Consider the following 121,896-nt stretch of genomic DNA (forward strand, 5'->3'; position numbering starts at 1 on the left):
AACAGCCACAAACCAGAGCTTGGAGGCCAGCAAACTGAATCAAATTCTACTTGGAAAGCCTGAGTGATTGAGAGAAAGGACCACAAAAGGCTCAAAATCCCTTTCAGAGACACTCACGGAGGTCAGATGGACAGAATTCAGGTGAGACCAAGAGCACTGAGCAGGGCCAGCAATGCAGAGAAGACAGAAGGCAGGGGACTAGTTATGAGAATCACAGAAGGGAGGCAGGTTGGCTAAGAGGTAGAGGGCATTCTGGAGGCAACTTCTCAGTACTTCTCTGCTGTGTAGGCTTCAGAGCCTGGCCACACAGAATAAGCCTCTACAGGGCTGTCACCAAGAAACAGAGCATAGGAGGTTTGTCTTTGAGACATGGTGAGTTCAAGAAATCCTGGAGGTCATCCAGGGAGATCCAACTAGGTGGCAACTGAGTCCACAAGTCTGGAAGTAGCAAAGTGGAGTGGCAGGTGGAGCATATTTATGGATATGGATATAGATATAGACATGGATATTGATCAGTGATGGGAGCAACGGTGTGCGAACCCTGTCTCAGGACCTCAATGGACAATAGCGATGTCGGCAAGATAGATGGACTTGCTACCTTCACCCTGCCAGAAAAACAAGGAATAAGCAGCCGCTCATCCACCAAGTCTGTGGCCATGGATGGCAGTGATGATGACTGACTGATCCACTCCTCAAGCCATGCCCCCCCCTTTGCCTCGATGGTGAGCCAGTGACACTGGACACAGATTGGATATGGACAGAAAGAAAGCAGCTGTGAAGACAGTTACCTTGTCATCTACATGCAGGCCAGCAGCACGCCTGGAAGGCCTCAGCAATCCATGATAGCCTCAACTTCACTTGGACAGGCTCACCTACCTTTCCTGATCCTACATTTTGCTGCGTGCCCCTCCACCTTCTCTTTACCTACAGGCTGGCCCTAGGGATGAACGGGTCACGTGACATCTCATCTGTGTGTTCCTTGCAGAGTGCTCTCAGGATGCAAATCAGTTACGGATGTGGGAAGCAGGTACTAAGGGGTAATAGCTCGTGACTAAATTTAGATGGGAAAAATCCCCATAGAGTTGGCAGAAATATCCTAAGCGTTCCTGTGGCAAATCTCTCAATAAGAAAACGAGGAGGGGCAGTGAGGGTGACACAGGCTGTCCTCTCCTCTGGGGTACACCTGTTCTAGGGGCCCACCTCTGCCCACCATTCAGCCTGGGACACCACCCTGGTGAAGTGACTTGAGCCTTCTGCAGTCTGAAATTTTGTCCCCAGAGCCCTTCTTCAGCCCAGGTCAGAGTGCTGTCTCCTTCCTTGCTGGGTGGCTGGGGAGGTTTGTCAGGAGGCTGGAGCAGGGGCCGGGGACTCCTGTCCTGCCTGACCCTAAATTTGTGGGAAACATCCAGAGGGCAGAGGCAACCAACTCCATACAGGCCAAAGCCTGGTAATGCTGGAGCTGCTCTGGCCCCAATTCCTTTCCTGCTAATTATAGGACTCTTTCTGTGCCTCAGTTTCCTCATCCATATGGTGCATTAGGAGCTGCCACAAATACACAATGGGAGCAACAGGCACCCATGTACCACCAGCTAGTGCTATGAACAAGGAGATTTCCACATTACCACTCTCTAAGGGGCCCGAGACACAGTCTTCTCTACCTGCAAACAAGGCTTTTCTTAGAAGTCCAAAAGCATAGAGCAACAGGGATTTAATTAACTCACAAGGGCTCACTTGGGTCTCCTAGAGGTCACATAACAGCCAGCTTTGACTGCTTGTGTGCAGGGTCAGGCCTGGCCCCCCCAACTCTGCTTCTGTGCCTCTGCTCACGGATGGTCTTGCAAAAGTCTCAGGGTGGGCAGGACTGAAGTTCCTGACTCTGGAACAAAGGGCTCATGTCTGCTCTGGGAGCCCAGGTTATGCTCTGCAGAGCTAGGGGAAAGGGCAAGGGAGCAGGAAAGCAGCAGGTCAGCCAATGGGACAGGTAATCGGGATACTCAGTGAAAGGGGAGTGTAGAGACACAAGACTTCATAAGGACTAAGGTAAGCAAAACACACAGCCTTCCCAGGAAGCCCCTCTCCACCCCCACAGACATGGGAGCCAGGAGAAGAGGTCTTGACAAACCCCTGCTGGGTCTGACCATAGCCTGCTTGTTCTTTGTGATGGTGTGTTTCTTGTGATGGGCTGGTCTGACTGGCAAGGCACATTCCTGGTGGGCAGGGGGGGGAGGGAGTTTGGGGGGACAGAGTTGTGGCCAGAAAAGCTGATAGGTCAGTTAGTCTGTGTAACTCCTGGTCAGGCAGAGTAACGGGTGGGGTGCTGACACAGGAACTGTGTCATCCATGCAGTGTAGCCCTCAGCTCCACCCATCTTCCTAGCCCTGAACTTCCACACTGGAGCTCCCCGTCTTCCCTGCTCTATTCTTGTGGCAGGTCAGAAAGCCATTGGCTTGTTTGTCCTCCCCTTTTTACTGTGTGCAAGCCGCAGGCGCCTCATCTTCCCTCACCTCCCTTTGCCTGTCCAGCCAATGGGTGTGGGCGGCGGGCTCTCTCCTGGTAAAAGGATTATATCATCTGTAATGTATATCCAGACACACACTCAGAGGACAAGACAAGGAGAGGGAGCCTGTGCAGCTGGCCAGAGGGGGTTTGTAACCAGGTTATTGAACCTGAACTTGAGCCTCCCAGAATGGGGGTGTTAATGGCTCTTGAGGTCCTAGCCCCCAGAAATCAATTACTGCACAGGCTGGCTCTGTCTTCCCTGCCCTCCCCCACCGCTTCTCCTCCTGCCTCCCTCCTGTCCTTGCTGATATTCTCAGAGGAGGGGGCAACTGCCTGGCTGGCCCGGCCTTCAACCTCCTGAGCTGCAGACTTGCCACAGGGCCATTTTGTTTAAAATGTCTGACTGTAGCCAGACTGAGAGCCCTCAAGAGCAGGTAGGATGCTTCTGAAAATGGAGGTGGCTTGTCTTATAGTGTGTTCCTGAAGGTGTGGCAACTGGTAGCTATAGAAGATGCTAGCCGAGGTGCTGTGGTTTGGGGAGGGGTGCCAAGAGAGGGCTTGGGGGTCTGCACATAGGGGGGGAAGCCACCACCCGATGGTGGAGAATGGTGGCTGGAGACAGCTGTGATCCTGGTACATTACCCAGAAATAAAGCCTCACACGTGCATACCCACATGTAGCCCAATGGATGGAGCAGATTCCACATGCGAAAAAGGGAAGCTTGGCTCAGCGTTTCAAACATCATACTGTCAGGAATTGACCGGGTCAGTGATGAGCCAGGAGAAGAGCAAATCTGTCCATGGAGTGGTACTTGGCAGATTCCCCCATACCCTTCTGAATATAGCAGACACAAGTCTTCCTCGGTGATCAGCTTGGGGACCCTATGCTGGACCCACGATTTTTCCAGGTACCATCTTTCCTGTGCCTCTTCCCTGAAGTCTTATTCCCTAGAGAGTGACCCAGAATCCGAAGCTGGTGATGTGTCCCTTGACAGGTGTGGACACCTGCAGTCAAAGGGCCACCAGAGAGTGTCCGAGCTGGGCTAGACAGTGACGCCAGCAAGTTGAAGACCTTTGTACCCCAAGCAAGGCGTACTGGCCCTCCACCTTGCTCAGAGCTGGAAGTTGTTAGGGCTACTTTCAGGGTCTTCTTGTTTCTTTTGCTAGTCGTGGGGCTTCAAGTCAGGGCCTGAGCACTGTCCTTGGGCTTTCTCAAGGCTAGAGCTCTACCACTTGAGTCACAGTACCACTTCAAGCTTTTTTCTGTATATGTGGTACCAAGTAATTGAGCCCGGTGTTTGTGTATGCTACACAAGCACTCTACCACTAAGCCACGATCCCAGCTCTCACATGTCACTTTCTAAGAAAAGTTTCTATAACTGAGGATATCTAGCAGAATGGGCTGCCAAAGAAACTAGGAGGTGATTCTTATACCTATAATGCTACCTACTGAGATCTGAAGATCAGAGTTCACAGCCAGCCTGTGCAAGGAAATCTGTGAAATTCTCATCTCTAATTGACCACCAAAAAGCTCTTAGTGGAGGTGTGGTTCAAGTTGTAGACTACTAACCTTGAGCAAAACATCTAGGGAATAAGGTGAGAGATAGTGACTCACACCTGTAATCCTAGCTACTCAGGAGGCTGAGATCTAAGGATTGCAGTTCAAAGCCAAACCAGGCAGGAAATTCGGTGAGACTCTCATCTGTGATTAACTACCAGAAAAATCAGACTTAGTGCTAGGGCTCCAAGTGGCTGAGTGCTAGCCTTGAGCAAAAGAGGTGAGAGACAGTGCTCATGTCTTGAGCTCATGCCAATATCATCTACAAGAAAAAGGTTAGTGGACAGTGCCCAGGCCCTAAGCTCAAGCTCAAGGACAAGCACAAAAGAATAAAAAGGGAAAAAAAGAATATAGCTGTGGCAGCAGGAAGTCCATGTAAACTGTATGATGTGTTTGCCCACGTGGTGTCATTTTGGTAGATATGAACTCAAGGCCTGAACATTTTGGGCTGTGTGATGCAGAGCAGAAGACATCCAGTGGCTTCTGACCATCTGGTTGAAAGTCTTGGGCTCTGAAGAAGAAAATGGATTGTAAGATCATGACCCTCCACCTAGGAAGGCCTCAGCGAATGAGGCTGACAAGGTGGAGGGGACACTCAGGACCGCAGGTAGGTGGGTGTGCCAGGTAGTATAGGACAGCTCTTGTGGGGTAGCTGGCTGGTTCCAGGCAGCAGGACCCTGCCCTGATTTACACATCCTTTTCACTACAGATCAGAGATGGGGCAGGGCCTTGGGTGGCAGAGACAAATGTGCCACATTACTGTCTTTTCCAGGAGTAATGACTCAGGGGAATTCAGCAGTGCTGCGGAAGCTGGCCAGGCAGCCATAGGGCTGCTGGCATGGTTGCTCTGCCTGGCTGTACACTGTCTTGCTCTTCCTAGACATAGAAGCCAGTCCTTCAAACCCATAACCAAAGACTGCTTCTCCGAATCACCCCAGTTCAGGCCTGACTCTCAACTCAGTTCGCCTGGTGTGGTACTTATGGAATGACCAGCTCTACCTCTGCGTCTGAACAGAGGCCTGGGGGCAATGGATGGCCAGTTCCCACGCGCTAGTGAGGCTCTGCCTTTGTGAGCTCAACTAAAGCCATATAACTACCCCTACAACTGGAACCTCTGCCTCACTTTCCCTAGCTGCTATATGGGTACAATCTTCTCTGAGTTCCAGAACTGGCCTAAGTATAAAATGAGGCCTTTGAAGGAATTGGTTGTGATTTCTGGTGGAGAAGAAAGCTAGTGGGACCGGGTACCAATATCTGGCTCCCCCCCTCCAGTCCCCTCCCCTCCAGTCCGGGCCCCACCCCTTCCAGGCACGGAGGCTCACAAGTTACTCCTATCAGAGAAAATCTGCCATATGAGAAGGGGAAAATTTGGGGTGGGGTAGGGCGCTTCAGCGCTATCAGTCGGACCTTGTACTCGATCCACTGTCGGAACAGGAGGTGGCCCTGGAGGACAGTGTGTGTCCCGTCCTCATGGGCCACTTCACTGCTACTAGAAGCAAGAATGACTGTGTCGACACTGCAGTGCAGCCTCGCATCTCCCATGCCCCAGCCCGACTCAAATGGCCCAGCTCATGCAGTGTGGGACTGGGGGTCGCAAGGCGCTTCGGGCAGGGGCTGGCAGGTAGGGGGGGAAGACGGGTGGGGGCGTGAGAGGCGGAGGGAGACGTGGCGCAGGCCCCTCCCTGCTCCCGCCTGGTGTGCCACAGGCGACGTTGTCCCTCCTGGGTAGGGGGCGGAGAAGACCGCGACGGGAGGGGAGGAGGCGGCGGCAGAGGCAGTGGAGGCGGCTGCAGCTTCTGAGGCGGAGGCGGAGGCGGAGGCGGAGGCGGAGGCGGAGGCGGGATTTGGAGTTTCCCTCCGTAGCAGCAGCGGCAGCGGCGGCGGCCCCGAAGCTCCAGGCGAGGCCGCCGCCTGGGGCTTTGCTCGCGTTTGGCCGTGACCGTGGCTCTTCCCGGTGCTCGAGCTACGGAAACTTCCCTGTTGCCACGCACGGAGCCGGGGCCAGAAGCTGAGCCTCCCAGCCGAGGTGAGCAGAGCACGCGGCTCCCCAGGGCTCCCTCCCCACCCCCACCCTGCCTGGCTGCCCCGCACCCGTGCGTTCCTCCAGCCAAGTCCTGCCAAGGCACACAGCCCACCCCGGGCCCGAGGGGAGCACCCTTTCAAGACCCCTTCGCTCCACAACCAGCCCCGAGCCCTCCCCCGTGCGCTTTCCAGGTCCCCTGCCACTTGCACCAGCAGCTCCATTGCGCGCGCACAAACCACGCAGCACAGACCCAGGCCCAGGACACTGCACACAGGAGCAGCCCCTGACCCATCACTCACCCCAGCCCCAACTTAAGCCAACACCCATCCTACACCCTGCCACGCCCAAGTGCACATCCAGGCGCGCACACGTTGCCAACACATCTCTTCCATGCTATGGGCGCCCGTATGATCCCCCACGCTATGCCCCCACCGACTGAAACTTCCCATATGTCCATTGCACACACCCCACCTACGTTCCCAGCCGAAAGCCTCTGTAGTGTACCCACTACAACGCACACACTCACACCCCGGCCGCCGACACTCCCAATGCCTTGGCACACACCTCCAGCATCCCCACCAACACTATCACACACGCCAAGACGCACGAACACCTGCTTGATTGATTGCTGCCCAACACACTGCCCCGCGCCCATAGCAAATAGGCCTAAACACCCCCCCCACCACATCGCTGTATCCCTCCCACTTCTCCCTGCCAACACCTGGCACACGGGCTGTAAAGGCTGCAGCATTTTGGTAGCATCTCTGCCAGGCACCAGCTCGCCAGCCTGGGTTCCGCAGGTGCGTCCCTAAACACACTTCTACACTCCCTAGAGGCTGATTTGACCTCTTCTCAAGAAGGCACTTGAGGCCCAAGGTATGGTACTTAGATGTGGAGGTGAGGGGGATGGAGGTGATGGCAGAGACTGGCATGCACTTAAATGGAAAATGTCCAGCTGCGACTAAAGAAGTGCCACCCACCCGAGCCGTACGGGCACAGGTGGGGTTGTAAGAGCTCGAGTGGGCTTGCACTGTCTGTGTCCGTGTGCTTGGGAGGGCTGTGTGTACATGTGCATGTGCGTGTCTAGGAGGCGTCTGTGATTGCCAGAAAGAAAAGCAGAAGCAGCATCCTTGTGGACTCCCCTAGACAACAATTAGTTTCATTCGTTCATTCCTTCTTTGTTAACGAACATTTCTTCCATGAGCTCCCGGGCCCGTACCAGTCCCTCTGCACTGGGGCTGGGGTGAAGCGGGCACACACCCGTTCCAGCCTTGGACGAACTCCCAGTCCCGCAAAGAGCCTGACCAGGAAAAGCAGAAAGCCATTCCCACTGGAAAGTGGATTTGATGGCAAAGACGCTGGATTTGGCAGGAACTCGGTCTGGGAAGTTGAGCTCCTATGTATGTGACAGGGCCTCCATAGCCGAGGTTGTGTCCCTAGACCTGGTGGCAAGTGTGGATTACAAGGGGGAAGGTGGGGCGCTCCCCGGATCCTACAGCGGACTTAGTGCGTGGGCCTGAGGGGGGCGGCTGGTGATGGCACGGACGCGTGCAGTCCCGGGGCGCCTGGCGGGGAAGACGGTAGGCTAGGCTCCCACCCTGCGGCGAGTCTGGAGCTTGCTGCTTTGGCTCCGCCTGCTGTGTGTGGGGGGGGGGATGAGGGGCGGTCGGCGAGGTCCCCGGCGCGGCGCTGCTTCCCCCCTCCCCCCCTCCCCCGCCCACCTCGAACTGTCGCGGGGCGGGGCCAGAGCCTGGAGCTGGAGCTGCAGGGGGCCCTGGGGGCGGGGGCTTGGCTGCACTGAGCCCTGCAGTGCGGAGGTGGCAACAGGTTCCCATTTGTCCTGTTGCTGGCGCTGCTGGCGGTGCAGGGACAGTGAGCACTGACTTCGGAGATGAAGCACCTCGCATCCCCTCACCGCCCCACACTTGTTTCCGGTATAAAGCAAGGTACTAGGGTACCCCTCACTTGTTGCCAGACTTGCAGCTTAGGCTTCCTTTCCCCCACCATTGCAGAAGTGACCTGCTTTGGCATCCCCACCCACAGCCTAGCTCTCTTCTCCCGAGAACACAACTGAACACTCCAGTTTCCTTCGGGTTGGTGACCCTCTTTTCAAGCACACTGAGGGACCATGGCTCCATGACAGAATGGCTGCAATTAGCGCCTTACAGCTCCTCAATTCCAGCCCTGTGCCCCATCATACCACACACACACGCACACACACACCATCTAGCCAAGCTCTCGCTCCGCAAGCTGGCACACTGCAAAATCTGCCTTTTATTCCTGTCTACACCAAGCTCCCACCCACAGCTATAGGAGAGTCTACACGCAGCTCCCAGACTGGGTGCTCGTATTCACAAGGCAGCGAATGCCCTTTCTAACACCGTGTGCCTTGGGTATGAGATTGAAAGGCTACAAGAAGGCGCACACTGAGGAAGACAAGCAGGCTAAGCACCCAGAGTTCTCTTGACGGAGAGTAGGGGCTTTCTCAGGACTCTGGAAACAGGGTTCCAGGCTTGAAGAATGGGCAAACCCTACACAGGGAACAGGAAGAAAGCCTGTGTGCGAACCCATGCCTACAGAAAAAGAAAGGGAAACACACAGTCCATTTACCCAGCGCTCCTGCACATTAGCATTTGGACCTGTCCTACAAGGAGGGACATGGTGAGGTGTGACCATAGATGGCCCTATCCTACTCGAAAAATCTGGGACTGAGTGCCCACTGCAGTGCGGAGGGCAAAGTCACTTGAAGTCCTTTAGAGGTGCCAACTTCTTTCCATAGCTTCACTTCAATGTGTCACCTCCACCCTACAGTTCATGGAGAAGGCTTTTGTATCTTTCTAGCATACCAGTGGCCTAAAGTTGCATTTCTGGATGGTTTTACATTTTTCACTCCTGAGGAAAAGGTTTAGTATGGTGCATCTCATGTACCTGTCAGTTTTCTTTGCTTTAGCTAGTTAGAACAGATTTCTCGAAGTAACCAAAGTATGGGTTTTTTTCTGTATAGTGACTGATGCTCATTGCCAGCTTAATTTCTGAAAGGACCTTACTCATAGTTCGTCCTCCAGCAAAAGGAACTTTGGGCATTCTCATTTGAGGACATTTTAGTGAGGTAGCAAGTAGGTAGTGTTATCTTCTTCTTCTTGTCACCTTGTTTTCTGAATTGTGTTTCCTTCCTTGCCTAAGAATGAACTTTCCCCACATAGTTTTTACCCCATCACATTCCTTCCTTCATGCAGTATGCAGTCTTCTTTGAGTTCTTTGCCCATTTATCTACTGAGGTCTTAACCTTTTGATTATTTTGTATGAGCTTTATCTTATCGGTTGTTTTCCTTCAACACTGTTATTTGCTTTTCTTGAGCTTAAAGCAGGGAAGAGACACATACCAGATCTTTTTTTTTTTTAACAAACCTCCCTCTATCTCTCCTTTCATTGTCTCAGTACTTATCACCCTTAATGTCTTGTTCAGTGCCTTTGCTTATTGTTGGTCTGTTCTGCCACAGTGGGAGCAACACACAAGTGGGAATCGTGTGGTCCCACTTGTACATCACTGGTGGTGGCAGGAAGGATGGAGGCCATCTGTGTTTGTTTAATGAATGGTATGGTTTGTGCTGTGGTGCAGAGCAGGCCAGGTAAAGGGCAGATTGCTTGCTGCACACAGGTCTGGAAATAGGGAGAGCACTTGGAAAACTGATGAATATGGGCTTGTGACCTGTACACTAGACAGAGGATTATGCAGGGATGAAGAGAAGTCAGTTGAAACTGCTTTCCTCCAGATAGAACCATCCAGAGGGTCAAAGGAAGGGGGCAAGGGGCAAAGCCAGACTGAGTCCTGGAATTCATAATGTAAGAAGAGGGGAGGAATCCAGTTTAGGATAAGCAGAATTCTTGGCGCCAGCTGGAGGTAGGGTGTGCAGGAAAAGCCCTATGCTGGCCTGTCCCTGCAGCTGGCATTTGGCAGAGTTCTGGTACCAGAGACAGTACAGGTTTCTAGTTCTGTTTCCCTCCTTTGAAATGTGTGTGATATCAGTGGCAAGTACTGTGGTGGCTCTGTTTGGCCCGTTGTACAGATGGGGCCACTGAGGTTCCGGCTGGGGATAGTCCAGGTTTACGGAGGGAGTTGACCAAGGCAGTTTCTGGGGCAGGGGCACTGGGCTTTTGTCTTCACCCCTCCCCCTGCCTTCAAGAGCAGGCTGGCGCCGGCCAGGGAAACAGCAACTGCTTCCCTGCTGGGCCCCCGACCTGCCCTTGGCCTCTGCCCCGACCTCGTCCTGCCTGGGTGGAAACCCCAGCTCAGCCTGCCACTTGCAGATCCCACTCGACTTCAATCGCTCGCACCCCGTTGGCTCGCCGGCCCCCCAGAGCCCGCCCTACTTGCCCCGCCCAGGTCCGCCCCTCGGAGTTGCTACTCCACGTCCTAAAACCGAGGCTTCCAAGGTGGAAGCTCGCTGCCTGGAAGCAGCCAGCAAGCGAACGGCTTAGCTTCCATGTGCGATCCTGCTCTGCCGCCCCGCCTTCTCCCTGGGCGCCTGGGCTCGGGGACTCGCTGCCCCCAGCCGGTGCTCCGCTCCCTGCCGTAGCAGAAGTCTTGGCCAGGACGTCCACACGCGATCGCCTGCCGCCGGATCGCGATCCAGGTCTCTCCTTTTGTTCTCTCCTGGGGCGCGGGGCTGGGGGGGGGGGGGGAGCGGGTCCCATCACCTCGGCCACCCTTGTATCCCTCACGTCCTCCTGGAGGTGGGGGAGATTTCAGCTTTGAATTACATTTTCTCATAATCATATACCCCAAACTCAAACTTGGGGAGTGAATGTTGAGCAGCTGAGTGTGAGACCCTAGAAAGAGGGTGTGAAGGAAAGTGCTTTTGGCCTCAGAAGTGTCCCAGGAAGCGCCTTGAAGGGGCCGTTAGACACCCAGATATTTTCTGGGTCCCCCCTCATGTTTTCTTAACAGGAGGTAGGAGTAGTGCCTGGCGCCCAAGTGGCTGCGTGTCGTGCGTTTTTCTTGGGGCGTCCCCATTGCCCGTCCTGTGGCTGGGGCTGGAGGAGAAGATCGAGCCCCGGGGAGTGTCCAGCCTTCAGTACGTGAGGCTGGGCTTCACCTCGCCACCGCCCCGAAAGTGGCCAGCCACGAAGCCCCCAGCTGACGCTGTGCCTTCCCTCTCCTCGCAGCCCCCGCTGCCCGACGTGCAGAAAGCCGCGCGCCCATGGAGAGCCTGGGCCGCTCGTGCCTGTGGCTGCGCCAGGAGCTGTCGCCTCCGCGGCCCAGGCTGCTGCTCCTGGACTGCCGCAGCCGGGAGCTGTACGAGTCGGCGCGCATCGGTGGGGCGCTTAGTGTGGCCCTGCCGGCGCTGCTGCTGCGCCGCCTTCGCAAAGGAAGTCTATCGGTGCGCGCGCTCCTGCCCGGGCCACCGCTGCAGCCGCCCCCACCTGCCCCGGTGCTCCTGTACGACCAGGGCGGAGGCCGGCGCCGGCGCGGGGAAGCCGAGGCCGAGGCTGACGAGTGGGAGGCCGAGTCGGTGCTGGGCACCCTGCTCCAGAAGCTGCGAGAGGAAGGCTACCTGGCCTACTACCTACTGGGTACGTGCAGGCAAGCTGGGCAGGGGACCCAGGCCTCGGGACGTCCCTCAGTTTCAGAAGGAAGACCCTGATGTGGGAAGGGAGGGGTGGGCGCTATTGCTGCATTCTATTGGGCAAGCTGCCGTATATTCTGTTCAGGCACTGTGAGGCAAGCCCTGTACCGTTTCAGGCCTGTTTCGGAGTCTGGTCATGGGGAGGGGGGCTGCGTTTGGCCTGACCTGACCTGGTTGTCAGCATGCTCAACAACAAAGTAGCAAGTGCTCCATCACAGTCTCCCCAGATGTTCCCTTCGCCTGGGACCAGACAACGGGAGGGGGAAATCCCAGGTGCCCCGGGCTGGAGAGAGAAAGAATGCTGCCTTACCATCGCAGGCTAGAGATAGCAGAGACCAGCCTCCCCCTAAGGCAGACAGGGCCAGGTTGGAGGAGTAAGGGGAGAGAGACTGATGGTGGCCTTGTTGGCTTTTCACCCCTCCCAGAAGGCCAGCTCTCCCAGTCTCCTGATTTGTTATTCAACAAGAAAGCTTTTAGGGATGGATAAATATAAATACACAATTACAAAAATTAAAGCCACCGCCCCCACATCGAAGGTAAATAGAATCTGTAGATGAAGGACAATGAAGACTTCTCTGCAGTTTGGAACTAGTCAGACGGAATGCTGTGGGCTCACCCAAGGCCCAGCTCTTGGAAGCCAGCCCCTTCACCCATGACAGAGCTTCTAGCCTCCCAGATCCGGAGATCCTCAGGCACACAGCTCACATGGGAACCTTCCACCTAGGTGGAGCCCTTCTATTCGCCTCTATTTGGTACTGGGGCTCCAAGATCTTCCTGACCAGTCATACCTTGGGCCAGCAGCTGTAGTGGAGGACACTTAGGCATAGGACCAAACAACCAGTGGGACTGAGTGAGAGGGTGTCTAAGCATCCAAAACAGAGCACACACTGCTGTTCAGACTGGAGGAAGCTGCTGGCTTATGTAGGCCTCTCGGGAACATGTGCACCCCACCCTGCACCCCAGGTTGTAGTGTTAGCTCCCTATCCCCAGCCAGGATGCCTTGGCTGCCTAGGAGTCTAGGTTAATAAGGACTCTCCTCACCCCTCGCTCCCTTCGTAGGTGGTTTCAGCAGATTTCAGGCCGAGTGTCCTCACCTGTGTGAGACTAGCCTCAATGGCTGTGCTGGCTCAAGTCTGGCCCCGGTACCCAGCCCAGTGCCTGTGATAGGACTGGGTGGTCTGTGTCTGGGCTCCGACTGTTCTGATGCAGAATCTGAAGCTGACCGTGACTCCATGAGCTGTGGCCTGGATTCAGAGGGCACCACACCTCCTCCAACTGGGCTACTGCCATCCTTTCCGGTCCAGATCCTGCCCAACCTCTACCTGGGCAGTGCCCGGGATTCAGCCAACTTGGAGAGTCTTGCCAAGCTAGGCATCCGCTACATCCTCAATGTCACCCCCAATCTCCCGAACCTCTTTGAGAAGAACGGTGACTTTCACTACAAGCAGATCCCCATCTCTGACCACTGGAGCCAGAACTTGTCTCAGTTCTTTCCAGAGGCCATCGCATTCATTGGTAAGTCCCTGCTACCCTCTCCTTTCTCCATCTCCCCCAACCAAAACCCTTAGCCAGGGGCCCCTGGCTCAAAGGGTAGGGGGTACTGCAAGGGCTCCTCACCCATGCTGGCCCTTGGGTTTCCTCAACCCTGCCCTTCCTCACCTAGATGAGGCCTTGTCGCAGAACTGTGGGGTGCTCGTCCACTGCCTGGCAGGGGTCAGCCGCTCTGTCACCGTCACCGTGGCCTACCTCATGCAGAAGCTCCACCTGTCACTCAACGATGCCTATGACCTGGTCAAGAGGAAGAAGTCTAACATCTCCCCCAACTTCAACTTCATGGGGCAGCTGCTAGACTTTGAGCGCAGTCTGCAGCTGGAGGAGAGGCGAGCTCGGGGGCAGGGGAGTGGGGGACAGGAATCCACTGCCTCAGACCCACCCTCCTTTTTCACCACCCCCACCAGCGATGGGGTCTTTGAGCTGGACCCTACATAAGTCTTTGTAAGGCTAGCGGCTGGCCCCTACTCACAACCCCACCCATGTGGTTGGAGAGGGGAGGGGACTCAGCCATAAGTAGGGGGGAGGGGGAGGGAAAGCTCAATACCTCACGGGGAGGGGGGGGGAGAGCAAGGCAGGAACAGCAGCAGAGACCTGCCCTGCCCACTCGAGACAGCTGTGGGAATCCTATTAAACGTGCCTATGGGCCAGCTCAGAGCCTCGGGCCTGACCTGCGCTGCTCTGACCGGACCATGTTTCAGAACTTGCCTCTTCTGCGACTGTTACTTTATCCTTTGGGGGGTGCGGGTGGGGGGATCCCCCTTTGAAACGATCATTCTAGGTGGCTGCCTGTGCACTGGGCCCTGGGCCTCCCTGCTCTGCCCTCTCCACACGGACCTGCTCTCAGTCCCTTCCCCGACCCTAAATGGCCACCTCCACCAGCATCATTATCTTTCTGCTTTTCAAATAAGGGCTTGGACCTCTCAGAACGGGGGCCTTCCCAGGGCTGTGGGCCCAGACTTGCAATGGCTGTTCAATCTCTCTGGGTGGCTGCTTGCTGGGCAGTGCCACAGGGGAAGGCCTGGGCCTGGGAGCCAATGGGTGGGTTCCTGGCTGCACATCTGGCGCCCTGACTGTTTCTTTCCTCCTCCCCCAGATGTCTTGACAGGATCACTGGGGCTCTTTGTGACTGAGGGTGGTCAGACTGCCACCGGAGGAGATGGGGTCTTGGAGCGAGGGCTGGGGGAAGGGCAGGAATGATGAAGGCCTCAATTTTGCTGCTGTGGGTCTCACAGCCGCTGTTGGTTTGGGGGGCAGGGAAGGGGCCAAGCTGCAGACACACACGGTCATTCATTCCAGTCCACACCCCTGTGGGCCGAGTGCATGTGTGAGCGTTCACGTTTGTTCACACATGCACGTTTCCTCACTTACACACCCACCCTGAGGCAGGACTACACCACCCTTGAACCTGGAGGAGGCGCTGTGCTTCTTTGTTTTGTAATCCACGTCATGATTGCTTTACTCGATTGTTCCTCGTGAATAAATGGTTTATTTAAGATACTGAACAGAGTGGTTTGCTACTTCCGGAGCTCCTTGGAGAGGGAGACCCTGTCTGCCTTTGCAAGTGGACAGAAAGGAGGAGTGCTGTAGGCCGACCAGGAACTGCAGCAGCACTGCATCTGTCTTCTAAGGCCCCTTAGACCAACCTATCAGTCACCCATTCATTCCCCACCATTCAAGCCCCTACCTACTCGGCCACACCTAGCAGGCGCCAGGACACAGCACCGAGGCACACACGTGAGGCCTACTTGCTCACAGCTGACTTTCTAGAGAGTGGAGGAAGGACATCTGTGACTTAGTAAGTTGTGCTGGAATCTGTCCAGTGCTGCACACAACAGCATCAGCCCTACAGTTTGACAAGTGCTCCTGAGGCATGAGGCGAATCAGACCCAAGCCCACCTGGAAGTATTCCTGAATGTTCCAAGCATCACTGTAAGGGAGCACTTAGCATGGAGGGAGCCACATGGGAAATGCATCCCTCCTTTCCTTCCCCCTGACTTAGTGGACAAGGAGCTGCAAAACGCAAAGAGGGAGGATGGAGATCGTGGGAGGTTATTGGTTCATCTGAAGTGACGTGTACCCCACCATAGACCCTCACCAGTGCCTCCATCATACCATTGTGGGAGGGCATACAAGGCATGCAGCGTGCAGCTGCAGTAGAAGGGAAACTGGAGGGGTTGGAGTGCAGCTGAAGAAGCGGCAGAGACTGCCACATCATCGGTCAGCTTTCCATGGCTCCAACACCGCTTGAGATCAGCTTGTAGGAAGATGGGTTTGATTTGGGCTCATTATAGTTTCTGAAGTTCCAGTCCGTGATAGCTTGGCCACATAGATTTGGGCCTAGGATGAGGAAGCCCTGTGATAAGGCAGAGCAAACTGACCATTTCATGACCAAAAAAGCAAAGAGAGGAAGAGAAGGGGCTAGGGTCTCCCAACTCCTCTCATGACTATAGCCTAAGTAAACACACCCCCATGAGGCTCCACCTCCCAAAGTTTCAGCAGCCTTCTGATAGCCCCCACCCTGGGGACCCAGCCATCAAATACATGGGCCTTTGCGACATTCAACATCCAACTGATTTATGAGCAACATGAACCAACTCTCCAAGCAGCCCTCCCCATTCAAAAACACTGAAAATTGGATGAGATCTAAAACAGTGACCAAATGGATAAGCTGATGAAAAAAAGAAAGAAAGAAAGAAAATCACTCACATAAGAAACTATGCCAGCCATTTAGTCCCAAAGAACACAGGGAGCCAGGGGTATCACCAGGAATGCAGCCCCTCCCACTCTTTGATTTTACTACACTGAAGTCTATTTTGGATTTCTGATCTCTAACACTCTTAAGAGAATGAAATTGTGTTGTTTTAAGTGATGGGACTTGTCGTAATTTGTGAAAACAGCCACAGAAAGCAAATAAAATAGGTGACCTTGAAAACATACCCCCTTGAAGACGCAAAGATGTATGCTTATCTTGACCTTGGGTTTAAGTGGAAGTAGAATGAAAGAAAAATGTCACCTCCCAAGAATATATTGCTACATGCTGAATGTTAGCCTGGTCTAGGCATAGACTAGTGGATGTCTAGAACCTGAAAAAAAAAATGCAGGCAATTAGACCGGGACTTTCGCCTAGTGGTAGAGTGCTTGCCAAGTGTGCATGAAGGCCCAGGTTCAAGTCCTCAGTATCACATACATAGGAAAAGCTGGAAGTGGTGCTGTGGCTCAAGTGATAGAGCTCTACCCTTGAGAAAGACCAAGGACAGTGCCCAGGCCCTGAGTTCAAGGCCCAGGACTGGCCAAATTTTTTTTTAAAAAATTATGGAAGGGTCAGGAGCATAGTCTAGTGGTAGAGTGCTCACCTAGAATGCATGAGGCCCTGGGTTCAATTCCTCAGTACCACATACACAGAAAAAGCCATAAGGAGCGCTATGGCTCAAGTGGCAGGGTGGTAAACTGGAGAAAAAAAGTACCCAATGACAGTGCCTAGGCCTTGAGCTCAAGCCCCAGGACTGGCAAAAAAAAAAGAAAAAGAAAGAAAGAAAAAACTGCAGACAGTTATGCAGTTAGTGGGAAATTGAAGATTTGTCTTAAAGCTGTACTGGATTCTCTAACACAGATGTTACTTTGTGACACCCTACTATAAATAGCAAAGTTTAAAACATTTAATAAAGTAAATTGGTTCAATCTGGGCGTGATAGCCTATGTCCATCCTTCCAACTATATAGGAACTGTAAATAGGAGGCTCACAGAACAGGCCAGCTAGATCTTAAAAGTGAGACCCTTCTGCAAACCAAGTAGCTCATTCCTGTAATCCTAGCTACACACATGGCTGACATATGAGGATCTCGGTTTGAAGCAAACTGGGGCAAGAAAGTCCATGACATACTTATCTCCTATTAGTCACCAAAAAAGCCAGAAGTTAATCTGTGGCTCAAGTGGTAGAGCACTAACCTTCAAAAAACAAAGTTAAGGCCAGGAGTTTGGCCTAGTGGTAGAGACCTTGCCTATCATGCACGAAGGCCCGGGTTCCATTCCTTGCTACCACATACAGAGAAAAAAGTCAGAAGCGGTGCTGTGGCTCAAGTGGCAGACTGCTAGCTTTGAGGAAAAAGCCCAAGGACAGTGCTCAGGCCGAGTTCAAGCCCCAGTACTGGCATACATTTTTTTTTTAGTAAGACTCTATTTTAAAAGCAGCTAAACCAAAAAGGGATGCCTGGTTAGGGTTCAAACCTCGTACTATGAGAATAAATAACATTGTTTTGAAGTTCTAAATGAAGAATCGAGATGCAGCTCTGTGGTAAATGCTTGCCTAGCATGGGCAAAACCCCAAGTTCAACTCCCAGAACCGCAAAAGTTCTCAATGAAAGTGGAGCACAGGTGGTGTGGCTCGAAAGTGGCTGACAGAAATCAGTCCAAATCTGCTGTGACGGGTGTTGTTTAAATCCAGGCCTCAAGGAATTTGTCCAGATAATTGGAATATATATAGTGAAAAACAGAAAATTTCAAGAAATATAGCAACTAAATAAAGTATCAATTATGCTAAGATACAAATTTGGAAATTATCACACTGGACATAAAATAAGTATGATTAATATGCTTAAAGAAATAAAAGGAAATATTGAAAGTATTACAAAAGAACAAGAGACTATAAACTGACCAGGTAATCTTGAAAGAGGACCACATAGAATTGTATTAATTAAGTAATAAAAGATAATTGGGATTTAGCAAGCCTGTAAAAGCAAATGGCTGGGAATTTTCCATAACTGTGAAAGAAACTATTGGAAAGATATGAACTATCTTGCAGCCCCTGTCAAATTCTCTCTCCTAGAAATCCAATGCCCAAAGGTCAACAGGGTATATGGCTGTGCAGCTAAAACTTAACTTTCTGTCCCATCCTCCCTTGTTAAGAACTTCCTGCCTAGTGTCTGCTTTTTCTCCCCCATACTCCAGCATCTTAATCACAGTGATTTTCAGTTCCCAGTATGATAATGCCAACATTCCTGCAGTATCTGACTCTGGTTCTGGTCCAGTGGTGGTTTGGGGCCTTTAGTATGCCTTAAATGTTGGTTTGTTGAAACTCAACAGTGCTGTGCCTGGTAAAAAGGAACAGCTGTCAATAGGCCTTCAGTGAAGTGGTGATGAGGTGACCAGGGCGGAGACGTGCTCTCCGGCTATTGGTGAGCTTGTGTCTGCCCTGTGACCTTTCCTGGTGTTTCTCAGATTCTGTCATCCCCACCCTGTGAGACTGGAGGACTAGAGCAAGCAGGAGCTGGGGACTCCCCTCCCCCCAAGCCAGTCAGGCGCCAATCAAAGCCCAGCAGGATACGCTTTCTTGAGGACAGGACTTGTTAAGAACACAACTCCATGTTTCCCGTGCTGCCAGAAGTACGAGAGTATTTCTTTTTCTTTATGTGAACTTGCTAGGGAGCCCTACGTAGAACTCATGGAAGGATGGGAGCTCCTGAGGTTGTGCTTTCCCAGTTGTGGGCTCTGAGCCAACCATCCCCCCACACACACAAACACACCATACCGTGGTGCTTCCCACTCCTGGCTTTGTGCTCTGCTCCCCTGAGATCTGTGTGCACCTGTGTTGTTCCAGTTACCCTGGCTCCTCGATCCCCTCATGGATCAAAGTGGAGTGCTTGTCCGTTAGTTCGGCTTTTAACTTGAGCATGGTGTGATAACTTCCCGGCTCCGGCCACAAGGAACCAGAAAGCCAAAAGTGCTCTGGGCGAGCGTTTATGGGTCCCATGTGTTCTTTCTCCTACCTCAGTCAGAAGGCCTGCGTGGTGGGCGACACCTGCGGTGCTTCTTCTCTCTCAGAAACCACATTCCTTCCTGGCCTGCTGTCCACCAGCTGCACAGACGGATGCACGGATTCTGCCAAATTTTCTAGTCCTTTATCGTGTGGGGCATAATCTCTCATGGCCCTACTGGTAGTAAGTAATTTTAAGCTTTGTTTAGGTTTGTACACTAAATTCTCTAGCACAGCTACTAAGAGAATATAAACAGAGCACACTACTTCCAAAGTATAATATAAGAGACTATCAATAATGAAGAAAAAAAATCTCTAGATCCAAAAGTGAAATGATATATAAAGAAACAGAAACAAAAATATCACAACAACTAAAAATGAATAAATAAAATAAGGTGTCAGAAATGCATGTAAATATTGCTATGCAACATAAAATGATTAACTGTTGTTAAACACAGGACTTTTTGTTTTATTTTTGCCAGTCCTAGGGCTTGAACTCAGGGACTGAGCACGGTCCCTGGGCTCTCTCGAGGCCTAGAGCTCTGCCACTTGAGCCACATCACCACTTCCATCTTTTTCTATATTTGTGGAACTAAGGAAGTGAACCCCGGTCTTCATGCATGCTAAGAAAGCACTCTACTATTAGGCCAAACTCCTGGCCCAAAGACAGAATTTAAAAAAAAAAATCCAGGTATAGCTAGGTGCTGGTGGCTCATGCCAGCAGCTACTCAGGAGGCTGAGATCTGACTATTGAATTTCAAAGCCAGCCTGGGCAGAAAAGTTACTGAGACTCTTGTCTCCAATTAATCACCAAAAAGCCAGAATGGAGTTGTGGCTCATGTGGTGGAGCACTAGCCTTGAGGAAAAAAAAAACAACTGTGTACACACACACACACACACACACACACACACACACACACACACTCCAGCTATGAGCTGTTTATAAGAAATCTATGTAAAGGATGTGACAAAACAAGGTTGAAAAGGCAGACTTCTACCTGGGACCAAGTAAGAATATCAATGAATAAGTCACACCCTCCACAAAGCAGCTATAAATGTAGACAAAATTGACAATGTTTTTTTTAATCTGGTCTGGAACTCAATCAAAGGTATATAATACACTGATGGGCTGAATTGTGGGTAAGAGCAGCAGTTATCTGTAACACTGGCTGTGGCTGCGTCTCTGACACCGGCCCCCGCCGGCCCAGCATGCTTGGTACAGAGCTCATGAAGGCCAGCAGCTTCTCTGTCTGGGTTTGAACCAGCTATTCACTCAATTTGGATGTTAGACAAGAACAGCAAGACACCAGTCAGCTCAACTAAATTGATGTTATTAACATGGTGTGCAAACTTATTCCTGAGTGATCAGAGACTGGAGGGTCCCAGGCTTGATGTGCACAGTGCTCAGGACCCCAAAGAACTAGTGGAACACGTGGAACAGCCCTCTACCCACACACACAGTCTCACCAGTGCACACACTCCTTCCCAGCTCAGGACACTGGAGCACAACCTCTCCAGTCTTTAAGGTAGGCAGATCTATGGCTAGGAAAAGCTGGGAAGAAGTGACTCATTTCTGTAATTGTAACTACTCATAAGGCTAAAATCTGAGGATCATGTGTTCAAAGCCAGCAGGAAAGTCTTTGGGACTCATCTCCAATGAACCACCCAAAAGCTGGAAGTGAAACTGGCTCAAGTGGTAGAATGTAAGCCTTGAGCTATAAAAGCTCAGGGACAAGGCCAGGCGTGGTGGCTCATGCCTGTATCTTAGCTAATCAGGGGGCTGAGATGTGAGGATCGTGGTTCAAATCCAGCCTGGGCACTAAAGTCCATGAGACTCTTATCTCCAATTAACCACTAGAAAACCGGAAATGATGCTGTGGCTCAAGGGGTAGGGTGGTAGCCTTGAGCTGGAGAGCTCAGGGACAATGCCCAGGCCCAGGGATAGGGCTGTACCCCTGAGCTGAAGAGCTCAGGAGCAGTGCCCAGGCCAAGAATTCAAGCCCCATGACGACCACCCCCCCGCCCCCACAAAGCTCAGGACAGAGCTCAGGCCTTGAGTTCAATCCCTACAACCAGCACTATATGGGTAGGAAACTAGTCCTAACACTTTAATACAAAACATACACTTTTATTTTTATTTATTTTGTTGATAGGTTTGAACTCAAGGCCTAGCTACAGTACTTTACTTTTTTCACTCAAAGTTAGTGCTCAACCTCTTGAGTCAGAGTTCCATTTCTGGCTTTATGTTGGGTAACTGGAGATAAGAACCTCATGGACTTTTCTGCCTAGGCTCTCTTAAGACTGTGATCCTCAGATCTCAGCCTCTTCAGTAACTAGGAATAAATGCCCAGTTTCAGAATACACATTTTGTACTGGGGAAAAAAAACAATTTAGGAACAGGGGTGTGGTACAGTGCTTGCCTAGCATGTTTGATTCTTTGGTACCACACACACAGGAAAGGCTGGAAGTGGTGTTGTGGCTCAAGTGGTAGAGTGTTAGCCTTGAGAAAGCTCAAGGAGAGTGCCCAGACTCTGAGTTCAAGCTCTAGGACTGGCAAATAAATATTTAGCCAAAATACTGGTAATTGCACACTGGAAGGTGAGGGATTTCACAGTTAGCAAGAAAAGTTACACAAGTTTTTAAAAAGTAAAGTATAAAACACATCCACCAAATAAGAATAAATTCTAGCAAGGAAGAAAATACCAGATTGTGGAGTTATTGGAAAATATCTAAAATGTCTAGTTTTTAACAACAACAAAAAATACAAGGTAGGCAAGTAAACAGTAAGTGTAATATACAATGAAAAACAATCAATAGAAACTGCTCTGTCTTACAATTGGTAAATGAAGACTTCAAAGAACCTATTATAAGTATGTTCAAAGTAGCAAAGAAATCATATTTAAAGAATTAAAGGAAAGGGCTGGGAGTTTGGCCTAGTGGTTAAAGTACTTGCCTAGCATGCATGAAGACCCGGGTTCGATTCCTCGGTACCACATACATAGAAAAAAGCCGGAAGTGGTGCTGAGGCTCAAGTGGTAGAGCTCTAGCCTTGACAAAGTCCAAGGACAGTGCTCAGGCCCTGAGCTCAAGCCCAGGACTGGCAAAAAAAAAAAAGAATTAAAGGAAAGAATGACAATAATAAATCCACAAGTACTCTCAGTAATGGCACAAAAATTAACAAAATGGAAATCTTGGGCTTGAAGACTACAATAGAAGAAATGAAAATTTGTCCAAGAACAACTTGAAGATATAAGAAGAAAATATTTGTGAATTTCAAAATAGATCAATATAAAAGATCCTATGAAGAAAAGAGAATAGAATGAGGAAAATGGGCCAAATCTCAGAACCCTAGTGACAGTAGCATTAAACTTAGGAAACCCAGGGCTGTGCACAGGTGGCTCACACCTGTTATCCTAGGTACTCAGGAAGCTAAGATCAGAGGATTAAAGTTTAAAGCCAGCCCAGACAGGAAAATCCATGAGTCCTTTATTTTCAATTAACCAGCAAATATTTAGAAATAGTGCTGTGCTCAAGTGGTAAAGCCCTAGCCTGGGCAAAAAAAAAGGAAAAAAATGAAGGATTGGGCCTCATTCCTGAATTTATGCCAGTACCAGTTCAACAACAACAAAAAAGATGTATACCAAAACCAGGGGAATGGAGGCTCTAAAGAAGAAAGAGAAACAAGCAGAAGAAAAATTTGAAGAATTAATAATGACTAAACATTTCCACAATTTTCTGAAAACCTAATCAGATACAAAAGTTTGGTAAACCCCAAATAAGAGCAAGACTGTATCAATCAACTTTTGGTAACTATAATGACACACCACCTCACATAGACTACTTATGAGATAAGAGGTTAGTTTCACTTATAGTGTTAGAGACCAAAGTATACAGATAGTGATCAGAAGAATGTATCCAGGTGGAAATAAATGATTACATTTCAAAGCAGGACAGGAGAAAAGCACCAGGATTCTTTCTTTTACAGTGCCTCTTCTACACAACTCAAGGTCTCATAATGAAATAACTTCTAAGATCTCACCATCAATGATCTAAGAACTTCCCATATGGCCTCACTCCTTAAAGGCTCTATTTCCTCCCCAAAGCACCTTCTAACATATGGGCCTTCATAGGAAAGGATACAACTGAACTTTATCTCAAACATAGCATACTCAAAGATACACACTCAGAGACATGTCACGGCCAAATTGCTTAGATGCAAAGATAGACAATTTTGAAAGCAGCAAGAGGAAAAAAAATACCCATGTAGAAAAGAACCCCAATTCAATTAATATCTGACTTCTTATCAAACATAATAATGGCACACCAAGTATGGTGGTTCACACAGCTAATCTCATCTATTCAGGCAGAGGCAGAACTGTGAAATTGTTGCCAGCCTGGACAAAATTATGGAGCTCCTATCTCAAAAACACAAGACAAACAAAACGGACTGAGGGCTTTTGTCAAGCGGTAGAGTGCTTACCTAGCAAGGACAAGGTCCTAGGTTTAATCCCTAGCCCACAAAACAAAGATATAAAGGCCAAAAATTCTGTATGTTAGCAAAGTTACTCTTCAACTACTGAAGGTTAGATGATATAGTGGGAAACATCTATAATCCCAGCAACCAGGAGGTGGAGGATCATAGACAAAGTTAGTGAGAACATATCTAAAAAAATTAAACAAAAAATTGAAGATTAAAAAATGTCAGTCCCCCCCCAAAAATGTCAGTCCCAGCTGTGCACCTATAATCTTAGCTACTCAGAAGGCTGAGATCTGAGGATCGCGGTTCAAAGCCGGGCATGACTATTATCTCCAATTAACCACAGAAAACTGGAAGTAGTGCTGTTGCTCAAATGGTAGAGTGATAGCCTTGAGTTCAAAGAGACTCAGGGCAGGGCCCACACTGTGAGTTTGAGCCCCAGGACTGACAGAAAAAAATATATAATATATATATATATATCCCCCAGAAAACAAGCAGTGAAAGAATTTATTCCTCCTCCTCAGAAGAAATGCACAAGGAAAGATGAGGGAGATAGCTTTAAGTGACAATGAAGGGCCTACACACTTGGGTGTGCAGGACTTGGATTCAATCAACAAAACTGTCAAAGAAAAAAAAGGAATCAACAGCACTGTCCAAAAAATAAAAGGAAAATCTTTTGTGTGAGAGAAAATGACGTCAGTTCGTGCCGGGTGCGGAGGCTCACTCCTGTAATCCTAGCTACTCAGGAGGCTGAGATCTGAGGATCATGGTTCAAAGCCAATTCAGGCATTGAAGAACATGAGACTCATTTCTAATTAAGCACTAGAAAAGCCAGAACTTGCGGGGTGGCTCCAGGGGTTAGCCTTGGACTGAAGAACTCAGGGACAGTGCCTAGGCCCAGAGTTCAAGCCGCACAACCGACAAAAAAAAAAAAGAAAAGAAAAAAGACATCATAATGAGAAATGACTAATAAAAGTGATCAGTGGGCTGAGCTCCGGTGGCTCATGCTTGTAATCCTAGCTATTCAGGGGGCTGAAATTTGAGGATAGTGGTTCAAAGCCAGCCTGGGCAAGAAAATAAGTAAGACTCTATCTCCATAAACTAATCCCCTCCCCCCCAAAAAAGCCGGAAGGGGGGCTGGGAATGTGGCTTAGTGGCAGAGTGCTTGCCTAGCATGCATGAAACTATGGGTTTGATTCCTCAGTACCATAAACACAGAAAAAGCCAGAAGTGGTTCTGTGACTCAAGTGGTAGAGCGCTAACTTGATCCCAGAAAAGCTCAGGGACAGAGCCCAGGACCTAGGACTGGCAGAATAATAATAATAATAATAATAATAATAATAATAAGAAGAAGAAGAAGAAGAAGAGGAGGAGGAGGAGGAGGAGGAGGAGGAGGAGGAGGAGGAGGAGGAGGAGGAGGAGGGAGAAGAAATTATTAGAATTATTATTAAAATAACACTTACCACCTTTCCCCCAAAGCCATCCCAGTTGAGCCACAAATGGTTTCCAGTCCCCCCAGTAACAAATAGGCTCCTCAGCAGCTTCAGCTTCCTTCCTCACCCCAGATCTACCCGAGAGGCCTAGCTTCCCAACTCCTAAAGATGTCTTCACGTCTCTGTTTCCACCATGACTCTAAAGGCTGGGTTTCCCATTAATATGGAACCCGCAGGGTTTGGCTGAGCTCTGCGGGGAGACAGCATCCTCTTGTGACAACTACAAGGTTGATGTGCTCTTTCATACCAGGCAAGGTAGCCCAGTTTGAATGGCCAGATTCTCTCCTGAGTCCCAGTTTTTCATTCAGCTCAATCACCTGCTGCCCCTGAACTGGACAAGAATCCTGTGTGGCTGAAACCCCTTCAATAGTTCCACAGTACTCCCAGACAAGGTTCCAACACCTGTGAAGTATTGGCATGGCCCATCCCTTTAGGAGCCAGTCTGAATTCCTGTTAATCCTTGAGCCTCAAACACCATCCTAGTGCCCTACCCCAGTTCTGGTTCATCTCCCCACCCATAGCCACTTTTGGCCGTTCACTGAATCTACCTTTTCTCTTTCCTAGGAAACAGCAGGTCCCTCAGCCTAGATGACCTGAAAATTTCCTCTCACAAACTGCCTTCCTCAGATGGGAAAGTCCAGGAGGAATGAAGAAGTGCTGTTTGCCTCTGCCTGATTTGGGGAGTGGTCCCTTCTTTCACCCCACACCCAGATGATCAGGACCTCTCTTTAGAGTGCTGACTTCTAAAGGGCAGGGTTTGGCCAGGGTGTAGAGGGAAGCAATGAATTTGAGCAGCTGTCCCCAGATGGTGAAGAAACTAATAGGGAGAGGATGGCTAATAATGTGACCATGGAGCCCCCTGCTGACTGGAGGTCAAATTGCACCCCATATAATGACAGTGCTGGGAGCCAGTTTAGCAGAGCCAATCTGATCACATGTCTGGCTGGGAAAAGCTGACAGTCTTTGACTGAATGGGAATAGTGTGTGTGTGTGTGTGTGTGTGTGTGTGTGTGTGTGTGTGTGTGTGTGTGTGTGTGTGTGTGTGTGCGCCTGTGTGTGTGTGCCTGTGTGTTGTTCCTAGGGTTTGCACTCAGATCCTGAGCACTGTCCCTGAGCTGATGCTCTACCCCTTGAGCCACAGCGCCATTTCTGGTTTTCTGGTCGTTAATTGAAGAGTCTCATAGACGTTTGTCCCTCATCTGGCTTCGAACTGCAATCCTCAGATAGCAGCTTCCTGAGTAGCTAGGATTACCAGCATGAGCCACCAGCACCATGCAAATGCTATTGTTTTCTGAAAACCTGGCTCCCATGATAGGGCCTCAGTCTGGAGGTTGAGTACCTTGTCTGATGGGCCTAGCCCATGCCATCACCCCATACAGACCCAACTAATACTGTGCGCACACATGAATAAGTAGGTGTTCCGTATGGATTAGTGAAAAAAATGTGAATCAGGGCCAGCCAAAAGGATGCTGGCAAATATGTTGGAAAGGCAATGAGGTCCCTAGAGAAAGCTGAGGAAAGCATGGCAGGACTAGTTGTTGGAGGTTAAGAAGCCAAGCTGCTGAAACATGGTCATTGCTGGCTGTGTTTCCTCCCTCTTGTGGCCTGGTGAGGATGTGGGCAGCAGTATGGGAAGATACAGCAGGACTGGGCTATGTCTGAAGCATAAGATGGCATGCGAGTGGACCTGAGGACAAAGGAGAAAGCTGCTCATCCACCTCAAACCCTCCCCATACTTCAGGAAGTGGAGGTGCCTGTCCCCACTTAGCAAACATCTAGAAGACAGGTGATATTGCTACTTGTGTTTGGTGGAAGGCTAGACCTGCAGTGTCACCACTGAGCCCCTTAGTAGCCCCTTCCCTCAGAGATCCAAGCCAGTCTTCCTTGAGCCTCAGTGGTCCCAGATTTTAACAAGGGAAGAAATCCTCTCCCACATACATCCCAACCAGGTTATGGGTCCTAGAGTGACACTAGGGAGTGTCATGGGTCTCAAAGGGGAGAGAGAAGTGGTGGCCTACTGGCCCAACACTGTAACTGGGACCAAGAAGTGGCTGTAGGAATCTTGATTGGCTCTTAAATTTTGGGTCCTTCATGGAAGGGTTCTAGAACACTAGCCCACTCAAAATGTGGGTAGGAAGAGCTAGGGTCACTCTGACCAGTGGACAGGCCATATCTCCTCACAAGAGAAGCCGTAATCGACCTGGCACTCCAGAGTTGGTGGTAGGGGATGAGTCATCTCTGTCAGCCTGGGTCTTTTCCTGAGCCTGACGCTTGTGCATGCACAGCTCTAGCACAGAACATGAGTAGAGGCCACATGGCGCCCTCTCCTGGTCAAGGACTTCTCAGGCTCTAATTTCAGGACACCCAAAAATTTCATGTGATAGGTATGCACTGGAAGAGGGAGAAATACAGGGGTGGGAGATGATAGCTGTTGTGGAGGAGAGAGCCCTGAGCTCTGGTCACCCTCCACACACCCATGAGCCCTTCCCAGCCTAGAACATCTGCCTAGGGAGCTGAAGTGGGGGGTGGGGGTGGCAAGGGTGTGTGTCTCCTTCCCTTACCTTCTACTGGCAGCACGTAAGCATGTTGCTCCCATTTTTTCCCAGATCCTGGGCTGTACATAGTCAGAACTTTGGGGTGACAGAGCTCATTACTAGGAGGCCTCTTGCAGCAAAAACAGAAAGTTTGTGCCTACTCAGGAGCCCCTTTGCCATGATCAAGGCAAGGGAGCAAGGCCAGGTTGTGGCTGGGCCCTAGGCAGTAGGTGTGCCTCAATTTCCTTTCCTGATGGCTACCCCGACGTAATCCCACTCCAGCTCAGCACCAGCATGTTGCTCTGTCTGTCTTTATTGATTTGGGGAAAGCTGGGTGGGGGGGTAGAGGGCCACAACACAAGCAGGACCACCCACAGTCAGCAAAGCACAGAACAGCCGTGCGGCGTGCGTGCGTAGTGCGTGCGTAGTGCGTGCGTACAGGAAGGACAGCTCTGGAGTTGTTCTTAGCTTCAAGAGGGAGTGACAGCCACAGGGGAGGGGAGCCCCATCCCTGGGTTAAGGCAGGGCCTCCCCTGGCTTAGCGCCATGCACCACACCCACAAGTCTCACTCTCCAGCAGAATTAGCCCAGGGTCTGAGGGACTGGGAAACAGGATTGAAAGGGCCCAAGGGAAGGAAATCCAGGGTCACTCCAATCAGCAGTGGCATCTGCCTGGGCAGAAAGGAGGCAAAAGAGGGAAGGAAGCAGTCAGGGGCAGACTGGCCTCCTTATGGCACCCTCCCCACCATGGTGAAGCCTTGGGTTTCTTGCTTATGAGATCTTCCATCCCTAGTAGCCATGGCAGCTACCTTCTGACCTGCTGATGCTCCTGAAAGCCCCGCTTCTGCACTTATGGTATCTGCTCTCAGCCCTCTGGTCTGGGGGCTGTACCCCACTTTACTCTTGGCCACATGTCATGCTGCCACCCTCCAAGTTCACCAAGAAGCCAGCTCCCAAAGGTTGCAGGGAGCCCACACGCACCTAGCTGGACCACAGGCCCGGGTGGCTGTGCCGAGTCAGAACCTGCCTGGAGGCCTCCTCACCCTCTGGGCTCTGCCCCAGCTTCCGGATGTGGCGCAGGAATGAGGTGGCATTGAACGCTCGCTGTAGGAAGAGGGAAAATAAGGCCACGCTCAGGATCCTGCCCTGAGACGGAAGGCCCTTTGTGGCACAGAAGCAGACAGAGGAGTACGGGCCTTCCCTGGGCTCACCTTCCAGTGGGTGCGGGCAAAGTTCTTCTGAATCTGTTCACTGACTGAGCCCAGGATGTTCTTGTCCAAGGCTGCATCCCCAGAGATCCTGGGGGAAGGCTGAAAGTCAGGAGGGTCTCTCTGCTCTGTGGGAGCATGCCAGGAGTCACACTCACCAGAGATGCTTCAAGGCCTGTTGGCAGGTGAACCTCTTCTGGGGGTCTCGCTCCAGAAGGTGCCGGATGAAGTCTTTGGCTGGAACAGGGAACAGAGTCAGCCTGCTCTGTTACCTAGCACCCTTGTCATTCCGAGCCCAGGGCCAGCCTCAGGCTCACCTGATTCTGAGATGTCATCCCAAAAGGGAGAGTCAAACTCATAGCTGGCCCTCAGGATCTGGCTGAAGAGTTCAGGGTCGCTCTCATCGTAGAAGGGGGGGTACCCACATAGCCTGGCACCCACAGATGAATCACCCTGCTGTCCATCCCCCCCCAACCCAGCAGGGGCAGGCAGGCACGAGTCCAGTCTTCCCAGTAGTCAGTCACTCACAGGATATAGGAGATGACTCCTAGAGCCCACACATCTACTGCCTTCCCATAGGGTTTCTGCTCCAGGAGCTCTGGGGCTGGAGAGCCAGAGACAGACAATGCTTGTGCACACTTGTGGGCCACACCATTCAGTGGTGCATGGTGGACCCTATTTAGCACCAAGAATCAATGGCTACCTTCCATAGCCACCCAGCCCTTGGCTCCCCTAGGGGCCCCAGCCCGGCCCATGCTGTCTGTCCAGGAGCCTCCCATTGCCCTCGCAGTCTTACCCACATAACCTGGAGTCCCACAGGCAGTGCCGAGCATGTTGCCAGCCTGGATTTTGGAGAGGCCAAAGTCAGACACCATAATTTTGGAGTCCTCAAAGGGTGTGGCATACAGGAGATTTTCAGGCTGTGACACGTGGGGCCAACAAAAAGGTTAGGTCAATATTGGCTTAGCTCAGGCAGTAGGACAGGGTAACCCTCAGCACCCCCAACTTTCCAGCTCCTCAGTGGAAAGGGAATGTCATGCTCCTGGGAAACCCACCCAAGGCCACGTGGGTAGGTGGGATAGAGGCGGAGGCCCCCTGGCCAGTCACCTTGAGGTCCCGGTGCACAATGCCCAGGCTGTGCAGGTAGGAGACAGCGCCGAGGACCTGACCCACCAGGTGACTGGCATCTTTCTCAGTGTACGAGCCCCGCTCCATGATGCGGTCAAACAGCTCACCCCCCGTCACCCTGAGGGGGTCAGGAGCTTAGCTGACTCAGGCCCTCAGCCCCCACTCCAGCCCCCACTCCAGCCCCCACACCAGCTCTGCTTACAGCTCCATGGCCAGGTAGAGGTGGGAAGGGCTCTCATGGACATCCTCCAAAGCCACAATGTTGGGATGGCTGACCCTGCAATTCAAAGCCAGCCAGCTATGACACTCTTATCTCCCATTAGTTAGCAAAAACTTGCAAGTGGAGTTGAGGCTCAAATGGTAGAGCACTAGCCTTCAGCAAAAGAAAGCTAGAGACAGCGTGTCAGCCCTGAGTTCAAGTCCCAGGACAGATACACACACACACACACACACACACACACAGACACACACACACAAAGAAAGGTACCCCCTATGGGCAACTGTGGAACTTGGCCCCTCTGGAAACACAAAAAGATCTAGCAGGGCTGTGTTCTGAGAGCAATACTCTTGTCTTTCTCTGACCCAGGCCCCCACTGCCTATCACTGATCCCTGTGGCCTACATGGAACATAGAACTCTGGCCTGTGGCCTAGGCCTTTCTTAGTTATAGAGGTTGTATTGTGTAATTTTGCCAATGGAGACCTGTGGGCTTTATAGCAGCAAGGCAACAGCCTATAGCACCCTCCAGGTTGGTCTAAGCTGTCTCAGCATGCTAGGTCAAGAGACTCCAGCAGGATCAGAGTGAGGCCAGGGACTCACCTGCGGAGTACTGCAATCTCATTCTCCACCAGGGCCTCCTTGCCCCGCAGAGCCTTCTTGGGGATGCACTTGAGGGCCACAAGGTGTGCAGAGCCCCTCTGCTGGGCCAGCACCACCTCGGAGAAGGCACCCCTGCCACAGAGCCACATGAGGGGAGGCAGAAAAGGAAGGGAAAGACACCATCAGAGCGAGGGGTGCCAAGGATGGGAAGGGCTATGTGTGCCCCCTCACCCACCCAGCACACATGTACATGCACACACACACTCCCCATCTGTCCCACACTCCATCTTCCATACACTATTCATGTGGGCACACACATCTGCACACTCACACCCCGCCACAGGTGCACACTCACGAGCCGAGCTTCTCCCGGATCTCATAGACACTCGTGATGTCGTCAGTCTGTTTCTTGAGCAACAGCATGTCTGCAGGGGGTGGGGAGGTGGAGGGAGGCCTCTGGGAAGGGTCGTGCCCCCCTCCCACAGGCCATGCAGCCACCTCTGTACCACTGTACCCCCACTGAGGACCCAGGTCCTGCGTGTCATCCCCTTCCCAACCCAGGTGTGTCTCCGCTCCTCCATGGCCCCGAGCCCTAGTCCCAGATGGATGCCTCATAATGAAGCAGGCCGACAATACAGCACCGACCGTTCCCCCCTCCAGCATCCCAAACACAGTGCTCAACCCGAGACACTCCCCTCTGCCTCCACCCGTCCCAGCCAGCTCGAGGTGCGGCTTTGCAGAGGCATTGTGCACGCCCACTCGAGGTCCTCTGGGCCCATCTCCATGCACCGGGCCCACACCCCTCCCACACCAGACCTGCCATCGTGGCACGGCGCCCACAGGCCCAGCCACCCAGATCAGCAGCCCTTCTGAATGCACCTGCGAATCTGCTGACAGCCACCTGTCACGACCACGGCCACCCACGCGGCCGCCCAGCCGCAGCCCAGCCCCTGACGCCTCCGAGAGGGGGGAGTCCGCAGCCTGGGCCTCTCCAGTCCTGAGCTGCGTGGGCAGCGCGCGCGTGCGGGCAGGGGGCGCGCCGGGCGTCACAGGTGTGCGCGGCTGTGTGTGTGGAGCTGAGGTTACCGCTGGCCGGGACCCTGGATACCCTCGTCCTCTCCCCCGCGCCCCTCGCCCAGAGTGGCAGGTGCGGACCTGTAGCGGATGCTGCAATGTCGGCGTCGCCTCGCGCAGTGGCTGCTCCGCTGAGCCCCCCGCCCGCGCCCCGGTGGCCCCGCCCCCTCCTCGCGCGCCCCCGCGGACGGCCGGCGGCCAGCACCAAGCACGCGGTAGCCTAGCAGGGCCGCAGCGCTGCAGGGAGCCTTGTAAGGCAATCTTCGGGCTCTAGAGAACATTGCCTTCCTCCTCCTCCTCCTTGGTTAAGCTTGCTGATTTGCCACCACTCCGGTCACCTCATGGTTTGGTGTGTTCCCCAGGGCCTTTGCACCACGCGTATCTTCATCAGAAAGTACACCCATATTTTGGCATGGCTTGGTGCCTTCTTCGCTCCTCTGCCAGCAGCCAAAGTATTCCCTTAGCTCAGATCATGTCACTAAACAAGTCATTCTCCATCTCAGGATCCTTCTTGCCACTTTGTTCTCTTTTCAGCCACACAAGCACCATCCCCTTGGGCCTCTTCCCCAAATATGCTTTTTGGGGTTTTTGGTCTGTTATGGGACTTGAACTGTAGACCTGAGCACTGTCCCTGAGCTCTTCAGCTCAAGCCTACCACCCTAGCCCTAGAGCCACAGACCCAATTCTGGTTTTCTAGTGGTTAATTGGAAATAAGACTCTCATGTACTTTTTTTTTCCCAATCCTGGGCTTAATCTCAGGGCCTGAGCACTATCCTTGGATTTTTCTCAAGTCTAGAACTCTACCACTTGACCTTCAGCACCACTTCCGGCTTTTTCTAAGTACGTGGTACCAAGGAATCGAACCCGGGTCTTCATGCATGCTAGGCAAGCACTCTACCACTAGGCCAAACTCCCGGCCTCTCATGTACTTTTTATAAAGTGACTGGACTGGCTTTAAACCATGTTCCTCAGATCTCAGCCTCCTGAGTAGCTAGAATTACACACCTGAGCCACCTCCACAATGTGAATCCCTCTATCTACCCCACCTCACAACTGGGTCCTTTCTGACCCCACCACTGTAACTTCTACATATCATAACCACCAGTGTCTTTGGAACAACCATCAGTGTAGCCTCCGTAGGCTGGTCTTCCTCATCAACCTCTTGACTCTCCTGTCCCAACCCAGGGGAGATGCTCACAAAATAATTCCTGGCTGTAACAGAAACACATGGATGCAGGCCTGGGTCACAAAGGCTCTACAAACTCACTGGGATGGTCTCCGACATGACCCAAGGCTTCCGGAAAGTAGGAAGATTGTTCAGTAAATCTTCTTTTCAAGCCACGTAACTCTCCTTTCCCTCCCCCTCCACAGAACAGGCCCAATATGTGTAGATAGGATCTTGCACTTGCACACTACAAGAAAGAAGATGAACTAAAACCCTAAGACGCCGGTTCACTGCCTGCTTGTCCAGCAGATAGTTACTCTTCCACACACCTCACACATTTAGGCACCTTAGCTTAAGCCAGAACCAGAAACACCGTTGGCAGCTCCGTTCCACGTAACTAACTTTAACATCTGTACTCTAAAAACAAAACAATAAGAGAATGAGCCAGGTGAGGTAGTGTACACTACAACCCAGTACCAGGGCAGCTGATGCAGGATGGTTGTGAGTTCCAAACTATCCTGGGCTATACGGCAAGATCTTGAATCACAGGGAGCAAGAGGGCGAGGGAAGGAAAAACAGAAGAACAGAAAGGGAAAGAAAAAGAAAAGACTAAACAGAAAGGAGAGAAAAAAGAATAAAAAGACAAAATGCAGTCTGCAAGAATTTTCTTTTTGCAAAACAACTATTGAGAACAGGACTAGTATCTAAAATACACAAAGAACTTTTAAAACATAAAAATAGGGGTGTAGGCAGGGGTCAGTTGGTAGAGCACTAGCCAATGAGTAAAGGTGTCTGATACTGAGTTCTAGTCCTGCTTTCCAACCTAAAAATAAAGTAAAATAATACTTTACAAAAAGAAAAGAGGCTGAGAACCTGAGTCCTGGTGGCTTTTGCCAGTAATTTCAGGTACTCAGGACGCTGAGATCTGAGGATTGTGCTTCAAAGCCAGACCACATGTGAAAGTCCATGAGACTCTTATCTCCAATTAACCACCAGAAAACCAGAAGTGGCTCTGTGGCTCAAAGTGGTAGAGTTTACCCTCGAGCAGAAAAGTTCAAGGACGGTCTCCAGGCCTGAGTTCAAGCATTATGACTAACATAAAAAAGAAGGAAAGAAAGAAAGAAAGAAAGAAAGAAAGAAAGAAAGAAAGAAAGAAAGAAAGAAAGAAAGAAAGAAAGAAAAAAGAAAGAAAGAAAGAAAGAAAGAAAGGAAGGAAGGAAGGAAGAAAGAAAGAAAGAAAGAAAGGAAGGAAGGAAAAGAAAAAGCTTTTAAATGAACAAAATATCTGAATGGGGGCCGGGAGTTTGGCCTAGTGGTAGAGTGCTTGCCTAACATGCATGAAGACCCGGGTTCGATTCCTCGGTACCACAAACATAGAAAAAAAAGCCAGAAGTGGTGCTGAGGCTCAAGTGGTAGGGCTCTAGCCTTGAGAAAAGTCCAAGGACAGTGCTCAGGCCCTGAGCTCAAGCCCAGGACTGGCAAAAAAAATAGTATCTGCATGAACAACTCACCAAGGAAAATGGTCAAAAGGAAAATAAAATGTTTAGCACTGTATTTCATTACAGAAATGCTAATTAAAGACATAAGAAGATATTACTAGTCTGGTGTCAGCGGCTCACACTTGTAATCCTGGATACATAGGAAGCAGAGATCTCAAGACTAGGCAGGTAAGTCCATGAGACTCTTATTGCGACTTAACCAGCAAAAAGCAAGAAATGGAACCGTGGCTCAAATTATAGAGTACCAGCCTTAAGTACAAAAAGCTAAGGGACAGCACTCGCACTCAGACCCTGAGTGTTCAAGCCCCACTACAAAGAGAGAAAAAGAGAGACAGACAGAGAGACAGAGAGACACAAAGAGAGACACATAGAAAGAGAGAGAGAAACTACTTACTACACAGGTACTTATTAGAATGGCTGAAATCTAGAACGCTGACTTGCCTACACCTGATGCCAACAAGGATGTGAAGCCACAGGAAGCCTCATTCATTGCTGGTGAGAATGCAAGATAGTACACTCTGTGAGAGACAATTTGGCAGTTCCTTATGCAGGTAAACATACACCATAAAATGCAGCACTAGCCGGGAGTTTGGCCTAGTGGTTAAAGTGCTTGCCTACCATGCATGAAGACCTGGGTTCGATTCCTGTGTACCACATACATAGAAAAAAGCCAGAAGTGGTGCTGAGGCTCAAGTAGTAGAGCTCTAGCCTTGAGAAAGTCCAAGGACAGTGCTCAGGCCCTGAGCTCAAGCCCAGGACTGGCAAAAAAAATGCAGCACTACTAGATGTGCTACTTACCTAACAGTTTTGAAAACATGGCTCCACCAAAAGCAGCAGTGAATATTCACAGTAGTTTTCCTCATAACTAACAAAAACTGGAAGCTACCAGAATGTCCTTCAGTAGTAAGTGGATAATGTGTAGTATATCTATAAGGTGGAATACTAGGCAGAGGTAAAGATGAAAGAGCTATAAGATGGGAAATGAAATGGACGAATCTTCAGTGCACATTGCTTAGTGAAATAAGACACTCTGAAAGTAGCTGCATACTATATGACTCCATTTGCATGGAATTCCAGAAAAGGCAAAATGAGAGGGACAGTAAACACATCAGTGAGTGCAAGGGGTTGCACTTAGGGAAGCACAGGGATATGGAGGGCAGTGAAGCCATTCTACCTCACACACACAGGCTGGGTGCGCACTGTGAGTGACTAGAAACAAGAAAATTCCCAAGCTACAACAAACCCTGATGTCCCCCACCCTGGGCCAATGATCAAGAAAATGACCCTTTGAGACAGCCACGGTGGCTCACGCCTGTAATCCTAGCTACTCATCAGGCTGAGATCTGAGGATCAAGGTTCAAAGTCAACCCAGACACAAAAGGACGTGGAACTCTTATCTCCAATTAATCTCTAGAAAATTGGAATTGGGGCTTGGCTCAAGACTATGGCAGTACCCTTGTGCTGAAGAGCTCAGGGACAACACTCAGGCCAGGGATAGGATGGTTGCCTTGAGCTGAAGAGCTCAAAGACAGCACCCAAGGCCAAGCTCAAGCCCCAAGACCCACAAAAAAAAGAAAGAAAAAGAAAAAAATGACCCTAAGGGCTGAGAGTTTGGCCTGGTGGTAGAGTGCTTGCCTAGCATGCACAAAGACTGGGGTTTGATTCCTCGGTACCCCATACACAGAAAAAGCCAGAAGTGGCCCCGTGGCTCAAGTGGCACAGTGCTAGCCTTGAGTAAAGCCCAAGGACAGTGCTCAGGCTGTGAGTTCAAGCACCAGGACTGGTTTAAAAAAAAAGAAAGAAAAAGAAAAGAAAGAAAAAGGAAAAAAAAAAAAAGAAAATGACCCTATATTTTCCTGGAGCCCACACCCTATATCAAGGTCATGAATATAGACTGTCACTAGGGGGCACTAAACCAGGAGGAGTACAAACGTACAGGCACCTGAATTCATCCTCCCAGCACAGGAATACCCTGATAGCCACCACACCATTTGGGGATGGCCACTGGAGAGAGTCCTAATTTTGCCCCACCAAGTAATGCCACCCTATTAGATAATAACTCCAAGCCCCAGTAAGTTGGACGCAAACTATCTAGCTCAGATTGTTACTACTAAGTCATTCCTTCACAGCATTCTCCTCTTCATGGTTCTTTTGGTGGTGGTAGTGGTGGTGGGACTTGAACCCAGGGCATAGGCACTGTCTCTGAGCCTCTTTGTGTTTAAGGCTAGTATTCTAACAACTTGAAGCACAGCACTGCTTCCAGTTTGTGAATGGTCAATTGGCTCTGAGTCTCATGGACTTTCCTGAATGGCTGGTTATGAACTATGCATGATCTTCAGATCTCCACTTCCTGGGTAGCTATGAATATAGCTGTGACCTAGCTGGAGCCAGCTTAGTGGTACCTTTGCTGCACCTTTGTACCCAAAGACCAAAGGAACATCTGGAATACCCTATTTTTGCTGATAAGAATAGATGATACTTGTGCCCTCGGGCCTATAATCCTAGATGCTCAGGAAGCTTTATCAAGTCTTAGGATCACAGTTCAAGTCCAGCCTGAGCAGAAATTTCCACAAGACTCTATCTTCAATTGGCCAGCAAAAAACAAAACAAAAAAAACCTGGAAATGAGCTCATGCTTGTAATTCTAGCTACTCAAGAGGCTTAGATCTGAGAACTGTACTTCAAAGCCAGTCCAGGCAAGAAAGTCTGAGTCTCAAGTCCAATTAACTAGCAAAAAGTCAGAAGTAGAAAATGGAGCTGTGGATCAAGTAGTATATCATCAACCTTCGGGGAAAAATAAGCTCCGGGGCAGTGCCCAGATTGTAAGTTCAGGCTCTAGGGGCAGGGAGGATGGCTTAGTGGTAGCGTGCTTACCTAGCATGTATGAAGCCCTGGTTTCAATTCCTCGGTACCACACACACAGAAAAAGCCAGAAGTGGCCCTGTGGCTCAAGTGGCAGAGTACTAGCATTGAGCAAAAAGTGTCCACGAACAGGGGCTGGGAGTTGGCCTAGTCCTAGAGTGCTTGCCTAGCATGCACAAAGACCTAGATTTCATCCCTAAGTACCATGTACATAGAGAAAAAGCTGGAAGTGGTGCTGTGGCTCAAGTGGTAGAGCTCTAGCTTTGAGAAAGCCCGAGGACAGTGCCCAGGCCCTGAGTTCAAGCCCCAGGACTGGCAAACAAACATAAAAGTAAGTTCAATCCTTTGGACCTGCACCAAATAGACAGACAGACAGACAGACAGACAGACAGACAGACACACACACACACACACACACACACACACACACACACACACAGATATTACAAAGAAAGGAAGCAAGTAGCTTCAATAGTAGTATTGATTTTGAGAGCCTGCATCAAATATATATCAAAGAGCCAGGTGCTGATGGCTGTCACTTCTAATCTTTTCTACTCAGGAGGCTGAGATCTGAGGATGGCAGTTCAAAGGCTGCCTGAGAAGGAAAGTTAATGAGTCTCTTATCTCCAAGTAACCCCCATGCCAAGGAATCCCTAAGGGATAGCATAGTCTCAGTCTCACATAGGAAGTGAGCTTATCTCATTGTCTGTTCTCTAAGCTGTGTGCTGCCATCTTTGTTTCAGACCATGGCCTAGGGTTAGAGAGAACTGGATGGCTTTCTAATTGGTGAATCTCTTTTCTGTTTCCACTAAGTTGCTAAGTCAGAGCTGCCAAATCCTGTCCTTATTTTCTCATTATGTTGTCCTAACCTCCCCATTCTTTTTTAGCCTGCAGCTCCATTTAGTGGTCACAAGGTTAATCCTGTGTTAGGCCATAAACTTTCTTAGTGGGAGTTCTTATCACTTGTTTTATTTTAAGTGGTTGTCTGTTCTTATCAGTTTTCCATTGTCAAAGGCCTTGCACACATGACCTTGTTCCTTTTGTGGGTTCCTGCCACCATTTCACAGCCAGAATGGTTTTACTTAAGTTAACCTAAAAGGATATGGGTGGGGCTGTATGTGCCAGTCCTGAGGTTTGAACTCAGTGCCTGAGCACTGGCACTTTTTCACTCAGCACTAGCATTCTACCACTTTGAGCCACAGCACCACTCCTGGTTTTTGAGTGATTACTTGGAGATAAGAGTCTCACAGGGACTTTCCTGCCCACGCTGGCTTTGAACTGCAATCCTCAGACCTCAGCCTCCTTAGTAGCTAGGATTACAGGCATGAGCCACCAGTACCCAATGAGGGAATCTTACTAGATCCAATTTTAAAATACTATTTTAGACTCAGGAGGCTGAGATCTGAGGATCGAGGTTAAAAGTCACCCCATGCTCTAAAGACCTAAAGACAGTGAGACTCTTATCTCCAAATAACCTCTAGAAAACTGGAAGTGGCCCTGTGGCTCAAGGGGTAGGGTGGTAGCTTGAGCTGAAGAGCTCTGAGATAGTGCCTAGGCCCAGTGGTAGGGTGGTAGCCTTGAGCTGAAGAGCTCAGGAACAGCACACAGGCCCAGAATTGAAGCCCCATGACCAACAAAAACAACAAAAAATAAATATTATTTTAGAAGGTTGAGAGAATCCCATAGAATGTAGACCATTATCCAGGTATGGTAGTTGATACCTATAATCCTAGTGAGTCAGGAGGTGGGAGATTAGGAGGATAGAAGTTTGAAGTCCACCCAGGCAAAAAATAACACATGTGGGTAAATTACTCACAGTAGTGGTGCAAGTCTGGGAATCCTGCTACATGAGCAAAAATGAGACCCTACCTAAAAAGTAACTAAAAGCAAAAAAAAAAAAAAGACTGTATTGTGTAAGCAGAAGAGTACCTGCTACCAAAAAATAAAAAATAAAACAAACAAAAAAACACTACCCAGGCATGGTAGCTCATGTCTATAATCCTAGCTACTCAGGAGGCTGAGATCTGAGGATCGTGGTTCAAAGCCAGCCTGGGCACTAAAGTCTGTGTGACTCTTGTCTCCAATTAACCACTAGAAAACCGAAAGTGGAGCTGTGGCTTAAGGGGTAGGATGGTAGCCTTGAGCTGAAAAGCTCAGGGACAGTGCCCAGGCCCAGAGTTCAAGTCTCAAGACTGATTTTTTTTTAATGACCTCACTGAACCAGGTCTAAAGGGGCTGCACTGTGACTAGGAGTGAGGTTTCTACCAGCAGAGGGCTCAGGGGTAGAGCCCTTGCCTAACATGACTGACTCTCTGCATTCAATCTCTAGCACTATAAAAAAAGAAAGTTAAAGACTAAATATAAAGGGAAGGTACTACCCAAAGTACTGTACTCTAGTTAAACTCAGGACCTGGGTGTTGTTCCTGAACTTTGTTTTGGCTCAAGTCTACTTCTCTACCAATCAAGCCACAGCTACATTCCATGTGTGTGTGTGTGTGTGTGTGTGTGTGTGTGTGTGTGTGTGTGTGTGTGTGTGTGAGAGAGAGAGAGAGAGAGAGAGAGAGAGAGAGAGAGAGAGAGAGAGAGAGGAGTTATATAAGCCCCGTGTGGGTGGCTCATGTCTGTATTCCTAGCTACTCAGGAGGCTGAGAGCTGAGGATTGTGGTTCAAAGCCAGCCTCGGCATGAAAGTCAATGAGACTCTTATCTCCAATAAAAACAGAAAGTAGTACTGTGGATCAGAGCAGTACAGTGCTCGTTTTGAGCTGAAGAGCTCAGGGACAGTGCCCAGGCTCAGAGTTCAAGCCCGATGACAGACAAAGTAATGATTCATACAGACTTGACTTTCCTGCCTGGGTTGGCCTTGAACCATGATTCTTAGATCTGAACGTCCTGAGTAGGTAGGATTAAAGGTGGGAACCACCATGCCCTAGCTGAATGTTTCTATATAAGACAAAACAACTTTCAGAGGATGTGTATGAGAGGGCACGGCTGGGGCAGGTTGCGGAGTGGCCTTACCCCTAAGCCTTTCCAGTTGTACCCGTGGCCTAGACCCTTGACTCCGTCTGCATTTGTTCCCCTTCCCTGCTGGGGTGCTGGAGCTGAAAGTACAAAGCCCTGCCAGGTGGATGGCAGCTTCCTCTTTGTTCCCAGCTCATTCTAATTCCAAAGCTCATTGTGCTGTCTATAGAAGAAAAGGCGCCCAAGCCTGTCTCCAGCTGCCCAGCTTCGCTAGGGATAACCAGTGACCCCTAGGTGGGGCAGTCTCCACCAGTCCTTCGCTGACAAGCACCCCTCCACCCCAGTGATTCCCCCATCCTGCTCACCAATCTTAGCACCTCCCATCTTCAGCCCAAGCTGGGGTCTGAATAGGCCCTGTTTCCCCAAACACTGTAAGGAAAAACAGCTGCCTCTGTGTTGGGGAAGACTTGGCTCCCGAAACCTTCCTAAAAGTGCTCAGGATCTCTTTGGGGTGAGTAGAGCAGTAGCACTGAGGAGGCTTGAACAGGGCTGAAGAGGAACACCCTCTGGGGACCCCATCCTGAATCTCCCTAGCTAGAGGCCAAGGGTGTAGACCCCCTTTGCCCCAGCCCCTGGGGCTCAGGGATACTCTGCAAGCCAGCAGTCCAGCCACTGGAGCAGAAGCTCAAGTGAGAAGTAGCTGGTTCTCAGTGGCCTGGAGCTAAGATGGCTGAAGTCCAGGTCACACCTTGGAGAAGAATTTAGTTTTATCTTTATGTTCTGAAAAAGTCAGAATTGGAGATCAGACAAGGGAAGGAAGGGAGTGGCCATTCGGGAGCTTCTAGACGTTTTGAACTGTCCAGCTTTGAGATGGTATCACAACCAGGTGGGGGTGTGGCCTTGCTAAGTGAGGTCTGGAGACCTGTCCTCCCAGCCTAAGCTTAGACAACACTGCCCTTCTCCAACCTCAGACTACGATAGCCTGGGGTGTGGCTGTAGTCCCACCCTTCTGTTCTGTCTCAGGCCTTGGCACATGCTTGCTCTCAGCTGGCTAGTACTGGGCGGGGAGGCCTTCACCTTTGGCTCCTGGCTTTGCTCTCTTTGTCCTTGGCCCTCCTCACAGAGGTGGCCATGTCCCCCAACGTGTCACTGGCTTGCCCGTGTCTTCCTTTAGTTACTTTGTTTCTCCCTCCCACTGGACAAGAGAGATCTTCATTTCTAGAAAGACTAGCCCACAGCTGGGTTTGTTCTCCTTTCCCCAGCCCCATTCTCCTAACAGTGGCGTCTGCCCAAATTTCTTTCATTGTGCATGCACTGTCCTTCCTTTGCAGGTCCTACAACCACATTCTATCCCTCCACTGTGGCAAAGTGTCTGTGAGTACTTGCAGGAATCCTGGTTCTACTCAATGTCCTTTACCCTGGCCTTGTTCCTTGGGTAGTTGCAGCTCTACCAGGCCATGGAAAGGGTCGCTCCCTTAAGGTCTTTTTCTCTCCTAACTGGGTTCAGTTCAGGCTGGGCCCCCAAGGTAGAGTCCCGTACTGAGCCACTCAAGTCCCTGCCCCTAGTATAAGCACACTTGACTTGTGAGTTTCCCTTTGTAATTTCTGGAAGCTCCTCCTGCTAGGCAGGGTAGAGTCTGCCCCTCCCTAAACCTAGCAGGCTCAATCTGGCTCTGGCTGGAACTACTTTTCTTCCTAAAGCTGCTCTGATGGCTTCAGGCTTAGCAGAACAGGATGAGCCATCTGCGAACTGCCTATCTATGATCAGGTCAGGGAGTCCTGCACTGAGGTGGCCACATCTTCCCTTCCAGCCCAAACACTTTCCCTTCCTTTCCCACTTCACAACTGGCCACTGCCGGGTCTGGAAAATTCACAACACGCTGATCCACTGGCAGTGGGCACGGACAGGCAGCCAAGGACTTGCTTCCAAACCTAGTGGTCCCTGAGACGAGGGGTTGGGTGGGGGAAGCTGGGGCTTCCCTGTGGATGCTTTGGGGGCCGGGAGGGTCTGTACACCTGGTAAGCACAAGGTGGCAGCCTTATCCCCCTAGTCCTGTCCCAAGCTGTGCGGGTCACATGCTTTGCCTACCCCCATATGAACCACGGGTAAGGGTGCTCATCATGCAGTTCTGTTCTGTATGGTGGTGACAAAGTGTCGTCCTTGTTCCCCATCCTGGCAATGTCTGCTTTTACACATTTCCAAGACCCATAGAAACCTGTCACCAATGGGGCTCATGCTGTGATCTCAGCTTCCAAGGTTGTACCCTTGGGGAGCATTGACCCCTAAGGGACAAGTGGCCAGGCAGTGTCTCTGGCAAAGGGCTACAGAAAACTGAGAGGAAAATGTCCCACCTTCCAAGCCAGGTGAAGGCCCAGCCGTTCTTGGACGTCAAAAGTCCCCTGCACCCTTGTAGTGCTTCCAAGTTGCGTACCCAACACTTGCTCTGCCTCCAGCTGGCAAGCAGAGCGGGGCTAGGAAAAAAAAAAAGGAGGGCCTAGGGAAAGCAGGGAGTCGGTGGGCGAGGAGACAAGGGGAGAGGGAGAGAGGACCGAAGATGGCCAGCCGAGGGAACAGTCGGGCGGGAGCGAGGGATACTAGGTTCCCTGGGGCGGAGGTGCGGGTCAATGCTGCAGGTAGCAGCCATCGCGCTCCGCTCGGGAGTCGCGTCTCCTCGGCAGGCAGGAGGAGGCCTGGAGGAGGTAGGCGGAGTGAAGGGGAGGGCGGGAGAGAGGGATGGGGCGGAGGGGGGGGTGCGGGCGGGTCGTGGGGGTGGGGCGACAGTGACATCACCTCAGACTCGGTTCTTAAGCAGCAGCCGGTCTCGCCGGAGTGGAGAGAGACCGTGAGAGTGCAGCGGCGAATCGCAGAGCCCGCCGCGGCCGGGAGAGCGGCTGGAGCCGCCGCCGCCAACAGGGAGGGGGTAAGGCGCGTCCGGGCCGCCCGAGCTATCGCTGCCGTCAGAAGCGCGAGCCGCAGCAGCCGCGGACGTGCGGGGCAGCAGCTGAGGGGCCGAACCGGGCCGGGCCGGGCCGGGTCGGGCCGGGCTGGGGGGGAGGGGGACGCGGGCCTCAGGCTGCTGCTCCGGTCACCGCTTGCAGATTAGTGGGCGTCAGATGCCACCCGCGCCCCGCTAGGGTGAGCCTCGCGCCCGGCGAGCCGCCGCCACCACCGCCGCTGCCGCAGCCGCCGCCCGAGACGCGGGCAGGAGACTCGGGAGCCGCCGCCGCCGCCCGGCCGGGCCCCGCCGCCGCCCGCGCGCCCCCGGGTCCCCGACACACATGAGATTCTTCAGGCTCACTTTCAAGTGCTTCGTGGACTGCTTCTGACTGCGCGTCTCCCGGCGTCCCGCACCCCACCCGCCCGCCCGCCCGCCGCCCCGTCCCTCGGCCCGGCCGCCCTCGAGGCCCCCGGGCGGGCCCACGCCTTCGGGGCCCACCCCTCCGGGTTTTGCCAGAGTCCCTTGCCCGCCTGTTCCCCTCAAGGCCCCGCGACCCCCGGCCTGGCCCTACGGCCCGCCGGGGCCATGGCGAAGAAGAGCGCCGAGAATGGCATCTACAGTGTGTCGGGCGATGAGAAAAAGGGTCCCCTCATCGCATCTGGGCCCGATGGAGCCCCGGCCAAGGGCGATGGCCCTGCCGGCCCGGGGATGCCCGTTGGCCATATCGCCGTGCCACCGCGCGAGACCTGGACTCGCCAGATGGACTTCATCATGTCTTGCGTGGGCTTCGCCGTGGGCCTGGGCAACGTGTGGCGCTTCCCCTACCTGTGCTACAAGAACGGCGGAGGTGAGTGAAGCCGGGCCCTCCCCCAGCCTGCCCCGGCCCACCGGAGTAGTGGGGCGAAGTCCAGGGGGTGGGGAGGTCCCCCAGGGAGCCTGGGGGCCAGGGTGCCTCCTCGCTGTGGCCTGGCACTCAACGATCCAGCGCAGGCCTCCACCCCCTTCACCAGTCATGTGCCTGGCGCAGGGGGGGGGGGAGGCACTCAGAAAGCCGGCTGGCGAAACTGAGGGGCTGCCCGCTAGACTCCCCGATCCAAAGCAGGAGTACTTGGCCACTGAGGTAAAAAGGAAACAGTGTCCTGCCCTCCCTTCACCACCCCTGACCCGGGGAGTACAAGGGGGAGGCTCCAAGAGGTGAGGAGCCCTGGCTGCCCCCACGGGTCAGGCACACAAGTAACACATTGTGCGGGCCCCCCACGTGTGCACACAGGAACACACACACACAATGGGCCACTCTGTCCCTCCCCCATGCCCTCCCTTCTCCTCCCTTCTGTCTTCTCTTCACTTCCCTTCTTTCCTTTCCCTCCCCTCTGGCTTGAGCCTGGAACACTGGGTACTTGAGCCAGGTTTGGGAAGCCTGTGGCCTGGCCTTCCTGGCGCCTCCACTGGACATGCTGCATACACACCCCATACCCGCCTGCCCAGCTGCCGAAGCCCAGCTTAGCAACAGCGATGGGCACGAGTGTGTCCTGTGACTGCAAAGCAACACTGGTTGCTGCGAAGCTGAAGCAGCTAGGTGATGGGTGGGAAACTGAGTCGGAGACACTAGACTTTTACCCAAGGTCACACAAGAAGGATACCAAGAACAAGAACATGGCAAGCTGAAGTCAATTTAGCTAGTGAGTAGTGGAGACAGCTGGGTCTGAGACAAGGGTAGAGGCCCTATAGAACAGTGGGGGAATGGGGGTGGACAGGTGCTCAGCTCCTCCCTCCTTCCTGCCACCCCACCTGGTCTCTAACAGCCCCGCCTACTTCCTTCAGGCCTTGGGATCACCAAGGCTTGATCTCTTTCTTACCTTCCTCCCTTGTCTTTGCACACCATCACAAAATTGCCACCTACACAACTTCCTAGGACATTCTAAAGTATAGGCACATAGTTGCCAACTGCAGGGCAGTCAGCAGCTCTTAGCTCTTGTGACAAGCTCCTAGGCCTCAACAACTAGCCTTGGCACCCCCTCCTCCAAGTCCCCCCCAGTACTGTACAGCCTGTCAGACACAACTGTGGTATAAGGAACCCACGCAATGAGTCCATGTGTCCTCCATGCCTATTAATAAGTGTTCATAAGGATTGAACTTCTGGAAGTGCCCCTGTGACCAGGAGAACAGGGTTCTAATTGTTATAGTTGTCTTCACAACATATCCAGAATTGTCTCCCAAGATATTTAACATTGAGCCTCTGAGTCAGTGGCCACCTCAACACTGATTCACCTAGTGGGGAGTCAACAGAACCAAGGTGGAAGACGAGCTGGGGCTCTGTCTGGATCTCCTAGGCTGGAATCTCTGTTGCCTACTTAAGCCTGGCCAGCTTAGCTGAGGAGTTTGGGTCAAGTGCTCTCAGAGCACAGGGGAATTGCCCTCTATCAGTACATAAGGAATACTGCTCTCTCCTGAGCCTACTCTGCTTCCTGTTCCAGGTGTGTTCCTTATTCCCTATGTTCTGATTGCCCTGATTGGAGGAATTCCCATTTTCTTCCTGGAAATCTCACTGGGCCAGTTCATGAAGGCTGGCAGCATCAATGTCTGGAACATTTGTCCCCTTTTCAAAGGTGAGTGGTCCTGAGCCAGTTCCCACTCTCACCCCTTCCCTGTTTCCAGTGCTAGGTGAGAGCTAGGGAACAAAGCTCTCAATATTTTCCACATGAGAAATCTGAACACCAGGCCTGGGGCCAGGCAATTCCTCCCCCATCCTTTAGGGAACAAGCCTGAGGATATGTAGATCGTGGTGAAATGGAGGAAGTACGTACTGCAGTAGAGGACTGGGCCTCCCTCATGAGGGCAAGGATAGAACAGGTACAGTCATGAGAGGGACATACTTGCCTTGTTACAGGTAAGGTCCTACCATTGTCCCTGAAGCTAGGCTCAGAGAGGTGAAATGACTTGATGGGGTTAAAGACTTGAGAGATGACAATCTCACACCTCAAATTACTAGAAAGCTTTCCCAGGAAGCGGCGCTGTGGCTCCAGGGGTAGGGCGGTAGCCTTGAGCTGAAGAGTTCACGGACAATGCCCAGGCCCAGGGGTGGGTAGGGTAGTAGCCTTGACCTGAAGAGCTCAGGAATGGCGCCCAGGCCCAGAGTTCAAGTCCCACTACCTACAAAAAAAAATCTTTCCTAGCTGCTTTTTACTAGAAGCCACTTAGGGTGGGGTAGGTGGAGGTTAGTCTTCTGTCTGGGACTTCTGTGACAAATCAATAGGACATAGTGACCAGATAATAGGACAGGAAGGGGAGGGCTTTGTGAGGTGGCCCAGTGGTGGGCACCTACAGAAGGGAACTGGAGAAGCTTAGTGAAGTCTTTAGTGGTAGGATGAGGGAGGGGAAGAATCCCTGTGCCAGGAGCAAGCTATTAAGTCCTGCAGGGAACACTGCCAGCCCTCAAAGGGGAGATAATAAGGATAGTGGGGAGATGCCTAAGAAGGAACTCACAGGGAAACTGTTGGCTTGTCCCCAGGCCTGGGCTATGCCTCCATGGTGATCGTCTTCTACTGCAACACCTACTACATCATGGTGCTGGCCTGGGGATTCTATTACCTGGTAAAGTCCTTCACCACCACTTTGCCCTGGGCCACATGTGGCCATACCTGGAACACTCCTGACTGTGTGGAGATCTTTCGCCACGAAGATTGTGCCAATGCCACCCTGGCCAACCTCACATGTGACCAGCTTGCTGACCGCCGGTCCCCTGTCATCGAGTTCTGGGAGTGAGTCAGATGCCTCTGGGTCATGTCCATCCCATGCTAACCCTCTAGTTCCTCATACATGGCCCAGCTCTGGAAACACTCACCCTACTCCACTGCTTTGGAAATTGCAGTGGTTCCCATTGCTTTGGAAATGCCCATTCCAGTCCCATAAGCTAAGTGGGCCTTGTCACTTCAGTCATGTTCCTTACTATCATACTGTCAAGGCTACCTGATCAGGAAGTTGGGGCGTGCATATGTGAGTGTAGTTCCCTAGGGCCACTTCCAGTGGCAGGGGCTCCCAGGATCAAGGTGCATGATAGTAGAGCCTGAGCCAAGGCTTCAGGGAAGGAGGAGCCACCAACTGCCTAGCACTTTTCAGCTGTTGGGCCCTCTGCTGGCACAAACCTCAGGTACTCTCTCTCCCTCTCTGCTAGGAACAAAGTCTTGCGGCTCTCTGAAGGGCTGGAAGTGCCAGGAGCTCTTAACTGGGAAGTGACTTTGTGCCTCCTTGCCTGCTGGGTGCTGGTATACTTCTGTGTATGGAAAGGGGTCAAGTCAACAGGAAAGGTAAAGGGGGAAGCAGTCAGGGTGGGGGTGGCATTACTGGGGAGGTATAGGTCTTCAGGGAGTCACTGGCAACAGGAGGTGAGTGATCTGGGTTGGAAAGTACTTAAATCTTGCTTCATTTTTCCCACTGTATTCCTTCCAACCAATCAGATTCAGGGACCTGCAGCTTTTGGTCGTGAGGGACAGAAGGCAAGGCAATCAGCTGTCCTTTCCCTGTGCCATCCATCAGTCCCATCCTTTCCATCTCTGCTATTCCTATCACTGCCTCAGTGGGCTTAATGTCTGGCTGATCCTAGTCTGTGGACAGCGGTGTGTCCCCTGCTTCTCTGACCTGGAGTTTACACATCCCTTAGAAGTTCCTTCTCTGGTTATGAAGACAGATGTATGAATATGCACATAATGAGATTGTTGAACTGTGACACCTTGCCAGATCCCTGGAGGACCGTGGTCTGTCACATTTTCATTTCTAGAAAGGCCCCTAGAGCTTGGGATGTTGGATGAAGAGGCTTCCCTACCCATCCTTTTCTTCTCTGTCTGGCCCAGTTACAATCCACAAATGCTAAGGCCCCAGCTCTCTCATAAGAATGATCTGGAGTTTGGCACCATGGGGCTCTAGACCACAGTGCTGCAGGCTGTCTTTGCCCTTCTACCTCAGTCTTAACCCATGGATGCACCTCCCCAAAAAAGGGAACAATACATACCTAGAGACCCTTGCCCAGAGATTCATGGCCCTAATCTCCCTATGCGTTGCTGTGGACAAGTGCTTGCTGTGGGATTGCCTAGACCCCAGCCTTATCCTAAGCTTCCCTTGGGGAGATCTCTGGCTCCAGGGAAAGAAGTAGAATGGGAGCTATGAGTGGCCTCCCTCCTGAGCTCTAAGCAAATAGTATGGGAAGATTGACTTGCGCCATCAATTCTCAGCAAGGCTGGGAGTGGGCAACCAGACTTGGCCTGGGAGACTCTGAGGGGGAGTGAGCCCCAGAGCCCCTCTTAGTAGCTTCTCCCCCCAGATCGTGTACTTCACTGCTACATTCCCCTATGTGGTCCTCGTCGTGCTGTTGGTACGAGGAGTGCTGTTGCCTGGAGCCTTGGATGGCATCATCTACTATCTCAAGCCTGACTGGTCAAAGCTGGGGTCCCCTCAGGTGAGGGAGAGGAGGTCATGCAGCTGCATGGGCCTGATTTGGGCCTGTCAGGCTGTGTTCCTCATGCCCCATCTCTCTGGCCTATTCATTCCTCCAGGTATGGATAGATGCTGGGACCCAGATTTTCTTTTCCTATGCTATCGGCCTGGGGGCCCTCACAGCCCTGGGAAGCTACAACCGCTTCAACAATAACTGTTACAAGTAGGTATCATACCTGTTACGGGTAGGTATGCCCTGCCTGCCCTGATCTGCCCCCTACCTCAGAGCAGTAGGCAGACTAAATAGCCCACTTTGTTCCCTCTGTTTCTAGGGACGCCATCATCCTGGCACTCATCAACAGTGGAACCAGCTTCTTTGCTGGTTTTGTGGTCTTTTCCATCTTGGGCTTCATGGCCACAGAGCAGGGCGTGCACATCTCCAAGGTGGCAGAATCAGGTAAAGCCATTCAGCTTTGGCTCACCTCCTGATATAGACACACACAAACAAACTCTAAAATGTGACAGACAATTTCAGTCTTAAATGGTTAGATTGTTCTGGGCCACTGCAGCATAGCTGTTTTTCTTTTACACTCAGGGAGTCCATTGAACCTGTCTGTACCCATCTCTAAGAGTTGCAGGGAACTAGTGTCCTTCCTTGCAGTTGAAAAAGGGGGGTTTTCTCAAGCCTCTGATATCACCTCAGAAATGGTAACCTGTAACTGCAATAGCTTCTGGAGCCCAGGAACATAGATTTTAAAGCCAGGCCAGCTTGTATGGGGGTGGGCCCCTGCTGAGGATAAGCATATTGGAGCTTTCCAGACCTATCATGTCAGATGCCTCAATGAGCCCAGTCATGCCTAGACACAAATGGAGATGGTAGGGTGCTTTGTCTGATGCTCTGGGACCTGCAAGGGGAGGGGAGATAGTTATCTGGGGCAGATTCCAGGCATGCATATTGTAGGTCTCACCCTGCACCTTTTTCCTCAGGGCCTGGCCTGGCCTTCATTGCCTACCCCAGAGCTGTCACACTGATGCCTGTGGCCCCGCTCTGGGCTGCCCTGTTCTTCTTCATGCTGCTGCTACTTGGCCTGGATAGCCAGGTTTGCAGGGGGTTCAGGGCAGTGGTGGTATCTGGGCAGGAGACTGGAACACTGGGAAAGGAGTTGGGATGGGGTTGAGAGGCTAAGCCCCAGTTGCCCTGGCCAGTTTGTAGGTGTGGAGGGCTTCATCACCGGGATTCTGGACCTCCTGCCAGCCTCCTACTACTTCCGTTTCCAAAGGGAGATCTCGGTGGCTCTCTGCTGTGTCCTCTGTTTTGTCATCGATCTCTCCATGGTGACAGATGTGAGTGGGAGCCAAGTGAGTGGGAGGGACTGTCAAGGGTCTCTGGCTAGTGGCTGTCCACTTCCCTGACTTGCTCTTTTCTCCTTTCTCCCCCAGGGCGGGATGTATGTCTTCCAGCTGTTTGACTACTACTCAGCCAGTGGTACCACCCTGCTCTGGCAAGCGTTTTGGGAATGTGTAGTAGTGGCTTGGGTTTATGGTAAGTCTGGACAGGATTGGGCAGGGAGATCATGGGGAGAGGAGTGGGCAACTGTTGCTCTACCGTCTCACTACAGGAGCCGATCGCTTCATGGATGACATTGCCTGTATGATTGGATACCGACCTTGCCCCTGGATGAAATGGTGCTGGTCCTTCTTCACCCCGCTGGTTTGCATGGTAAGAGCTGGGGAAGGCTGGGTGGGAGACCTGGTGTGGAAGACCTGGTGCCAGTGGAGGTTTGTAACTATAGGGGATCTTCATCTTCAACGTTGTGTACTACAAGCCCCTGGTCTACAATAACACCTATGTATACCCGTGGTGGGGCGAGGCCATAGGCTGGGCCTTTGCACTCTCCTCGATGCTGTGTGTGCCCCTTCACCTGCTGGGCTGCCTCCTTAGGGCCAAGGGAACGATGGCAGAGGTAAGGCTCCCACCCATCCCTCCTTCCATGGGAAACGCTGTCCAGCTCCACCTGGGGGTAGATGGAAGAAAGCTGACGCTCTATGTCCTTGGGTGGCAGCAGAAAGCAGGGCCCATCTCACTTCCCTCCTTCCATACAAATAGCCTAACTGCTCAATCAGCCCTAGCCCTGTTTTCTGTGCAGTGACTAGAACTTAGAACACAGGGGTGGGGGGGTGAGGTGGGGTGGAGGCTTACTTTGCATGTAGTGGGACCTGAAAAGAGGCAGAGGAAAGTGACCCTCGGATGGGGGTTCAATGTACCCTTCTCTCCCACAGCGTTGGCAGCACCTCACCCAACCTATCTGGGGCCTCCACCACTTGGAGTACAGAGCTCAGGATGCAGATGTCAGGGGCCTGACCACCCTGACCCCAGTGTCCGAGAGCAGCAAGGTCGTTGTGGTGGAGAGTGTCATGTAACATGCACCTCCAGCTCACATCACCAGCTCATCCTCTGGTAGCCATAGCAGCCCCTGCTTTATTTAGCCCCTACCCGACCCTTCTAGGGGCTTGCCTTTCCTTGAGTTTTGGGGTCTGCCTGGGGGGAGGGGAGAATAGCACCATGTGTGCTACAATAACTTTTTCCATTTTTAATAAAACGCCAAAAATATCACAACCCACCAAAAATAGATGCCTCCTCCCCTCCCCCCAGCCCCTAGTCAAGCTAGTCCACACAAGGCTCCCAGGCTCTGCCTCCCATCCTTTTCCCCTACTGCCTAGGACCTACCTCCTTACCCCTTCCTAGCTCACTCTGCCTACCTCCCAGGCTCCACTCTGTAGTACACCCTCACCCCAGAAGCAGCAGTGGCAGCTTGGGGAAAGGGGGAGCGGGTAGAGGGGTGAGGCAGAATGGGAAGAGGCAAGGGAGAGGCAGCAGAAACAAGACTTTCAAATGCTTCAGCAGGACTAGACCCCCCTCCTTTCCCTATCCTTATTCTAGCTCAGAGAGCCAGCCAGCAAGGGAGCCTTCTGGTCCCTGCGCCAACAGCCACCAATATCGATTGTGTGAGTGTGTGAGCGTATATGCGTGCGTGACAGATCTTTCTCTTAGCAAAGGTGAATACCAGATGTAAATGGTGCCTCTGGGCCAAGGAGGCTTGTATTTTGCACATTTTATAAAAACTTGAGGAGTGAGATTTCTGCTTGTATATTTCTAAACAGAAGAGCCCAAACCATCCCTTCATTACCCTCTCCCTTCCTTGTACCCCTTCCTTCTTTGCCCTAGCCAAGGAGTGTGAATTTATAGCTCTAATTTTCATAGGCAAAGCAAAAGCTTCAGGCTGCTGAGTGAGAGTATGTTGTATGGATATGTGTGGATGTACTCTTCAGCCCCAGAATGGGGTGGTAAAGTACATGGCAGGAGCATTTGAGGATGTCCTCACATTGCCCCTATGCACCCAAGTCTGCAGGGTGGGGATGCTGTCATTCAGTTCCAGGAATCTGGGGCTGCTCACCTGGCATGCTCAGGCTAGCCCATACCCTGCACCCTGGGCTGGGCTTGACTGCAGGGATCATCCACGGGCACAGCCCAGGGAAAGGATCCCAGGCTCCCACCTCCAAGCTTAAAGGCTGATGTACTTTTCCTATCTCCAGTCTTCCGTGTAGCAGCTTTAACCCACATCTGTGTCCTATCAAGCCCGAACAGCTGAGTGGCCCCTAGAAAGGATTCCTCCATTGAAGGACAGACTGATGGTGGGGCTAGCTGAGGGTATACCGGGCCTATGGAGGACGTTCTTACTGTGCTAAAAAGCCACTGCAAACATAGCAATAAAACACATCATTTTCCAAAGTTGGCGTTGTCTTTGCCTCTGCTTTTGGGGAGCAAGGGGGGGGGTTGAGTGTGCAAGGGAGTGGGGGACTTTTTAACCAGCTCTGCCATTTGCACACAAGGCCCCATTCCAGGCTAGGTGGAGCTTCACACCTGTAATTTAGCTACTCAGAAAGCTGAGATCTGATTGTGGTTCAAAGCTAGCCCGAGGCAACAAGTCCATGAGACTCACTCCTATCTCCATCCTATCTCCAGTTAATCAGCAAAAAGCCAGAAGTGGAGTAGTACTGTGCCAGCTTTGAGCTCAAAGACAGTGCCCAGGCCCTGAGTTCAAGTCCCACCCAACATCAGCACAAAAGGCCCCATTTTAAGAGCAGAGACTTCAGTAGGGAAGGAAGCCCTAGTCCCCTGTAGCAGATGGATTTAGGGTAAGAGAGGTGACAGCATGAAGAGCAAGGAATGCAGCAAAGAGGGCAGGTATACAACCCTGGGTACTACTAGAATTTCTGCCAATACTGGGTGAGACTTGAACTCAGGGCTTTAATGCTGTCCTTTTCCGTTTTTTTGTTTTTGTTTTTGTTTTTTTTTTTTTTTTGCTCCAGGCTGGCACTGTACCACCTGAATCACAGCTGAAATAATCTCATTAATTTGCTGGCCGGGATGGCTTTAAACTGTGGCCTTAGATCTCAGTCTCCTGAGTAACTAAGATTATAGAAAGGTTGCCACAAAAATATTACTTGCCTTCCAAGATCTGAAGGTGAAGTGTTTGGTCCAACTTGGACTGTGGAGGAGGAGTTAAGGCAAATACCAGAGAAGTGTTGCCAGGTCCTTCAAGGTACAACTGCAAGTTGGCTTTGGGTATGTCTTCCGGGAAATATCATCCAAGTGGAGATTTTTAGTTGGCAGGTGGACATGGGAGTCTGCAATTCCGTCAAGTCTGGCCTAGATAGAACTAAAACTGGAAGCTCTCAATACAGACACAGGTGACAATTCCTGAGTCTAGAGGGGCTGAGGAAGGTATGAATGGGTGTATCAGTAAATGAGGCCCAAGCATTAGATGGCCAATAAGGCTCAGAGAGGAAATGGCCAGCTCTGCCAAGTGCTATTCTAGTCAAGGATGGGGATGCTATGGCATATTTACTGGGTGTAGCAAGGAGGTCTCAGAACCCTGAACAAGTTTAAGTAGAGGGGCAGACAACAAACCTAGTCTGAGTAGGAGTAGAAAGAAGGAGTAAAAGGAACTTAAGGAACTTAGAATGGAAGAACAAAAGAAAGCCATGGCCAGGCGTGATGGCTCACGCCTATAACCCTAGCTAATCAGGAGGTTGAGATCTGAGGATCATGATTCAAAGCTAGCCTGGGCACTAAAGACCAAGAGACTTTTTTTTTGCCAGTCCTGGGCTTGAGCTCAGGGCCTGAGCACTGTCCTTGGATTTTTCTCAAGGCTAGAGCTCTACCACTTGAGCCTCAGCACCATGTCCGGCTTTTTCTAAGTATGTGGTACCAAGGAATCGAACCCGGGTCTTCGTGCATGCTAGGCAAGCACTCTACCACTAGGCCAAACTCCCAGCTCCAAGACCAAGAGACTAGAAAACTAGAAAACCGGCGCTGTGGCTCAGGCGGTAGGGCAGTAGCCTTGAGCTGAAGAGCTCAGACAGCGCTCAGGCCCAGAGTTCAAGAACCATGACCAACCAAAAAACAAAATAAGTATGTCTATACAATGGAATATTAACCCTAAAAATGGAGGACCTGACTGGTTACATAAGTGATCCTTGAGGACATGACGCTAGGTGAAACAATGCAATCATAAAAGGACATATACATTTATTGAAATGAACTCCAGGAAATGGAAATGAGAGCTTTTTGTCTTTGCTGTTTTGTTTTCTTTTCGTCTTGTTTATTTATGGCTTTGGGAGGGTCGGGGGGGGGGCACAGTGATGGTGGGACAAAGGGTGAACATAATGGTATTCACTAGATACTATGTTGAAAATGAACTATATAACTTGCAGTTAGGGACAGGAGGGAAAAACTGGGAGCAAGGAAAGTGGTGACATTGTTCATTAGGAAATGAACTCTTGGGGCCAGGACTGTGACCTGGAACAGTGCTTGCCTAGTCTACATGAAGGCCTGGGTTTGATTCCCTGGTATCTCATTCACAGAAAAAGCTGGAAGTGGTGCTGTGGCTCAAGTAGTAAGAGTGCTAGCCTTGAGAAAGCTCAAAGACCAGAGCCCAGGCCCTGAGCTCAAGCCCCAAGACTGGCAAAAAAAATTGAACTCTTGATTATCTGACATGTAAAATCAGTAACCCCTCTGTACATCACCTTTTATAGTAACCCTAAAAATGTATGAAAAAGGAAAACACTGACAAATACTACATGATCCCATATATAAGAAGCCCTCAGAATAGTTAGGTCCAGAGACAGAATAGAAGGGTGACACCATGAGGGTTACAGAAATGGAGATGCATTAAATGTTTAATAGGAACAGAGTTCTGGGAAGATTAGTTCTGCAAATGTGTTAGGGGTAATGGTTGCACAATGATGTGCTCAACTCAGTATCACTGAATTATGCTTTTGAAAATGATGGGTGCTGATGGGTCACACGTATAATCCAAACTAATCTGGAGGCTGAGATGTGAGGATTGTGGTTCAAAGTCAACCAGAGCAGGAAAGTCTGTGATTTTTTTGCCAGTCTTGGGGCTTGAACTCAGGGCATGGGTACTGTCCCTGAGCTTCTTTTGCTCAAGATTATCCCTCTGCCACCTGAGCCACAGCACCACCTCCAGCTTTTCCTGTTTATGTGGTACTGAGGAATCAAACCCAGTTTCATGCATGCTAGGCAAGCACTCCACTAAGCCACACTCCCAGCCCTTTCTGTGGCTCTTGTCTCCAACCAGAAGTAGAGCAGTAGATCAAGTGTTAGAGCACTAACCTTAAATGAAAAAGCTTAGGGACAACACTCAGTCCCTGAGCTCAAACCCCCAAAATGGAAAAAAATGGTGGAAATGGTATTTTGTTGTGTTACCACAATGAAAAAAGAGAAGAGATGTGAACTATCAGTCCATATAGATCCTTGGATGTTGATAAGCAGGTTGTACCTTGAGCAAGAGCATGATCACATAGCCCCAGTTCTGTTGTGTGCCATTCTCCAATTTCTCTTTCAGTGTTTCACCTTCAATAGACCTCTAACCCCTTTAGCCTCAATGCCACTTCTAGAACCCTTGTCTGCTAAGACTCTTAGCTTCGAAGGCCCTTACTAAGTGTCTACTAGACTCTTCCCAAGTTGCACCAACTCACAAACTGCCTTCCAGAAAGGGTTGGCAGTCCAGTGTTAATCATCAGAGCCTATCCCATCCCGTTCTGGATTATAGATAGTTTGAAAGAGCTCTCAATTATATCTTTTGCCTGAGATGAGAGCTCTGGGCTATTCTCCTACCCTTCAGGCTAAAAGCACTTCAAGCTACCTGCCACAATGCCACTGAAGACACACAGAACAGTGACAGCACAAAAAGACAACCTCACAGAGGTGTCTCCTCTGAACTAGGCTCTGTATTAGCATGGCCAAATATTTACTCAGGAATCTGCCCCCATGCTAAACATTAGGACAAGGAGATTGGCAAAAGAAGTAGTTTTAGTCCTTGCAAACAAACAAAGCGGGAATACCCCTGCCATTTGCCCCATTAGATGGGGGTGCCCTGGAAGGGAGGACAAACATGGGCTTCACAATGTTTGGAGAGGAATAGCAGGAGTGGCTGTTTGAACTTTAGCTCATTGAAGCACAGATGGGTAAACTCAGGGAGGCCCAAAGTAGTCCAGAGCACTTCTTAGAAAAGTGGACTGGCTCTAACCCTTGGCATAGCAAGCAGAAGGTGTCACCAAAATGCTCCCATCACCATGGGCACTACTTCTGAGGCTGTGAGGAAAGGTGCACACTTCTCACAAGGCCATGTTCTCTCTGAGTGCTGGGAGAGGTGACAGGATACTTGAGAAAGCAGCTTCTGGCCTGGGTCCAGATAGGGCAGACTGGAGGGCTATTAGCTACCTGGCCAGTATTAACATCTTCAGAGGTCATCCCAATTCCAAAAGACACACTTTCAGTCTGTTATCCTGTCCCTCTACCCAGAATTCACATAGATAGATATGTCAGAGACCCTGCAGGGGACAGGGGCAGAAGACAGATACCTCAGCAATGACAGAACCCTTTCTTGTGCTGTATTGGAGAGAAGCTCATCAGTAGATTGACCATGTATGACTGACTAGAGGAAGCCACCAGGGGAACTGTCAATATGCCAGTTCCAGTAACAGGACCATACTCATACTCTTGTATCTTCAGGGCTGGAGGCAGTAAAAGGGCCCTGACCCTTCTGCAGCACGTCTCCAACTGCCTCACTCTGCCCTGGGCCAGCTCTAGGTCAGTGCCAAGGACGAGTCTCTTCTCCCAGTCAGCATTAGTCAGAGGTCATGCTGCGAAACCTTCAGGAGGGGGTAGGGCAGGGGAGTGACTGGTGGCGCTCTGCCACATTGTATCTGTTCTGAATGTGATGAACAGGAACCCAAAGAAGGCAGGCACGTCTGCCACCAGGAAGTCCCATTGGTTTATCAAGCTTCTGGGACTGCTGCCAATCCCCAGGGAGACTGACAGGACAGATACTCCCCAAGAGCCATAAAGTGGGGCCTGTGTCAGCCTGAGGGGAAAGGAGGGACAGGGAGGACAGGACCTTTGAAAGCAAGTGTGACCCTGGCCTCCAGAGCTGGAATAAACTCAAGGAAAACAGGAGTGCCACACAGTCCTGGCTGCACTTCTCTGGAAGTTCTGGAGTTTTGAAAAGAAGAATACTCCCTGTAACCTCAGTTATACACAAGTATCTTATATATGCATTATAACTTTTATTGCCCACAGAAGAAATAGCCTGCTTCACAGGCCTCCTGCAGGACAAGAGAACATGTCAACATTGTAAAACAAAAGATGCTCTGACACTGGCCAGGTCATAAGTACCATATTCTAAGGAGTAGAAGTGGCCCAGTCAGGCAGAACAATGGCAAAATATTAGTGACAACCAGGTCCCCCTGTGGTATGCCGGCAGTGGAAAGGAGCCAAGACGAAGAGCTAACAAGCTATGGAAGGGGATGGGAGGAAGTGAACTAAAAAACAGATGGGAAAGGGTGGGCTCCCAGGAAACAGCAAAGTGGAAGCTGGTTGCAGGCAGGGAAGGAGGCAGCCCCTCACTCCTCCTTCTTGTCTGTAGGACCATGAACCGAGGCCTGGAAAGGGACAAAGCAGTAAGTTGGCAAGGCCTACATCCTTCAGCTCCTAGCCATATTGCCCAGAGGCCCAACTGAGTTCCCTTCTCTAAAATGATAGGTATTCAAGTATGCAAGGCACCCCACCCTCACCAGCACCCAAAAGCTTGCTCAGGTAGGAATACTGGTCCTCCCTATAATGCTAAAAAGGCTCTGAGCCTAATACTGGACTGCTAGGATCTCAGTGTAGGCTTGGGCTTTAAGGAGAGCAGCTGGAATCTTCCATGCAATAATCCTTTACCATAGCCAGAGCAGAAACAAGACTCCCTTTTCCAACACATGGCTGGTCAACTTTCAAGTGCCAACTCAAAACCTTCTCAACTTGGTATACCTTCCACAGCTCCCTTCAGAACTCAATTCCTTCCATATAGCCTACCTTACACTAAGTGCACAGGAACCTCTATTAGAGTAAGGAAGCTTTATTGGTCCTTCTTGCTAGGGCACTGTGGTGTCCAAACAGGCTATCAAACACTGATGAGAGCTGTGGAACTTAGGGGTAACTTACCTAGATCACCCCCTCCTCAAATATTTGAGCTTCTAAGACTAGTCTAAGAACTCACACGCGGCCTCAGGCAGTAGTTTATACTTGTCACTTGACAGGTACTTTTTGAGGTTCCGCCACATCACCCCTAGCCCCACACGAGAGGTGTCAAGTAGTAAATTCAGGGATTCACCCACATATATTTCTAATGAGGCTTCATACCAGGGCTGGATATAGCCTGGAAAGTAAGGAGTTTCTCTTGAGGAACCAAAGGCTTGGCTCAAGGATAAGACACAGAGAATACATAGTTACCTACTGAGGGCTTTCTTATCCATCTAGTGCTATGCCACACACCACCTGGCAAGAGAAAGGTTCTGGCTACTGGTCAGGCTTTCTCCCTAAACTAAGCAGTGAAGGAGGTTTGTTACAAGCCAGAACTCTTACAAGTCCTGCAGAGGAGGACACAAGTTTCCTACATACAGAAATAATGCTCTAACCCACACCTGCACAGGAAGGGGGCAAAGCTGACCTGAAGCTTGGCATACTCTTCCAGCAGGCGATCATACTCCTTAGTGAGCCCTTCACTCTGCTTCTGCATGGCCAGGGCTTCATTCTGAGTTTTCTCTAGCTCTGTAAATGATATAAACGATAAAGACAGGAATAAATCAAAGAACTAAGACTAGGAGGAAAAAAACCTGCTGGCTTAAAACATGAGAAACTGCCCTGAATCTGTCTCAAATGAGGTTGCACAGGCAATTTCCAGTGTTTCTAAATAAAGTGCATCTGCCTTTATAGATCTCCAGAACAGGGATACAATGAAGAGATGACCAAACAGCTATCTGAAGAAAATACAAAACAAAAATCTAAGTTCCCTTTGGTGCCTTTGAATGAAGGAAACCCTAGTGGTTCTCTAACAGGGATGACTTTTAGAGAGACCGAGAACAAGAGGCAGAAAGCAAATCCTCAGTCTCAAAAAAATACCATAATGATAGCAATACCTTGCAGATTTTCAGAGCAGCAACAGCTAAAGTCTACACTGCTGAATGGGCTTATGTCTAGGAATGGGGAACAAAAGGTAGACAGGTAGGGCTGGGAATAGGGCTTAGTGATAAATTGCTTGCCTAGCATGCACGAAGACCTGGCTTCAAGTCCTCAGTACCACACAAATAGAAAAGGCCAGGAGTGGCACTGCAGCTTAAGTGGTAGAGTGTTAGCCTTCAAGAAAAGAAGGTCAGGGACAGAGCCCAGTCCCTGATTTCAAGTCCCAAGACTGGCAAACAAACCAACAAACAAAAAGGTAGACTAGTATAGAGCTTAAAACAAACAATCAAACATACAGATAAAGGCTGGGAGTTTGGCCTAGTGGTAGAGTGCTTGCCTAGCATGCACAAAGACCCTGGTTCAATTTCTCAGTGCCACGTACATATAAAAAAACCAGAAGTGGTGCTGTGGCTCAAGTGGAGCTCTAGCCTTGAAAAAGGCTAAGGACAGTGCTCAGGTCCTGAGTTCAAGACCCAGGACTGGCAAAAACAAAAACATACTTTAGCTGGACACAATGGTTCACACCTATAATCCTAACTACTCAGGAGGCTGACATCTGAAGATCAAGGTTCAAAGCCAGCCCAGCACTTATCTCCAATTAACCACTAGAAAACTGGAAGTGGCACTGTGGCTCAAGGGGGAGTGTGGTTAGCCTTGAGCTGAAGAGCTCAGGGAAAATGCCCAGACCCAGAAGTCAAGCTCCACAACTGACAAAAAACAAATAAACAAAAAAACCATGTAAATCCATATCCAATTCTATTCCTTTTACTCTCAGCTCCAAGGTTACCCCTGTTTCCTTTTCAACAGGAACACCTCCAGTAAGCACTGCTATAGAATGTGAGATGATTGCCAGAGCTTCTCCAAGCCCTGCTCAACTACTGTACCTCACCTGGTTATGGGATAAGTTCAACCACACAAGAATAGGGTGCTGTGTATTTTCAGTCAGCTCTTGAATTTGCACATAGGGATTTGCTATTAACACTTTGGTACAAGAGCAGCATTAGTGAGAATGGAGTCTCCAAACCTGGGGATAGAGGGGACAACACAAGAGGGCAATTCTCACTTTGTTTGGTGCTGTCCAGTTCATCCTTTAGTTTCTTCACATCCGCCTTCAGGTTCTTATTCTCTTCCACCAATTTTACCTCAGCATTCCCAACATCCACCTTGCCTCCATCTACAGTAGTTCCCTGGAAAAAGTATCAATGGCCAGATTATTCAGTAAGAAGGGAAAGCAAGGCTCCAACCCAGTGCTATCCACCAGTCTACTCTGGGCACTTACTTGTTCTTGCCCCTTCAGAAATGTCAATGTGGAATAGGGCTACTACTTGCTACCAAAGGCCAGAGAGTAGTGGAACTGGCCATTGGGGGAAAGGAAGGGGCCAGAAGGGCCACCTATTACAGCTCATAGGCCACATACCCTGCTTGTTCTGACCCCTGGCTCTGCCTCCTTCTTCACCAGCAAGACTCAGAAGCTCTATGGAGTTTATGGGTTCGTTCAATGACTCAACTTGTTGTTTATCTGGAGCTCTGTCACTCACCCCCACCTAACCACTACTATATCTTTTTCCCAGGCTCCAATAGTTCACTGCAGTACATAAGCCCTAAATTTGACCCTGCCTACCCAGTGTGTCCTAACTATGTTTCAAAATCTATCCATTTCCTTCTAAATCTTGACTGTATTTACCTCACCTCCTGACAATACTTCGTGGTCCAGCCAACAACCCAGTTTCTGCCTCTCTAACACTGAGGGATACATCAGTCTTATGTTACTGAAGGTATGCCTGATATCAATCTTCTGGAGAAGGGCTGTCAGGGGTCCCAGCACAGAGCCCAGGCTCATGATGACTCATTCTCCTAAGGACAGTCTCACTGAAAGCAGTGAATGGATTCAAGATGCCCCCCTTTCTACTACATTCCCATGAGCAGAGGGCAACCTCCCCCACAACAACTTCCCCTTTGTGCCTCCACACAAATCCGATTTTCAAGCAGCGGTAGTCTCATATAGGTCCTAGTCTGACAACCTAACAATGGACCCTGAGGAATATGAGCCCAAGCATCCCACTCACATTAGGAAAGTAGGCTCACCTTCTTTAGCTGGTCATTCTCCTCCATGTACTTCTTGGCAGCCTCACTAGCACTCTCTGCCTGCTTTTTAAAGGCTTCATTGGAGGCCAGCAGTGTGGCCTGCTGGGAGATCAGAGTCACCAGGCGTCTAAGCAGGCTGTAATTGTTTACAAAAAGGGTAAGTGAGAAGAATCAAGAAAGCAAAGTAGCTGGCAGGATCTCTTCTTGGCTGCTACCTGCCCCAGCCTGCCTCCAGCCTAGACCTGGCCACATGAGAGGAAAGGAGGGGCCTGGGAGCTGGCATCTGCCAATCCCCCCAAATAGCCACTCTTGAATTCTGCAAGGTGTCACAGGGAGGGGTTGGAAGCAGGAGTATGGGGACACCCAGGACATAGACTAGGCATGGCATGAGATCCCGGAACACTGGCATTTTCCAGGTCAGGGCCTCAACATGCCAAACAAGGCTCAGCAGTTTCCTCCCTTCAAGGCCAGGCTTGCCTCCATAAAAGAACAATGGTGGCTAATAATATGAAGCAGAATCCTCATATCTAGTATAAGAGGTAGTTACTACTGTTGCCTTCTCTTTAAAGAGAAGGAAACAGGCTCAGCAAGGTAACATGTTCAAAGACAAGAACTAGAAACTGATGTGGGTAGAATTTCAACTCAGGTCTATTCAGAACTATAGTTAAGAAATTATACTTTCTAACTCTTTGGGGAACAGATTCCAGGTCCTGTCATAAGATAGAAAAAACTTTTTTCCCCAACACCTTTCCGAGAATCATCACACAGACAGGCTGCCCTACACATTGTATAATAGTGCTCAGGTTGTGTTAGACTAGAGGCCAACAGAAAAATATGACTCAAGGCACAAGTGCCCACTGCCTAAAGCAGCTGAGAGGCAAACAGGTGTCAACTGGATCAGCAGATCCTGATCCCTGAACAGCAAGAATGGGATCGCAGGGAGCAGAGGGAAGACCTTCCCTGCAGCCTTGAGACAATGACTGCTCCTTCAGTCAAGATGAAGGGATACTTTTTCCACATGCCTCAAAAAGGGCCCAGTACAGCCATAGCACCTAGAGTCAGGCAAGATATGTGTATTGAGCTCTGGGGAAAAAGGAAGAAAGTAATTCTTTCAGGACATTTCAACCAAAGTGCCTGAACAAGAAGCAGCAGCCTTGGTGGCCTGTGCCTAGGCTGGCCTCTCTGGTTCTACCAGGCATTGGTAGGCTTTTCCCATTCTCAAGCAGGCATGGAGATGAGGAGCTCAGCACAAAAAGAGCTCTCTTCTTGCCTGAGCCAGGGCAATCTCTCTGGGGAAGACACATATGGATTGGAGTGCCCATGTGGTTCCTGGTTTGGGGCAAGGCTCCCAGGGGCCCCTGGAACACAGGGAGAACCAGGCTGCTGATTCCTGGCAGGAGAGGAGAGTTTCCAGTGACATGTGCTCTCTAAAATTAGCAGCTGGAACCTCGTGGCAGAGGGCTCAGGTTTCCCTGTCTCAGCCCCCAGCTGCCCACCAGCCTGCCCCCCACTGGGATACAACCCTGAAGGTGGAAAGAGCTACCAAGCATCCCAGGAAGCAGGGAGAAGCCACTGGCCTGATTCACAGCAACAGAAGTCATGGAGAGGCCAGAAAGGCAAATGTGACTAGCCCCAAACCCAGCGTAAAGCTTCTGGCTCCTAAACAGGTCCCTGTGGTATTAAAGAAAAGGTCCCTCCTCCCAGCTGGAAAAGGAAGGGGGAGGGGGTATGTGTGCCACCTGCTGGTTGAGATGGGGGCCTGTGAACATCACCAGGACCCACAAGGGTGGGTGGGGAAGACCAAAGGTTATTACGTAACAACCATCAGGTTGGGAAAGGTGACTGCTGAGGAGTGTCAACAGTCAGAGTGTCAACAGCCAGACTCAGTTATCCAAGGTAGGATAACAGCGGCAGAATAACAAGGGTCTAGATTTTCTCAGTGTTCTCTCAAGTCTATCTCAGATACTGAGAACAGTCTTAAAGAGAAGACTTGGACACCTACAGAATACAGGGCAGAACCTCAGTAGTGTCTTGCTCACAATAACAGCGTAGCTCAGCCTTGCCTTCAGCTCTCATCCATTAACTGTTAGGGCATCTCTACCAGCCAGAAACTGATTCTCTTTCTTCTGGCTGTAATGAGCATTCCCTACCTTGTAGAATGCCCTTGCTGGCTTCCAAAGACAGACACTTACTATTGTCCACCACAGTCCCCACAGTTCTTTCTTTCCTTTTTTCTTCCTTCCTTCTTTTTTTTATGTTGTTGGTTGTGGGACCTGAACTCTGGGCTTGGGTGTTATCCCTGACCTCTTCAGCTCAAGGCTACTTCCCTACTTCTTGAGCCACAGCACCACTTCCAGTTTTCTAGTGGTTAAGTGGAGATAAGAGTCTCAAGGACTTTAGAGCCCTGGCTGGCTTTGAACTTGGATCCTCAGATCTCAACCTCCTGAATAGCCAGGATTATAGGCGTGAGCCACCACCCGGCTCCAACAGTTCTTTCATAACATCTGATGAAGTTGTCCCTCCAACCCATCCAAGGGTACATAATTTTACATGCTGTACTGTTCCTCTTTCCTACAGTCACTACCAAATTTCTCTGTACTCTCTCCCTCTCACCCAAGGCTTGTCCTTAACATGCCATCAACAGGACCACTGGTGCCCCCCACTCTAACTACCCCCACCTACCATAATCTTAGTGTCCTCATAGGTTGTGTACTCTGTAGTATTTGTTGCTGCTGACAAGTCATCTTCAGGATGTTCTTCCATGCCCTCAGGTCTTCCCTCCCACTACCTGGTTGCAGGCTACTCTACACTACTCCTCAGGAATCTGCTCTGCACTCGGTACTCCGCACGTTCTTCTGGCTAATCTCATCTCAAAACAGTTTCGTCTACTACCTATCCCACTGATTGTTGGTTCCTGATGTTCCCAGAGACATTCTTAACACTATCTGCCAAAATGGGCTCTTACCACATCTGGGCTAACCAGCAAGTGATAGCATGCACAGGAAGCAACTCAAACCCTGTTCCTTCTTGCCTTGCCCCTCCGCTCAAGCCACTATCCAGTGCCTTCTGTATCAACATTAAATAGGACAACTGCTTTTCGTCCCTGCTGCTGGAGCCTAGTGTTTCCTCCCCATCAGCAACTGTACAACATTCCCAACCATTTTAGAGCAGGCCAGAGCCAGCTGGTCAAGCCACTTCTCAGGTGATGCCAAGCACTGTTATCCCAGGAATATGCCTCATTCTTCACATTAGTACTCTAGGCTATGATGTTCATCCTAGACAGTGCGATTATTACCTCCCTTGACAAAGCCTTTCCTGACCCACTACCTTCCTGTCAGGGAGGCACCCTCTGCAGCTCCTATGGTAGCCTCTTGCATACCCTATACAGTTGTGTGGTTCTTATAAATCTATGAATCCTACTCATTTGTCCATTTGTCTGGCTACCCTATTAGACTATGAATGCCTTCAGGCTGGCCTTGTATATTTATTTCATATCTACACCCTCGTAGCTGGCACAATGAAAAGGGGCTTTCCAGATTACCTCATCCCACTCCCAGCATAAGAAGCACTCTCTGACAGGTGAGGGAATGTGTTAAGACTGCTTGTCAGGCCCAAGCCTGCCCTTTCTTCTTGCTACACCCATGTCCACCTGGAGATCTGGCACAGAAAATGGGAGAACATAGGGAGACACAACAGTTACCAGTCTATCTAGCAACAGAGGAGAGAAGACAACAGCAAGAAGGCACTAGTTCAGACCCGTGTCAGTGAGCAAGCCAGGCTTGTGGCCGAAGTGGCAGCTGACAAGGCACATGGGAAAAGTGATTCATCACTATGAGCTGGGGGCAGACTAGAGGTCTGGCCTCCAATTCCAGAGTCCCTTGGGCTTCCAGTAGAGTGACTGAACTCTATACTATGTGTTCATAAGAATTTGCCAGCCTTCTAAAACATTTTACTGATCCTTCACTCACTGCCACCTGAAAATCCTACTTGAAGATCCTACCTTAAATTTTTTTCAGTGACCCTCCACCCCACACAGACCATTCAAGGCAGTCTCCATGGGGTAACCCCCAAACTGAGCGTGACTCCAAAAAAAATGGACTAGCTTCAGAATTTCCAGGTTTCAATGGATCAAATATATCAACCTGCAAAAATGAACTCTGCACAGGTTCTTTCTTCCTGTCGTGTTATGTTCCATCATTCTTGCCTTAACAAGCCCTGCCTAAAGAGTGTCCCCCAGATTAATTATTCTTAGCTATTCATTTACAAAGCACAGGTAAGAACCTAGGAGCCAAAGGAATCTCCTAAAGATAGTCATTGATAAAATGGCCCCGGGCCTATATTATTTTTATCTAAGGACAGAAGAAAAGGCTAGTGAACCAAAACCTAATGGAATACAGATGTGTCCTTGGAAAACAAATGTCAGCCCCAAATACCTGAACTCAACTTGGCATTCCTAGTAAAATGTTCTTGGATGCTGAGCAGGGCTATCATGCTTTTCTAAAAGGTTGAGTAAACAAGAGAAGGCAGAAGAAACAGAATCTCTCTCTCCAGACTCTTGGGAAACAAGGCCAAGTATATCAAGTGGAGAGAGACATGGCTCACAAGCACTTTTCACCAACCGTCTGTAATACTCCCCTCAGCAAACAGGAGGAAGACATGGGCTTATAGAAGTAGGGAAAGAGCATATCCTAGCTAAAGGTCCCATGTGTGGTCCTCAGAGGGCCTCAGGTAAGACAACATCTTTGTGGGCATAGGCTGTACACCCAAGCGCTCGTCTCTGCCCCATTCAATCGTGATCCTGTTGTCACAGTGCCACCTGCCGACGTACTGCCACAGCCCAGGAAAGTTGCACAGCACATCCAGGAAGCAAAATAAATATGCTTCCATAGTGGGGAAAAAAAAGTGGTCACCCTAGGAGATACCAAAAGCCAGGGGATGGTCAGGGAAGGCTTCAAGCAAAGCACAGGACTATTATTCTCAAAGACTTATAGTCAGGCTGAGAGTGTACCCTAGTGGTAGAGTGCTCAACTAGCATGCACGAAGCCCTGGGTTTGATTTCCTGGAACCACATACTCAGTAAAGGCCAGAAGTGGCACTGTGGCTCAAGTGGCAGACCACTAGCCTTGAGCAAAACGTGTCCAAAGACAATGTCCAGGCCCTGAGTTCAAGTCCCAGGACTGGCAAAAACAAAAGAAAAGCTAATAGGCCCAGGAGTATGGCCTAGTGGTAGCATGCTTGCCTACAATACACAAGGCCCTGGGTTTGATTTCCTAGAACCACATACACAGAAAAAGTGGTGCTGTGGCTCAAGTGGTAGAACACTAGCCTTGAGCAAAAAGTGTCCAAAGACAGTGCCCAGGCCCTGAGTTCAAGTCCCAGTACTGGAAAAAAAAAGCTTATAGTCATGAAAATAAGGAAGCTCTGAAACAGGAGAGTCTAGTAGGACTTGGAAAGCTACCAAGACAGACCCAAAAGTTCACCCTAAGGGTATTCCCAAAGTCCCTTTGAGCACAACTGTTCTGCCTTCCTTTCAGCCTTCAGATACACAGAAGCTGAAGAAAATAAGGGCTAGAGGCCAGCTGTCCCAGAGACAGAGGTCAGCGAAGGAGTGCAGCAGCTGGGCACCAGCTCATGCCGTAATCCTAACTAATCAGGAGGCTGAGACCTGAGGATCGAGGTTCAAAGGCAGCCTGGGAAGAAAAGTCCCTGTGAGTGTCTTGTCACCAATTAACTACTCAAAAACTGGAAGTGAAGCTGTGGCTCAAAGTGGAAGAATGCTAGCTTTGAGCAAAAGAGCTCAGGGACAGTACACAGTCCCTGAGTTCAAGCCCCATGACAAAAGAAAAAAAAGAAAAAGAATAAAGCACCCTCCTATCCTAAAGTGAAGAGAGTAAGTGCCATGATTGATCCATGTTCCAGGGGAGGGATCTTTCTTAAAACATGCTATCTGAGTGGTTTGGGGGAAAATTAGATGGTGGAAAACAATCAAAAGAAGGTCAGACAATTTAATCAGAGACAATCTGTGTTATTAGTTGACTAAAACTAAAACATTCCATAACCCTCCTTGCTCCTGGAAAAGTTACCTTAGCAGGAGTAAAAGGAAGGGACCTGTCACTACTAGATGCATGTGGCACTGAGTCAAGGATTCTGTCAGAGAAAAGTGTCTCTAGGAGGATAAGAATGGTGTTCAGAGCCCTGGGAGAACCACCAAAATGATAAAAGTTTTAAAAAAATGAGTTCAGCTACATGGTCCTCCCTTGAAATATACTGAACTGAGAAGCTCAGTTTCCAGCCCAGAGAGAGAACTGAACCACAAACTTGGATACAGACACTGCTGTGTGGGAACATACCGGTCTCCTCCCACACAGACCTACCCAGAAAAGCTCAAAGAGAATTCTGCTAAAACAATGGGCTTTTTTGATGTATGTGCCACTACAGGGGTTAAATTCAAAGCCTCTTGCTTAGTTTTTATTGCTCAAGGTTGGTACCTTACCACTCGGGCCACATCCCTACATCTGAAATTTTGCTGTTTATCTGGAGATAAGTCTCTCAGATTTATCTGCCCCAGCTGGCTTTAAACAGCAATCCTCAGATCTCAGCTTTCTGAATAACAAGGATTAGAGGTATAAGCCACCAATGTCAGGCTTTAGGCTTTGAAAGAATCAGGAAAGAGGAACCACCTGCTCACATCCAGTTCCAAAGGAGTTCATTAACAAATCAATGGAGTTCTCAGAGTCATTTCCCTGATGTCTAGAGCTGAAGAAGTTTTCCTATGTATGTATTCTTAAAGAAAGGATGGTAGCTAATGAAGAGAAGATGGATAAAAAAAACAAGAGGCAGTCTAAGAAACATAAAGAACAAAATCTGCATTCTATCCCACCAATCAACCTTTTCCAGCAGCAGTCCACACAGTCCTGGCCACATAGCAGAGTCACTAATTGAATCATACAATCTATGGGTGGGGCCAGGCACCACTATACAAGAGCTGAAAAAAATTCCCCAAGTTTCATCATCACTAGCGATGAGACTGATAGTACCTACTGGGTACCAACTATCTCCTGCATATAAGGCACTATACTGATAATGTGACATGATAAAGCAAAGATACCTTACCCTATCTCTGCTTTAAGGTTGGAGAAAAAGTTTAGAAGAGGTAAAGTGACTTAGTTCAAGTCATATGGCTAGACAGTAACTGAACCAGAATCCAAACCCTAGCCTGAATCCAAGCCATACTTTTACCATATCATCCTGCCTGTCATAGCCACTATGAACCATTCTGACCTTTGGCCAAACTGGAAAAAAGCAGAGCATGGCCAGAGCACATTAACAGGTAAAGGAAAGATTATAAACATTGGCTCTACTTGCTACTTGCTCTTGTGGTTGTCACATGTTCCCCTTACAAAGCAGCTCTAGCTCCTCTAACCACTGAGCACAAGCTTTATATGACACAAGTGCAAAATCCCCTTATAGATGATTGCTGGCAAAAAGCAGGTTTGATGGAAGTGGCACTGTGGCTCAACGGGTAGGATGGTAGTCTTGAGCTGAAGACTCAAGTCCAGATTTCAAGTCCCACGACGAGGGTGGGGGGAAGCAGGTTTGACCAGAAGGCAAAACAGAATAGCTCTGGCTGGACTGCCCCCTTGTGGGTTAGAAGGGCTCATTCATATTCCCACAGACAAGCTAGATTTTCACCACACACACAGTCCTAGTGAACAAGAGCCCCCAGAAAGGCACTCTCTAGCATGGCACTTAGTAGGCTACCATGCTGGCCCACGTCCATCATCCTAGCTACTTGGGAGGGAGAGAATAGAGGATATCTGTCTTGGCAAAAATCCCATCCTGGCAAAAAATTCATAACACCCCCACCTCAACCAATAAAAATGTTGAGGGCAATGGTGCTCACCTGTCATCCCACATACATTAAGTATAAATAAGCTAGGTGCTGAAGGCTCATGCCTATATACCTAACTACTCAGGAGATTGAGATTTAAAGGCAGGCCAAGAAGCTTATCTTCAATAGGCCACCATGGTAGAATGTTGCCTTAAGTAAAAACCTAAGTGACAGCATCCTAGCCCCTAACTTTTTGTTGGTCTTGTTGTTGGTCATGAGGCTTGAACTCTGGGTCTGGGCGCTGTACCTGAGATCTTTAGCTCAAGGCGACCACCCCTACACCTTGAGCCACAGTGCCACTTCCAGTTTTTTAGTGATTGTCTTATGGTCTTTAGTGTTGGGACTGGCTTTGAACCACAATCCTCAGATCTCAGCCTCCTGAGTAGTTAGGATTATAGGCGTGAGCCACTATGCCCAGCTCCAACATTTTTAAAAAGTATAAATGGTCCAGGATGACCCAGACAAAAATCATGACCCTGCAAAATAATAAAAGTGTGGTTCAGGTGGTAGAGAATTCTTGCCCAGCAACATTCAAGGCCTGAAGTCCAAACTCTAATACCACAAAAAAGGATGAGTATATAGCTCCAATCTCTACCTTTCTAGAAGTGTCAAATGAGTGGCTTGACCTGAACCCACAGCTCCATATGAAGGTACTGAGACCAGCCTTCAGGTAACTGTGCAAGTTTCTGCTCTGAGCTGATCTCTTGCTCACACTAACCCCTTTCTTCACACCAAGTTCTTTCTCTAAGTCAGGGAACTAGCAGGAATTACAGCCCCAGGCCAGTCATCAGTGACAAGCTATGCTTGGAGGATAAGCTAAGCAACCAGAGATACAGACTAACTTAGGAATCTGCTAGCTCAATGCTACCTGCACCAACTTTTCATACCCCTACTACTGAGAAGAGTCCAACTCCAACCTATATTGGCACTGGTTCATGGATTAGCTTAGGATACTATCTTAGGATATGTCTGTTGCTCAGCTAATAGGTAAAGGGGCTTCGTAGATTCTCTGAGGCCTTCTTGGGCCCTCTGTCTTATGGCCAAAACCCACTTTGATCTATACAGAAGTCTATTCCCTAGTATCTCTCACAGAACAGGTCATAGATATGAAGTTCAATAAAGGGATTTTCAACATCATTATTAACATCTGTGGCCAGAACATTCTTTGCCGTGGGGGCTGTCCTGTGTATCATATGCTGTTTAGCAGAATCTCATAATTGTGACAAAAATGTCCAATGTAGGGGGGTGAAGCTGGCTCCAGTTTAAAACTACTGCTTGAGATCTGTACTGTCCAATGTGATAAACTAGGTGACACAAGTGGCTATTTTAAACTGAAATTGAGATTAAAACTCAATTTTTTGGTCACACTCATCACATTTCAAGTGTTCAGCCACATGGGGAGCAGCACAGTTCTAGAAAATTCTGATGAGGGGCTGGAAGTTTGGCCTAGTGGTAGAGTGCTTGCCTAGCATGCATGAAGACCCAGGTTCGATTCCTCAGTACCACATACATAGAAAAAAGCCGAAAATGGTGCTGAGGCTCAAGTGCTCAGGGCCTGAGCTCAAGCCCAGGACTGGCAAAAAAAAGAAAATTCTGGTGACAGTGCTGGTATATCTCACTCAGATTTGTTCTATAGGAAAGTGCAAACAGTTGAATAACCCAAAATATTTTTTTTTCTCATTAAGAAAGTACCCTGCCCATCTGTGCTCACAAGACATCAAAGAATGGAGCAAGGCTGGATGCCAGTGGCTCATACCTCTAATCCTAGCTACTCATAGGCTAAGATGAGAATTATGGTTTGAAGCCAGCCCAGGAAGAAAAGTCTGTGAGATGCTTATCTCCAATTAACCACCAAAAAGCTGAAAGTGGAGCTGTGGATCAAATGGTAGAGCACTAGCCTTGAGCCAAAAATAGAAGCTCAGGGACAGTACCCAGGCCTGGAGTTAAAAGCCCCAGGATAAGCACAAAAGAAATAGAAAAACGAGAAGGCAGGCCAGGGGCTGGTGGCTCACATCTGTAATCCTAGCTACTCAGGAAGCTGAGAGCTGAGGATCATAGCTAGGTGGGACATTCATGAGACTCACATCTCTAGTTAACTATGAGAACACCAAAAGGGGCCAGAAAACCAGAAGTAGAACTATGGCTCCAAGTGGTAGATTATTAACCTTGACCAAAAGGGCTCAGGGACAGTACCCAGGCCCTGAGTTCAAGCTCCACAAATACCCCGCCCCCCAAAAAAATTGAGTAAGAAAACAGCAAGAATAGGATATAAAAGGCCTCTACAAGCTTCAGTCAGCAGCTCCCCATAGTACAGTCCCCTAGAGGAGCCAAGACACAAATCTTTACCTTGGAAGATTAGGATCCCAAACTAAAATGTCTGGCATAAGAGCTTGACAAAGTTCAATCCAGATGTATTACCATTCTAGAGCTGTCACCAGGATCCATACCAGCCTGTTTAGGCAGCAAGTTAGTTTCTTTCTTTCCTTCTTTCTTTTTTGTCAGTCATGGGGCTTGAAAACTGGGCCTGGGTGCAGTCCCTGAGCTCTCCAGCTCAAGGCTACCTCTCTACCACTTGAGCCATAGAACCACTTTAGGTTTTTCTGGTGGTTAATTGGAGATAAGGTCTCATGGACTTTAGTGCCTGGGCTGGATTTGAACCACAATCCTCAAATCTCAGCCTCCCAAGTAGCTAGGATTACACCAGTGCCCGGCTTATGCAGCAAAGTTTCTAGCAGTCTCTCAATTGCTTAGTGTAAGCTGACCAGACCAAAAGGGAAGAGCCCACGTTCCCCGTGTTGGGCTAATGTGCTAGGTACTGTTCCTCATAAATGAATGTTAACTTCCCTGGGACTTCTGAGGATAGATTTCCAGGCCAGTAAGCAATTTGGGTAGGCCTCAAAGCAATATCATTAGGAAAGCTCAGAGGCAGCATAAAGGCCTTAGCAGTACCAGAAAGAATGGAGGAAGTGTAAGGTAAAAGCCACAGAAATACTCAGAAAAAGGAAGTTACCACTCAGCCTCCCCAAGTAGACCCATGTGGCTGGTCCATAGTACAGAAGTTAAAGCAGAAGTCCAGAAGTCACTGGAATCATATCTCTAAGGGTGTGTGTGTCAAGCCTATGTTCAAAGTGACATGTCAGAAAGGCAGCTAGTAAGCTGTGAACCAGTGGCTCATGCCTGTAATCCTAGATACTCAGGAGGCTGAGATCTGAGGACTGCGGTTCAAAACCAGCCCAGGCACCAAAGTCTGTGAGACTCTTATCTCCAATTAATTGCCAGAAAACTAGAAGTGGCACTGTGGCTCAAGTGGTAGAAGGCTAGCCTTGAATTGAAGAGCTCAGGCACAGCGCCCAGGCCCAGAGTTCAAGCCGCATGACCCACCAAAAAAAAAAAAAGGAAAAATAAAGGCAGCTTGGTAGCAATACTAGTGAGGAGGTTTCTAACTGCATCTGCAGAAAGTTGTGGTGGCCCCTATTATGGCCACCACTTTTAAGGAAAAGAAGTTTGAGGAAGCTCAAGCTGTGTTATTGGTACCAAGTTTTAGTTTTACAGGAGAGAAGAGTTCTAGAGGTCATGACAGAGGAATATTAGTTTGTGATGCTACTGAAGTGTACACTTAAGAGTTGGTAAAATAAAGTGTTTAGTTATGTGATTTCCATTATAAAACTCCACAGGTCTGGGGAACAGGGGTGGCACATGAGAAGAAGACAAGGCAGAAGCAGTTGTTCTCAAATGTGGCATGTAGGAAAGTGCCTCAGAGTCTTGTATTAATAGCCAACAAAAGCAGGTAAAAGCCTAAAATGCTTTGGCTCTAAACATGGGATTCTTCCCATTATCCCCCCCCAACTGCCACCAGCAGTGGCAGACCACAGGGGAAGAGCTGGCAAACTACCATGTGTCCTGACCCCAGACTAGCAGAAGCTGGTGCCACTCATCAGGCTTTTCCCTGGACCTGGTTCTCTCCTCTACAACTGAATATCATCATTCTTCTCCTTGTCCTGTTTCCTTTTCCTTTCTGTAGCTTCTAGGTCTTTCTTCCCTTCAACACGTTCTATCCTATTTGAGCCCAACCCTGCTTTCCCTGTCCTCTCAGGCCTGCCCGCATACTGGGCTCTACTATACTTTTCCTTGCTATCTGAGATCCTGGGCAGATCCCATGAATGGCTCACCCTGAATTCATCTCAATGTTTTTGTACTGCTGGGTGTAGAATTCAAAGCCTTGTTCACGTTATACACACATCCTACCACTGAGCTATATCCCTAGACCTACTTATGGAGCTGCTTTCCTTTCCAACAGGAAACCATATTCAACATGCTCAGAACAGACCCTTCCAGACACAAGTGCCGCTCACACCTGCCCCCCAATCCCCTGCTACTACTTCCCTGATTCAAGCCATGGAGACCTTTCACAAAGTCTGACTACCTGTAGACTATCCTTGTTCTACTCCAGTCCATACATCTTTGACACAGTGCTAGTGAAATACTTGGTTGTTTGCCACCTAGAATTCTGAATTCTGGAATACTCTGCCTTGTCTCCTGCCTCTCCAGCTCAATCTACCCTATCAATCAGGACCTATGCATGTTTAGGAACTGAGACAGCTCATAACAGCGACATGTACATAAACATAGAAAGGCCCAAAGAAAGTCAGACAATGTAAAGCACATATATATATATATATATGTGCTTTACATTTATATATATATATATATATATATGAATGGCAGAGCACTTGGCTACCATGGAGAAAGCCCTGGGTTTAATTCCACACACATTACATACACACACACACACACACACACACAGACACACACACAAAGTTCTTTCAATGAATATGTGCTATTAAATTATACTCACCCTCAGAGATATGAAAGTGACAAATTAAGTCTTTAGACAAACCAATACTAATAGGAAAATATACAATTTTAGTTCAGATTGTATACATGTGATCAGCCAAAAGTGGGCTAAAAACTATTCATATTAAACTTTTTGCCATGAAAGAACATACATCTGAACCAGGGCTGGGAACTAGGCTCCAAGCTTGATAGTCTCTCCTGGTTGCCACTTTCCATTTACAAAATCACCTTAAGAACCCTAATAAACCGGGCACTTATGCTTCATGCTAGTAATCCTAATCCTAGCTACTCAGGAGGTTGAGATCAGAGTCAAAATTCAAAGTCAGCCCCAGTCAACAAATCTGAAACCATCTTTTTTTTTTTTTTTGGTTGTTTATACAATTTAATCAAATGTCAGGTAGCTGCTGCTACCTGTTTTTTTTTTTGGAAACCATCTTTTTTAAACCTTCCTTTTTTGTCAGTTGTGGGACTTGAACTCTGGGCCAGGGCATTGTCCCTGAGCTCTTCAGCTCAAAGCTACCACTTTACCCCTTGAGGCACAGTGCCACTTCTCGTTTTCTGGTAGTTAAATGGAGATAAGTCTCACAGACTTCTTAGTGTCTGGGCTGGCTTTGAACCAGGATCCTCAGATCTCAGTCTCCTGAATAGCTAGGATTACAGGTGTGAGCCACCATACCCAGCTTGAAACCATCTCATCTCCAGTTATCTAGTGAAAAGCCAGAGTTGAAGCTATGGCTCAAGTGGCAAAGCATCAACCTTCAGTGGAAAAAAAGCAAGAGACTCAGGCCTTGAGTTCAAGTCCCAGTAACCAGCACATGAGCACACACAAAAAAGAAGAACCAAGGGATTAGAAAGTGGCTTAGTGGTAGAGTGCTTATCTAGCATGCATGAAGCTCTAGGTTTGACTTCTCAGTACCACCTACACAGAAAAGCCTGGAAGTGGTGCTGTAGCTCAAGTGGTAGAGCACTAGCCTTGCGCACAAAGAAGCTCAGGGACAGAGCCCAGGCCCTGAGTTCAAGCACCAGGATTGGCAAAATAAAATATATAAGCTCCCCCCCTTTTTAACAGATAAGAATACTTAGATTAAGAGGAGTAGGTTGCTTATCCAAAGTTTCATAGCTGCTAAAAAGGCATCATGGAAATGCAAGCTTCCTGACTTATATTCCTGTGCTGATGACCATCTAAGAGCAGACAGCCCAAGTAGATAAAGGCATATGCTGCCTGCTGTATTCTACCTTAACACCTATCCCCTGCACTAAGCACTACACCATCTTATTCAATGTCTTTCTGTGGAAACAGCTCGGGAACTTTTTGGGGGCTCATACTCAATTGGCTTGCTAACCCAGCTGGCACGTGACCACTTGTGGCATGCCTCTAAGTTGGTCACCCCAGGAACACCTTATGCACAGCAAGATCCCACAAAGCAATATTCATAACTAGAATTGACTTAGTAAAAAGAGACATCACTTCTGGTCTTCTACACTGGCAAGCATGTGATTATTGTTGGGTCTGCTTTTAAAACAACGTGTGCAAGTAAAAGTCATGTGTAGTACAGCACATCTGCAATCCCAGCACTCAGGAAGTTGAGAAAGGATTTCAAGTTCAAGTCTAGCCTGGGTATTACAACCAGTCTGGGCTGTGTAGGAAGATCTTGTCTCAAAATAAAAAAGAATGTATATAAGTCTGGGTGGGCACATATGAGGACACACAGGATAAAAACTATTAGGGCCAGGTGCCTGTAGCTCACATCTTTAGTCGGAGCTACTCAGGAGGCTGAGACCTGAAGATCACAGTTTGAAGCCAGCCCAGGCACGAAAAGCCAAGAGACTCTTGTCTCCAATTAACCACCATAAAACCAGAAGTGGAGCTGTGGTTCAAAGGGCTAGAGCATTAACCTTTAGCACAACAGCTCAGGGACAGCGACCAGGCCCTGAGTTCAAGGCACATGACTGACCAAAAACAAAAAAAAAGTATTAGCTTATAAAAAATACCTATTTACAATCAGGGAAACAGCTGTGTTCACAGACAAGAAAGTACTTTAAAAATCCAAAGGGTAGGTAGGGGCTGGGAGAGTGGCCTAGTGGTAGTGCTTGCCTAGTATGTACAAAGCCCTGGGTTCCATCCCAGGTACCACACACAGGAAAAGCTGGAAGTGGTGCTGTGGCTCAAGTAGTAGAGCACTAACCTTGAGAATGCCCAAGGACAGTGCCCAGGCCCTGAGTTCAAATCCCAGGACTGGCAAAAAAAATCCAAAGGGTGTAGCTATAACACAGTTTCTAAAAGCAAAAGCCCAGGTATTTGTTGTGACTGTTTCTAACATATCTGAATGAGTTCAGACCAACATTAAGTACACCTTAAGGGGTCACAGTTTCAGCTCCTGAGTCTGCACTGTGTCCCTGCCTGGTCAGTTCATCATCTATTTCCCCAATAAATTCACCTTTTTATATGCAAAAAAAGACATGTGAAGGGTATCAATGTATGTGAATTAATGCACCTTCTATCTGGCAAATATGTAACCCATCTATTAATTACAATAAAAATATATGAAAAAAAGTACACCTTAAGGAGTGAAACCCCAAGACTCAGGTGCAAGTACATATAAGGTAACCCATAGGTCATGGACACAGGGAAGTATTAAGCAGTGCAAAACAAGCATTGCTGGAAAGTATAGGTCACCAAGGTCTCAATGGAGGTGCTTACTAGTAGGCCCAGAAGCACATTCCCTAACAGAGGCACAAGTGGCTCAGGCCTGTAATTCTGTATTCAGAAGGCTGAGATCTGAGGACTGAGGTATAAAACCAGCACAAATGGGAAAAGTCTGTGAGACTCTTATCTCCAGTTAACTACTAAAAATCCAGAAGTGGAACTGTGGCTCAAGTGGTAAAGAGCCAGCCTTGGAGAAAAAAAGCTCAGGGATACCATCCAAGCCCCAACATGGGGAAAAAGCCATGCTCCCAGCAAGCCAGGCCCTGTGGAGAGATTGGTAAGCCCCTGCTATGCTCAGGAACAGTAAGGTGTTAGGGTACACCAGTGGCAATGATAAGATTAAAGAGAACAGAATATGCAATAGGGCTAAATAAGATGCAAGATTTTTTTTAATGTCCTGGGGCTTGAACTCGGGGCCTAGGTAGTATCCACTTCTGGCTTTTTCTGTGTATATAGTATCAAGGAATTGAACACGGGGCTTCATGCATGCTAGGCAAGCACTCTACCACTAAACAACATTCCCAGCCCAGATCTTGAATTTTCTTTTGGTGGGTCATGGGGCTTGAACTTTGAGCCTAGTCGCTATCCCTGAGCTCTTCAGCTCAAGGCTACTCCTCTAACAACTTGAGCTACAGCACCATTTCCAGTTTTCTGGCGGTTGTTAATTGGAGATAAGAGTCCCAGAGACTTTTCTGCCTGGGCTGTGAATCATGATCCTCAAATCTCAGTCTCTTGAGTAGCAAGGATTACAGGCATGAGCCACCAGTGCCTGGCCCTGGATTTTCTATAGTAAAAGTTTTACAGTGTATGGCAACATACTGAGATGGAGACAAGAGGATCCCTTTAGCCAAAAGCTCAAGAACTTTCAGAAAAGCTTTCCTGCAAAATTAAAAAAAAATCTGTGAGCTGGACATGTAGCACATACTTGCAATCCTAGCTACTCAGGAGAGTAGGAGGATAGCTATTTGAGCCAACTTAGGCAAAATGTTCACAAGGCATAATAATAAACCAATAAAAAAAGCTGAGCATGACTATGACTATTCACAATAGTCAAGCGATAGAAACAACCCAGATGCCCTACTGCAGATGAATGGATACAAAAAAATGTGGTATATATATATATATATAATGGAATTCTACATAGCCAACAGACAAGATAAAATAATGGCATTCGCTGGGAAGTGGTTGAAACTAGAGTGAATCATGCTGAATGAGATAAATCAAGACCAAAGGAACAAAAGGTGTATGGTATCCTTAATATGTGGATATTAGATCCAAACTGTACACCCAAGGTTATGGACATGGTCTTGGAGATATAAACATAACAACATAGATATAAAAATCTATGATGGGCTATATACTCTATAGACAATGTTTTATTACATAGATTAATATGTATCTAGGACATACAAACCCTCAGCTTAATTTTGATTATGTTCTAAAATTTATGTGCCAGTGATTGTATATAGATTCCTTTTTTTTGGGGGGGGTAGGCTGTGGGGCTTGAACTCTGGGCCTGGGCGCTGTCCCTGAGTTCTTCTGCTCAATGTTACCATCCTACCCAAGCCCCACTTCCCATTTTCTAGAGGTTAACTGGAGATAAGTCTCAGGTCCTTTTGTGCCCGGGATGGTTTTTGAACCTTGATCCTCAGATCTCAGGCTCCTGAGTAGCTACGATTACAGACGTGAGTCACCGTGCCCGCCCAGCTTTGAGATTCCCTTCTTGAATATTTGTTTGTTAAACATGACATTTGAAATATGGTGTAAAAATCAATGTTAATAAAACCTTTAAAAAAGGAATGAAGGAAGGGAAAAAGGAAAGTAGGGAGAGACGGAGGAAGAGAAGGGAAGAAGAGGGAGGGATGGGAGTAAAGGGGGAGGGAAGAAAGGAGGAAGCAGAAATCCTACAAGTTTGAATCTTTTACTCTTTGCCATAGTAATACAAAGACTGTGTAAGAGTATATCAGATCTAAGATAAATTAGGATCCTGGTATGTGATGACCCCGCATACTTATACCTGTTTATTGACGACCTATTGTTTAAATATAATAATTACAATAATTATTAATTAACAAGAGGCCATAGTACATTTAAAATAAGATCTGGAAACATCCCAGAGAGGCCTGCATAAGCATCAAGATACAGCAGCCCAAGAAGCCCAGCTCTAGCAAAATGCCAAAGCTAAGGCCGTCTGGTTTTCCTCATGACTGCTGACCTCCCAGTGTGAAATGACTGGATATAGAAAGATGAGCTAAGAATAAACACAAGCACCACAGTTCTGTCACAATGAAAAAAAAAGCCGAGCATAAAAGGAGATTGTAAAAGGGTGGTCTTATTTGCATGAGAGTTTGATAAATAAAAAAGGGAACAAGACACAAATACAAATACAGCAGTAATACTCAACTATATATGAAATAAAGTGAGAAATATAGATTCTAGGGGGAAGGAACAGACAGGATGGGGAAAAATGATGGGAGGGATGACTGATCAAGAAACACTTGACGCTTAGATTAATATGTGAAATTGTAATTCCCTTGTACAACCTGTACAACCTTTCATAATTCAGAAAATAAAACATGAACATGAGTGTGCTGGTGTTTAACTTGATACCTACCTAGGAGGCAAAAGTAAAAGAATTGCAGTGGAGACAGGCTCAGTCAAAAAGCAAACCCTATTTACACCTGCCTAGCAAGTACAAGGCCTGAGTTTAAATCCCGATATTGTGAGGGAAAAAAAAATCTGTTGCTAAGATCACGTAAAAACAGAAATTCCACAGGGTGTGGTGGCTCATAACTATAATCTTATCTACTCACAAGGATGAAATATGAGGATTGTGGATCAAAGCCAGCCTGAGAAGAAAACTGTCAAAATATCTCCAGTTAAATACTTAGGAAAAACCGCCATAAGTGAAGCTGTGGTTCAAGTCGCAAAGTACAAAAGCTCAGGAACAGTATCCAGATCTTGAGTTTATGCCCTAGGACCAATGTGCACACAGACACCTCACCCTGCAAGAAAAAAATCAGAAATTCCAGCTGGGCATCAGTGGCTCATGTCCTCTGTTAGCAATCAAGAAGCTGAGATCTGAGGATCATGACCAGCCTGGACAGGGAAGTCTATGAAGACTCTTTATGTCTGATTAACCACCAAAAAGCTGTCGTTCAAACAGTAGAGCACTATCCTTGAGCAAAAACACCTAGGGGCAGCACCTAGACCCAAAGTTCAAACCCTAGTATCATCAAAATAAAATAAAGTATCCTTAAGCTGGCACTATTCACTCATGCCTGTAATCCTAGCTGTTCAGGAGGCTGAGATTTGAGCATCACTACTCAAAGCCAGGCAGAAAAGTCCATGAGAGCCTCGTCTCCAATAAACCAGAAGAAAACTGGAATGGCACTGTGTATCAAAGTGGTAGAATACTAGCTTTGAGCGGAAAAAGCTCACATCAAGGTCTTGGGTTGAAACCCCACGACTGACAAATAAAAAAATGATCACTATATAGAAAATGAACTACACATGGAGCTGGAGTTTGGCCTAGTGGTACAGTGCTTGTTGCCTAGCTTGTACAAAGATGTAGGTTTGATTCTTCAGTACCACAAACATAGAAAAAGCCAGAAGTGGTGCTGTGGCTCAAGTGGTAGAGCTCTAGCCTTGGGAAAGTCCAAGGATAGTGCTCAGGCCCTGAGCTCAAGCCTAGAACTGGGAGGGAAAGAAAGGAAAGAAAGAAAGAAAGAAGGAAGGAAGGAAGGAAGGAAGGAAGGAAGGAAGGAAGGAAGGAAGGAGAGAGAGAGGGAGGGAGGGAGGGAGGGAGGGAGGGAGGGAAGGAGGGATGGAAGGAAGGAAGGAAGGAAGGAAGGCAGGCAGGATGGAAGGACGGATGGAAGGAGAGAGAGGAAGGAAGAAATGAAACAACTTGCAAGCAGGGACAGAAGGGAACTGGGGGGAAGTGAGGGAAGGGGTGATGCTGTCCAAAAAAACAAAATTCTATTCAGTTATTTGACTTATGCAATTGTAACCCCTCTGTACAACACCCTAATAACAAGTGTGTGTGTGTGTGTGTGTACTCTTATCTCCAATTAACCGTCAGACCAAAGTGGTGCTGTGGCTCAACAGGTAGAGCACTAGCCTTGAGCTGAAGAGCTCAGGGATAGAGTCAAAGCTCAGAGTACAAGCCCCACTATCGATTAAAAAAAAAACACGAAGTCATTCTAGGCACTTGTGGCTGACACCTATAATCCTAGCTACCTCACAAGGATGGAGGATCACTATGCAAAGCCAGCCTGGACACGAAAGCTCATGAGACTCAGAGTTAACCACCGAAGAGCTAGAAGGAGAGCTGTGACTCAAGTTGCAGAGCGCCAGCATTCAGTGGCAAACTAAAGGAGAGCACTGAAGCCAAGCTTGACTCAGGTCAAGCTCCAGTACCAACAAATAAGTAAATAAAGCACTAAAACTAAAACAAAGTCTACTATAAATCTAGAGTGGGAGCAAGGAGTGGTAGAGTGTTTGCTTAGCATGCACGAAGTCCTGGATTCTACATCAGTACAACATACACAGAAAAAAACTATAAGAGGTGCTATGGCTCAAGCGGTAGAGCTCTAACCTTGAGAAAGCTAAAGGACAGTTCCCAGGTACTCAGTTCAAGCCCCAGGAATGGTCAAAAAAAAAGTTTGCTTTGCCTTCTCCAATTTGTACCCAGAGTCCAAGAACACATGAATTACTAAGGCTACTTCCTAAAAAGCTAAAACCTGGACAAGACAGTTATTCTAAAGCCTAGTACAACAGGACATACCAAGTAATTAGAGAGCAATAATCCCTTCAGCACTGAATCTTGAGTCTACAAAGGCATAAAGCCAGGTAGAAAATTGCCACCTGCAATTCCAGGCTGAGAATCCACATATTCACTTGGTACTATCAACTGAATAGCCCTGAAAATCCTTAGGTTGAAATTTAACACCCACTGTAGATATTAAACGGTAAAGCTGGGCCAGGAGTTTGGCCTAATGGTAGAGTGCTCACCTAGCATGCTCAAAGACCCGGGTTCCATTCCTCAGTACCATAAACATAGAAAAAAATCCAGAAGGGCCTGGAGTTTAGCCTAGTGGTAGAGTGCTTGCCTAGCATGCACGAGGACCCAGGTTCAATTCCTTGGTACCACATATACAGAAAAAAGGCAGAAATGGTGCTGAGGCTCAAGTGGTAGAGCTCTAGCCTTGAGGAAGTCCAAGGACAGTGCTCAGGCCCTGAGTTCATGGCCCAGGACTGGCAAAAAACAAAAAAACAAAACAACAACAAAAAAACCCCCAGAAGTGGTGCTATAGCTCAAGTGGTAGAGCTCTAGCCTTGAGAAAGCCCAAGGTCAGTGCCCAGGCCCTGAGTTCAAGGTCCAGAGCTGGCAAAAAATAAAAAGGGTAAAACCTATTGGGAAGTGTGTAGAAGTTGAGGGCTATGTCCTCATAGTTAGGTTTGTGCTGTATGAAAGTCGTAGAAGCTAATTTAGGTATTTTTATGTTATTCTGTCATATCATGATACTGTTCCACTCCCCTAGAGGATGCTGCAACAAGGTAACATTAGAAGTTATAGCAGCCCTCATTAGATATCAAACTTGCTGGCATCTTTACATTTGACCTACAATCATCCAAAAGAAAAATAAATGTCTATTGTTTATAACTTACTAAGTCTTACGGTAATAACGCAAATGGAATATAACATGCTCATAGCAGGTAAGCCCCCCTGGGGACAGGTTAGTCTCAACCCATTATCACTTCTTCCCACTCTATTCAGATCAGTAACTCATATACAAAGGTCCCTAGTCCTCCGGACTCCTCCCTAAGGACTAATAGGCTTTGCATTTACTTCAATCTACATGAAAACAAAGTACAGGATGTTAACTTATTTGTCCTATGAATGTGGTTAAGATGGGGGTTTCTGGGATTCAGTCAGATTTCTCCCACACTCCATGCTGCCTCAGGAGGGCAACTGTATAGCTCCCCAAATACAAAGAGGGCCTTTAAGTCCTGGCCATAATCTGAGAAAGAGTAGAAGCCATATTAGGAAGCCAAGCCCAAACAGCTCCATATTCTGAATAGAGGGTTCACTCAACAGTCCTGGCCCATCTCTACTCACAAGGACAGCAGTAATGAAAAGCCAGCAATGTAGAGATTTCTCTGAGCACGAAAGAGCTTCATGTGGAAGTGTTCCATGGCCCCAGGATTGTTCTGCAAGTTCACCTTCTCAGTCACGTCATCATACTTCCGAATCTCACGTCCAGCATCTATGGAAGAACAGAGATCAGGATAGTTAGCTGTCTCTTGGGTAAATGAAACAAATAGCATTAAATATTTGAGCCTCACTAACTTCAAATTCATTTTCCTATATAATTAATTGTACACACAATTTGTAGGAGACTATCAAAAAGCTCCAGCCATCAGATCTTCCCCTTTATCTTTTCGCACATTAATCCCTCTCATAAGACCACAAGCTTACTCTATACTTCAAGATGTTAGCCAAGGCTGACATATAGCTGGCCATGGGAACTACTGCCCTTTTTCATGGTACCTTTAATTCAAGTTTGCTGTTTCTTCTCAAATCAGGCCACTAGTTACTCTACTGATACAACAGGGGTCCTGTTTGAAGAATATTTCTAGGCCGTTCAGGAGGCATGAGCTACCTGGTAGTCAAGATTTCTGCTATTTTATGCTTTAAAAATCTGATTAAAAAAGGACTTCGTAGCCGGGTGTGAGCAGCTCATCCCTGTAATCAGGAGGATGAGACACTAAGGAATACAGTTCAAAGCCAGTCTGAGCAGAAAAATCTAAAATACTCTTGTCCCTCAACCCCCCAAAAGCCAGAAGGAGAGCAGTGGCTCAAATATTAGGGTACTAGTCTTGAGCAGAAAAGCTGAAGGATAATCCAAGGACTTGAGTTCAAGACCTACCACCAGCACGCGTGCGCATACACACACATTCAGGCTCATTTAAAGTTCAAACAGAAAATTTAAAAAAAATCTGGTCAGACATTAGTGGTTTTGACTGTAATCCTAGCTACACACGAGTGGCCAGGAGTTTGGCCTAGTGGTAGAGTGCTTGCCTAGCATGCATGAAGACCCAGATTTGATTTCTAGGTACTATATACATAGAAAAAAGCTAGAAGCGGTGCGGTGGCTCAAGTGGTAGAGCTCTAGCTTTCAGAAAGCCCAAGGACAGTGTTCAAGCTCCCCACGCACCCCTTGTGCCCCCCAACCAAAAAAAGGAGGTTGAAATCCTAGGATTGCAGCTCAAAGCCTGCCTAGGCCGAAAACTCAGTGAACTGACCACAAAAAACTTGAAATGAAGCCAGGCGTGGTGGCTCACACCTGTAATCCTAGCTATTCAGAAGGCTGAGATCTGAGGATCAAGGTTCAAAGCCAGCCCGGGCACAAAAGGACCCCCCCTCAAACTCACCTCCAATTAACCAATAGAAAACAGGAAGTGGGGGCCGGGAGTTTGGCCTAGTGGTTAAAGTGCTTGCCTAGCATGCATGAAGACCCGGGTTCGATTCCTCGGTACCACATACATAGAAAAAAGCTGGAAGTGGTGCTGAGGCTCAAGTGGTAGAGCTCTAGCCTTGAGAAAATCCAAGGACAGTGCTCAGGCCCTGAGCTCAAGCCCAGGACTGGCCAAAAAAAAAAAAAAAAAAGAAAACAGGAAGTGGGGCTTGGCTCAAGGGTAGGGTGGCAGCTTTGAACTGAAGTGCTCAAGGACAGTGCCCAGGCTAAGTTCAAGCTCCATGACCCAAAAATGCTTGAAATGAGGGCCTGGAGTATGGTCTAGTGGTAGTGTGCTTGCCTAGCATACATGAAGCTACGCATTCGATTCCTCAGTAACCATATATACAGAAAAAGCTGGAAGTGGTGCTGTGGCTTAGGTGGTATATCGATAGCCTCAAGAAAGCCCAAGGACAGTGCCTAAGCCCTGAGTTCAAGCCCCAAGATTGGCAAAAAAAAAAGCTTGAGGGGGCCAGGAGTTTGGCCTAGTGGTAGAGTACTTGCCTAGCATGCAAGAAGACCCGGGTTCTATTCCTCGGTACCCCACATACATAGCAAAGAGCCGGAAGTGGTACTGAGGCTCAAGTGGTAGAGTGCTAGCCTTGAGAAAGTCCAAGGACAGTGCTCAAGCCCTGAGCTCAAGCCCAGGACTGGCAAAAAAAAATTGCAGGTCCCTGCAAACAAACAAACAAACAAAACAAACAAAAAAAAAAGCTTGAGTTCACACTGTGGCTCAGAAAGTATAGCACTAGCATTGAGCACAAAGCCTGGGGACAGCACCTAAGGCCTTGAATTCAAGTCTCAGAACAGGCACCAAAAAAAAGCTAAGTGGTAGTGCTCAGGCCCTGATTTTAAGCCCCATTACACGCATACAGTTCAAACACAGCTGGGAACTGTGGCTAGCACCTGCAATCCTAACAATTCTATGGACAAAAATTTTGTACTATCCCCTCCTCCTTCAACTAATTAAAAAAAAAAAGCTAACTACAGCATCTCATACCACAGGAAGAATAGACGATCACAGTCCAGGGCCTGGAGCATGACCTACTAGTAGAATGCTTGCCCAGCATGCACAAAGCAATGAGTTCAATTCCTTGGTTACCACATACACAGAAAACCTGGAAGTAGTGCTGTGGCTCAAGTGGTAGAGGACTAGCATTGAGAAAGCCCAAGGACAGTGCCCAGGCTCTGAGTCCAAGCCCTAAGACTGGCCAAAAAAAAAAAAAAGAAAGATCACAGTCCAGGCAAGCCTGGGCACAAATGAGACTTTATTTTGAAACAACAAAGCAGCCAAATGTCAGTGGCTAAGGCCTGTAATCCTAGCTACTCAGGAGGCTAAGATCTGAGGTTCAAAGCCAGAGTAGGCAGGAAAGGCCTTGAGACTATCTCCAACTAATCACCAAAAAAGAAAGCCAGAAGTACAGCTGTGGCTCCAAAAGATCAAAGACAGTGCCTAAGCTCTCTATTCAAGGTTTAGGACTAAAACAAAACAAAAGCAAAAGCAAAAAGGGATGGGGCCTTGGCTCAAGTAATGAGCACCTACAGTGCAAGACCTACAGTTCAAAGGCCAGTACTACCAAAATAAAAAATACAAATTCACGGGGTCAGGAGTTTGGCTTATTGGTAGGAATGCTTACCTAGCATGCATGAAGAGCAGGGTTTGATTCCTTGGACCACATACATAGAAAAAGCCAAAAGTGGTGCTGTGGCTCAAGAGGTAGAGCTCTAGCCTTCAGAAAGCCCAAGGACAGTGTTCAGGCCCAGTAATGGCAAAAAAATACAAATTCAAATACAGCAGAAAATCAGAATAGTTAAATATGGTAACATAATCACCCCCAGCAGGGTATATGATAAATGTGACCACCTGATCCAAAGTCACCATCAGTCACATCACCTACTTTTATTTATTTTCTATTTTTTTTTGCCAGTAGTTGGGCTTGAACTCAGGGCCTAGGCTCTATTCCTGAGCCTCTCTGGGCTCAAGGCTAGCACTCTACCACTTGAGCCACAGCACCACTTTTGGCTTTTTCTGTGAATGTGGTACTGAGGAATCGAACCTAGGGCTTCACGTATGCTAGGCAAGCATTCTACTACTAAGCCTTATTCCCAGTCCCATATTACCTACTTTATTATACTCATGTCTGTGCATACATGTGCATAAGGACATTTCCATGAGTGTGTACAAGAGAGGTGAGCACTGGAGCTTAAGCTAAGGGTCTCATGCTCTTACTTGGCTTTTTTTTTCTTTCGGTCTTGTGGGGCTTTAACTCTGGGCTCGAGCTCTGTCCCTGAGGTCTTCAGCTCAAAGTTATCACCTTACCCCTTGAGCCACAGCCCCACTTCTGGTTTTCTGGTGGTTGTTAATTGGAGATAAGAGTCTCATGGACTTTTGTGCCTAGGGTGGTTTTGAACAATGATCCTCATGCTCCTGAGAAGCTAGGATTACAGGAGTGAACCACTGCGTCCGGCTTTCACTTGCTTTTTTGCTCCAAGCTAGCACTCTATCACTTGAGCTATACCTCCACTTCTGGTTTTTTGGTGGTTAATTGGAGATGAGTATCTCAGACTGTCCTGCTCAGGCTGGCTCTGAACCTCACTCAATTCTTATATCTCAGTCTTCTGAATAGCTAAGATTATAGGCATAAGCCACCAATGCCCACCTTTTTTTCCCCCAGTTGTGGGGCTTGAACTCAGGGCCTGAGCCCTACCCTTGGGCTTTCTCAAGAGTAGAGCTCTACCACTTGAGTCACAGCACAACTTCTGGTTTTTTCTATGTATGTGGTATCGGAATAGAATCCAGGTCTTGGTGCATGTTAGGCAAGCACTCTGCCACTAGGCCAAACTCTTAGCCCCACTGCTGTTTTGTTTTTGTTTTTCAGTCATGGGACTTGAACTCTGGGCTTGGGCGCTGTCCCTGACCTCTTCAGTTCAAATCTACCACCGACTATCCCTTGAGCCACAGCACCACTTCCAGTTTTCTGGTGGTTAATTGGATATAAAGAGTCTCATGGACTTTAGTGCCCGGGCTGGCTTTGAACCACAATCCTCAGATCCCAGTCTCCTGCTTAGTTAGGATTATAGGCATGAACCACCTCGCCCAGCCCCAATGCTCAGTTTTGTTTTAAGCCAGTAATAGAACTTGAACTCAGGGCCTCACACTTGTTAGCCTTTTGTGCTCAAGGCTGGTGCTCTACTAGTTAAGCCACCTTCACCTGTTTTTTTTTGGGGGGGGGATCAGTCAGGGGCTTGAACTCAGGACCTAGGCACTCTTTTGATCAAGGCTAACATTCTACCACTTTGAACCACAGTGATACTTCTGGTTTTCTGGTGGTTAATTGGAGCTAAGTGCCTCAGGGACTTCTCTGCCCAGTCTGGATTTGATCTTAGATCCTCAGATATCAGCCTTATGAATAGCTAGGATTTTGGCGTAAGGCACAAGTACCCAGCTTATTTTCTTCTTTTTAAGAGAAACAGAAAAAATGAAAAAGAATAGGCCTGTTGTAGACTGCAAGAGAAGAAACTAGAGTACCATGTACATAACTTGTAAGCCGCACTATTTATACCAAAGTCATGGACCAGTTAGTTAGCTTCTCAAATTCAGTCTACAATGGCTTAGAAATATGAAATGGTCACAATAAAGGATGAATAAAGGCCCATACCTATTAATATGAGGTGCCTCTAAAGTGAAAGCCCTGCTGATAGTCAGCAGTATATCCTTTATGGATGAATAGAATGTCTTCTCCAAGAGAAAAAAAATCAGGGCATTTAACTATTCTGTCTCTTGAGAATCCAAAACTGCTCTCCATACATCCTAAGTAGCACAAAATTTACAACAGAGAACTTAACATAGGGCCTAAATTCTCACCAAAAACCAGTAGCACAAGGATGACGATGAGAACCACAAAGAAGGTGTTGCCATAGGTCACTATTAACTCCACAAGGCGGGACTTGAAAATCTTCTGCCATCTGTGAAAAGATGAAAATCATAAAGGCTGAAGAAAAGGGAAGCACACCTTAGAACTAGGCCCTCAGAACAGAAAGCCACACTGACACTCAGTGTGGCCAGAGGGCCCATACAAAGTCAACCTCAGCTGGTTATAATTTTCCACTTATGATGTGCTTAATAAAAAGGTGATCTCTAGGGGACTGGCAGTTTGGCCTAGTGGTTGAGTGTTTGCCTAGCACGCACGAAGGCCTGGGTTCGATTCCTCTGTACCACATACATAGAAAAAAGCTGGAAGTGGTGCTGAGGCTCAAGTAGTAGAGCTCTAGCCTTGAGAAAATCCAAGGACAGTGCTCAGGCCCTGAGCTCAAGCCTAGGACTGGCAAAAAAAAAAGTTAGGTTGCTTGAAAAAATAAGTTAAATAAATGTATAAAACATAAAAAAGGGGCCGGGAGTTTGGCCTAGTGGTTAAAGTGCTTGCCTAGCATGCATGAAGACCCGGGTTCGATTCCTCGGTACCACATACATAGAAAAAAGCCAGAAGTGGTGCTGAGGCTCAAGTGGTAGAGCTCTAGCCTTGAGAAAGTCCAAGGACAGTGCTCAGGCCCTGAGCTCAAGCCCAGGACTGGCAAAAAAAAAACATAAAAAAAGATGATCTCTACATATTTCTGTACACAAATGAGCAAATCTGAAAACACTGGCTGCCTCTACTGAGTTTCCAGTGAAGGATACTTACTTTTCATTGCATTTCCCTTACAGCAGAGTGCCAAATCTTAATCATTTTTTGGTCAGTTGTGGGGCTTGAACTGTGGGCCTAGATGCTGTCCCTAAGCTCTTCAGCTCAAGGCTCATGCTGCACCACTTTGACCCACAGTGCCACCTCCGTTTTTCTGGTGGTTAACTGGAAGAGTCTCACAGACTTTCATGCCTGGGATGCGCTTGAGCCACGATCCTCAGATCTCAGACTCCTGAGCAGCTAAGGTTATAGGCATGAGCTACCATTACTCAGCAATCTTAGTCTTTCTTCATGACAAAAATGGTTTGTCTAGATCTCTACCACCTTGTATTACTGTAAAATGGGCACCAATTTCCATTGTTTCCATCTATAAATACTCAGGATGTTACTCTAAAGAACAACCTTCTGGGGCTAGGAATGTAGTTTAATGGTAGAGTGTTTGCCTAGCATGCATGAATCTCTGGGTTTGATTCCTCAGTACTACATAAGCAAACAACAACCAAAAGGCTATAAGTGGAGCTGTGAATCAAGTTGGCAGCCAACAACAGGAGCAGGGTGCCAGTGTCTCATGCCTGTAATCCTAGCTATTCAGGAGGCTGAGATCTAAAGATCATGGTTCAAAGCCAGACCAGGCACAACAGTCTGTGAGAATCAGAGCTAAAGAGCCCAATCTAGCCAGCACAGTGGCTCACACTGATAATCCTAGCTACTCAGGAGGCTGAGATCTGAGGATCAAGGTTCAAAGCCAGCCCAGGCACAAAAGGACCTGAGACTTCTATTTCTAATTAATGTCTAGAAAATGGGAAGTGGGGCTTGGCTGAACAGTATGGGAGTAGCCTTGAGCTTAAGAGCTCAGAGACAGCGCCCAGGCCGAGTTCAAACCCCATGACCTACCAAAAAAACAAAAAACAAAAAAAAAAACTAATTACTCTTTTTTGCCAGTCAGTGGGGATTGAACATTGGTCTGAGCACTGTCCTTGGGCTTTCTGAAGGTTAGACCTCTGGCACTTGAGCCACAGCACCACTTCCTGCTTTTTCTCTGTGGTACCAAGGAATTGAACCCAGGTCTTTGTGCATGCTAGGCAAGCACTCTTACCACTCGGCAAAACTCCTCTCCACTCCCCAATCTAATTATTCTTTTAAAAAAAAAAAGCAAGGCCGGGACTTTGGCCTAGTGGCAGAATGCTTGCCTAGCATGTACGAAGACCCGGGTTCAATTCCTTGGTACCACATACATAGAAAAAAGCCAGAAGTGGTGCTGAGGCTCAAGTGGTAGAGGTCTAGCCTTGAGAAAGTCCAAGGACCGTGCTCAGGCCCTGAGCTCAAGCCCAGGACTGGCAAAAAAAAATACTGCTGGGAGATTGGTCTAGTGGTGGAATGCTCACCTAGTTTGCATGACACCCTGGATTTGATCCCTTGGAACCAATGCACAGAAAAATCCTGAAGTGGTCCTGTGGCTCAAGTGGCAGAGTGCTGTCCTTGAGCAAAAAGAGTCCAAAGAGAGTGAGTGCCTAGATACTTATTTCAAGTCCCAGGAAGGGCAAAAAAAATACTCCTGCAGGGCCGGCAGTTTGGCCTAGTGTTAGAGTGCTTGCCTAGCATGCACGAAGACCCTGGTTCAATTCCTCAGTACCACATACATAGAAAAAAGCTGGAAGTGGTGCTGAGGCTCAAGTGGTAGAGCTTTGGCCTTGAGAAAGTCCAAGGACAGTGCTCAGGCACTGAGCTCAATCCCAGGATTGGAAAAAAAATACTCTTGCAAACCTTCTACCCTAGACAGGTTCTACTTGTTTCCATCTGGCCCCAATGTCAGGATCCATCAACTATGCATAGATATGAACCCTCATAGTTTGGTTTCCTGCTTGCTCAAAAGGACATACCTTTTGGGAGAAATGAAAGGAATGCAGAGAAGCAACACAGCAAAGACCTCTGCATAGAGGAAGGTGGCAACCGCAGTCCACTGCAAACTCATCCTGTCACCACGTTTCCAGCAGGGAGATATGAGCTTGTTTCCTAGCAAGGAACAGAAGAAATAGAAACCAATGAGAGCTGGGGTAGCTACTATTAACCTAGGATCCCACTAGCCTAGGAACCTTTGAAATGCTGGTAGCATTATTGGCCAATGTTGTTGAAGACCAGTTGTTTTACTGAAACAGTTACTTTACAATTCTCAGCATGTATGTGAACGTGTTGGTGCATCTTTGTTGAAGACTGTTTTCACTAGGGACGTCTAAGAGACTCCTTCAAGCATGTTTAATGCGTATGCCGTAGCTCAGGAGCTTGACTCAGGGTGTGGGTACTGTCCGTGAGGGTTTTATTTCTTTTTTTTTCTGTTTTTCCCCTGACTCAATGCTAGGGCTTTACCAGTTGAGGTATAGCTCCACTTCTGGCTTTTTTGTGGTAAATTGAAGATAAGAGTCTCACATTTTCTCCTACAGAATGGTTTCAAACTGTGTTACCCAGCTGTCAGCCTCAAGAGGTGTATTTTGAATGTGTATGTCTTAACAGAACAGTATACAAAAAGCAGTAAGTTTCTTTAGCTTTCTTTCTACTCCATACTTGGGCAAGCAGTGTTCTGGGATAGTATGTCAATGCCTGTCTCTGCCAAGCCCGCAGGGTGTCGGTGAAGGGCCACCGCCCTCTCCACACGCTCCTCAGCGCTCAGTGCTCCGCTCCTCACGCGGCACCAGGCCGCGCTTCGCCCCGCCCCCTCAGTGACCAGAAGGCCAAGCCCACGCACTGAAAAGTAACCCCGCAGTCTCCCTGCGTCCCTTCGGGGCCATTTTCTGGCGCTTAAAAAGGTCTTCAACCGTTCCATGTGGCAGCCACCGGGTGGGAGGCCAGAAAGTACCTCAGAGAAGGCCCACAGGCACGACTCCTAGAGGACAGGAGTTGGGAGGCCAAGAGCAAAAACAGGCCTGGGCCGAGTACCTCAAGGCCTCCTCCAGAGAGTTCTAGAACAAGCAAGTCTCCTCAGAACCAAGCCAGAGGAGCCCTCCCAGCAGCCATACTGAGCCCCAATGCCACCGTGCCCAAATGACGCCCACGAGGAACCAGGAGATACCTCCCAGTGCCGCAGCCAGCCACACCCTCCACAAGTCTTATACCCCACCGCTCCACCCAGGAGCCACCGGCCCCAACATCCACAGAACGCGGCTCCATCGGCCGCCGCCCCAATTTCGCTCAGGTCGGAGACCTTGGCTCCAAACGCCGCCGCCCGAATTTGCCTCAGGTTGGCCGAGCCCCGACTTTCCCCAGAACCTTAGTACGGGTTGCTGGCCAGCCTCCTTCATCGAGGGGATGAGACAGCCTCGACTGCCCAAAAGCCCAAAGGCCGCACAGACCCTGCTCACCGACTTTCTCACGGCCGCCGCGCACGCCCACCACAACGACCAAATTCGCTTCCCTCAGCCTTAGTCCCGCCCCTTACCCAAACGCCGGAAACCGGAAGCGCCTGCCGCGCGTCGCCAGCGCCCCGCCCACAAGTCCTCCCTAAGCCCCAGCGGCTAAGCCCATGGCAACTTCCCGCCCCGCCCCCTACCCAAGGGCCTGCAGCTTCTGACTTGAGAGGAAGCGTAGACTCTTTGGTGCCTCCCAACACGCAAGGGGCGGGGCGAGGCGGAGCCTTGGCGGGAAAAGCGAGGACCGCTTCTCGAATCTGCGCGATCATTCCTCGACTCTAAGGCCCGGGAGGGGGCGGGGCCTAGCCGTAAGGCGAGAATGAGGGTGGGGCGCTTTTACCCGGACTCCGCCCCTTGTTCCTCCTCTGCCTCCTCCCCTTCCCTGGACTCGCCTCTGGGGAGGGGTGGGTGGGTGGAGATTCTGGCCTGGGTGGAGATTCTGGCCTGGACTGTCGTTTCAGCTAGGCAGCAGAGCAGACTGACGCGCCCTGTGCCCCTGTGCCCCCGGGAGGGGCGTCACCAGGGAGGCAGACAGGAGGAGAAGGTAGAGGCGAATTAGACGCCCTCTCTGCCCAGACCTCCCGAGCTCTGACCTCGGGGGCTAAAGGGCTGATAGTAGAGGGAAGACAAGTTTCTCCACCTGGGTTGCCTTGAAGAGTCCACCATACCAGGAGCCCCAGCACCACCCAGGGTACCTAAAACGACCGTCTCAGACACCACTGCAAGGTTTCCTGTTGCCTAGACAACGAACCCGCGGTCAGAGCAAGAGCCCTACCTTCCAGCATCTGCCTCAACTGCTGCCTTGAGCACCAAGTCCCAGCCCAAGCCTGCCAGCCATCCCAGGTGACATGCCGGTGCTCTCCACTCCACGGCCCTCTCGGGCAACCATGCTGAAGCGCACAGCCATGGTCCTGGCGCTCACAGCCTACGGCGTGCACAAAATCTACCCTTTGGTGCGACAGTGCCTGGCCAGGGGCCCTCAAGTGCCAGCTGGGGAACCCACGCAGGAGACCTCTGCGGCCACAGCAGCCAAGACTGGTATGAACCGAGTATTCCTGCGACGGCTTCTGGTGCTGCTACGACTGCTGTTTCCTCGAATCTTGTGTCGAGAATCAGGACTCCTGGCGCTGCACTCTGCGGCCCTGGTAAGCCGAACTTTCTTGTCCGTGTACGTGGCCCGCCTAGACGGACGACTAGCCCGCTGCATCGTTCGCAAGGACCCACGAGCCTTCAGCTGGCAGCTGCTGCAGTGGCTCCTCATCGCCCTGCCTGCTACCTTCATCAACAGTGCCATTCGCTATCTGGAGGGCCAGCTGGCCTTGGCCTTCCGAAGCCGTCTGGTGGACCATGCCTACAGCCTCTACTTCACCCAGCAGACCTACTACCGTGTGAGCAACATGGACGGGCGGCTGCGCAACCCTGACCAGTCACTGACTGAGGATGTGGTGGCCTTTGCTGCCTCGGTGGCCCACCTCTACTCCAACCTGACCAAACCACTCCTGGATGTGGCTGTGACCTCTTACACCTTGGTTAGAGCAGCCCGCTCCCGTGGAGCTGGCACTGCCTGGCCCTCGGCCATCGCTGGCCTCGTGGTGTTCCTCACAGCCAACGTGCTTCGAGCCTTCTCACCTAAGTTTGGGGAGCTGGTGGCAGAGGAGGCACGGCGGAAGGGGGAGCTACGCTACATGCATTCTCGTGTGGTGGCCAACTCAGAAGAAATCGCCTTCTATGGGGGCCATGAGGTGGGGCTAGTTAGGGTGCTGGGAACATGGCAGAGTGGGTGGATGAGTGGGGAGCTCAGGATTGCCAGCTTTGAGCAAGTGGGTGATGCTTTGAGTATGCACAGGCCATGGGAGATATGGGAAGGACAGGAGGGCCTGACCTGGCCAAGGCTTTAGGGGTGGAAACAGAGAAGGACCACTGTATAGCAGTACCCGGGGCTGGCTCCAGCCACTTCTGCTTCCTTCCTGAGCTTTGTCCTAGACTTGGAGCAGTGGATCACACACTGAACCACTATGGCTTCAGTTTACTCCACTACTGCAGCCCAACCATCTGGAAGCAGGGACGGTGGGACACAGCCTGCTGCCAGCCTCTGCTGCGTCGCTGTGCCCTTTGAAGGCCAGCATCCAGCAGAGCTGATTGGATGGGCAGGAGAGCATTATGGGCATGACTCAGCCCAAGCAGAGGTTAATGAGCAGCATCCAGCATAGAGGCCGTAGCTGTGCTGGTTCTCAGGGTCACGGCCAAAAGACCCAGGGCCTGCCCAGCTGGCGACCACTTTGTCTGGCCACTAGCCAGCTAGCTGTCTGGCAGCAGCCCTCATTCAGAAATGCCTGGCCCAGCCGCCCCGGAGGCGGAACACACTTCCTGCCCACCCAGCAGTTTCCCAGCCCTCAGCATGGCTGCCTGTTTGTCCGGCCCAGGCCTAGAGCTCTGCTCTGTCTCCTTCCAGGGCTGGGCCTGGGACCAGTGGACCAGGCTAGGAAAGGTTACTCCAGGCCAATTCTCCCTTTATCTTGCTGCAGCCCCTCCCCTTCCTTGAGTCTGGCGTTGCAGCTGTTTCAAGCCCTGCTCACTGCAACTCAGGTTTCAGTTCCCCTATGGTGGGGGGAGGGGCAGAATGGCACCCATCTCCTGAAAGACAGTGTACATTCCGTGGGTCAGGCTGCCTCTTGCCCTTATCTTGTCTCTTTGGCGGTACATCATTCAGAGAGGCAGGCTTGCTTCTGATTTTTACTTTGTCCTCTGACATGGTAGTGTACACTTGGAATCCCAGATTCAAAATCATGTGTGTTGTGGGACTGTTCACATTGTATTTTCAGAGAGGAGCGTCCTGGCTAATGCTAAGTTTCTGATGGGGTGAAAAAGTGCTTGGCCTTCAATTGTAATCCTCTCTCCCTTTCTCTTTTCCCCATATGCCAGGCTGCAAGGCTTTGGCAAGCAGCTGTAGCCTTGGGTGAGATGCCTGGCATATTACCGGCAGCTACATAATCAGCCTTGGCTATCACTCCTGCCAGCTCCTAGTAGTACAAGCCTAGATTACCAGAGTAGTCAGTGAGGTGTGCACACTTCAGGAAACATAGGTTGGGCCTGAATAAAGCTCAGCTATGTGAGCAGCTGAGTTGGTGAGGACAGCAGGGCACTGGTGTTTTGAAGGACTTCCTCTGGGCTTTCATCAAGAAATAGTATGATTGGTTGCCAAGGTGCATTCAATTGCAGAGAGCCCCTGTGTGCATCCTTGACCTGTATATATGCCTTGGCTGGAAAGCTATCTTAGATGATGTGTGCTTCACACACACACACACACACACACACACACACACACACACACACACATATACAGAGGTGAGTTCATTGAACTTTCTGTGCTGGCCTGGGGCCCAATCCAGTCCCACTAGTTAATGTCACTGTGGACATAGGCCAAGTCTTAGATCAATAGGTTAGGGCAGAAGGGCAAAAGTGACTGGCTAGAGGGAAAATAGCAGTGCATTTTGTTCATACTAGGTTTTCAAATATGGTCATTTATTTTAATACACATATGGTTTGTACATACATATGTACACAGTCTCTTGTTTGAGAACAAAGTAAGCATTTCTTCATACATCAAAGCATTGGACTAGGTGTGGCTCAAATAGTAGGGTACTAGTTGTGAGTAGGAAACACACAATGAGAACAAGGGATTTTGAGCTTAATTCCCAGTACTACCACCAAAAAATAAATAAGTTGAAGCATCATTTTAAGAATCTAAACTGGGGCCTAGTTTGGCCTAGACATAGAGAGCTTGCCTAATGTACATAAAGACCCAGTTTCGATTCCTTGCTACCACATTCATAGAAAAAGCCAGAGATAGTACAACGGCTCATGTGATAGAGCTCTAGCCTTAAAAAAGTCCAAGGACAGAGCTCAGACCCTGAGTTCAAGGCCCAGGAGTAGAAAAAAATAAAAGAATCTGAACTTGGCATCAGTGGCTCACGTGGTCATCCTAGCTACTCAGGAAGCTGAAGTCTGCGGATTGCAGTGAGATGCTTACCTCCAATAAGTTACTCAGGAAAAGGTGGAAGTGGCACTGTGGCTCAAGGGGTAGAACACTAGCCTTAAGCACAAAGATGTTCAGGGACAGCACCCAGTCCCTGAGTTCAAGCCCCACGACCAGAAAAAAAAAAAAGAATCTAGTTGCCTTAACATTCCTGCCAGTGTGCTCCACATTTTTTTACTACTTGATATCTCTTGCTTGGGCAGGTCATTTTGTCTTTCTGGGTGTCAGTGTTTTATAATGAATATGAAAATATAGATGCAATGAGACCTGTGAGAATCTAATGGAGGTTGTCTCCAGTGGCTCATGCCTATAATCCTGACTATGCAGGAAGCTAAAATTCAGAGGATTATAGTTTAAAATGAGGATGGGAAACAAAATCCAGGAGACTCTATTTCCAAAATAAACTCCACAAAGTGGAGCTGGATTCGTACCTCAGATGGTAAAGCACCAGCAGAGCAAGCCAACAGACCATGGGACCCTGAATTTAAACTAGTACAGAGAGAGAGAGAGAGAGAGAGAGAGAGAGAGAGAGAGAGAGAGAGAGAGAGAGAGAGAGAGAGAGAGAGAGAGAGAGAGAGAGAGAGAGAGAGAAGACAGAAAGAAAAGATAGGAAGGAATGGAAGGAGGGAAGGAGGGAGGAAAGGAAGGAGGGGAAGGAAGAAAGGAAAAGAAAGAAAGCCAAATAGAAAAGACATGAAAGCACTTGGCGAATAGTACCACAGTGGGGAGCTGTCATCACCTGGACATATAGGCAAGACTAGAGCATAGGCACCTGGACCAAGCTGGGAAATCCAAGACCCCCTAGCTACCTTGCTATAAGCATTTCTCCACATTTCTGGAATCCACTGCCTGTGTGCTGCTGTCACCCCCCCTGTAGAAACAGTGTGTGCAGAAAGGAAGTAGGAAGCTGGGCACAGTGTCTCACACCTGTAATCCTACCTAATCAGGAGGCTGAGATCTGAGGATCGAGGTTCAAAGCCAGCCTGGGCACTAAAAAGTCCATGAGATTCTTATCTCCAATTAACCACCAGAAAACTGGAAGTGGTGCTGTGGCTCAAGGGGTCAGACAGTAGCCTTGAGCTGAAGCGCTCAGGGACAGTGCCCTGGACCAGAGTTCAAGTCCCACAACCAACCTCCCCCCCCCACCCCGCAAAAAAGAAAAGGAAATAGGAGAGGCCTAACCACTGCTAAGGGAAGAAGAGGCAACGTGAGGTAGAGGCCAGCTTGGGAGTGTATTCTCATGGTTTTGGTGGGGAAATACAGTACAAGTTTCTCACAGAGAAGTACTCTGACAGGTAGCAGGAAGGGACACCTCAGTAGGTTAGACTGAACTGAATTTTTCAAAATGAGGAGCATCGTGATTTTCTTCCCTGTGCTAGTCTTTGCTTCATACAGGATAGAAAATTTAGGAGCTGATCACTTCCAGGGAGAGGAGGTACCTGGGTGAGAAGGGCAGAAGAATGGTGCTAAGAGGGAACCCAAAGAAATGGGCTCAGTAGAGGATAGAAAAGTTGCTGTCCTAGCAACCACAAATTCCCCGGGATACAGAGAAGAGAGTGATGGCTATCCCAATTAGACTGATAGTTGGAACAAAGAGTAGCTATGGAGGTGGGGGGAACAGATGTTTGGCCTACTGGTAGAGTGCTTCCCTAGCATACATGGACACCTAGGTTTAATTCCTTGGTACCACATACATAAAAAAGAAAATTGGAAGTGGTGTTGTGGCTCAAGTGGTACAGCTCTAGCCTTGAGAAAAACCAAGGATAGTGGTCAGGCCCTGATCTCAGGCCCCATGAATGGCAAAAAAAATGGGGTAGCTATGCTGAGGTGTTTGTAGTACCATTACCACCATTACTTGTTTGAGACTCAACCCCACCTAATTGTAATCCCCCAGCTCTTAGCCTTGTAATGGCCATGAAATAGCATTAGGATGCATGTGAGCAATATTTGGGGACTTTTACTCCCCCACGGGAGTTGTCACAAGGCCTCTGAATGTGCACTGTCCCTGCAGGTGGAACTAGCACTGCTACAGCACTCCTATCAAGACCTGGCTTCTCAGATCAACCTCATCCTGCTGGAACGCCTGTGGTATGTCATGCTGGAGCAATTCCTCATGAAATATGTGTGGAGTGCCTCAGGCCTGCTCATGGTGGCTGTCCCCATCATCACCGCCACTGGCCACTCAGAGTCAGGTGAGAGTCAAGACTCCCGGGGCTGGAGCCGGGCTTGTGGAATTCAGTTGGCACACTTGCCCCTTTTACTTGGGGCATTGAGGACCTAGTAGCATCCTAGATTGCCAGAGGCAGGCTCTCCTCATAGATTCTTATTGCCTTTGGCCCTGCATACATCTCATGCTCCTTAGTACCCGCAGCTGAGCCTAGGACCACAACTTAGAAATACCGCATGCCTTTTTTTTATTTTATTTTTTCCAGTTATGGGGCTTGAACTCAGGGTCTGGATGCTGTCCCTGAGTCTGTTTTTGGTCAAGGCTAGAGCTCTACCACTTGAGCCACAGCAGGACTTCCAGTTTTTTCTGATTAGTTTACTGGAGATAAGTCTCACAATCTTTTCTGCTCTGGCTAACTTTGAACTGGAATCCTCAGATTTCAGCCACCTGAGTAGTTAGAATTACATGCATGAGCCACTGGTGCCCAGCTACCACATGCTCTTTAGCCACATGTGTGTACATTTGCCCACCTGTGCCTATGCTCACCACAACTTCAACTCGGAAATAAGTTGTGGGGAGTACCTTGGGTGAACCCTTTCCTTACCCCAGCCATGGTTTTCCCACACCTAAAACAGTTCTTACAGATTACAGATCATAGAGACTTCTATTTAAAGGACTTTTGGGGAGAAGATGGTAGAAAACCTGTGTTACCACTTCTTTTAGTTTTTTGGGGGGGGTATTGGTAATGGTTAGGTTGTGTGTGTATGCACATACATGGCATCATGTACACCAGTATTGGGGCTTGAACTCAGGATCTAGGTACTGTCCCTTAGCTTTTTGTTAAAGGCTGGTGCTCTTCCACTTGAGCCATAGCTGTAATTCTGGTTTTTTGGTGGTCAATTGGAGATTGCTCTCTGGAACTTTCCTGCCAGGGCTGCCTCGAACTGTGATCCTAAGATCTCAGCTTCCTGAGAAAGTAGAATTACAGGTGTGAGCTACTAGTGCCAAGCTTCTACTTGTCTTTATTCCATTTGTTCTTCTACTGGCTTATGGTTTATTCATTCGATTTTCAGGCATTCAGTAGCTACCCTTGAGAAGGTTAACATGCTGCTCTAGGTTCTTAAAAGCAGTCATAGGTTAATCAATAGCTCTCCTCCTCTTACACCTTAGAAACATTTTACCTTAGAGAAGAAAACCTGTCTTACATGTCACTACAGCCATTGTGAAGTTTGGATTCATGTGGTTTTCATTTTTGGATATTGCTTTTTCTGGTGAATGCCTGTATAAACTCAACCTCGTGTATACTGATTTCTCTTCTTGACATTCCATTCTTTTTTAAGCTATTTCTAGGACCTTAACTCAAGGCCTGGGCACTTTCCCTGACCTTCTATCATGTGAGCCACAGCACTACTTCCAGCTTTTTCTGTTTCTGTATTATTGAGGAATTGAACCTAGAGCGTCATTGCATGCTAGGCAAGCACTCCACCACTCATTTGTCTCTTCTGTGTTCCATTCTTCCAGAGAGACATCTTTTAAAAGTTTGGAGAGGTGCTTTTAATAGTTTGGAGGTGTGTGTGTGTGTGTGTGTGTGTGTGTGTGTGTGTGTGTGTGTGTGTGTGTGTTAGTCCTGAGACTTGAACTCAGGGCCCGGGAGCTGTCCTTGAGCTTCTTTTGCTCAAGGCTAGGGCTCAACTACCTGAGCCTCATCTTCCACTTCCAGCTTGTTGGTTGTTATAGGAAGTAAGAGTCCCATAGACCTTCTTGTTGCGGATTGGCTTTGAACTGTGACCCTCAGATCTCAGCCTCCTGAGTAGTCAGGATTACAGGCTTGAGCCATCCCACCAGGGAGTGGCTTGAAGGTTGTTTTTTTTGTTATTGTTTTGTTGTTGTTGTTGTTATTTGCCATTGTTGTTTTGTTTAACTTAGGTTCTCATTATGTTCTCTGAGAATGACTCATGCCCAACTAAAAGTTCTTTCAGTGAAGATTTTACCAGGGAATATTCGCAATTATTTTGATGTCCTCTTTTATCCTTTTTCCAAAGCTAAAGTAGGTTGGATATAGGAATGTAGAGGAACAGTTAATTTCTCCCAGCCCTTTGACAATATTCGATTTTTCTTGTGTGTGTATATGTGTGTAGTGATATTGGACTTTGAACTAAGAGGGCCTGTGCTCTCACTTGACTTTTTTGCTCAAGGCTAGCATTCTTACTAACTTGAGCCACAACTCTACTTCCAATATTTCTTTTTTTCATATATTTTTATCGTAATTAATAGAAGGGTTATATTATATTCACCAGATAGAAGGTACATTACTTCACATACATTGATACCGTTTCTTATGTCTTGGTCCCCATTTCCTTCCCCCCACCCCCAATATTTCTTTTTTTTGTAGTTGTTGTAAAGTCTGTTATCAGTCAAGAGTGGGGAACTTTTATTCTGTCAAGGCCCAATTGGGTGTTTATGACATCATTTACAGACAATATTGTCAATACAGGCAGCCAATGCAAAGCATAGAAGAAGCATGCCTGTCCATTCTGTTATGTAGCAAATTATTTCAAAAGCTAGATGTTCCTTACCCTTGATATTAGTTACTACTAGTATATCTGTGTTTCTCTCAGGGTATCTTTCTTTGGCATTCTTAGTGTATATTTAGACATGAGTTTCTGTTTGTCCTGCTTGTATGTCCTTTATTCATGTTTTTCAATCTTCTTCCTGCTCACTAATTTTCTAGTTCATTTGTTTTCTTTTCAGCCATGTCTAATATGATTATTTTTACATTTCTGTCTTAGAGTCTGCTTCACACAAAAATTTGAAAATAGAAAAATTCTTTATTGTATTAACTGATTGATTTAGACCATACTGCAGTGTAAAATCAAACGGTTGTACTTGCAAGTCAAGTACTCTACTGCAACTTGCCTCCAGTCTTTTTTTTGTCTGTTTATATAGGAAGTGTTGCTGCTAAATCTTAAATTCAGGACCTCATGCTCTCACTTGACTTTGCTCCTCAAGGCAGATTTTCAGTCACTTGAACCACATCTGCATTTCTGTCCAGTCTTTTTTTATGCCAGTCCTAGAGCTTGAATTCAGACCATAGGCATTGTCCTTGGTCTTTCTCAAGGCTAGGACTCTACAACTTGAGCCACAACACCACTTCTGGCTATTTCTCTGTGTGTGGTATTAAGGAATCAAACCCAGGGCTTCATGCATGCTAGGCAAGCACTCTACCACTAGGCCATGCTCCCAGCATGTCTAGTCCTTTTTTGCACTGGTTATTCTATTTCTTTTGGGGGACATACTGGATTTTGAACTTGGGGTCTTTTATACTTGCTCTCTCCTTTCTTCCTTCCTTTCCTTTCTTTTTTCTTTTCTTTCTTCTTTTTTTCTTTGCTGGTCCTCAGGCTTGACCTCAGTGTCGATGCTATCCCAGAGCTTCCTTTGTTCAAGACTGGTTCTCTGCCACTTGAGCCACAGTGCCACTTCTTCAGGGGTTTTTATGAGCAGTATATTGAAGATAAGAGTTTCATAGGCCAGGAGTATGGCTTTGTGGTAGAGTGCTTGCCTACCATGCATGAAGCCCTCAGTTCAATTCCTTGATACCACATACACAGAAAAAGCCAGAAGTGGTGCTGTGGCTCAAGTAGTAGAGTGCTAGTTTTGAGCAAAAGAAGCTCAAGGACAGTGCTCAGGCTCTGAGTACAAGCCCAAGAACTGGCAAAAAAAATTCACAGACTTTCCTAACAGGGCTGGCTTCAAACTGCAATCCTCAGATCTCAGCCTTCTGAGAGCACAACTGTCTTATTTTATCATCTTTCCCACAACTTTGTGTGTGTGTGTGTGTGCGTGTGTGTATGTGTGTGTGTGCGCGCGCGCGTGTGTGTGTGCGTGTGTGTATGTGTGTGTGCGCGCGAGCGCGTGTGTGTGTGTGCGTGTGTGTGTGTGTGTGTTGGTACTGCTACTTGAACTTCAGGCTTAACCTTCCTCAGGTTTTTCACTCACAGCTGGCACTATACCATGTGATCTACACCTCTACTTCTAGCTTTTTGCTGGTTATTTGGAAATATGAATCTCCATGATTTGCTTACCTAGGCTGTTCACCAAGCCTCAATTCTCATATCTCAGCCTCTTGAGTAGCTAGGATTATGGGTCTGAGTTGCCAATACCCAGTGTTCCCATCACTTCTTTTGTGCATGTTTATCATAATAATAATAATACTTATTGTCTATCCAACAGTTTTTCTTAGGTTCTTGAATCTACTTTTGCCTTCTGTCTGTTGGTCCTCACTCATGGTAGATCATTTCCTTGTTATACCCTCACCCTCCATGAGAGTGTAATTACTTGGTATACATCTGCTTTTGTCTCAGCAAAGCACTTGAGGGTAATTAACTGGTTGGAGGCCATGTTCCTGTTAACCTTTCCATTTAAGCAGGATGGGGGTGTTCCTGAGCTTGGAGGTAGTATTCATTTGAACCCCAAATACATAATTACAAATTCTTACAAGACATGTTTTGTAAGAAAGCCAGTGAGACTTCCTGTTTCTCTTGGAGGTTCAAAGAGGTGCTTTGGCTACTTGCTTCTTTTTTTCTGCTAATATTCCTTGCTTTCCTTCAAGCACAACTGTGTTTTAAAGGGTGTGATAGTTTATACAGTTCAGCAGCAAAAGAGTTGTCAGTTATATATATCGCACATGACATATTTGAAAAACGGAGCTGGGAGTATGGCCTAATGGTAGAGGGCCTGCCTAGCATGCATGAAGCCTTGAGTTCAATTCCTTGGTACCACATGGTCAGAAAAAGCCAGAATTGGTGCTGAGGATCAATGGTAGAACACTAGCCTTGAGAAAGCCCAAGGATAGTGCTGAGGCCCTGAATTCAAATCCCAAGACTGGCAAAAAAAATACATGAAATCTCTTTAATCCTCTTCCTATTTGAGTTTCCAAATCCTCAGCTATCTATATTTCTCCTTTGAGTCTCTTTTCCCTGGAAGAAAAGTCTAATTCTGGAAGTCTACACACGCAAAGTGGCCTTGTTTCAGGTATCTCACCCATTCCACGCACCTTGGCCAGAGAATGTGGACCAACCCAGAAGAAAACCAACCAAGAGGAAGTGCCTGCAGCAACTTTTCCCTGGATAATACTAGACAAATCACAGCCTATTTCTGGGAAGGTTGTTTCCTCCTCTAAAGGCCTAGGACATGTCTGTATGTGTGTGTACACATGTATGCATTAGTCCTGGTTTTGAATTTAGGACCTAGGCACTTACCCTGAGCTTTTATGCTCAAGGCTGGCTCTCTGCCACATGAGTCACAACTCCACTTCTGGATTTGTTTGAGTGGTTAATTGGAGATAGAGTCTCAAAGAATTTTCTGTCCACTCTGGCTTCAAACCACCATCCTCAGACCTCAGCCTCTTGAGTAGCTAGGATAACAGACAGGAACCAGCAGCAACTAGCTCGCCTAGGTCTTTTTTTATATGTATGCCAATCCTGGGTCTTGAATTCAGGGTCTGGATGCTATAACCGAGCATTTTTTGTTTTGTTTTGTTTGTTTTTGCCAGTCCCAGAGCTTGAACTCCGGGCCTGAGTATTGTCCTTGAGTTTTCTCAATGCGAGAACTCTACCACAGCACCACTTCTGGCTTTTTCTATGTCTGTGGTTCCCAGGAGCCCAGGGCTTTGTGCATGCTAGTCAAGCACTCTTACTAGTTGGCCAAACTCCCGGCCCCATACATTATTTACATTCACCACTAGGCTGTTTCTCAGTACCAGAAATACTTCTTTGTTGTTATTTGTTTGTTTATTTTTGCCAGTCCTAGTCTAGAGTGCATTCTGGGCAAGCACTCTACCACTAGGCCAAATTCCATGCCCTGTCCTCTGTCCCTGAGCTTTTTTTTCTTTTTCTTTTTTTTGGTGGATCATGGGGCTTGAACTCTGCACCTGGGCGCTGTCCCTAAGCTCTTCAGCTCAAGGCTATTGCCCTATCCCTGGAGACACAGCCCCACTTCTCATTTTCTCATTTGGCCAGTCCTAGGGCTTGAACATTCTCAAGGCTAGAGCTCTACCACTTGAACCACAGACCACTTCTGCCTTTTTTTATTTTTCTTTTCTTTCTTTTTATTTTTCTTTTTGCCAGTCTTGGGACTTGAATTCTGGGCCTGGGCATTGTCCATGAAGTCTTTAGCTCAAGGCTACCACCCTACCACTTTATCCACAGTGCAATTTCCGGTTTTCTGGACTTTTCAGTGCCTGGGCTGGGCTTTGAACACTGATCTTCAGATCTTGAGTAGCTAGGATTATGGGCATGAGTCACCGTGCCTGGCACTTCTGGCTTTTTCTATATATATGGTACCTAGGAATCAAACCGGGCTCTTCATGCATGCTAGGCCAAACTCCCGGCCCCATATTCTAGAACTTTTTTTTATTAAAGAATTTATTAACATTGATTTTTATATCATATTTCAAATGTTACGTTTAACAAACAAGTGTTGAAGTAGTCTAGAACTTTTTGAAGCCTCTGCTATAGTAGGCTTGTGGGAAATTCTGTCTCTATCCCTTCCCCCATCACTCATAGTCACCTTTGGAAAACACACAAAGGAAATTTCACCTTCCTTGCTTGCCCCCTTGCTTGTCCCATTTCCATCTTAGTAACCTCCTTGTTATTCCTCTAAATACCAGGCATGCTTTGGCCTCAGGCACTTGAGACCTGATACATTTTCTGCCAGGATGCCCTTTCCTTTGCTACCCTCTCATCAGAGCTTTGTTCCCAGGCTGCCCTTAGGCAAAGCCTGTCTTGACCAGCACACATTTTTCCACCTCACCTTCCATCCTGCTCCCCTAAATATTGAACACTCTGTATATCTCCTCTTTGTTGTATTTCCCTCTCTCTGCTTTCCACATTAAACTGCATGATGGTAAGAAGTTTCTCTGTTTTGCTTTTTGTCAGTCCTGGGGCTTAACTCAGGACCTGGGAGGTGGCCCTTAGATTTTTTTTTTGTTCGGTCATGGAGCTTGAACTCTGGGCCTGGCTGTTGTCCCTGAGCTCTTCAGCTCAAGGCTACTACCCTACCCTTGAGCCAAGCCCCACTTCCTTTTTCTAGAGGGCCCAGCGCCCCTGAGAATTTTTTTTTACTCCAAGCTAGAGCTCTGGTGGGGGGTGAAGAAAAATGAGGGAGTAGGTAATAATGTTCAAGAAAAAATGTACTCAATACCTTATGTATGTAAGTGTAACCCCTCTCTGTACATCACGTTAACAATAAAGTTAAATAATTAAAATATTTTTTAAAGCTAGTGCTCCTATCACTTGAGCTGTAGCTCCAATTCTGGCTTTTGAGAAATCATTCATTGGAGATAAGAGTCTCACAGACTTTCTTTCCCAGCCTGGCTTCAAACCCTGATGGTCAGATCTTAGCCTCCTGAGTAGCTAGGATTACAAGTGTGAGCCACCAGTGGCCAGCTTGTTGTCTTTTTTTCCCTACTGTTTCCCCAATAGTCAGTGAGAGCTCTCAGTGCTTCATGGAACTTGGGAAGAAGCGTGTCCGTAACTACTGGGAAAGATTTAGGTAACTTTTGCTTTGCTAGTGTGCAAAGTCCAGAGGACTGAGGAGAGGGATTAGGGGCTGTAACTCCATAGAGGCTTAAAAGGGATCTACAGGATACAGTGACTTCTATCTCCAGGAAGATTCCAGCCATAGCTACAGTGGCTCTCTCACAAAGACCACAGCCCCTTCTGCTTTGTCCATACTGACTTTCCAGCTCTCAGGTCACAAGGAGGAGTGCTGCTGTCTTTCATACCTGGTGGGACTGTGTCCTAGAGCATGGTGGGAAAAAAGGTCCAGGATCTTAGACTTTGACAATTGATGGCCACCCCCACACACACACACCAAGTTCATTGCCCTGGTTTCCCTGGCCAGGCCTTAGGAAGCAATGCCCCTTTCTCCCATTTCTACTTTGTGCTACTTGTATGTTCATGCATGTATGTGTATACTCAAGCTTGGAATCAAGTCTTTGAGCTCTTGCTTGGTTTTTTTCATTAACAGCTGGTACTCTATGTCTTGAACCATGCCTCCAATTCCAGTTTTGTGTTGGTTAATTGGAGTTAGAATCTCATAGATTGGTCTGTCCAGGATGGCTTTGAGCCTCGATCCTCAGATCTCAGCCTCCTGAGTAGCTAGGGTTATAGACCCGAGCCACCAGCACCTGGCCTTGTACTACTCTGAGTTAACTCTGACCACTTTTCTCCTTACCCTTCCCTTGCTGTTGATCTATGAGGCTCAATTTCAGAATCTTTTTCAGCCCCAGGACCTGTGGAACCTCCCCAGTGAGTGATCCCTTCTCAGTCATCTCTACCTCAAGATCCACAGAGTCAGCCTCATCCTTGCTCTCCACCAGATTACTTATATAAAACTCCCACAATTGGGAGAGTGTGAGGAAAGGGATGACATTATTCAAGAAGAAATGTACTCATTACCTGACTTATGTAACTATAACCTTTATAATAAGAATTTTTTTTTTTGGTTATGGTGCTGAACTGTGGGCCTGGGCGCTGTCCCTGAGCTCTTCAGTTCAAGTCTAGCACTCTACCACTATGACCCATAGTGCCTCTTCCGGTTTTCTGGTGATTAATTGGAGATAAGAGTCACATGGACTTTCTTGCCTGGGCTGGCTTTGAACCATGATCCTCATATCTCAGCCTCCGGAGGAGCTAGCATTACGGGTATGAGCCACTGGCGCCCCACTACAACAACAACAACAACAAAAAATTTAATCCTAAGATTTAAGTGAGTCCATGCTGTCACTGAAGAGATTGAGGCTATGGAGTCTAGATTGTGACAGAAAAGCAGATTTAGATAAGAGAAGCTGTTAGAAGAAAACAGAAAGTGATCATTAGCATGAAAAATAGAAACCATGGCATAGTGCCAGGCAATGGTGGCTTATGCCTATAATCCTAGCATACATCTGAGAATCAGGGTTCAAAGCCAGTCTAGCCTAGAAGGTCTGTGAGACTTGTCTCCAATGAACCATGGAAAAGCCAGAAGTGGAGCTGTATCTCAACCTGTAGAATGTTAGGCTTGAACAAAAAAAGCTGAGAGACAACATCCAAGCCCTGAGTTGATGCCCCAGGATCAGCACAATGAAGAAATATAATTCAGTAGTTATCAATATATTCATAGAGTTTGGCAACCACCATCTCATCAAAATTCTGAACATTTATCATCCCGCAAACAAGTTCCAAGCTCATACCTATAATCCTAACTACTCAAAAAGGTGAGAGTTAAGAATTGCAGATCAAAGTTACCCAAAGCAGAAGAGTGTGACAGACTGTCTCCAATTGTCCAGCAAAATTCTGGACTGAAAGCATTGCTCAAGTAGTAGAGCTGCGGCCATTTATAAAAGTCCACTGAGGGACTAGACTTGAAAATGCTCCATGACAGTGCCCAGGCTCAGAGTTCAAGCCCCAGGACTGACAGAAAAAATGTCCACTGATGGGTCCAAGAATGTGGACAGAACGCTTGTCTAGCATACATGAAACCCCTGAGTTCGATTCCTCAGTACCACGTACACAGAAAAAGCTGGAAGTGATGATGTGGCTCAAGCGGTAAAGTGCTACCTTGGGCAAAAGTGCTCAAGGTCAGTGTCCAGGCCTGGAGTTCAAAGCCAAAACTGGCACAATAAAAAAGTCCAATGATAGCCTAAGATCCTGAGTTCAAGCCCTGGTGCCAGAACACACACACACACACACACACGAAACTAGATTTATTATCAGTTCCCTCTTGCTCAAACTCTGTACCCACTGATGTGCTTCCTATTTCTATGGATTCGCTTATTCTGGACATTTCATAGTAATGTAGTCATATGGTTGACCTTTGATGATTGGCTTCTTCCATTGAGCATAATTGTTTCAAGGTTCATTTGTATTGTAAGAAGAATTAGCACTTTCTTCTTTTTTATGACTGAGTCATATTCTACTGTATGTATATACTGCTCTTTCTTTATTTACCTATTGATAGACTTCTAGTTTAGGCTATTATAAATAGTGATGCTATTTTTTGTTATTTCTTTTGCAAACTTATCTAGGAATATACTTTCCAGGTCCTTACAGTGGTTCTTTGTTGAACTTTGTGAGAAGCTGTTTTCCACAGTGATGTACCATTTTATCTCCTACCAGCAGAAAATGATAGTCCAACTTCTCGTTTGGCCAGTGATTGTTGTTATCTCCCTTACAGCCTCCCCAACTGTAGTGATGAGGGGATGAGGTAGTATTGATTTACATTTGCCTTAAAGTATTGATGTTACACATATTTCATGACATTACTGGTCCTTTATATATCTTATGTGGAAAAGTGTCTATTCACATTCTTAGCCTATTATGTGACTGGGTTATTTTTCTGTTCGTTGTTAAATTATAAAAGCTCTTTTTGGGGGGCCGGGAGTGAGGCCTAGTGGTAGAGTGCTTGCCTAATATGCATGGGGCCCTGGGTTCAATTCCTCTGTACCACATACACAGAAAAATCCAGAAGTGGTGCTGTGGCTCAAGTGGTAGAGTGCTAGCCTTAAGAAAGCTCAAGGACAGCCTGGCACGTTGGTTCACAAGTGTAATCCTAGCTACTCAGGAGGCTGAGATCTGAGGATCAAGGTTCAAAGCCAGCCCAGACACAAAAGAATGTGAGACCCTTGTGTCCAACTAACCTCTAGAAAGCAGGAAATGGGGCTTGGCTGAAGAGTAGGGCAGTAGCCTTGAGCTGAAGAGCTCAGAGACAGTGCCCAGGCCGAGTTCAAGCCTCATGACTCACAAAAAAAAGTAAAGCTCAAGGACAGTGCCTAGGCCCTGAATTCAAGCCCCAGGATTGGCAAAAAAAAGAAAGTTCTTTTTTATTTTTGGCATTATTCTTTACCAGATAGGTAATTTACAAATATTCTCTCCCAATAAGTAGTTTGCCTACAACCTTTTTTTTCAATACTTGAGTTTGAACTCAGTTCTTCATGCTTGTTCAGCAGGCAGTCTGCTATTAAGCTATGTCTCTAGTCTGGTTTTTTTTTGTTTTTTTTTTGTTTTTGCCAGTCCTGGGCTTGAGCTCAGGGCCTGAGCACTGTCCTTGGACTTTCTCAAGGCTAGAGCTCTACCACTTGAGCCTCAGCACCACGTCTGGCTTTTTTCTATGTATGTGGTACCGAGGAATCGAACCCGGGTCTTCATGCATGCTAGGCAAGCACTTTAACCACTAGGCCAAACTCCCGGCCCCTCTAGTCTGTTTTTACTTGCATGGCGATGTCCTTTAATGCCCAAATATGGGGGGTTTGCAGGGGGTTGGTTCTTAGAGGGAGTTGCTGATACCAGGGCTTGAACTCAGGGGCCTGATACTCACTTGGCTTGTTTTTCTCAGTCTAGTGTTCTACCACTTGAGCCATACTTCCAGTCTGACAGTTTTCTGGGTAACTGGAGATGAGTCTTGCTGGCTTCAAAATGTGATCCTGTAGTTCAGAGGCAAGCTGCTTGCCTAGCATGTATAATGTCCTGGGTTCAATTTGCAGTACCAAAAAAGAAAACATCTAAAACTACACTTTGAAAAACAAACAAATAAACAAAATGTGATCCTCCAGGTCTCAGCAACCTAGTATTATAGACATGAGCCACTGGCACTTGAACTCAGAGCCTGAGCACTGTCCATGGGTTTTCTCAAGGCTAGAGCTCTACCACTGGAGCCACAGCACCACTTTTGGCTTTTTCTATGTATGTGGTACTGAAGAGTGGAATCGAACCCGGGTCTTCATGCATGCTAGGCAAACAGTCTACCACTAGGCCACACTCCGGCCCAGCCTGGCAAAATTTTTGTTGTTTCTTTATTTTCTAGTACCAGGGTTTGGACTTTAATTTTTTACTCTACCATTTGAATCACACCTCCAAGTTACCAAGTTTATTTAATTTTTATGAAATTCAGTTCATTTGTCTTTCCTTGGTTTCTTGTGCCTTTGGTGTCATCCAATTATGTGTTATCCAAACTCATGATGCTTTTCACTGTGTTTTTTTTTTATGTCTGTCCTGGGGCTCGAATTGTGAGCACGAGCGCTATTTCTGAGCTCTTTTTTGCTCAAAACTAGTGGACTACCACTTGAGCCACAGCGACACTTCCACTTAATTGGAGATAGTCTCCCAGATTTTCTTGCCTTGGCAGGCTTTGAACCATGATTGTCAGATCTCAGCTTCCTGAGTAGCTAGAATACAGACATTGTTCTCTTCTGTAAGAGTTTTATAGTTTTAGTTCTTCACATTGACCTGTGAACCTCTTACAGTTCATTTTCATTTGTGAAGATGGCAGGGCATGGTTACTTGTGCATATGTATCTGGCTATACCAGCACAATTTGTGCATGACTCATCTTCCCTATGGAGGCTTTTTACTTTCCTCTGTCTCCCCTTCCTTCTCCCGTGGCTCACAGACTCAGAAACGACGAGGAAGGCAGCTTTCCAGCAGGAGGAACAGGAAGAGGAGCTTGTAAGTGAGCGTACAGAAGCCTTCACCATTGCCCGCAACCTCCTCACAGCTGCTGCAGATGCCACTGAGCGGATCATGTCTTCCTACAAGGAGGTAACCCCAGTACAATGCAGCCCATTCCTAGCTGTGCCCCACAGTAGCCCAGGCTAAGCCCATGCTGGCCTCCCTACAGGTAACAGAGCTGGCTGGCTACACAGCCCGGGTGTATGAGATGTTCCAGGTGTTTGAAGATGTCCAGCACTGTCGTTTCAAGAGGCCTGGGGAACCAGAGGATGGTCAAACTGGGTCTGGAGCCATGATACGATCTGGTATCCACATTGAGGGGCCCTTGAAGATCCAAGGTGAGATGTTGTATCGCCATGCACAGTGCTTCCTCTTGTTTCTGCCTCCCACTGAGCAACCCAGCCAGCTGAGTCCAAAGAGGATGGGAGGGCTGCCGAATGAGTTGGGTCCCTGAAGACGGTTTCTTCAGAAGAGGTGCTGGCCAAGCAGCCTGTCTTCTCCAAGCAGTAGCTGCCAGCTAAGCTGCTAATCTGCCCTCCTGAGAGCCCTGGCCTAGATTACTAGTTAAGAAAGAGAGGCAAGTAAGGGAGGTGGGGGCGGGGGATAAGGGGAGACTAATGGAACACAATGTAAACATGTGTAAATAGTGTAAGCTAATCAATTTTATTTTGCCAGTCCTGGGCTTGAGCTCAGGGCCTGAGCACTGTCCTTGGACTTTCTCAAGGCTAGAGCTCTACCATTTGAGCCTCAGCACCACCTCTGGCTTGTTTCTATGGATGTGGTACCGAGGGATCAAACCTGGGTCTTCGTGCACACTAGGCAAGCACTCTACCACTAGGTCAAACTACCGGCTCCTAATCAATTTTTTTTAGAGAGGAGTGTGGGCCCTGATTATAGGAGATCACACAAATCTGCAGACACCCATAGAAAGTTCAAGGCAATGTGTGAGCATAGGAGAGACTCTACCTAGTCTGAGTATTAGACTAGACATTGGAGAAGCCTTTAAGATGGTACCCAGAGCAGGGCACAGTGGCTCACACCTGTAATCCCAGCCACTCAGGAGAATGAGATCTGAGTTTCTCAGTTCAAAGCCAGCCCAGGAACTAAAATCTGTGAGACTCTTGTCTACAATTAACCACTAGAAAACCAGAAATGGTGCTGTGGCTAAAGGGGTAGGACAGTAGCCTTGTGCTCAACAGCTCAAGAACAGCACCCAGGCCGAGTTCAAGTCCCACTACCAACCACAAAAAAAAGATGGTACCCAGGAAATGGGCAGACACAGAGCAGGAGTAACAATGCCTCATGTTCCAGAGGACCAAAGCCATAGTGACAACACAGAAGCATGGTAGTAGATACTAAGGGCAGAGGTCAACTTGTTAGAAGACCTGGCTACTTTCCCAAAGTGTTCTGGACTTTACCACACTGTTCCAGAATCCATGGATGGGTATTAGGGGTGGATAAGCCTGTGCCAAGGGGGTGACAGAGGTCCTCCAGGGCATAGGAACCCATGTAAATGCTGCTTCCTCTTCCTTGCATTTTTCTCTGCAGGCCAGGTGGTGGATGTGGAGCAGGGAATTATCTGTGAGAATATCCCCATCATCACACCCACAGGAGATGTGGTAGTGTCCAGCCTCAACATCAGGGTAGGTCAAGTGGAGGAGGGGTGTCTGACTCAAAAGTGCTGACTGGGCTGAGCTAAGCAGATAAAGCCTAGGTATGCATCCCATTTGCATCTGCAAGCCCCAGCCCTTGGCTTACCACCTAACTATGCTGACAGTAATCATTGTCTCCAGCTCTGCGTGGCAGGTAGGCTAAGGTTACAGTGAGAAATCAATGTATCTGTAGGAGTCAGAGCAGATAAAACAACAACAACAACTAGCAGTTACCAGGATTGGCCAAGGGTTACCCAAGCGATCTTAGCCTGATCATTGTCTGCTCTCCTCCATCCTAAGAAAGCCAAGACTTGAGAGCTCTGGTTCCTCTCCAGCTCTTTCCTCTCCTCTCCAAAGGGGTAGAAGATCGCCACTCTCCCACCTGGGCCCCTCTCCTGTGCAGTCTCTGGTCCTATTCCATCTGCTTTGAGATATCCCTAGCAGAGTCTGTGTGGTAGACACAGGTATTCATTGGGGAGGGCTCTCTGGCCCTGGAGAGATGAAGGAAAAGAAATGAGATAGGAGTGGGGAGATGCCTCATATTTGTAATCCTAGCTATTCTGGAGGCTAAGACTTGAGGATCACCATTTGAAGCAAGCTCAGACAGGAAAGTCTGAGACTATTATCTCCACTAGAAACTACCAAAAAGTCTGAAAGTACAGCGATGGGTCAAGTGGTAAAGCAATGGCATCGAGCAAAAAGGTCAGGCAAAGCTGGGCACTGATGGCTTATGCCTGTAATTCTAGCTGCTCTGGAGGCTGAGATCTGAGGATTGAGGTTGGAAGCCAGCCGATCAAGGAAGTTCTGAGACTTATCTTCAGTTAACCAGAAGAAAACCAGAAGTGGTGGAAGTGATGCTGTGTCTCAGAGTGGTAGAATGCTAGTCTTGAGCAGAAAAAGCTCAGGGATAAGCACCCAGGCTCTGAGTTTAAGCCCCATGATGGATTAAAAAAAGGGGTGGGGTCAGGGATAGACAGAGCCCTGGCCCTGAGTTCAAACCCCAGGATCAGCACAAAAAATAAAAAAGGAAAGCAAGGAAAGAAAACACTGATGTAGCTCTGAGTCCAGGCAGGGCTTTGATAGAACCAGGGAGCAGTGAATTAAGACTAGTGCATGGGGACAGCCAGTGTTCTCTGAACTCTGGACTAGAGACTTAAACCTTTAGGTGAATGGAGGAAGTGGGCTGGACAAAGCAAGTGTCCCCATTCTTAGGGTGAACACTCAAGTGGGGAACAGTGGCTGAAAAGCACATTGGGTTTTCTTTCCAGTAGGCAAGTGTACTATGTCGTGTTATGTTTCTCAACAGGGGAGGAATTAGGGAAGAGACAGGAAGAGGTAGGAATGCCCCAGCTGCTGCCTGTGTCTGCTGAGGGGGCTGAGACTGGAGGGGAGGAAGAGGAGAAAGAAGTCGTGAGAGCCAGTTGGAGGCAGGACATATGGTGTTACCCCATATAGCACACAGAGTCATGGTGGTGTGAGCCTTACCACCCTTGACAGTGGTAGTTTCCAGGCTAGACTCAGCAAAGCCAAAGAAAGCAAAGATACTGAAGGCCTGTTGAGCAAGCTTTAGCTGGTTAGAGAGCAATGCCAGGTAGGAAGAAGGAAATCGCCTGTGGAAGAGCAGGGACAAGGTCCTGCATAATCCAAAAGCCCTCTTGCCCATTCTTCCCTCAGAGTTGATGGTTACACACTTGTGTGCCTTGAGGATGCTCTAGCAAAGCACCACAGACCAGGTGGCTTTAACAGCAGTTAAGGACTCTTCCAACTCTGGGGGAGCACAAGTCTAGATCAAGGGCACAAGATGGGGATCCTTCTTTGGGGTCTGAGGGAGTCTGTCTGTCCCAGGACTCACCCAGCTTCTGGTTTTCTGGCAGTTGCTGGTGTTCTCTGCTTGCGTTACATCATCCTACTCTCTGCCTCCATTTTTACATGGCATTCTCTCTCTGTGTATGCGTCTCTGTGTCTGTGTTCCAAACTCCCAGTTGTAAGTTCACATTGAATCAGTTCTGCCTCATTCCAGTATGACTCCATGTGATCTAATTTGATCATCTATCGCCTATTTCAAGTAAGGTCACCTGCTGAGGTACTAGAGATTCAGATTTTAATATAAAAATTTAGAATCCATCATGGCTCAACCCATAGCACGAACATTGCCTAAAATAGCAAAGATCAGTACATTGATTTTTTTTCCAGGAGTCCTATGCACTGTATTATTCTTTTTCACAGATATATAAGCACTCACACTGATAGTAAGGGACTAAGTACGATGATGCTGGTGATGGCCTGGGGTTCTCTGTACTAGGGTGCCCCAAGTATTCTCTGTCCTGGAGCTGAACGGAAATCTGATTGGAAATCTGATAACACAAAAGCTGTCTCCGTGTACTCACCTCTCCTTCCTACAACTGTTTCCGTACTCAGTAGGGATAATGTGATTGGCTAATTCAAGACCCTGTGAAGTCAGAGAAGACCAAGAGGACAGGGAGATAAGCAGCTGCGGAGTGGGGGGTGTTAAATGTTCAATTTAGGATTGTGAAGAAAATGCCTTTCCTAGGGACAATTTCTAAAAGGGGCTGAGGCTCTTGATCTTGAATTTGGATTCTGGGTAAAGTGAGACTTGGATAGGATTGAGGCTAAAACCCAGAGTCTTGGAATATACTCATTTATTCACCTGTAGTAAAATATACTCTTCTTCTGGTGTTGGTCCCATGTTTTCCAGACATGTCAAGGCCTCCGGGGACAGGGCCAGCTCTTGTCCATTTCCCTGTATTCTAGGCCAGGCATCTAGTTAGGGCTCTGGACATTGGATCTGACCTCTCTGGCTTTGCTTTTACTTATCAAAAGATTATTAAATACCTTGCCAGGCATATTTGTAATCCTAGCTATTCAGGAGGCTGAGATCTGAGGATCACAGTTCAAGTAGCCCATAGGAAATTCCATAAGACTTCTACCTCCAATGAAGCAGTGAAAAAGCCAGAAGTAAAATGGTAGAGTACTAGCCTTGAGCAGAAAAGCTCAGGGACAGTACCCAGATCTTGAGCTAAACCCCAGGACCAGCATACATACAACAAAAGATCAAGATGCAGAATAGCCTACCCCATGAAGTGTCTTGATACATGCCTCTAATGTAATCCTAATACTGGGAGGCTGAGACAAGAGGATTGTCAGTTCCAGGCCAGCCTAGGGTACCTGCTGAGACTGTGCCTACCTGCCAGTCTTGGATGTAAGAACCTTTGTGAGGCCGCTGCCACACTTTGCTGCATCCACAGGTGGAAGAGGGCATGCACTTGCTCATCACAGGCCCCAACGGTTGCGGCAAGAGCTCTTTGTTCCGGATCCTGGGCGGGCTGTGGCCCACATACGGCGGCGTGCTCTACAAGCCCCCACCCCAGCGCATGTTCTACATCCCTCAGAGGTAAGGAAGCCTGCCACTGCCGAGACCTCTTCAGCAAGCAGCTGGTGTGGAGCCCTGTTCCTTGTCTTTCCCCTACATCTTCCTACCTGAGCACCTGGAAGTTTACAACAGAGGCCTAGGAAAGGACAGAGTCTACCCTCTTTGAAGAGGACAAAAAGACGCTTTCCCAGAGCCAAACAAACCAGGAACCCAGCCTCGTTCTCCCTCCATTGCAGATCTGGGTGGGGGTTCTTGCACTCAGGCCCATAGATGTGTGTGCATGCGCGTATTCATGTGTAAGTTGGGGGTGCATGGATATGGTATGGCCATTACTTGGAAGGCTCTGTTGCAGGTCTGGCTTCATTGTCCACAGCCAAGGCTACCACAGAGTGGGCTCAGGCAGAACAGTTAGGGAAACTCAGGCACTCTGCCCTCAGTAGACATACAGCTTTCCCACAGGCCCTACATGTCCGTGGGCTCCTTGCGTGACCAGGTAATCTACCCAGACTCAGTGGAAGACATGAGAAGGAAAGGCTACTCGGACCAACAGCTGGAAGCCATCTTGGACATTGTACACCTCCACCACATACTGCAAAGAGAAGGAGGTAGGGCGGGGATGGGACTTATCATCCCTGCATAGAACACTTTATCACCCTTTGTCCCAAGATCCTGCTGCCACCTACACTTCTGGACTTTTTCCCCAATGTAGGGAATGAAGGTTATCTGTGCATCCTAGAGTCCAAAGTGCCTGCCTTGAGACACACTTTCCAGGGAGGACAGCCTGTAAACAGGTGGCCCTAAGCAGTGCCCATGCACCAGGGAAGGGGTATTCATGTTATGGGAGAGAAGTCTGAGCCAAGACCTGTAGAAGTGGAACACTGACCAAGTGGTAGGCCTGTCTGCAAGCTAGGAGAGCCCAGAACAGGGTGCATGCAGCCAGGGCTTGGGGACAGGAAGATACTAGTTCACAGAGAGAACACTGGCTTTCCTGGGGAGGGATTAGAACCCCCGCAGAGGTTTTCAGCAAACTGGGCCTCCTCAGGGAAGGGTAAGCCTGGTTGTGCATAGTGTTTCTGTTGAAATGTGATAGGGAGAGTAGAGTAAGAGGGGACTCTGGGGAAATAAAGCTCAGGAAGGAGGGACAGGTTGTGAGAAAAGGTGTTTGAGAAAAGAAAAGACTTACGAGAGTGGCACTGTGGCTCAACATGGTAGAACACTAGTCTCAAAAGAGCTCAGAGACAGCACCCAGGCCCCAACCAACAACAAATAAAAGCTGGGCACTGGTAGCTCATGCTAGCCCATAACCCTAGCTACTCAAGAGGCTGAGATCTGCGGATCATGATTCAAAGTCAGCCAAGGCAGGAAAGTCCCTGATACTCTTACGTCCAATTAACCACCAGAAAATAGGAAGTAGTGCTGTGTCTCAAGGTGGTAAAGTGCAAGCCTTGAGCAAAAAGGAGCTGAGGGACAGCACTTAGACTTTGAGTTCAAGCCTCACAACTGACCAAAAAAAAAAAAGACAAAAGCAAAAACATATAGCTGGGTGCTGGTAGCTCATGCCTATAATCGTAGCTTCTCAGGAGGCTGAGACCTGGAGCTAGACTGCCACGTGTTTCCATCAGTCCTCCCCTGGTACAGACTGGGCCTTTGTTGAAGTTGAACAGAGTCCCTTGCCCCTTGCCCCTTGCCCAGGTTGGGAGGCCGTGTGTGACTGGAAGGACGTGCTCTCCGGGGGCGAGAAGCAGAGAATTGGTATGGCCCGCATGTTCTATCACAGGTGAGCCCTGGGGATGGCTGCCCAGAGCCAGCAATAAGGACAAATGGGTGCTCCCTGGGGCCTCCTACAAAAAGAACAGAGCTATCAGACACAGCCTTGATCCTAACAAACCTAGTAGGGCCATGGGCTACAAGGAGCAGTCCAGGAACTGGGGCCGGGATCAGCAATAGGGGGTCCACAGCCTCTTCCCGTTGGCTCCTCACCTCCAAGGCCCAAGTACGCCCTCTTGGATGAGTGCACCAGTGCTGTGAGCATAGACGTGGAGGGAAAGATCTTCCAGGCAGCCAAGGACGCAGGCATCGCTCTGCTCTCCATCACCCACCGGCCATCCCTGTGGTAAGGGCCTTGTGAAGCTGCTTTTGGACAAGGGTGGGGAGCTGCCACCTGAGGTGGAAAGGGCAGCTTCCAGCAAGCTTTCTGTCTTTCTCTTGACCAGGAAGTATCACACGCACTTACTACAGTTTGATGGGGAAGGTGGCTGGAAGTTTGAGAAGCTAGACTCGGCCACTCGCCTGAGCTTGACTGAGGAGAAGCAACGTCTGGAGCAGCAGCTGGCTGGCATTCCCAAAATTCAGGGGCGCCTCCAAGAGCTCCGCCAGATTCTGGGTGAGGCAGTGGCCCCAGAGAAGACCTCTGCAGCCAGCCTCCCAGGTCCAAGCATCCCAACTTGACCCAGACCCAATGCCTAGCCCCACCCCTGCCTAGGCTCTCGGATCACATGAAGGAAGCAATAGCAGCTACCACCTGCCCTCGCCACCCCTGCATGCCTCTCCCTCCTCCCAGGCCCCCTAGCCTGGGGCCTGCCCTTCCCAAGAAACTATAGGAAGCCCATGTCCCTTCTCCTGCCTCCACCCTCATCCTGGGGTTCGCTCCAAGATACCTGTGCCTGTTCAGGGCAGTGAGTCCTTTACTTTTCTCTGGGGAGCAAGTACGGGGACTAAGGTTCCCCAATCCTGACCCCATATCAAGTATGGTTGAGCCATAGCAAGGGTGCAAGGCCCTCCACTGGCCCGGTTCACAGCAGCCCACCGGAGTCTGGTGAGTCTGGCAACTGTGGGTCATGGCCCCCCTAAAACTCAAATCCCCATTACTTCTTCTGCTCCCTTGAAAATCCCACGATCCATGTGTCTGTTGTCACCCTAGCAAAGGCTTTTGTCCCCATAGAGTGCCCTTCCTGCCATGGAAGCAGCCAAATGGGGCCTTGAGTCAGTCGGAACCCTGGGTCTGTGTCCTCTCCTTCCTGGTACTCTGGAGAGGCATAGGGGAGAATATGACACAGCCTCCCCAGCTCTCTCCTCCCTAGCCTTCTTGCCCACTACAGCTTAGCTTAGTGGATTCCGTTTGTAGTTGTCTTTATTGCCAACATAAGTACCTACCTGCCAGTGCAAGAGGTGGCCAAGCACTGTCTCTTGGGCTGACTAGCCTCTTGTGCCAAACCCGACCCCACCCCACCCCCGCCAGCCTACACTGCCAGCCACCACCAGGGGGAGCCCTCTGCCTGTCAGGAGGGAGTGAGGGCACCACGTGCTCAGCTTAGTGCCAAAGAGGGGTCCCAGGGGGCACTGTCTCTGCCAAGCCAGCCCTCACAGAGGGATAGACCCCACTGCCACTGTGTGCCTTTCCCAAACCTTCAGCCTTTGGGCTGAGGCACCCCCCCCCTCCTTTTCAGTCCCCTTGGTCCCCAGTCACCTCAGTAAAGACCTATGGAAAATGTACTTCCTGCCTTGGTGTCTGCTGGAACTTGAAGAGATTGGGAAAAATGGATGGGCCTAAGCCCTCAGGATGGGAATTCATGTCTGCTGCCAAGCCGGTTCTGCCCCAGGACACGGTCCAGCACCTTCTCTGGCTGAGTCAGAATGTAAATGATCTTGAGTTACATTTCACAAGGCCTTAAGGAGATTTAGCTGACAATAGTTTCATAAAAATACTGGCTGAGCCCAAAATGAACTCTGAGCCCCATGTGGGGAGAGGGAAGCACTGCCAGGTCTCTGCTGGAAGAGCCATGAGTAGGAGGCTGTGGAAAGCTAGCAAATTGCCAAGAAGGGGTAGAGTGGGAAGGAAGGCCGTCCCAGGCCAGTGAAGGGGCAGCAGGGAAGAAGTGATGCCTATGCTGAATCCACACCAGCAGTGATGGGGCTTCTGAACCTTGTAGGAAAAGGAACTGCTTGTGCAGAGTCCCAGGCTGACATTCCGTGCTGGGGAAGTCTGGCTGGCTTTGTTGGTCACAGTGAGGAGTCTAGACTTGGCCAAGAGGCAGCCAGAGGCTACTGCTGAGTTCTCAGCAGGATGGAACCACTGAGTTGTGTCTGAAGCAGGCCTCAGGACTGTATAGAGAGAGTTTCTGGAAGGAGGCCAGAGCACATGCCTTCTGGGAATATGACATGCAGCACGGCCAGCTAGGGAAAGCCCAGCACTCCCACCCTTGCCGTGTACCCAAGAGAAGCATAGCAGGCGCCTGAGTGTCCAGGCTGGAGAGGCAAAAGGCAGCACATCTACAACAGACAATCATTCAGCCATAAAAAGCAATAAAGCCAGGCACTGAAGACTCATGTCTGTAATCCTGCCTAGTGAGGAGAATGAGTTCTGAGGATCGTGGTTTGAAGACAGCCTAGGCAAGAAAGTCTGTGAGACTCTTACCTCTAATTAGTCACCTACAAACCAGCTGTAGGGCTGTGGCTCATAATAGATTTCTAGCCTTGAGCCAAAAAAAAAATAAATAAAAAGAAAAGAAAAGCTCAGAGTGCCAAGCGTGGTGGCTGTAATCCTAGCTACTCAGGAGGCTGAGATCTGAGGACCAAGGTTCAAAGCCAGCCGGGGGCATAAAAGGACCTGAGACTCTTATCTCCAGTTAACCTCTAAACAATGGGAAGTGGGGCTTTGCTCAAAGGTAGGGTGGTAGCCTTGAGCTGAAAACAACGCCCAGGCTGAATTCAAGCCCCATGACCAATTTAAAAAAAAAAAGCTCAGAGACAGTTCTCGGACCCTCAGTTCAAACCTCATGACTAGCATACACCCACATGCACACGCACGCACGCGCACACACACACACACACGTCTATGTGCGTGCAGTGAAGCACTGACACATTCCACAATGTACATGAACCTTGCAGACTTGATTCTAGGGAGTAGAAGCCACATGAAATGTGATTGGACTTTAAATGTCCAGAATAGGCCAATACTTAGAGACAGAAAGCAGAGCAGAGGTTTCCAGGATCTGAGGCAAAGGGAACACATGGGGAGAGATTTCGTAAAGAGTACAGACTTTCCTTTCTGGGAGGATGATGAAAACTTTCTGGAACTACGGAAGTCATGGTTGCACAATATTGTGAGTTTACTAAGTGCCACTGAATTGGACACTTTAAAAGGGATTCATAGCCAGGCGCTGTGGCTCACACCTATAATCCTAGCTACTCAGCAGGCTGAGATCTGTGGATCACAGTTCAAAGCCAGCCCAGGCACTAAAGTCCATGAGACTCTTTAATTAACCACCAGAAAACCGGAAGTGGTGATGTGCTCAGGGGGTAGGGTGGTAGTTTGAGCTGAAGAACTCAGGCCCCCCCACACACACAAAAAGGAGGATTCATTGTATCTTATGTCAACTTCACCTTAATAAGTAAGTGATAGAGTATTGCAGATGGATAAATAGATGCATAGATGAAAATAACATGAGGGGCTAGGGGTTTGGCCTAGTGGTAGAGTGCTTGCCTAGCATGTACGCAGACCTGGGTTCCATTCCTCAGTACCATATACACAGAAAAAAAAAGCCAGAAATAGGGACAAGAGCATGGCCTAGTGGTAGAGTGCTTGCCTAGCATGCACTAAGACCGGGGTTTGATTCCTTGGTACCACATACAGAGACAAAAAAAAAAAAAAAACAGAAGTGGTGCTGTGGCTTAAGTGGTAGAGCTCTATCATTAAGAAAACCCAAGGACAGTGGCCTGGCCCTGAGTTCAAACCCCAGGACTGGGGGAAAAAAGCCAGAAATAAAAGGTGTGGCTCAAAGGGCCAGGAGTTTGGCATAGTGGTCGAGTGCTTGCCTTGCATGCACAAAGACTCGGGTTTGATT

General features: G+C 48.6%; 5 protein-coding genes across 9 annotated transcripts; 3 read left to right on the top strand and 2 right to left on the bottom strand.

The window, feature by feature from the left end:
• The first annotated feature begins 6,007 nt into the window (after positions 1-6,007).
• Dusp9 (dual specificity phosphatase 9) lies at positions 6,008-13,750 on the top strand. Its single transcript, XM_090325831.1, has 4 exons — positions 6,008-6,082; positions 11,246-11,653; positions 12,766-13,221; positions 13,370-13,750. Exons 2-4 carry the CDS (start codon positions 11,281-11,283, stop codon positions 13,693-13,695), a joined length of 1,155 nt encoding a protein of 384 aa, XP_090181957.1. The 5' UTR covers positions 6,008-6,082; positions 11,246-11,280; the 3' UTR covers positions 13,696-13,750.
• A 14,068-nt stretch (positions 13,751-27,818) lies between these two features.
• Pnck (pregnancy up-regulated nonubiquitous CaM kinase) lies at positions 27,819-42,599 on the bottom strand. 4 transcript variants are annotated; one of them, XM_090326730.1, is made up of 13 exons: positions 42,579-42,599; positions 31,547-31,822; positions 31,023-31,092; positions 30,668-30,799; positions 30,052-30,126; positions 29,829-29,967; positions 29,518-29,641; positions 29,250-29,325; positions 29,039-29,151; positions 28,880-28,958; positions 28,725-28,812; positions 28,495-28,617; positions 27,819-28,181 (listed from the first exon to the last, which is right to left on the bottom strand). In XM_090326730.1, exons 3-12 carry the CDS (start codon positions 31,088-31,090, stop codon positions 28,495-28,497), a joined length of 1,017 nt encoding a protein of 338 aa, XP_090182856.1. In that variant the 5' UTR covers positions 31,091-31,092; positions 31,547-31,822; positions 42,579-42,599; the 3' UTR covers positions 27,819-28,181. The 4 variants fall into 4 exon arrangements, with proteins under 4 accessions (XP_090182856.1, XP_090182857.1, XP_090182854.1 ...); XM_090326731.1 differs by lacking the exon at positions 42,579-42,599 and having other exon boundaries at positions 31,547-31,827; XM_090326728.1 differs by lacking the exon at positions 42,579-42,599 and having other exon boundaries at positions 31,484-31,553.
• Positions 42,600-43,384: 785 nt separating this feature from the next.
• Slc6a8 (solute carrier family 6 member 8) lies at positions 43,385-52,382 on the top strand. The gene is made up of 13 exons (XM_090326720.1): positions 43,385-44,012; positions 45,640-45,771; positions 46,674-46,923; positions 47,337-47,469; positions 48,480-48,614; positions 48,712-48,815; positions 48,925-49,049; positions 49,580-49,692; positions 49,799-49,936; positions 50,033-50,135; positions 50,212-50,312; positions 50,386-50,556; positions 50,873-52,382. The coding sequence occupies exons 1-13, from the start codon at positions 43,751-43,753 to the stop codon at positions 51,011-51,013; spliced, it is 1,908 nt and encodes a 635-aa protein (XP_090182846.1). The 5' UTR covers positions 43,385-43,750; the 3' UTR covers positions 51,014-52,382.
• Positions 52,383-57,227: 4,845 nt separating this feature from the next.
• Bcap31 (B cell receptor associated protein 31) lies at positions 57,228-92,368 on the bottom strand. 2 transcript variants are annotated; one of them, XM_090326952.1, is made up of 8 exons: positions 92,276-92,368; positions 90,803-90,935; positions 88,109-88,209; positions 82,845-82,992; positions 61,269-61,404; positions 60,247-60,370; positions 58,672-58,772; positions 57,228-57,622 (listed from the first exon to the last, which is right to left on the bottom strand). In XM_090326952.1, exons 2-8 carry the CDS (start codon positions 90,892-90,894, stop codon positions 57,584-57,586), a joined length of 741 nt encoding a protein of 246 aa, XP_090183078.1. In that variant the 5' UTR covers positions 90,895-90,935; positions 92,276-92,368; the 3' UTR covers positions 57,228-57,583. The 2 variants fall into 2 exon arrangements, with proteins under 2 accessions (XP_090183078.1, XP_090183079.1); XM_090326953.1 differs by lacking the exon at positions 92,276-92,368 and adding an exon at positions 92,184-92,252.
• Positions 92,369-92,786: 418 nt separating this feature from the next.
• Abcd1 (ATP binding cassette subfamily D member 1) lies at positions 92,787-119,530 on the top strand. Its single transcript, XM_090325789.1, has 10 exons — positions 92,787-94,065; positions 98,371-98,551; positions 110,952-111,100; positions 111,180-111,348; positions 112,559-112,653; positions 115,929-116,074; positions 116,513-116,658; positions 117,746-117,830; positions 118,041-118,166; positions 118,267-119,530. Exons 1-10 carry the CDS (start codon positions 93,172-93,174, stop codon positions 118,499-118,501), a joined length of 2,226 nt encoding a protein of 741 aa, XP_090181915.1. The 5' UTR covers positions 92,787-93,171; the 3' UTR covers positions 118,502-119,530.
• Positions 119,531-121,896: the final 2,366 nt, after the last annotated feature.

This window comes from Megascapheus bottae, chromosome X, assembly GCF_031878675.1.
Source record: "Megascapheus bottae isolate mThoBot1 chromosome X, mThoBot2.hap1, whole genome shotgun sequence".
Classification (NCBI taxonomy): Eukaryota; Metazoa; Chordata; class Mammalia; order Rodentia; family Geomyidae; genus Megascapheus; species Megascapheus bottae.

Bases quoted from the DNA above. Each gene is read 5' to 3' on its own strand.
- Dusp9 (XM_090325831.1), top strand. From the start codon at position 11,281: ATGGAGAGCCTGGGCCGCTCGTGCCTGTGGCTGCGCCAGGAGCTGTCG. The intron at 11,654-12,765 runs GTACGTGCAGGC...CTCCCTTCGTAG, and splicing joins CCTGGCCTACTACCTACTGG to GTGGTTTCAGCAGATTTCAG. The intron at 13,222-13,369 runs GTAAGTCCCTGC...TTCCTCACCTAG, and splicing joins AGAGGCCATCGCATTCATTG to ATGAGGCCTTGTCGCAGAAC.
- Pnck (XM_090326728.1), bottom strand. The intron at 29,642-29,828 runs GTGACTGGCCAG...CACGTGTCACAG, and splicing joins TTGTGCACCGGGACCTCAAG to CCTGAAAATCTCCTGTATGC. The intron at 28,618-28,724 runs GTGAGCCCAGGG...CTCTTCCTACAG, and splicing joins TTGCCCGCACCCACTGGAAG to CGAGCGTTCAATGCCACCTC.
- Slc6a8 (XM_090326720.1), top strand. From the start codon at position 43,751: ATGGCGAAGAAGAGCGCCGAGAATGGCATCTACAGTGTGTCGGGCGAT. The intron at 46,924-47,336 runs GTGAGTCAGATG...CCTCTCTGCTAG, and splicing joins CCTGTCATCGAGTTCTGGGA to GAACAAAGTCTTGCGGCTCT. The intron at 48,816-48,924 runs GTAGGTATCATA...CTCTGTTTCTAG, and splicing joins TTCAACAATAACTGTTACAA to GGACGCCATCATCCTGGCAC.
- Bcap31 (XM_090326952.1), bottom strand. From the start codon at position 90,894: ATGAGTTTGCAGTGGACTGCGGTTGCCACCTTCCTCTATGCAGAGGTC. The intron at 88,210-90,802 runs GTATGTCCTTTT...ATCTTTTCACAG, and splicing joins CCTTTCATTTCTCCCAAAAG to ATGGCAGAAGATTTTCAAGT. The intron at 58,773-60,246 runs GTGAGAATTGCC...TATCATTTACAG, and splicing joins ACTGGACAGCACCAAACAAA to AGCTAGAGAAAACTCAGAAT.
- Abcd1 (XM_090325789.1), top strand. From the start codon at position 93,172: ATGCCGGTGCTCTCCACTCCACGGCCCTCTCGGGCAACCATGCTGAAG. The intron at 111,349-112,558 runs GTGAGATGTTGT...TTTTCTCTGCAG, and splicing joins GGGGCCCTTGAAGATCCAAG to GCCAGGTGGTGGATGTGGAG. The intron at 116,659-117,745 runs GTAGGGCGGGGA...CCCCTTGCCCAG, and splicing joins CATACTGCAAAGAGAAGGAG to GTTGGGAGGCCGTGTGTGAC.